The 144,179-nt window shown below is 45.2% G+C and overlaps 4 protein-coding genes and 1 long non-coding RNA gene across 12 annotated transcripts in view; 2 read left to right on the plus strand and 3 right to left on the minus strand.

Annotated features, from left to right (window-relative positions):
* The window catches only part of LOC121870670, a 46,099-nt gene extending 40,767 nt beyond the window's left edge, over nt 1-5,332 (plus strand). The window contains exon 4 of the long non-coding RNA XR_006089746.1: nt 4,873-5,332. This is a non-coding gene — a long non-coding RNA (uncharacterized LOC121870670). The remainder of the gene's footprint in view (nt 1-4,872) is intronic.
* A 48,965-nt stretch (nt 5,333-54,297) lies between these two features.
* LOC121870668 (transcriptional activator protein Pur-beta-like) lies at nt 54,298-108,207 on the plus strand. Of its 6 annotated transcripts, XM_042372588.1 has the most exons (7): nt 80,683-80,719; nt 83,171-83,573; nt 94,261-94,376; nt 96,391-96,493; nt 97,628-97,767; nt 102,499-102,726; nt 102,861-108,207. In XM_042372588.1, the coding sequence occupies exons 2-7, from the start codon at nt 83,483-83,485 to the stop codon at nt 102,990-102,992; spliced, it is 810 nt and encodes a 269-aa protein (XP_042228522.1). In that variant the 5' UTR covers nt 80,683-80,719; nt 83,171-83,482; the 3' UTR covers nt 102,993-108,207. The 6 variants fall into 6 exon arrangements, with proteins under 6 accessions (XP_042228524.1, XP_042228519.1, XP_042228520.1 ...); XM_042372590.1 differs by lacking the exons at nt 80,683-80,719; nt 83,171-83,573 and adding an exon at nt 54,298-54,423; XM_042372585.1 differs by lacking the exons at nt 80,683-80,719; nt 83,171-83,573 and adding an exon at nt 58,299-59,049.
* Nucleotides 108,208-113,483: 5,276 nt separating this feature from the next.
* LOC121870583 (skin secretory protein xP2-like) lies at nt 113,484-114,620 on the minus strand. Its single transcript, XM_042372414.1, has 2 exons — nt 114,311-114,620; nt 113,484-114,034 (listed from the first exon to the last, which is right to left on the minus strand). Exons 1-2 carry the CDS (start codon nt 114,618-114,620, stop codon nt 113,484-113,486), a joined length of 861 nt encoding a protein of 286 aa, XP_042228348.1.
* Nucleotides 114,621-114,633: 13 nt separating this feature from the next.
* LOC121870584 (basic salivary proline-rich protein 1-like) lies at nt 114,634-115,477 on the minus strand. Its single transcript, XM_042372415.1, has 2 exons — nt 114,981-115,477; nt 114,634-114,730 (listed from the first exon to the last, which is right to left on the minus strand). Exons 1-2 carry the CDS (start codon nt 115,475-115,477, stop codon nt 114,634-114,636), a joined length of 594 nt encoding a protein of 197 aa, XP_042228349.1.
* A 5,930-nt stretch (nt 115,478-121,407) lies between these two features.
* On the minus strand, nt 121,408-133,968 carry LOC121870671 (GDNF-inducible zinc finger protein 1-like). Of its 3 annotated transcripts, none has more exons than XM_042372591.1 (8): nt 133,854-133,968; nt 129,462-129,563; nt 128,853-129,038; nt 127,773-127,980; nt 126,981-127,228; nt 126,017-126,271; nt 125,316-125,519; nt 121,408-124,826 (listed from the first exon to the last, which is right to left on the minus strand). In XM_042372591.1, the coding sequence occupies exons 2-8, from the start codon at nt 129,540-129,542 to the stop codon at nt 124,560-124,562; spliced, it is 1,449 nt and encodes a 482-aa protein (XP_042228525.1). In that variant the 5' UTR covers nt 129,543-129,563; nt 133,854-133,968; the 3' UTR covers nt 121,408-124,559. The 3 variants fall into 3 exon arrangements, with proteins under 3 accessions (XP_042228525.1, XP_042228527.1, XP_042228528.1); XM_042372593.1 differs by having other exon boundaries at nt 129,462-129,603; nt 133,854-133,913; XM_042372594.1 differs by lacking the exon at nt 133,854-133,968 and adding an exon at nt 133,624-133,693.
* Between the last annotated feature and the right edge of the window lie 10,211 nt (nt 133,969-144,179).

The raw sequence follows: 144,179 nt of genomic DNA on the forward strand, positions 1-144,179 counted from the left end.
TTAATGATAATGTTTGGTAACTTGTTCCACTCATCCACTACTTTATTTCCAAACCAATGTTTACCTATCTCGCGCCTAAATCTAAATTTGTCTAATTTAAAACCATTGTTACGAGTTCGCTTCTGGTTGGATAGTTTGAGTACCTTTGTTATATCCCCTTTGTTTAGCCCCGACTTCCATTTATACACCTCGATCATATCGCCCCTCGCTCTACGGCTCTCGAGGGAGTGCCACATAAGATGCTTTAACCTGTCTCTGTACTCAAGGTTCCTAGTGCCAGGGATTAGTCTTGTCATTCTCCTCTGAGTTCTTTCTAGGGATTCTATATCTATTCTGTAGTACGGTGACCAGAACTGCGTAATCCAAGTGAGGTCTCACAAGTGCAATATATAGTTTTAGGATGACCTCGCTGGTCTTGTAACTAACACTCCTTTGTATGAACCCAAGTACTTTGTTAACCTTGTTTCGGCAAATACACATAGTTCACTAGGTTTAGGATAACTACTTATCATTACTCCTAAATCCCAGTGGTTGGTAGTGCATTCACCTCCACCTGAGCTCATGTTGGCCCTTGTCATAAAACATCCTCTCGACTCTCTCCCTCCGTTTGGTCGAGCTCTCAACACTCATAAGAGTCGACACTGACTTTTGCTGATGCTAAACTTAGATCAAGCGAGACATTATTGTCAATTTATATTCGGGTACAGCATATTATTTTATATTGGTAATTTATTAGATTACCAGACATGTATAACTCATATTTATACACACACACACACTCTTATACCGTATATGATTAGTGATGTTGGAGGTAGTGTGTGAGAGGTCAGTCCCAGAATATTGAGGGTCAGACTAGAAAAGTTGGCTTTATGGGACACAAGTCATTGCCCTGGGAGTCACTTATTGATGGAGATGGGGTGAACGAAGTGACTCAAGACATTAATTAAGTATTTCCCCGACGTGATATTTTGGTTAGGTTAGGTTAGGCTGAGTTAGGTTAGATTAGGCTAAATTAAGTTAAAGCTAGGTTAAGTTAGCTTAGTTTTGGCCAAGTTAGGTTAGGAAAGGTAAGTTATTCATAAAAAGTCTTAGCTGACAACGCACTCACAAACGCCTTTCTGAAATATCATGAACTGTTAACACTACCCCAAACAATGTACACAGACGACACATGGTGACTCATTCTACCCATAATTCTCAATACGGGATCCAACACTGAACTAATACCTGATATAAGGATCAGGTGTCAGTGCCTGGTATGAGAAGACGTATAAGTGAACGTTTGTAGTCAGGATGCCAGCCACTGTGTCTGACTACCAGGGTTATGGTAGCAGTTAATGGCGTTTCAGAATAGGTAATGTTGTTCACCTTTTAGATGATGATTATTATTATTATTATTATTATTATTATTATTATTATTATTATTATTATTATTATTATTATTGCTATTATTATTATTATTATTATTATTATTATTATTATTATTATTATTATTATTATTATTGCTATTATTATTATTATTATTATTATTGCTATTATTATTATTATTATTATTATTATTATTATTATTATTATTGCTATTATTATTATTATTATTATTATTATTATTATTATTGCTATTATTATTATTATTATTATTATTATTATTATTATTGCTATTATTATTATTATTATTATTATTATTATTATTATTATTATTATGGCTATTATTATTATTATTATTATTATTATTATTATTATTATTATTATTATTAGTGTGCCGTAACTACACGACTAAAACCACGATGTCAGGATCTAAATGACATCTTACGTGACATAACTATTATGCCATCGTCAACACCACCTACTCTGATGTCACACCCTTCACGACGTCACTTCCTCTGACATCAATACGAGCTAGACACCTCCATAAAGTCATTCTCCCTTACCGTCATGAGGTCACTCCCTGCATGACACCGCATCTTCATATGACATCCCTCCCCGCATGACACCACAACGTAAATACCTCCATGACATCACTTCCTACCTAACCTACGTGACGCCGCAACTTCACCCTACCGTACCTGCCATCCCTGACATCACTCCCCAGCATGACGTCACATCTGCGATAACTCTGACGTCACAACTCTCTCTCTCTCTACACTTGCTGGTACTATATGACGCCGCCGAGACTTTTATACCCTATGAGGTCACCGCATGACACCCAGAGCTTCACTATGTGGTGTTTGGGCAGTAGTGGTCAGGCATGTGGTCCTACTTCCTGCTTAAATGATTTCGATCAATACCTTCCCCCACACCTCCCTCCCCACACCTTCCCCCCACACCCCCCACACCTTCTCCCCACACCTTCCCCCACACCTTCCCCCCACACCTTCCACCCTCACCTCTTACCTCACCTCACCCTCCCCTCTCCTTCCTCACCCTCCTCACCTCTCTCCTCACCTCACCTCTCCCTCACCTCCTCACCTCACCACCTTCTCCCTCACCTCCTCCTCACCATCCTCTGGTGGATGATGATGATGGAGGATTGTAGGAGGCAGTCTGGGACACCTGGCCGAGTCAGTCCTGTAGATCCTTATGCTGTAGTCTATCACGTGTGTATTATGTATTTGGTAGTGTTTTGTATCCAGTAAAGACATTATAGACCAGTGACGGATGTAAGTTCTGGAAAGAGGTGGGGGACTCTGTCTCGTCTTCGCGTCCTGTATTGTATTTGTTTACTTATTATAAACGGTTTTACACTTAGTATTTTTACGATTTTCCCCCTTGAAAAAAATCTAGTTAACCTGTCCGCCAAACTCCGCCCACACGGTCACGGATTTGCCCGAACCTGACAGCCAATCAACTCATCCGAACTGTGGCGATTGGTTAAGGAAGCCGAGAGAGAGAGTTGATTGGGTTAATGAATCACTTGGGGAGAGGAGGCATTGGTGGCTTCATAAGTTCATCTCACTAGGGAAGGGGAGGGAGAGGTGGGGAGGTGTCTCAATTTGTACAGTATGAATGTTTGCATTGAAATTTAAGTTGTTAGAGCATACTGTATACCTCGTGTAGTGTGTGGCGGCGGCCTTGGGTGAACCAGTAAGCGTCCGCCCAGTCTTCGCGATGATTCTGACAAAGAACCTGTTATCAGACACGTTGGAAGCGTAGTGACGTAGTTGTAACCGTATCAGTGACTTGGTGTAAATAAACATTGGGTAACTGTGTAAACATGGTTGTGGTGAAGACTGTGTTAGACGGGGCACAGGAGACCGTAGAAAGGTACAGTCAGTCCCCTTCACTAGTGCGTTTACAGGGGCTCGTCATATAAACATTCCACAAATCATTACATTGAGATATTTGTTTTAATATTGTTTTACTCATTCCATGGTGTGTTTACTATTGCTAGTTTCTTCTGTCGAATATAAATAAACATAATAACTGCCACACTGCACTAAACCTGACTAGCCCCTGTAAACGCACTAGTGAAGGGGAACTGTGCGTTATAGTTAGTTGAGTATAATAACCGGCCAAAGATACGAGGGTTATAAAGTCAATTACCAGAGAAGACACGAAGAGTCAGGTCATGTGGTGGTGGCTTCCTATGTGACACACTAGGGAAGGGGATGACCTGTGTGGGATGGTGAGCGACCCATCGAGGTGTTTTGAACCCCCGCTTAACTGTGGGGGGGGAGAGGAATACCCCGAATTTACGTCAAGATGATTTCTGTTGGTGGGCGGTGGTGTGGGCGGCAGAATAAGGTCAGTGACAGGGTGTGAAGGGTATGATGTGGGCGGTGATGCGTCTTCGCGCGGTATAGTTGTGTTTTGATGGTGGGATCTTACCGAAGCCTTGGGTTAGTAAATATGTGGGCGGTGTTGTGCGTCCAAGGATGTAGTGGGTGGGTGGGGGAGGTGTACACTTAAGAGGTGGGAGTATTGATGTGTGGGCCGTGTGTAATGTGGTGGTCTGACTCGATAATAATTGGCTGCTGTGTTAGTGAGGGAGGAGAGGGGGGGGGGTACAGGTGAGGTTTCTTGGTGTCCAGAGACCAGATTGACACGCCTCCACAGGTGAAACGAAGGTGCTTGTTAACTCTCTCTCTCTCTCTCTCTCGTTTAAAACTCTGCTGTTGTCACTCACTTGGTCGTAAACATGTTATTGATGATGTAGTTCTTTTAAGTATCTAGCAGTGAGCGTCACGAGTCGAGGAGGAGATTCTTACAAAGCCCCTCCTCAGCCTCCCTCCCTCACTCAGCCTCCCCCTCCTCACTCCCCCCTCTCAAGCATTTCCTGGGATTTGAATGAATGAACCCCCCAAGCCCTTCCTCACTTGAGAGGGGGAGAGTTATTCTATTACCTTTCTCTCACAGTCGAGTTGGTTAAGTGAGAGACGCCCGATTCTGAAGGTGTGGATTAAAACGCGTGTCAAATGCCATTACGGTTGGTTGGTGTGGGCGTGGTGTTGACGGTCATACACCAGAAGTTTTGTATAACCTTTTCAATGAGTGGCGTTTGTGGTAGCCGGAGACTGACTAGGGAGGAGGAGAGTGTTTGATAGGTGATGATGATGTAATGATATTTAACCTTCATCACACGTAGTTATTATATTAAGTTGTACAACCTAACCTAATCTAACCTAACTTCACCCACATAGTTACAGTGACACACACACACACACACACACACACAGAAGAAGCTTGTTGGAGGTGTTTATTAATTTTACAGCACAAATATTTATGCTTCAGTGTCTCCCATGATGAGGTAAGTATCTGTGTTTAGTAGTAGGAAGTGTGGGTTGGGGTCTGTGTGTTACTCATAGGCCAATAGGTAGAGCCACACCTGTTAATTATGTGTAATCAGATATAATTATATTTTCCCCCCTTTTTCAGGTAAGTGTTGAGTGTGTTGTGCTGCCTAAGGTTCTACTCTGAGGTGATGGGTAGGTATGTGTGTCTGTGTGTGTGTTCCTCGCGCCTCTACACAGCACAGCACAGCACATGACGGGAGGTGCTGTGACAGTTAGGTAGGTATGTATGTCTAGTGCTGTAATAATTGGTGTTCCTCGCCTCACAGCACAGCACCATCATTGACGTTAGTATATGTCCCATTAAACACAGTACTAATGGTGTTGGGTTAAGTGCGTATTGTATGGCTGTGTTGACATTATTATAATATGAATAATAACGTTACCCTATAATTGTTGTTGTTGTTGGTCATGTGGCGTGACGGCGTCGGAGTTGTTGTTGGTCATGTGGTGTGACGGCGTCGGAGTTGTTGTTAGTCATGTGGTGTGACGGCGTCGGAGTTGTTGTTGGTCATGTGGTGTGACGGCGTCGGAGTTGTTGTTTGGTCATGTGGTGTGACGGCGTCGGAGTTGTTGTTGGCTTTATTTTAAGAAATCCTTGAAATTTGGATGACTACCCCTCAATATTTGAGTGTAGAGCCACAGCTTCTTCCTGTGCCCGGTGTTGGGGGGGAGGTGTCTGGGGGGAGGGGAGGTGGTGTCTGGGGTGGGAGGGGAGGTGGTGTCTGGGGTGGTGGGGAGGTGGTGTCTGGGGTGGAGGGGAAATAATTTAGGCAGTGTGAGTAGCCTCCTTGCCTGCTGGGTTATTACTGTCCCGCGTGACCCTGGCAACACTTAGATGAGGGAATGCTGTTCTTGGTTGTCCTTTATTGTGATACCTCTCCCCCCATCACTCAATCCTCCCTCCTCCCCTCCTCACCTCCTCCTCTCCCTCCCCCACTCACCTCCTCCCTCCCTGAGTACCACTTCTGTTTTGTTTACTATTGCAGTATTTTCAGACAAAGGAGTGATGGGAGGAGGGAGAGGGAGGAGGAGAGGGAGGTAGAGTGTGTGGAGGGAGGGCAGTGGGAGGGAGAGGGGGGTGTGGGTGAGGAGAGGAGTGTGGGGAGAGGGAGAGGGAGTAGAGTGTGGTAGAGAGAGGGAGTAGAGGGGGGGAAGGAGATAAAAGGGGACAGAGAGGAGAGAGGGGGTGAGGGGGAGGTGAGGGGGTGAGGAGGGAGGTGTGGGAGTGAGGGGGAGTGAGGGAGGGAGGGGTGAGGGAGGGTGAGAGGGAGTGAGGGAGAGGGAGAGGGTGGTGAGAGGGTGGGAGGAGAGATGGGGAGATGAGATTCCACACACTACACACACACACACACACACACACACACCTCTTCCTGGTGTAGTGAGCGGCCGGAGAGTAGTAGTAACCGCCTCCCTGACCACTTGACTCATTAAATCACAAGTAAAGCCCAGGAATGGCTGCATCCTGGAGCACAGACACTGAGAGAACCTCTATCCTCCTCCTAACCCCCTCTATCCCTCCTAACCCCCTATCCCTCTCCCCCCCCATCCTCCTCCCTCCTAACCCCTATCCCCCTCCCCTCCCTCTAATCCCCCCCCTCTTAATCCCTATCCCCAACTCCCCTAGCCTAACCCCCTATCCCCCTCTACCCCCCATCCTCCTAACCCCCTCTATCCCTCCCTCCAACCCCCCTATCCCTTCCTCCCAACCCCCCTCTATCCTCCCCCTCCCTATCCCTCCTAACCCCTCCCTCCCTAACCCCCCTCCCTCTCCCTCCCCCACCTCTAACCCCTCCCCCTATCCCTCTCCATCCTCCCCTCTCACCTCCCTCCCCCTACCCCCCTCCCTCTCCCTCCCTCTCTAACCCCTCCTCCCCCCCTCCCTCTTCTCCTCCCTCCCCTCTTCTCCTCCACTAACCCCTCCTCCTCCACCCCCCTCTTTTCTCCACTCCCCCTCTCTTCCCTCCACTCCTCTTCCTCCACTCCCTTCTCCTCCCCTCTTTCCTCCTCCCTCCTCCCCTCTCTCCACTCTCTCCTCCACTCTCTCCTCCACTCCCCTCTTCTCCTTCCTCTCCTCCACTCTCTTCTCCCTCCCCACTCCTCCACTCTCCTCTTCACTCCCCTCTCCTTCCCCTCTTCTCTTCCTCCACTCCTCTTTCTCCACTCCCCCTTCTCTCCACTCCCCTCCTCTCTCCACTCCTCACTCTCTCACTCCCTCTTCCTCCACCCCTCTTCTTCCACTCTTCATCCCTCCCCTCTTTCACTCCTCTTCCTCCACTCCTCTTCTCCTCCACTCCCTCCTCTTCACCCCTCTTCACCCCCTCTTCACCCCCTCTTCACCTTCCCCCCCCTCTTCTCCACCTCTTCACCCCCTCTTCACCCCCCCCCTTCTTCACCCTCTTCACCCACCCCTCTTCACCCCCGACCGGCCAAGTTTGTAGGAATCCGTGGCTGGTTCTGAGAAGGTGGCCTCCAAGACAACCACCACGGTTGTGTTGTGTTGCCACCAACACTCGCTCATCACCAACACCACCAACACCACTCACCCACCAACACCACTCACCCACCAACACCACCCACCACTCACCCACCAACACCACTCACCCACCAACACCCATCGTCATTTGCCTTACCACTTAGTAGGGTTCACTTTTTTCTCTATTTTTTATAAGTTCTATCCAGCATTTTCCTCTTCCTCCACCAGTCCTCCTCCATCACCACCCTTCCTCCTCCTCCTCCAGCCTGTTAATGAATGAGAACCGCTTTTTATTTTGTGTTATAGGAGTAGAGGATGGTGTAGTGTAGCGAGACTCCCTGTTGTGTGTGAGGGAGGTGGTGTGGTGGGTGGGTGGGTGGGGCAGGTCTGGGGTTACGAGGAAATCCGTGTACAGGGCTGCAGCACATTATCTGGCGGGGCCATCCTCGGGGGGTGGGACGTACTCCTTAACACCAGCCACTGTGTCTGTCTGTGTGTCTAGGTATATATATTTATGTGTGTGTGTGTGTATCAGGTGTATATATTTGTGTGTGTGTGTGTCTATCAGGAGTGACTCAGTCCATGTGTCGTGGGAGGGGAGGACAGTGTAGGCGAATCCCCGAGTTGTTACGCCGCTTTTTGTCCTCCAACCATTTAGAACATTTTTAAAGGAGCGTAGAGCATCCAGCTCCACCTAACGCACAGGTGGAGGCGGGGTGCGTACGGTGCCGGGTGTACTCTGTGTGTGTGTGTGTGTGTGTGTGTGTGTGTGTGTGTGTGGACGAGGCGCTTTGTTGTCTGGTGCAGCTGTGTGAAAAAGTTGGCAGACCTGAACCATAAAGTGACCGAGGTAAGGACACACACACACACAGTACCCAGGGAGCGACGCGTGCCCCAGATGAGCAGCGTCCGCCCATAAATTGTGGGCTGGAGAGCGAGAGGGCGGGCCAGAGCCTCGTGACTGGGGGGTGCACCTCGATTTGAACTAATACGGTAACAGAATACACATCACAACACACTACAATGCACATCACAAAACCACAACACAATATAAAACACCACAACACATCACAACACAATATGCTAGCGTCGTCCCCTGCACCGCTGTCTCCTGGCCATACGGTATTAAGTTCCGTAAATGTTACTTGTCTGCAACAGTCCAGAGATTGTTGGCTCTAACGTGTCTTGCTTAATGGCCGATACACCCTCAATGTATGTATGTATGTATGTATGTATGTATGTTTGTAATGTGTATATAATTTGTATGTGTAATGTGTTTATGTATGTTGTATGTATAATGCGAGTGTGAGGCATGTTGATTTGTACTTGTCCTTCCCACGTACGCTTGTAGCTACGTATTGTACTTAACTGCCATCCCATCGTAGAGAGATTTCCAATTGTGACTTGTGAGTTTTGCTCGAGGCTTCTGTATAAACCTCAGAATTAACGCATTACAAGACAGGAATTGGCTTATTTTTCTCACACGCACACACAGGTATAATGTGTCTCTATTTCTCATTGTTTATATAATTACATTGTTAGGAGTGTCGATAATGTACTGTGTGTGTGTGTGTGTGTGTGTGTGTGTGTGTGTGTGTGTGTGTGTCCTTCTCCACATACCTCCTCCGCTAATACAAACACGTGTCCGTAAATGGGTGGGTGGAAGAGGGTAAGTGAAGCATGAGTTGCGAAGTGTGGGCGTCCGGTGAGGTGTCGGGGGGGGGAGGGAGAGACAGGACGTAGTGCCTGGGAAAACCCCCGGGAAGGTTCCTCATTGATGATCCCGTCCACGACCTCCCTCCTTCCCTCCTGTCCACCCGCCTTGACACCCGTCTTCCTTGTACACCTGTCTTACCTCCACACCTGTACAGATTTTTGTGTCATTTACCTGATTATGTTTTTACCACCCTCACCGTAACAATAATAACAATCACCTCACACGTGTCGCAGGTATAAGTGGAGTATTACCTTACATAGTGTTTGTTTACTGTGTGTTAATTTAACCCCCGGCTGAGGGAGGTGAGGGTATTATCCCTTGTGTTTGGGGGCATCTAACTGTTGATGGGTATTGTCCCGAGTGAGTTTTTATACTGTGAGAGGCGCCCTTTGGTACGGTATGTGTATTGATAATGTGAGAGGGAGGGAGAAGGGGGGATGAGTATAGTGCTGTGTGTGTAATGATAGGAATGTGAGTGGGAGGAGGGGGTAGGAGATAACTGTATTGGTGAGTGTTGTGGCCCGTTGTGTTGGCCAAGGTCGTACCACACCACCACCCCTACCACCACCCAGCACACTGCCATACTACCACCACTCACCACCACCACCATCACTCACCACCACCACTGGAGGACAAGACACTCCTCACACTGTTGCCGGAAGGACAAGTCGCCGCACCTCCTTTACACACACGACAACCCCTTCCCCCCCTCCCTCCTCCCCCTCCCCCCCCTCATAATGTGTCCAGAGTTTCATCAGAGGATTCAGTTAAATGTCCATACTAGTGATTTTTTTATTGATTTTTTTAATTGTCTGGTACATTCGTTGATTTAGTGCCACCGAGTTGGTTGAAAGGGACGTACGTGTGTGTGTGTGTGTGTGTGTGTGTGTGTGTGTGTGTGTGTGTGTGTGTGTGTGTGTGACGTAATTTTTCAGGAACTTTTCGTAAATTTAGAATATTAGCCGAGAATTAGTCACGGTATGTGCTCAACGGCCCTCACTCACCGATGGGGGTCTTTGCCAAATCTTAATATAGTCTTTCTTATTCATAGGTAGTGAGGAAACGGCGGTAGAGGTTTTAGACAAATCTTAAGTTATCGCTGAGGCATCTTGTAGGTTGGCGGTGCTGTGTGGGCTATTGTTGTGCTGGTATATCATGGGTGACGTGTTTCTCTGTAATTAGTGTGTGGTGTGGTGTGTGTGGTAAGGTGTGGTGTGTGTGGTAAGGTGTGGTGTGTGTGTGGTGTGGTAGGTGTGTGGTGTGGTAGGTGTGTGGTGTGGTAAGGTGTGTGTGTGTGTAGTGTGGTAAGGTGTGGTGTGTGTGTGGTGTGGTGTGTGGTGTGGTGTGGTGAGACGGAGAGAAAGACAGAGAGACAGACAGATAGATCTTTTTACTCGGGAATTTCTTTTATATCCAGCAATGACACTGTACAGGTGAGTCACGACCCACCCAGGTTTTATCAACAAAGAGAAACTGTGTGTGAATGATGACAGAAAACGAAATAACTGGGGGGGTAAGTTAGCGTAGGTTAGGTCCGCCTCGCAAGGTCAGTACTGTTGCTGTCTTATGTAGGTGTGTCTCGGCGGTGAGAGAGAGAGAGAGAGTACCGCATCAAGTCAACCTCTCCTCCCCTACAGCCCAAAAAAAAACTAATAATTGATCATTTCTATTAGTTGATAGTATTTGTAAACGATATACATACATACAATAGACCCACACAGTCATGGAGTTTAATGGTACACACTATGGTCTCTGTTTATGGTGGTAGATGGGGGAGTAGGTGATCACACTCCCCCCCCTGTCCTCACCCCACACTCGGTTCTTCACCATAACACACACACTCCGGTACATACTGCCACAAAAGTCCCTCCACTCCTGGTTTGATAAAGTTATCGTCTTGCTTCCTGTACCCTCCACACACACGTTATCATTGTCATTCATGCCATTGTATTCCCCCTAAAGCCTGGGGGATGGGTTGAAGTGCTGTGTTGGGCTGGGCAAGACCTGGTAAGTACGCGGTATGTTTGAAATGAATGGAAGACGGATTTGTTTATGGGGTTCATGACGAGCAGCGTGGAGGTGTGAACAGGTGTGCTGGTGACGTGGGAGAGCACCTACCTTGATTGTATCGTTTCTCAGTATTACTCTCCTTTATCCTGACTCCAAAGAATTAATTAGCCAGAGCTTACAGTTCCAGGTATGTATTAATTAATTATATATCTGTAGTGTTGACTGTGTGAATGTTTGTCATGACTTTTAGCCTTCCTGTCGTCATTAATTCGGGACGTTTTTTTTAATGGTCTTCAACGCGAGTATCTTGGGTGATGAATTCTGGTTACTGTTATTACCCTCCCTCCCTCCCTCTTTCATCACCTATAAAAACTTTCTTCACACAAATTATCTGCCTCCTTCCTCCTCCTCCTCCTCCTCGTGTGTGTGTGTTATGAGCGGGGTGGGTTGCAATGTGTGTGTGTGTTATGAGTGAGTTGGTTGGGTTGTGAACGACTAAACAGATGCCATACAAAGGTTCTGGCTAGATGGGATAATGGGGCAGCAGCGGCAGTGGCTCACGAAGTCTTAGAATGATCGTCGTTCCATGTTTTGTTACGTGAGTCTCAAGGTCTCTGGCCACCTCCACCACTATCACTACTCTACCTCACCACCACCTCACTAGCACCCTACCTTACCACTATCGTATCACACTCCCTAGTCCTCCAACATGGTCAAGGTCCCCACCGTCCGTCATACCCTCATGAGTGTAGCATTATGTTTGTGTAAGACCTGAGACCTGCCTGTGTAATGCTGCTGACCTCCTCTGGTTATGAGGTGTAGCAGCTCACACACACACACACAGTCTGGAGTAATACGGGAGGGGCCTCAGGTTGACAGTAAAGGTGGTTCTCTTGGCCAAACGGGCTGTTAAGGTTTGGGTGGACACAAAGTTAAGCCTCCAGTACACCAGGGGGCAGTGTAGCCGCCATTTGCCCACTGTAAAGTTAGATACAGGAATTGTTTTGTAGGTGAGTGTGTTAGGGGAGGGAGCCGCACTCAGTGGTTGGCCATGGGGACACCAACCTGCGAGCGTTAGGTCCAGAGGCGAGTGTCCTGTCTGGTTACCTTGGACGGTCTAGGTGATAACTTGTGTTGGGTCAGGTTAGTATAGGTCCCGTACTTTAATATTATGACTGGTATCCTACACCCTGGGGGAGCCAAGGTGCCGCCACCTGATGAGCTGCTAAGTGACACAAACATAAGTTATTGTTGAGGCTAAACATAAACACATAATGAGGCCTTAAAACACACTATAATTATTCGTATATTTGGTACTAAGATGTGACCTGACAGGGGGAGTAATGAACAGCTGTCACCATCAGTCCACGATTTATTAAAAATTAATCACTCAATTTTTGTTGAATAAATAAAGTTTAATACTGTTATCAAGGACTTATTAAATATTTTAGTTGGTAATCAACAGCACAACAGCGTGGACTGGTGGTGACGTACTCCCAGCGTCGTGTCTCATCTCGGTGTCAAATAAATGAATAATATTTGTTTGTTTTTATGTTTAGTTTCGGCATCAACCTGTGTGTGTGTGTGTGTGTGTGTGTGTGTGTGTGTGCAGCAGCTTCACATGTAAAGAATATCACAAGACATTGGTATGCGGCACAAGTGTACAGTATACCGAGGGAGTAGGTGAAGGTGCGGGAGCGGTAATGGCGGAACTGGGCAGCACCAGCCGGAAGTGGGAGTGGCGGACAGAGACATGATTCCTGCTGCTTTATTCTGTGTATGTGTGTGGTACCGGTCCTCCTGTGTGTGTGTGTGGTACCGGTCCTCCTGTGTGTGTGCGGTTACTATTACTCCAACAGCTGACAGTCGTTGTAACAACATCCACACGGAGCGGGTGCTGCTGCCGCCACACATTATGTTCCTACAACCACTCACTAACTGTTAGGTCTGACTGTCTCCAGTGTTAAGTTGTCGTCCTGTTATTAGTCACATTTATAACGTCCATGGAAGAATTATCCCAATGTTAACAGTTGATGGTTGATTGTAAAGCCTCACCTTTTAGTCATGTCACCCTCATGATAGTGACTACAAGAGTGCCGCTCATCACGTAATGGTCCACTTTTTTATTTATAATTTTTTATATATTTTTTAAGAGGAGGATATTTGTCACATGACGAATCTACCAAACATTGAAAACACTGTATACGCTGTGTCCGGGGGGGGAGGGGGGGGTCGACCTGGCTGAGACGTGCTGCACTGGGCGGGGCGGGGGCAGGGTGGTGGGGGTGCAGCAGACGGGGAAAGCCCAGGGTCACGGAACCCCAGCCAACACACTGCCACAGACAGACACAGCTGAACGTGTTGTGGTGGCTGTACTCTACTGTACTCAGTTTTGCCACCGAGTACTGTACATGATAAACCTCAACTTACTGTCACTCACACACACACTAATTGTAGAGTGTGTAGTGTTATCACCTTTTTTTATGAATAAATCTTGGGTTAAGGTGTAGGGGGCGTTCACACACAATGGTCAAGAGGTGCCAGTATCACTAAACCTTTACACGGGAGATTGTCTTGAGCCGAGCCGTCACTTTACTGTCTCTAGTCTGTCTACCTGTCTCTTTTTATCACCACACGAACTTCAGTACATTGTTGTGGGTTGTAGTTCATGTTTGTCTGGTCCACGCGTGACACTAGGAGCTGTTCACGAGGTGTTTCATGTAAGGGAACAACGTAAGTACAGTCTTCTATGTTAGAAGATTGTAAAGTTAGGAGATGTGTTACTAGAGGTGTGAGGGAGGGGATGTGTTACTGGAGGTGTAGGGGAGGGGCTGTGTTCCTGGAGGTGTGGGGGAGGGGATGTGTTACTGGAGGTGTGGGGGAGGGTATGTGTTACTGGAGGTGTGAGGGAGGGGATGTGTTACTGGAGGTGTGGGGAAGGGGATGTGTTATTGGAGGTGTGGGGGAGTGAGGGCAAGTTCCGGCGCACAAGGGCAGGCCGTGCACGAGGTCCGCCGCCCCTCCGCCGTCTGGTTGAAGGTCTACTTTTGGCTGTCGCAACCACTGTTGTCCTCACCCCTGCCTTGCCTCGCCTGATGATGCAAGTGACCCTAACAACGGTGGATGGGCACTCCTCGTCCCTTTACAGGAAGTGCCCTTTACCCCTTCACTTGGTGCACACGAGTACCGTGACCAACCCTCCCCTCTTGGAGATGGCTAAACCTTCTGAGGCTCCGTGTTGATGGTGGCAGTGTGTCGCCCGAGGATGATCGCTCTCCGCCGTCACCTCACCTGTCTGTCGCCTCACCTGCACCAGCCGTACACACACTCACTCATATATGGTTTATTGGGCTGGTGTGAGGATGTTGTATTGTTTTCATGATGAGGTAATTATTATCTGTTAATGATAGGCTGGCTGGAGTCGTACAGTTATCCCTATACATCTTGTGACGCCCAAATTATGTGTTGCTGAACTGGGAAGAAATAAGTGTCAACACACGGAAAGGTAAATTAATATACTTGAATGTTTAAAGACAAAAAACTCAGAAACGTCCTTGAAAACACACGTCCAGGGTAGACACGGGACAGACAGACAGAGACAGACAGACACATCTAAAAAAACGGAGGTGAACAATGTTGCTGTTGTGTTGATGGCGTCCAGACTTAGGTGTGACCTTTACTTAATACCAGGAAATATTTCTTGCTTGTGTCCTGGTGTGTATTAACAATATCACCTGCCTGATCGCTTTGGGGTGTGGCACTGATCACTGTCGAGATGTGGTGCTGATTACTGTCGAGATGTGGAGGGTATGTGTTACTGGAGGTGTGAGGGAGGGGATGTGTTACTGGAGGTGTGGGGAAGGGGATGTGTTATTGGAGGTGTGGGGGAGTGAGGGCAAGTTCCGGCGCACAAGGGCAGGCCGTGCACGAGGTCCGCCGCCCCTCCGCCGTCTGGTTGAAGGTCTACTTTTGGCTGTCGCAACCACTGTTGTCCTCACCCCTGCCTTGCCTCGCCTGATGATGCAAGTGACCCTAACAACGGTGGATGGGCACTCCTCGTCCCTTTACAGGAAGTGCCCTTTACCCCTTCACTTGGTGCACACGAGTACCGTGACCAACCCTCCCCTCTTGGAGATGGCTAAACCTTCTGATCTCCGTGTTGATGGTGGCAGTGTGTCGCCCGAGGATGATCGCTCTCCGCCGTCACCTCACCTGTCTGTCGCCTCACCTGCACCAGCCGTACACACACTCACTCATATATGGTTTATTGGGCTGGTGTGAGGATGTTGTATTGTTTTCATGATGAGGTAATTATTATCTGTTAATGATAGGCTGGCTGGAGTCGTACAGTTATCCCTATACATCTTGTGACGCCCAAATTATGTGTTGCTGAACTGGGAAGAAATAAGTGTCAACACACGGAAAGGTAAATTAATATACTTGAATGTTTAAAGACAAAAAACTCAGAAACGTCCTTGAAAACACACGTCCAGGGTAGACACGGGACAGACAGACAGAGACAGACAGACACATCTAAAAAAACGGAGGTGAACAATGTTGCTGTTGTGTTGATGGCGTCCAGACTTAGGTGTGACCTTTACTTAATACCAGGAAATATTTCTTGCTTGTGTCCTGGTGTGTATTAACAATATCACCTGCCTGATCGCTTTGGGGTGTGGCACTGATCACTGTCGAGATGTGGTGCTGATTACTGTCGAGATGTGGAGCTGATTACTGTCGAGATGTGGTGCTGATCACTGTCGAGATGTGGTGCTGATTACTGTCGAGATGTGGTGCTGATTACTGTCGAGATGTGGTGCTGATTACTGTCGAGATGTGGTGCTGATTACTGTCGAGATGTGGTGCTGATTACTGTCGAGATGTGGTGCTGATTACTGTCGAGATGTGGTGCTGGTTACTGTCGAGATGTGGTGCTGATTACTGTCGAGATGTGGTGCTGGTTACTGTCGAGATGTGGTGCTGGTTACTGTCGAGATGTGGTGCTGATTACTGTCGAGATGTGGTGCTGATTACTGTCGAGATGTGGTGCTGATTACTGTCGAGATGTGGTGCTGATTACTGTCGAGATGTGGTGCTGATTACTGTCGAGATGTGGTGCTGATTACTGTCGAGATGTGGTGCTGATTATACTAGGGTTGTGGCACTGATCAATGAAACTTTCGTGCGTTTATTCCCAATACTTTACACTGACCCAGGAAGTACTTAGACTTTTATCAACAGCTCACACACGTCCTACTACGAATACTACTACCACTACCCTCACCACCCTTACCATTACGACCACTACCACACTAAAAATCATCAGCGTTGAAGGCCACACGACAAGTCTTCATGCCAGTACTGCACTACCCTGACTCGCCTCTGTTTTCTATGATGGCGCCTGGCTGTCTGTACTTCCGTCCCTTAGCAAGGTTTTACCCGTGTCTTCCTCCACCTCAGTGGCTTTGGGATGCTCTCACCTTCCCCCCCAGAGTCCCCAGCTTGGTAGATAGTCGCGGCCGTCACCCCCAGGTAGAGATGTAAGGCAGGCAGGTGTATAGGTTATCTCTTGCTTTGAACATTGATTGTGTGATGTCAGGCCCCTTGTGGAAGTTGCGACAAGACGTACCTGTGTGTGTTTTGAACTTCTCAGCCAGGGGGCTTGTCATTATTATCACTGCTCATAATAACTTCAGGTGTATCGTTATGATAGGTATATCATTATCACGACTCAAAATGACCCAAAGTGACTGGCTAATACAGTAATTAGTGGCAGTATCCCCAGCGGGTACATAATTTTTGTCTTTCGGGAGCCCACCTTACTCACACGTGTCTGGGATGTCGTTCAGGAATGTTGATGGTGGGATGGTGCTGGTAGGCCGGTGCTGGTAGGGTGGTGCTGGTAGGCCGGTGCTAGTAGGGTGGTGCTGGTAGGGTGGTGCTGGTAGGCCGGTGCTTGTAGGGTGGTGCTGGTAGGCCGGTGCTGGTAGGGCGGTGCTGGGAGGTAGGTTCGTCCTGTTTTCGGTTAGCACTCGTACAGACAACACGGATATGATGATTGCCTAACTCACTAGGATGTGTCGTCTCGTTATTATTATTTTTTAGAGACAAATAATATGAAATTAATCACGGAAGTACAAGTGATATTATTATTTGTCACAAGTTTGGGTCAGCCCCGTGGTGGACAGTGTTGCAATGTTAGTACACCTCCTTCAGGAACTGCGGATGGTGTTGGGGTAGAGGCGAGTTGTAGTGAGTGAGAGGTAGACGGATGGTAGTGGTGGGTGTAGATGGATAGATAAACAGTAAAATAATCCTGTAAGGTAAGGTAGTGGCAGGTATCAGCGGCTCAACTCTTAAGCTCCACACATCTCCTTGGTTTTCCCCCCCGATGTCGAGCACTTTTTTTCCCTCGAGCGGGTGTGTTTTTTGACGAGCACAACCTGGTCCCTCATTCAGTTTTACGGGTTTTCCACTTCCGGCATCCCGTTAAAAGGTGTTATTATTCGAGGCAGGTGGCAGCGTGTGAGTTCAGGTTCCAGGTTTGGCTTTTCGTTAGTCTCTCTGCTGTTGTCTTTTGTGTAGCTTGTAAGTCTGACACACTGCAGGAGGCAATCACCTTCTCTCTTGTTCCGTCTACGTGGTCACTTGCTGGAGTCTCTCTTGTTGGTGTGCCAGAAAGGCTCCTTCGCTGTGGTTATCTTGGCTGGTTGGTTCTTCGTGCGGTTTTACTGGAGTGTTTGGAAACGTCATGTGATTCTTAACACCTGTTGCATACTGATGTGTTGTGACCACGTGTTACAGACCAGCTGATCCTTCCACGTGTTGAAGTTTTCCTTGTTCACGTCACATTGTAGGTTAGCAGAGTGATGTGGTGCCGGTGAAGTGGTGATTTTACCAAGTTGGTGAGGGAGTGTTTGTCATGTGGTGCTGGTGAGGCGTAGCTTGTGTTGTAGTGGTGATGGTGTCAAGAGTTTCTACAAGTCTACGCTTGACCTTTTTCTTGGCATCATGTAGTTCAACAGTAAGGTAAGCTGTTGCACGTGTTGGGTTACAAGACACAAGAGCTGGTCTTCAGCGGTCGTTTCCGTGTACGTCACCCTCGGTGCAATAACCCTTGAGTGTGGTGGTGTTTTGTCTCCTCCTGGTAATGTTTTCATGTTGTGCATTGGTCAGCTTCTGTGAAGGCCTTGTGTCCAAGGCCAGAGCCCTGTCACCCCATCCTTCACCTTGTCATTACCCGCTATTAAAGCCGACAGTCTTTCCTGGTAACTTTGTCTGTTCCCAATTCTACGAACTGTGAGTGTGTAGTGTTATACTCTCCCTTAGTCATCCTATTAACTTATTTATATTTTTTCTGCTCGCTGCTCTACAGTAGGTGTACACGAGGTTATGTTATAAGCCCGACATGGTAAATGTTAACCTTTGCGGCCAAGCTTTTAAATGACTCAAATTTCGGGGAAATTGTAAATGGGTCCTGTTGGCCTGATGACCCATCAAGGGCAGTGTGCCGCTGTTAGGTTCACATGGTGTGGCCGACACTGTACCCGACAGCCTTCACTTTCCCCAACTGTAAAGTGAGGCGTAATGCTGGATGAGTTGGGGATGCCCAGAGCGCGACCCAGCGAACCTAAAGGACAGGTAACTCTCCTTATATGATTAGTAATTAAGGTGTTTATTGGGAGGCGAATATTCCTTGTCTTCACCACAACACCTGTTATCCTTGCTGCTGACAACACTCGTCTTTCTTGTAGCTGTTGGGCGGCCTTGTAGTGGAGGTCTTGTGATAATATGATAGAAATTCTTACCTGTCCTTCAGCGAGAGACGGCCGGTTTGTTTATATCGAATAACCCTCCCTGCACCCCCGGCAGGTAAATACATACTTCCTCTCACCATGGATTACCATATACTGTAATTAAACGTACGTGAACCATATAACTTCACCATCACACTTCGTAACTGTGCATGAATTAGTCGTTCATTTCGTTTCCAGTTGATTTGTTGTGTTAAAAAACTCTCATATATGTAAGGTGTTCGAGCTGTGTGCGTTGTCTGGCACGTGGAGGTTACTGAGCTGTGGAGTGTGGTGGAGGAGTGTATGTATGGTGTATTGTGAGTGGAGGAGTGTATGTATGGTGTATTGTGAGTGGAGGGGTGTATTGTGAGTGGTGGAGTGTATGTATGGTGTATTGTGAGTGGAGGGGTGTATGTATGGTGTATTGTGAGTGGAGGGGTGTATTGTGAGTGGTGGAGTGTATGTATGGTGTATTGTGAGTGGTGGAGTGTATTGTGATGGTGAGTGGAGGGGGTGTATTGTGGTGGTGGGTGTATGTATGGTGTGTGTGAGTGGTGGTGTGGGTGTGTGTGTGTGGTGTGTATGGTGTATTGTGAGGGAGGGGTGTATTGTGAGTGGTGTGTATGGTGTATTGTGAGTGGAGGGGTGTATTGTGAGTGGTGGAGTGTGTGTATGGTGTATTGTGAGTGTGTATTGTGAGTGGTGGAGTGTGTATGTGTGTGGTGTAGTGGTGGAGGTGTATGGTGTGTGAGTGGAGTGGTGGAGTGTATGTATGGTGTATTGTGAGTGGAGGTGTATGTATGGTGTATTGTGAGTGGGAGGTATGTATGGTGTATTGTGAGTGGAGGGGTGTATGTATGGTGTATTGTAATGAGTGGAGGGGTGTATTGTGAGTGGTGGAGTGTATGTATGGTGTATTGTGAGTGGAGGAGTGTATGTATGGTGTATTGTGAGTGGAGGGGTGTATGTATGGTGTATTGTAATGAGTGGAGGGGTGTATGGATGAATGAAGGGCTCTGTGGAATGAATGAATGAACGACTGGATGACTTGATATATTATGAATGAGTGAATGCTCTGGTGTATGTGTTGGTTTAGGTGAATGACTGGAGTATTGTATGGTGATTACGACGGACGGATGAATGAAGGCAAGAAACTCGTGCTGAAGTCAGTGGAGGAATCAGTGGAAGGTGTAGATGGATTACGGTGAATGAAAGAAGTGAATAATGAAGGCAGGGTCGTTAATGAACCTGACTTGAGATATAGACTTCCACGATACTGGTGTAGAAGGTCTGTCAATCACCACTAATTTTAACAGCCTGTGTGTGTGTGTGTGTGTGTGTGTGTGTTCACAATCTAGACCAGTACATCGCTCAGTTTGTTTACACTGAAATATAATTATATCCTTAGTGGTATAGTTCCCCTGGTGGGTGGTGGTCCCCGGCTTGAGGAGTACAGTACAGTACAGTTTGTGATGTAAATGCCATCGCTCCCTGCAGGTTGAGTGGGTGTACTGTAGGTGGCAAGTTAAGTTAAGATCGCCTCCCACCAGGAAGCAGGACTTGCCTCCCACTGGTGGTGTTGCGCCTTAACCTTGTCATTTAAACATCTAAATATAGTGGGAGGAGTATGACGGGAGGGAGGGATGTCTCCCCCCCCCCCTCCTGCCCCTCTCTATGTGCCCGTTGTCAAGGAGTGGTGGCACCCAACGCCGGTTTTCCAGATGCCCCTGACCAAGAGACGGGCGGGCGGGCGCTCCACCCCTTGCTGGCACTCCTTTGGTGACCAGCGCGGCCAGGAGGAGCGGCAGGCCCGTGCTAGCAGTGTGTGTACTCCGCCTTCTCTCTAGCTGCTCGCCCACCCAAACTTACCCGGCGCACTTTAACATTCGCTCCCTCCCTCCCTGCTTGCTTGCTTCTGTAGCACACAACTATACGTGTGTCGGGGGGGGGGGGGCAGGGTACAGATTGAGCTTGATGTATTGGTAGGAACATAAGTCATAATAGCAGGAAAATAAAGAGTGAATTACAAGAAAATGACTCGCCTCGGTCACCTCCCGCCGGTTAGGAAAAAAAATCGTTTATTCAGCGCCACTTAGTTTTCGTCGTGTTTTTTAATAATTTATTATAAGTATTATTGTGACCAACTTCTGTACGGCTGTTCCTCCTTCACTCGGCACACGAACCAAACCTGTTCTAAGATGAGGAAGTTCAAGGTCACCGTTAAACAAGGTGATTGGTTTTGTGTGAATTTTTATTTTTTTTTAGTTTTACCCGTAAGATGTTAATACCCTCCCACGTTTTTTATTGTGGCGAGGAAGAGAACCTTTATTTATCACATCAACAGTATTAGACAACCCGGTTTATTTCACATGAAGCTTAACCTAACCTGACCTTTGAATTGAATTGAAACAGTTTATTTAGCCAGAAAAACACAGATACAGAGTGGATAATAATAACAATATTAACATGGCTGAGCAAGTTGAGAACCTGAGCTGCACCTGATATATACTATACATTTATCTCAAGGAAGTATTATGTAACATTTAGTATCATCTGGAATAGTACAATAGCATGGTAGTAATAAGAACATGTTACCACGGTTATCACTTCAATATTTATGTATTTTATTTATTTATTTTTATTTATTTATTTTTTTATTACACTCTTAGGTATCGTTTGGGTAGTTAATCTTCAGGTGAAATAAGCTTGGGTGGTTAATCTTCAGGTGAAATAAGCTTGGGTGGTTAATCTTCAGGTGAAATAAGCTTGGGTGGTTAATCTTAAGGTGAAATAAGCTTGGGTGGGTAATCTTCAGGTGAAATAAGCTTGGGTGGGTAATCTTCAGGTGAAATAAGCTTGGGTGGGTAATCTTCAAGTGATTTAAGCTTAGGTGGTTAATCTTTAGGTGAATTAAGCTTGGATGGTTAATCATCAGGTGAAATAAGCTTGGATGGTTAATCTTCAGGTGAAATAAGCTTGGATGGTTAATCTTCAGGTGAAATAAGCTTGGGTGGGTAATCTTCAAGTGATTTAAGGTTAGGTGGTTAATCTTTAGGTGAATTAAGCTTGGGTGGTTAATCATCAGGTGAAATAAGCGAGGGTGGGTGTCTCATGTACAGGTAATCCAACTCAACAGGTAAGAAAAAGGTCTATTGTGATTTGTGTCGCGTTTAATGTCAACAGACCAGAGGTAATTTTGATTACTGGCACAAAAGAAGAACTTGATTGGTTTTAGCGGCGTTAAAACACCTGCGGCCTTATAGCGTTAAAACACCTGCGGCCTTATAGCGTTAAAACACCTGCGGCCTTTTAGCGTTAAAACACCTGCCTACCTGTGGTCTTTTAGCGTTAAGACACCTGCGGCCTTATAGCGTTAAAACACCTGCCTACCTGTGGTCTTTTAGCGTTAAAACACCTGCGGCCTTTTAGCGGTAACACACCTGCGGCCTTATAGCGTTAAAACACCTGCCTACCTGTGGTCTTTTAGCGTTAAGACACCTGCTGCCTTATAGCGTTAAGACACCTGCCTACCTGTGGTCTTTTAGCGTTAAAACACCTGCGGCCTTATAGCGTTAAAACACCTGCCTACCTGTGGTCTTTTAGCGTTAAAACACCTGCGGCCTTTTAGCGTTAAGACACCTGCCTACCTGCGGCCTTTTAGCGTTAAAACACCTGCGGCCTTTTAGCGTTAAGACACCTGCCTACCTGTGGTCTTTTAGCGTTAAAACACCTGCCTACCTGTGGTCTTTTAGCGTTAAAACACCTGCGGCCTTTTAGCGGTAAGACACCTGTCTACCTGTGGTCTTTTAGCGTTAAAACACCTGCGGCCTTTTAGCGTTAAGACACCTGCCTACCTGCGGCCTTTTAGCGTTAAGACACCTGCCTACCTGCCTTTTTAGCGTTAAGACACCTGTGGGTCTTTTAGCGTTAAGACACCTGCCTACCTGCGGTCTTTTGGCGTTAAGACACCTGCGGCCTTTTAGCGTTAAGACACTTTACCTACCTGTGGTCTTTTAGCGTTAAACACCTGCGGCCTTTTAGCGTTAAGACACCTGCCTACCTGCGGCCTTTTAGCGTTAAGACACCTGCGGCCTTTTAGCGTTAAGACACCTGCGGCCTTTTGCGGTAACACACCTGCGGCCTTATAGTGTTAAACACACTGCGTTAAAACACCTGCGGCCTTTTAGCGTTAAAACACCTGCGGCCTTTTAGCGTTAAAGCGTTAAGACATGCCTACCTGCGGCCTTTTAGCGTTAAAACACCTGCGGCCTTTTAGCGTTAAGACACCTGCCTACCTGCGGCCTTTTAGCGTTAAGACACCTGCCTACCTGTGGCCTTTTAGCGTTAAGACACCTGCCTACCTGCAGCCTTTTAGCGTTAAGACACCTGCCTACCTGTGGTCTTTTAGCGTTAAGACACCTGCCTACCTGCGGCCTTGGTAATTGACTCTTGTCCAATTTTTAGTTCGTGTCAATCACCTTCGGGGAATTTGGGACTGCGGGAAACACGTGATTTAATTAGTGTTCCTTAATGATCGTGAGGGTACTTAAGGAGGTATTAATGACGTATTTAATGAGAACTATCCTGTGTTATGGTGTAGTGATGGTGAGTGTTATGGTGTAGTGATAGTGAGTGTTATGGTGTAGTGATAGTGAGTGTTATGGTGTAGTGATAGTGATTGTTATGGTGTAGTGATGGTGAGTGTTATGGTGTAGTGATGGTGAGTGAGTACAGAGCATTTACAGTGAACAGTGACAAGCCCAGGACTCCTTTCGTGGCTGCCCAGATGATGCCTTGTTCAGTGTCCACTTGTTTACACGACCCTCACACTGTAAATATTTAGTTACCTAGAAGAGCGTAGTGTAGTGTAGTGTGGTGTGGTGTATATTGTAGTGTGGTGTATTGTAGTGTAGTGTGGTGTGGTGTGTATTGTAGTGTGGTGTATTGTAGTGTAGTGTGGTGTGTATTGTAGTGTAGTGTGGTGTATATTGTAGTGTAGTGTACTGTAGTGTAGTGTGGTGTGTTTTGTAGTGTGGTGTACTGTAGATGAGGGTGGCTCACGCTCTCAAGGGCACTCAGCACCCCCTGCCCTGCCCTGTCCCGCCGTGATCAGAAAGGGCGGGGAGAAAAAATGGTTCACTGGCGTCTCCGGAACACGGACGCGAGGCTCAGGGGGGAATTTCCCTGCCCATACTGTGTAGAGTGACGGGGCGAAGACTGGGGGTAGGGTAAGGCAGCCTTCTATTTTTGTGGGCGGCGGCGGTGGCGGGGAATTATACCGTGTTTACTGTTTGTCTCTGTTGAAAAAATAAGACGATCTTGGGTACGTGTTTGTCTGTCTCTACCTACTTCCCGCCCTAGTGAACATGAGAGTCTCGTCGAGCTAAATATATTATGTTTGAGCTGTGAAGGTGAACTATGTGGTCTTGAAGGGATTATGATAAAGTGTTGATATGTAAAGGATTAATGTAATGTCTGGTACCATCTTGCACGACGCCATGGTGGATAATTGGATACTCTGGTGGATATTGTCTGATTGAATGTTGGTCTGTGAGGGAAGGTAGTCAACCCATCTATGTGTTTGTAAAGGTGTACCCAAAGGTGTTCTAGATTGCGTTTTGTTCTCGACTCCTGACGACGCACTACGTCACGTGAAATCCTGACGTCATGGACTGTTTATAGCAATCAGGCGGGGACACACTTGGCGGTCATCAGTGGGGACACCTCTGGGTTGGTTAGGTTAGGTTAATTGGTGCAACAAGAACTAAAATATTCACCTGTAACGGAGTACTGTGAGAATCGTGTCAGGTAAACTAATCGAAATGATTAATAATAATAATAATAATAATAATAATAATAATAATAATAATAAACGGTTTATTAATAGAGTTGCAGCCGGTGGCTGAAAGTATACAGACTTACATTTGATTTAGACATAATGATACAATATGCATTGAATACATTTACAGGGCTGTACAGTACACAAATCAGGAGTTGTTTATTATTTTAACAATAGATGGGATGGTGCTGTTCTTATATCTATCGGTGCGGGCTCTTATGGGCTGAATTTTGTTGTAGTGGCGGACTGCGCGAGTTGGGTGGGGGGCTGCAGGTGGCGGCGAGGGTGGTGCAGTAGTCCACGGCCAAACCTTTCCAGTGCTTGGTGGTGGAGGTCACTGAGGGATGGCATTTCCAGGGTGGAGAGAGCGTTGTATGTATGTATGTATGTATGTATGTATGTATGTATGTATGTTTATGTATGTTATGTATGTATATGTGTGTATGTCAGTGAGCCGAGACCTTGGCTTTATGGAGTTATTCTTGGCTTTAACACTCATCCACATTTTCTAATTAATGAGTTGAATTCGTGTTAAGCTGATCTACACGTCAACACACACACACACACACCACGTCAGGTCCCTCATAACACCATCTGTGAGGGAACTCCTACACCACGTGAGGTCCTTCCTAACACCATCTGGGAGGGAGTTACTACACTACGTTTTTGCTGTTCAACACCTACAATAATCTGTATGTTCACTGTATGTTCCTTTACCTTTCTCTGATGAAGGGTTTTGTTAAACCACCAATGTATGTAATAAGTCATTTATGTCCAATGTATATTTTCAGCCTTCGGGCTGCAGAATTTTTTCAATAAACCGTTAATTATTATTTTTATTATTATTATTATTATTACACACACGCACACACGCACACACACCTACACCCCCAAGTGATACACGATTTTAATGATTTAATGAATTAATTTTATATTTGGATTAATAGCATGAGAGAGAGATTCAGATTCAGATTCTTGAACTACAACAGTACTTCAGGATATAATGGTAGTTTGGTCCTGTAATGAATATACCTCAAGTGTTCTCTGTTATATGGGGGGCTATTAATCTGCACCTGCCCATACTCACCTTACCAGCCAAGGTTTGGTTTGGTGACAGTAAAAAATTCCCTTGTCAGTGAGGTTTTTGCATTTGACTTATTCTACAGCAGTACTCAATAATGTTATGGTGGGGATGTGGGATGTGTGTTTAGATATTTAAAACTCACAGGTTCCTTATGTATCCGTGCCTGTAAGTCCACCTCATGAATTAGTTTGTTTGTTAATTTATTACACACACACACACACACACACACACACACACACACACACACACACACACACACACACACACACTCTCCTGTCCTCTTCTCTCCCCACCTGTAGTTATAAATGATGAATTAACTCAGAGGTTTGGTTAGGTTAAGTGAAATATGATCCATTAACACATTTCAACAAGTTTAACATTTCGTCAACGGCGACGACAATAACACCACCGGGGATAGAAACTTTAACCTATTGAACATTATGTAGAGTAGGTCATGTGTGTTCCTTCCTACGGTGAAAATAATAACAATAGCCCAGTTTGACACCAGTGCCACCAGTCGTGTGTGTGTTGCCAGCTCTCGGAGGGTCGTGGAGTGACAACAAAAGGTGAGGGTGGTCAAGGTCGCGGGACGAGGTGTGGAAAAGAACAACAGGTTAATGAATTAGCATCAGATTGGTTACAAAAATCCTCCGTGTGAAATTCTACTTGTGTGTTTCTTGTTTGGTGGGGAAGGTTAAGTGTGAAGGTGACTTATGTATGTAGGTGGTTCAGGAGGAAGGGTTGTGAGGTGGGCGATGATCCCTTTATCTACGCTCAGTAAGGGCGAGTCTTGAGTGAGAGGCTTAACTACTGACTCTCTCCCTTGCCCAACCTGCTTCTCACACCACCCAGTCCGCGCCACAGTATGAACCAGTGACTATAATATGGTGTGTCTACTGCCATATGTACGTCAGTAGTGTGAGGACAGTGACGCCTTTCCTTACTGTGTGGGTGGACAGGTGGTGAGATCCTTAACAAACACGTCTCTCTCTCTCTCCACACACACACACACACACACACACACACACACACACACACACACACACACACACCCACACCAGAAGACGCAATTATGTTGGAAGATTACAGTATAATAATAATAATAATAATAATAATAACAATAATAACAATAATAATAATAATAATGATAATAATAATAATAATAATAATGATAATAATAATAATAATAATAATAATAATAATAATAATAATAATAATAATAAAAACCCTTGCCTCGTGTATAAGGTGAGTGAGTGAGTGTTAGGATGTAAAAGAATTAAAACATCATTTGACCTCCTGGCCTCCCACGCTGCTTTATGGTGACCTCTCTGCCTACACCGTCACTAATATTAATACTGTTACATAACCCAGAAACTACACCTACACCAGTATTAATGTCAGTATCACCGCCAACATTACTACCACCACCAACATTACTACCACCACCAACATTACAACCACCAACATTACTACCACCACCAACATTACTACCACCACCACCACCACCAACATTACTACCACCACCACTACCAACATTACTACCACCACCACCACCAACATTACTACCACCACCACTACCAACATTACTACCACCACCACCACCAACATTACTACCACCACCACCACCATCACCTCCAACACCACTACCACCAACCATTAACAGTTTCAAGACATCATTATCAGCACCACCACAACGTGACGTTATGTTTGTCAGGAACGTTTGTAAAGTGTTGGAGAGAGAGAGAGAGAGAGAGAGAGAGAGAGGTGTGGATGACGAAGGTTGGTAGTGAGTTGTTGATGAAGGCTGTGGTGGAACAGGATAAAGGCCTGTTGTCATTGGGCGGCTGAGGTAACGTATTGTGAGTGAGGAACGTTTGTGGCTGTATGACACGTTGACAATCTTGGTGGAGCCGTTAAGATAGATATTGTTTTATGGTCAGTTGGGTGAACAACGTTTGTAGCGGGGGTGAGTAACGTTTGTGTGGAGAGGGGGCGTGGCGAGGCGGGTTGCGGCGCCCCTCACTCCCGGATGCCCGCCGCGGTCCACGCGCCACCACCCGCTCCCGGATACCTGGCCGGCGGTGCTACTATATCTTGGGCAACGGCGAGGTGCGACCACAGTCCCGCTTGAGGTGCTCCGTCGGCTCCACGTTCCTGGTCTGTGCCTGCCAGTGTGTACCATGTGCGCCCTCGTGTGTGAGGGGCCCGGCCGCCTCATGGTGCGTGGGCACATAAGGAGATTGTGTGTGTGTGCGTAAAGGGATGTGGAGTGTAATGCGTGGGTGAGGGTGGACATGTGCGTGTGACGGGCACGCAGGGCGTAGGTGGCTGTAGTGGTGAGTACGACGCGCCCCAGCCATCCGTTCATTCATGCGCCACAACCTAACGTGAAGACTCGACCACCCAAGCTCTCTCTCACCGCCGTCTGTGTCTCACCCAGCGAGTGGTGGCTTATACTCTACACTAAGTGAAATATTTATTACTCGCTCGGTGTGTCAAGAGGAGGACTTAGTGGTGTGCGGACTGTGTGGTGTGGTGTGGTGTGGTGTGGTGTTAGTGTGTGTGTCTACCAGTGACTTAGCGTTGACTGTCTTCCCCGGCAGTTGTGGTGGTAAGGCAGCGTGGCAAGCATGGTCTTTAACCCGCCGTGTATTAACTAACTCGCCCTTAATTATTCTCTTGTTCATGGTACAGTGATGTTGTAAAGTTTATTAACATTCACAAAACATTATGTTAACAGTGATAAGTTAGGACAATACAAGGCAAGTGAATACACGAGTTTGTAGGTGTTAAGAAGTTGTCGTTTATCCCGCGTTGGGATGTGACAGTTGTGACGTCACGGATGTTGATGACGTCATAGAGAGCCCCGGGTGGCAAGGTCGCGCGCAACGTTGCAGGGGCAGCGCTTGACGCTCCATATCCGCCAACCGAGGACAACGTACCAGTCTTCACCTCACTCACTCACTTAGCTACACTTTTACTGACACGCACACACACACACACACGCACACACACTATGGTTGAACATTACGGTGATACACCTCCTCAGGAACACATATCCTCATGCACCAGTTACCGCCTCCTCTGTCTTGACCCGTTAAAGCCGAACTGAAGTTAAATAATGTTTAAAAGTCACACCTGTTGCTTAGGGTACGGTACGACGTTCTGTTTATGTAGGGTACGGGTGCATTGTGATGGGGGGCTGGTGAGTGCCTGTGTAAAGAAAGAGTCATCTGTGGGTTTAAGGTGAGGTCTTAGTGTGGTTTAAGGTGAGGTCTTAGTGTGGTTTAAGGTGAGGTCTTAGTGTGGTTTATGGTGAGGTTTTAGTGTGGTTTAAGGTGAGGTCTTAGTGTGGTTTAAGGTGAGGTCTTAGTGTGGTTTAAGGTGAGGTCTTAGTGTGGTTTAAGGTGAGGTCTTAGTGTGGTTTAAGGTGAGGTCTTAGTGTGGTTTTAGGTGAGGTCTTAGTGTGGTTTAAGGTGAGGTCTTAGTGTGGTTTAAGGTGAGGTGAGGTCTTAGTGTGGTTTAAGGTGAGGTCTTAGTGTGGTTTAAGGTGAGGTCTTAGTGTGGTTTAAGGTGAGGTCTTAGTGTGGTTTAAGGTGAGGTCTTAGTGTGGTTTAAGGTGAGGTCTTAGTGTGGTTTAAGGTGAGGTCTTAGTGTTTATAAAAGACGATTTATACTTTTAGGTTAAGGGACAAGAGAGTGCCATTTTGTGAGGCAGGATCGCGGGAACATACAGTAGTGCACACTGGGAGGTTGCATCATTGTCTGCGGTAGAGTGTGGGGGGGGGGCGGCAGGATTGTGGAGGTGGTGGGGAAAGAGAAGTGGGGGGCCAGGTGTGGTGGAGGGTGAGTGGGTGTGGGGGTGGGGGTGCCTGGGACGCCTACGCTCGCTTCTACATGTTCCTGATGCCCTTGTCCTGCCTCCACCTCTCCTCTCTTGCTCTCAGGGTCCACATGTGTCTGCGTGTGTGTGTGCATGTGTGTGCGTGTGCGTGGGTGAAGTAGCGTGAGACATTTTAATTTCTATTTATCACCGCTGGTCAAGTGCTTGACCTCGCTATACATGATATTGTTGTTACTGTATGAGAGGACAGCAGCGTGTTGTGTGGTGTACAGTAGTATTTATCGTGTTGTCTTTGTTAATGGCGCAGAGAGCGGAGCACGCGACTGGTAGGTGGTTATGACGTCATTGATGATGTCACAAGACTGGTGGCCCCGCATGCCTTACACTGGCGGGCGGGTATATCCCTTCTCCCGCCCGCTCTACATTCTCGCCTCCCGTACTTGTTTTTTCTGTCTGTCTGTCCTCTACCACCACTGCTCTACACGTACGACTCGTGTCTCAGTGAATAACAAATTTTGCCTCACTACCACCCAGCTGATCATCCATAACCCCTCCCTCCCTCCCTCCCCGTCACCAGCTGCCAGACCTCCTCCTCCACCAGCTGAGCCTCGACAACATTTAAACGTGTGATCTTCTCGAGTGTTAGGTCATATAAGGTCAACACTGGAGTATGTCGCGTCTCGTCTTACTGTTTCCTTATATGTGTCGAGGCGGTTGAAAAGTTTCATTTGTTTACAGTAAAACCTTTATTTGACGGACTATATGGAGGGGAAAGTCCGTTATATCGAGGGTCTCTTAAACCTCCCTCCCATCTAACGGACTCTTATATGGAGAGAAATCCGTTATAGGGAGGTTTCACTGTAGTGTGTGTGTGTGTGTGTCATCACACACACACACCATTAATCCACGTACACATCCCCATTAGAGACGTGTACACCCTAACACAAACCCCGTGAACGTCACAACTTAGAGCACGTGCACGCCTCACCATAACGTGCACGACCTACTTGAGACCACATGAGGTGCACGGCGTCACCATTTGAGGTGCACGGCGTCACCATACATGAGGTGCACGGCGTCACCATACATGAGGTGCACGGTGTCACCATACATGAGGTGCACGGCGTCACCATACGTGAGGTGCACGGCGTCACCATACATGAGGTGCACGGCGTCACCATACATGAGGTGCACGGCGTCACCATTTATGAGGTGCACGGCGTCACCATTTATGAGGTGCACGGCGTCACCATACATGAGGTGCACGGTGTCACCATACATGAGGTGCACGGTGTCACCATACATGAGGTCCACGGTGTCACACATGAGGTCCACGGCGTCACCATACATGAGGTGCACGGCGTCACTATACATTAGGTGCACGGCGTCACCATACATGAGGTGCACGTATATACATGAAGTGCACGGCGTCACCATACATAGGTGCATGGCGTCACCATACATGAGGTGCACGGCGTCACTATACATAAGTGGCATTATACATTAGGTGCACAGTGTCACTATACAGGTGGTGGACCTGCGTCACTATACAGGTGGTTCAATGTGTCACTACAGGTTGTACAGTGTCATTATACAGGTGGTACAGTGTCTATACATGTGGTACAGTGTCACTATACAGGGTGTCATAAACTACAGTGAGGTGGAGGGGTACAGGTGGTGGTGAGTGAGGCAAGACCTTGGGACTGTGGCCTGCAGGTCGCTACTGCTGCCCCGGTCTTAATTTAGGGCACTTGGCCCGCTGGCTCCATTATTCCCTCCCTAGTTGTTGCTGCTATTGTTACTTTGTTTCTCACACCCAAATGTTACTGCTGATCCTAATGACTGTATGTGTGGGTGTGGGGAGGATGTGGGTGGTGAGGGATGGTGGGTGTCGGAGGATGTGGGTGGGTCGGGGTGTGTGGGTGTCGGGGATGTGTGGGTCGAGGAGATGTGTGTGGGTGTCGGGAGGATGTGTGGGTGTGGGTCGTGAGGGGATGTGTGGGTGTCGGGAGGATGTGTGGGTGGTGAGGGATGTGTGTGGGTGTCGGGAGGATGTGGGTGTGGGTGGTGAGGAGATGTGTGTGGGTTTCGAGGATGTGTGGGTGTGGGTGGTGAGGAGATGTGTGTGGGTGTCGGGAGGATGTGTGGGTGGGTGTCGGAAGGATGTGTGGGTCGGGAGATGTGTGTGTGCGTCGGGAGGATGTGTGGGTGTGGGTCGTGAAGAGATGTGTGTGTGCGTCAGAGGATGTGTGGGTGTGGGTCGAGGAGATGTGTGTGCCGTCGGGAGGATGTGGAGTATGTGGGTGGTGAGGAGAGATGTGGGTGTCGGGAGGATGTGTGGGTGTGCATTGGTAAGTGTTGTTGACGTTATATGGTAGTGTGGTAGAATAGTGAATTTATAATGTACACTTGTGATGGGAGAGAGAGATATAGGGAGAGATAGAGATAGAGAGAGATATGGAGGAAGAGAGAAAAAAAAAGAGATTAAAGAAAAATATGTTATGGTGGTGGGGGGAGACTAGGGGTGTTAAGGAGGGGGACCAGCAGTCTCTCTCTCTCTCTCTCTCTCTCTCTCTCTCTCTCTCTCTCTCTCCAGCATGTCGTTGCTAAGGGTAACCAAGGAAACGAGCACATCTTGACAGCTCCCTTGCACCATAACCACGACTCTCCCCCCATTCACTCGGTCACCACAACACTATACTTGCCCTCATCTCCAGCAACTATTTTACTGTCGCCGTAATGATCTCCCACCTCGGCTTAAGACACATTAACCCCCAACATTTCCACACTTCGATTTTTTTCTCTCTTATCCTTTTAAGTTGCGTTATATTTTTTTTTTCTTATATTATTTTTGTTGAGTTATATTTTGTTATATATTTTTTTGTTATTTTGTTATTATTTTTGTTGTTGAGTTATATTATTTTGTTATTGTTGTTGGAGATAAAAGGGAATCACACTTCCCTTATTACCTCAACCATCAGCTTGCTTGTTTATATGACTGGGTCTTTAGCGTGGCGTCGTGGACATGGTGGACAGGGGCTCTCTGGCGTCACCCTGTCCTGCTGCACCCTGGTATATCCGTGTGTGTGCGGTTGTCATTGATACCTCCTGTATAATGAAACTTTTACACTGTATACATCACCAACATAACAGTCACCATTACCTCTTGTGTATTTACGGACACACACACACACACACACGGAGACACACACACACACACACACACACACACACACACTACTATACAGGTGTTCTCTACATTGGTTGTAATTCATCAGCTCTTAATAGGTGGTTACAGGATATCCACATTACCATACCACCCCACCACAAGCCCTACAGACACCTCACTTATGTATTACTGTATTAGTCGTTCGTTTTTACTTCGTTTTTTTTGTATTTTTATCTTTTTATTCTTTCATAGTTTCGGTTTTGTGTTGGGTATATACAGTAGTTTGATGGCGCCTGTACTGTAGGTCGTGTTATGTAGTGTATGCAGAGATGAAAACGCTCGCGCAAGCATACATCACACACACACACACACACACACACACACACACTCTCACACACACTCACTCACTCACACTCTACAGAGAGAATGTTTGTATATATGTTGCAGTAACGTTTTCAGCCTGTGTGTGTGTGTTTGTGTGTGTGTGTGTGTGTGTGTTAAGGTAGTGTACATACTCTATGAAGATATGTTTTCTGACAGTCTACACATCCACAGATTCATAAACACAAGGGTAGCCCAGGTGAGTGTTGTGGTCACCTGTGTTGAGTAGTGGCAGTGTCAGATTTATTCCCTTGATAAACCAGCCATTATGTCCGAGCCTCCCTGTGTAACCTCTGACTTAAAGGTCAACTTCACACACCTACTTCTACTCCAGCTTTATGGTCGTTTGTCATAAATTTGATAAAAAAATATGATTGTGTTTTTGTGTATTGTAAATTTATTGTATAAAACCCGTTTAGAAGACTTGTACAAGATACTGGAGGTGTAACACTTTCGGGTGATGTTATGGAGAGTAACCAGAGACATAAAACATTCCTTGCCTGAAGCTTTTATCACTGGTGTGTGTTTCCTTCACTCTCTTATCTGGCCAAGATGTTGTGTTAATACCCGGTGTGATGAAAGATGACATAGTCTTATTTGAGTGAGTAGTTTGGGTGTGACTGACTGACTAAGGTTTCATGAATGGTATGAAGCAATTGTTTGTGTGTGATAACAGTTAACTGGGTGATTGTTTTGTACATTGTGATACCATCCTTATGGAAAGGTGGTTGTGGTGGTTTTTGGTGTGGTTGTTGGTGATGGTTGTGTGGTAGTGGTGGTGGTTTTTAGGCGGTTACTGGGTGTACAGTAGGTGATAGTTGCCAAGTAGCAGGGACGGCACGGCACGGCACGTCTGTTGTCAAGAGGGGAACAATTGTTGCCACAATGGTATTTGTCCGTGGATGATAGTGTGTGTGTGGGGGGGGCATGTTGTGGAGTGGAGGGTAGTGATGGGTGTTACCTGTGTTAGGTGGTGAGGGCAGGTGTGGCTGCTGGAGGTGAGGTAGCAGCTGGGCTTTGCGAAATGTTTGAGGAGCTCCGGAGTGTTGGCGGTAGGTGGCGCGCGTGCCTCCCTATGGCGGATCTTAGAGCCAACTAGCAAGGTCGGCCGTGATTCACCTGAGCGAGGTGGTGGTAAACAGTCCATAGCAGTAGCGGGTGTGTGTGATGCCGAGCTATAAAAGCGTGTGACGTCAAAGTGACGTAACGGGCACGCGGGAGGCCTGCAACAGCCCAGCCACCATTGCCCGTGGAGGCTGCCAGTGGCCCGGTACAGTTGTGGGCATGTCCTTGCAGGGCACGTGCCTGGGCGCCGCCTCTCCTGCCTGGTGATCCTTGTGCCGCATCTTCTACACCTCCGTCAGGCTGTGGTCCGCTGTGTGTCTGTTGCCTCACATGATGTAGTGACTCCTTGTTAGTGAATAGAAAAGTTACCCCATTGTTGTGGTCATTGTGTGATGCTGTACAGCACAGTACTAGTGTCTGCTGGACCACATTACTGGCTGCCCAATAATGACTGTTGAGTGGCGACGATTTCAGTACGGGGAAAGACCCACGGTAAATAGTTCCTGTGTAAAACGGTACATGACGAAGTGTTTGTTGGGAGGAAGAGAGTGGTGCATTGTGACCCACTTCTTGTGATGGTGTTGACGAAGTGTGACGATTGGCAGGTCCAGGAACTAATGGCCACCGGGACCAGATTGTCTGTCACCTGCTGATGGAAATCCCCAGTGTTGATGAGGCCAGCCAGCCAGCCACCACCGCTACCCAGAAACTCGCGGATTGAATGCAACAAGTGGCAATACACGACGGCCCGCCAGGGGAAACCAACTGTGCCTGAACGGTGACTCTTGTCTTCCTCAAACAACACCGTCACCTGAACTATGTTTCCCCACCGTATGAACCTTGCTGATGGTGTGATGTTTGTGTGTGTGTATCTGTAGGGAGGGGGGGGGGCAGAGGATCCTTGGACTTAACGCATTGAGCACTGGTTACGTGTGATTAGTGTAGTGAATATCCTCCTTGATTTGTAAGCCCTGATGTCATTTTTATTTTATTTTTTTGTGTGTGAGGGAGGGAGGGGGGGGGGGCGGACTGGCGTGGGTGTTGGGGCCGACTGGGCAGGCGATTTCCCAGGTCGAGGCAGCTGCTGACCTCACGCTGGTTGGTCTCGGCATCGTTTCTCTCCCCCTCACCTCCCTCTCCCTAACGTTGACAAAGGCACACCGGATGTTGCCCCTCCTCCCCCTTTCCACCTATACCATTCCATCCCAACCTTCCCGTTCCATATCACACCTTTTCTATTATTAGTTTCCCAAAGAAATAATTTAGTGTAATAAGTCTTTCTCTATCCATCCTTCTTTCTCTATCCTCACCTCATCCATCCCTTCCTTCGGTCATCCATCCTCGTCTCTCGGTCATCCATCCCTTCACACACACACACACACACACAGACCTCAAAACTACTCCTGGACGAGTGTGTGTGTGTGTGTGTGTGTTGTAAGTAGTAGTAGTAGTAGTAGTAGTAGTAGTAGTAGTAGTAGTAGTAGTAGTAGTGTGGGCAGCGAAAATTGAAGGAAATATTATGCTATCAGCTGTTGTGGTAATGATGAGGTGTGTGTGGTGGCGGCGGTGATAATCATTACGCTGTAGCATCTGCCGTGTGAACGAAGTGAAAGAAATATTAGACGAGTAGAAGTTATGAAATCGAAGTTCGCGATGACTAGAATGAGTAATGAAGAGATACAAATATGAAGATGAACTAAGGGTAGGTATAGTATGATTGTGGGGGTGGAGGACGGGGTGTGGGGGTGGAGGAGGGGGTCAGGTAGGTAAGAGAAAAGAAAGGTTTGTGGGAACTTGGTTGTATACGAGGATCACCATTGACAAATATATATGATCACTCACGTATTACCTCCCTGGTTTGTCATGGTGGTGGAGGGGGAGCTGATGGCCACAGTCAATATGACGTCATCCGGGATCCAAGGATTCAGGATGTTCTCGCGCGGATTACTCACGCACTCTGGCTGCTAACAGAGCGTCTGGACCGTTCGTTGTGTGTGATGGCGTATATATTGACGCGCCGCTGCTGCTGGTTCCGTGTGTGTAATGAACCTATTACCGCCAACACAGGTCCCCCAGGATAATGTGTCTCAGGGTGTTTGTGGCTCACGCGCAGGTACTCACTTGGTTTATAGTCATGTACGCAAACCTGTGTGTATTAACCCTGCTGCTGCCATGACACACACACACACACACACACACAGTCGCTCGCGTCCCATTCTGCTTAATCTGTTGGGTAAATATTTGTGGAGGGTGATTTCGTATAAAATGAAGTAGTTGTTGTAGTTTAAGTAAATATATTAGTTGGTGTCCCCTCACTCACTCTCGGGGGTACAACTCCCTAGTTCAGTGTGTGTGGGGGGGTCACCACCACTTGCCTTCCTCACTCACACATCTCCCATAAAGTACATTTTATAATAAGTATTTTTTTAAATCGTTTTCTGTGTAATAATTTGCATCGCAGTTCAGAGTTTCGTGACGTTAATCTTTCTTCTTTTTTTATAACCACATCAATTTACCGTAGCAGGTGATTAGTGAGTTCCTCCGTGTTGTTGTTATTATGAGTAATTGTGTTTGGTGATGTCATAGAGCAGTTTGTTTCTTCCTGGTGGTGGTGTACAGTACAGTATGTCATTGTTGGTGAGCGAGGGAGAGCTTGTTGGTGCCTCCTCCCACATCCTTCTTCCTCGGGGAAACCCTGGAAACCTTGGCAGATAAGATTGAGGTGAGGTTGCCTTTTGCGGCACCTCGTGGTGAGCGCGCGTGTTGTGCCAGCAGGTGTGTGTGTGTGTGTGTGTGTTGAAGCAGAGGCGTTAGGTATGTCAGATATGTTGGCTTCAAGGATCCAGATGTGTCCCCCCCTCACTCACTGGTCCCTACTACTGCCTGGCTACTGCTCATCTCTCTCTCCCTCCTCACCACCACTGTACCTCACCACACTGTACCCTCCCTCACCACCACCACTGTACCTCCTCACCACCACTGCCCTGTGCCTCATCACCACCACTGGCCACCTCCTCCACCACCACCACCAGCCGCCCTCCTCCACCACCACTGTACCCTCACTGTACCCCTCCCTCACCACCACTGTCCTCCCTCACCTCCACCACTGTACCCTCCCCACCACACCACTACCCCCCACCCCACTGTACCTCCTCACCACCACCACTGCCCTCCCACCACCACCACTGTACCCTCCTCACCACCCACTGTACCCTCCTCACCACCACTGTACCCCTCCTCACCACCACACTGTCCCTCCACCACCACCACTGCCTCTCACCACCACCCACTGTCCTCCTCACCACCCTGCACTGCCCTCCTCCCACCACCACCACTGTACCCCTCCCTCACCACCACCACTGTACCCTCCTCACCACCACCACTGCACCCTCCACCACCACCACTGTACCCTCCCTCACCACCACTGTACCCTCCTCACCCACACTGTACCCTCCTCACCACCACCACTGTACCCTCCCCCCACCACAACTGTACCCTCCTCACCCACCACCACTGTGCCCTCCTCACCACCACCACTGTACCCCCTCCCACCACCACCACTGTACCCTCCTCACCCCACCACCACTGTACCCTCCCTCACCACCACCACTGTACCCTCCTCACCACCACCACTGTACCCTCTCCACCACCACCACTGCACCCTCCTCACCACCACTGTACCCTCCTCACCACCACTGACCCTCCTCACCACCACTGACCCTCCTCACCACCCCACACTTACCCTCCCCCCCACCACCACCACTGTACCCCTCCCACCACCACCACTGTACCTCCTCACCACCACCTACCCTCCTCACCACCTGTACCCTCCTCACCACACTGGACCCTCCTCACCACCACTGTACCCTCCTCACCACACTGTACCCCTCCTCCTCACCACTCAGTACAACACCCATTACTACATGAAGCCCATCGTCAGTACACCTGGTCACCCCTACCCCCTCCTCCCCAACACCTGGTCACCCCTACACCCCCGCTCCTCCCCAACACCTGGTCACACCACCCCCCGCTCCTCCCCAACACCTGGTCACCCCTACCCTGCTCTCCCCCAACACCTGGTCACACTACACCCCCCGCTCCCTCCCCATCACCTGGTCTACACCCCCGCTCCTCCCATCACCTGGTCACCCCTACACAGGGTTCTACACCATAACTACTTAACAACGCTCTCTTGCTACGTCCATTGAATACTGCACCTCCCCTACCACCACTCACTACCACCACCCCCCCACCACCACCACTCCCTACCACCACCACCACTCCCCTCACCACCACTCACCCCCTACCACTCACTCCTACCACCACCACCACTCACTACCACCACCACTCCCCTACCACCACACCCTACCACCTCACACCCCCTACACCACCACTCCCCTCCCACCACCACCACCACCCCTACCACCACCCCCACCACCCTCCCACCACCACCACTCCCCTACACCACCACCCCACACACACCCCACCCCACCACCACACCACCACTCACCCCCTACCATCTGCTCACCCCCTACCACCACCACTCACCTACCACCACCACACTCACTACCACCACCACCCTCCCCCTACCACCACCACCCTCACCCCTACACACCCTCTACCCCCACCACCACCACCACCCCTCACCCCCTACCACCCACCCTCCACCCCCACCACACCACCCTCACCCCCTACCACCACCTCACCCCTACAACCACCACTCCCCACCTACCAACTGCTCTCCCCACCACCACCACTCACCCCTACCACCACTCACCACCACCCCTACCTCACCCACCACCCCTACCACCACCACTCACCCACCACCCCTACCACCACCACCCACCACCCACTACCACCACCACCACCCTCACCCCCTACCACCACCACCACCCTCACCCCTACCCACCACCCACCCCCTACCCACCACCTCACACCCACCACCACACCCCCTACCACACCCTCCTCACCCCTACCACCCACCCTCACCCCACCACCACCACCACTCACCCCCTACCACCACCACCCTACCACCACCACCACTCCTCCCTACCCACCACCACCCCCACCACCACCACCACCACCACACATCACCCAGCTCCAAACCTCTCACTCAATACCCCCACCATTCCAAGCGCGCTCACACACACACACACACACACACACACCTACACCTCTCGTCATGACAATAGTGTGAGTGTAGTCAGCAAAAATATCACGCCCCTCTCCTCGCCCACACTCTTTTGTATTAAAAGTCAAATGTGTGTTTAATCATCCTCACTTACTAGTGCCGTTTGGTTGTATCTTAAGGGCACCGCATCCCTCCCCTCCCCCATGGCCCAGTTTTTCCCCATGATTCATTCACAGTCCTCAAGTGGAGCGCTCTACGTCCCACGTTAACGTGTTGGTGACGTCATCGGGAGGTTGAATGACTAGTCGGTGCCTCCAGTGACGTAACCGGACGAGCGATAGGGAGTGGTGGAGGAAGGGCAAGGGCAGGGCATATTCCTAAGCCACCAGTAGTGAGTGTGAGCTTCATACTGTGATAAGCTGAGTGTGTGTACGGTACGTGTGTCACGGCGTCACTCAGTGTGGACCGCCCTGTGTGTGTGACCAGGATAATATGGCGGTATCATTCACGTTGGGATATTTACCTCTTGTAACGGTGTCGACCCGCCCCGCTAACTGGCACTGGGCTACGGTCATCCTCGTGCGTGTGTGGGTGCTGACACTCGGCCGCTGCTGCTTCAAGAGTGCCCCGTCTTCCCTACCTGTCCCCCGTATTCTCACTACAGCACACACACACACACACACACACACACACACACTCAATACAGACATAACCAGCGTGTTGAGTGACAGTGTCATCTGACCAGGTTGTTATGAGTGTGTTAAAAAGTTGACAGTATCCGAGAGTTGGACTTGAAGATGTGGAACAGTTTGTTTACTCCGATGGTCCACCTTTTGGGGGTGTGGAGGCGTGGGTGGGTTAGGAGTGGTGGTCATGTTAATGGTGTGGGTAGTATTGGTGGTTGTTATTGGAGTGGGCAGTAATGGTTATTGGTGTGGGTGGTGAGGTGCTCAGTGTGGGCAGGAAGTGCTAACCACGTGGTGAAGGGGACAGGACAGTAGTGGTAACGTGACTCACCCTCCTCTCCCCCTCCCCTCTCTTTCCCTCTCCCTCTCCCTCTCCCCTCCCTGCCACCACATCACTACCCACCACCCTTCCCTCTCCGCTGTCACTGACCACATTTAGACTCTGGTACACCATGAGCTAGTGTTGATCCTCCACACACACACACACACACACACACACACACACACACACACGCACACACACACACACACACACACACACACACACACACACACACACACACACACATTTAAGACTGTTATCTGATGGAAAACCTAAGTGTTTAAATTAGTGAAATGTATATATCAGTGTTGTGTTGAGTGAACCTTATACTATACACACTATGTATATACCCAGTTATACACTTTATATGTTGATAAAGGTCTCTAAAGTGTGTGTCTTGGCAATGATTTATCAGTAGGTCAGAAGAAGAGTTATTAAAGTGTCTTAACTAAGCCTTTACTTGTCAGAACTTGTGTAAGAAGGAATCGCTCGCTGGTCAGAGAGATTTAGTCAGTGAGGAGAAAACTCTGACTCATTCCCGGCAAAAGGTCACGCTTGAAACTAGTTACGTCTACTGCTGGTGACCGATTATTAACACCTGAAGGAGGTAGATGGGTGTGGGGGCGTTACTCTCTTATGTCGTCTTGCAGGAGTAATAGTGGAGATGAGTTGCAGTAGGTCTATAGTGTGTGTGAGGGAGGCAGGAGGAAGATGAGTAACAAGTGTGGCACTCAGGACGGGGACGGTGTCTCGTGCCACCACCACTGGTCTCCATTCACAGCTGCCTCCCGAGGCAAGGGCAGGCCATGGCCAGAGCCTCCCGGTCACTGGTAGGCGGGGACGTGGGCTCTTACTCACCTGTCACTCTGCGGCTCAACTTTGCTCTGACATTGAGCTGGTGGAGCGACAGATACTTAAATGAGGGTTGAAGTGAATGCGTAGACGGTCCGTGGTAGTGAAGCTGACAAGTATGTTCCAGGTCACTGCATATTTTGGTTAGCGTAACGTAAGGGGCGGGCGGCCGCGTAGTGACGTAGGGATCTGCTGATGTTAATCTCGGTTGATGCCGTCACTCATGAGTCGGCGGCCTCTCTCTACCAACATAATTATTACATTGTTAGATAGTCACGCTGCCCTGCCTCTTATTATAGTGTTCAAGGTATTGTGGATATTATCACCGTGTTGTGACCTAACGTAGAAACGGCCCAGTTATTATATATATATATATATATATATATATATATATATATATATATATATAAAACACAAGGAAAATGGAAACAAAGAGCGCCTTAGCTTTCAAATGTTTCATTAAGAGCATGTTGTTCCTCATTAAATTAAATAAGTTTGTGGGGAAGAAGTATTGTCTGTGTGAGGCGAGTATGGCTGGTGAGGTGGCAGGTTGACCCTCACACCCACGTCTACACGCCACAACACAACCGGAAGTTTGGAATACCTTGCGTTACACGATATCCTCATGAGAGGAGCAACAGTGCCTGCCGGGTGCTGGAATGTTCCGGGTGGCAGAGTGCCAGTGTCACTGCCATCCGTTGCTTCTTTTACATTTGTACTTGTGTTGTTGTTTTAACATGTTTTTGTACACTTTCGTTTTATTTATTCTTATTACTTTCCCTACAGCATTATTGTATCAAAGTAAATTGTTGTACAAATTATCAATGACTGATTCTTGATGTTGTGAAATATAACATTACAAAACAAGAGACAAGAGAGGCAGTACAGTAGTGTAGTGTAGTGTAGTGAGTGGTAAACGTTGCCTGTGCCAGCTGGACAGTGAAGCATGTGTCTGCTGCTACTTTAGTGTTACCGTGTGGTGTGGCCCGGCCCGGCCCGGCCCACCTCTCTCATCTAGCTACTACTAGTGAGTGTGGTCGACGACTGGTCTATAACGACTACCTGGGCGATGCAGGACGTACGTCACGCCACTGAGGGGGACACTGCTGCTAACGTCGAAATGATGGGTGGAGTGGCAGCGCCGACGAGCTCAGGCCGAGGCTCGAGCGCCAACCGAGCACACAAAGACGGAGCCTTTACCGTCCCAAGTCGTGGTAGATCCGTCCTCAACACTCGCCACGATGGAAGCTCCAGCCTCGCTTGAGCCTCCGGCTCTCGGTCCTAGGTACAAGCCTGTTCAGGTGCCACCACTTCTGTGCCTGAAGGAGAAGTCTCCGTAGCAGCCCCAGTGACCTCAGGATCAACTGAACCCCTCCAGGTTGACGCACCCGTCCATCATACTGGCACTAAGCCGCAGTTTCCCAAGACACAAGTGATAAGTCCCAACCAGAGGCACAACCGAGGCCAGAGAGTCACCAGGACCCGGCTGAGGGATCTCCTACCCAAGGGGCGCGGGCGAAGCAGCCGATGGTTCCTCCTCAAAGATGCACCTGTGAGGCCGCCATCACACCAGAACCCAAGACCATCGCCTCATCACAACCCGTTACCAATTCATCAGGTCCCACAGATGAGACACCTCTCTGTGGGACGACCTCTACTCCATGGTCCCACCGTGCCTCCATCCACCCCATGATCCCATCCACGTCAGTTCTCACGCATGGGACATCGACCCTCTCCAGGGCCTGTGTTGATGCGCTGCCACCTCACCAGGCTCCACCAGTACCACAACAACTGCCTCAGGAACCCATGGTGTCACCACCAGGACTGCCCAGGTATCAAGGTGCACCTCAATTACTGCCGCCTCACCAGACCCAGGTGAGGGCGGCGGTTCACCTCATTACCACCAAGAGGGAGCAACAGGGGAAGATCCTGGCTACAAGGAAGAGGATCCACAGTACCAAGAGGGCGCCTACCGAGGCCAGGAGCCTCCAGGGGCAGGTGCAGCTGACACCAGCCACCACACTGCGTATATCCAAGTGGGTTAACCCTATACCTCCAGACCCTGACGATGGTGAGTAACAGACTCTTTTAACTGTTGACGAATGTTATGTCTCATACAGCCTTTCTTGGTTGTTCTGTAAACGTGGTTTATGAAGTTTGTCTTCTGCAATATGTTTGTGATGGGAAGAATACTTTTTGTAGGTGGGTGTAGATGGACGTGGGTAGGTGGAGTGGGTGTGTGTGTGAAGGGTTGATGGTTATGGGTGTGCTTGGTTGGGGCGTAGTATGAAGACTAACCCTATAGGCGTGGCTGGGTGGGCGTTGTGTAGGTCGAGATGTGAGCGCGTGGGCGTGGTAGTGTAGGAAAAATGCGCAGGCTGTAGCTCTGTGAAGGTCAGCTGTGTAGTCCCGACTGATTGTGGAGGAGTAAATGGAGTGTGGGGGGGTAGATGGAGTGTGAGGGGAGTAGATGGAGTGTGGGAGTAGATGGGTGTGGGGTGTGGAGTGGGTGTGAGGGTAGATGGGTGTGAGAGTAGATGTGGGGAGTGGGTGGTGTGAGGGGGGAGTAGATGGAGTGTGGGGGTAGATGGGTGTGGGGTGGAGTGGGTGTGGGGGGTGATGGAGTGGGTGGGGGTGGTGGGTGTGAGGGGTGGATGGGTGTGGGAGATGGGTGGAGTGGGTGGGTGTAGATGGGGAGATGGGTGTGGGGGAGTGATGGGTGTGAGGGGGGTGGATGGGTGTGGAGTAGATGGGTGTGGGGGGTAGATGGGTGTGGAGGTGTGGAGTGGGTGTGGAGTAGATGGGTGTGAGGGGTGGAAGTGTGTGGGGATATGGTGTGGAGTGGATGGGTGTGAGATGGGTGTGAGGGGATGGGTGTGAGGTAGATGGGTGTGGGGAGTGGAGTGTGGGGGTGGGTGTGGGGGGTGGTGGGGTGGTGGAGTAGGGAGTAATGGGTGTGGGGAGTAGATGGAGTGTGAGGGAGTGGAGTAGGGGAGTGTGAGGGGAGTAGATGGAGTGTGAGGGTAGATGGGTGTGAGGGGGGTAGATGGAGTGTGAGGGTAGATGGGTGTGGGGGAGTGGGTGTGAGGGGTGGAGTGGTGTGGGGAGTGGAGATGGGTGTGGGGGAGTGGTGGGTGTGGGGGGAGTGGAGTGGGTGTGGGGGAGTGGTGGGTGTGGGGAGTAGATGGGGTGTGGGGGGTGGATGGGTGGGGGTAGATGGGTGTGGGGAGTGGATGGGTTGGGAGGAGAGTGTGGGGGTAGATGGAGTGTGAGGAGTGGTGTGGAGTGGGTGTGAGGGGAGTAGATGGGTGTGGGGAGATGGGTGTGGGGGGGTGGTGTGGAGTGGGGGTGTGGAGTGGGTGTGGGTGTGTGGGGGTGGGGTGTGGATGGATGGAGTAGAGGGTGGAGTGTGGGGAGTAGATAGGTGTGAGGGTAAGGGATAGATGGGTGTGAGGGGAGTGGAGTGTGAGGTGGGTGGGGGTGGGGAGATGGGTGTGGAGATGGGTTTAGATGGGTTGAGGGTGGGTGTGAGGGGGTAGATGGGTGTGAGGGAGTAGATGAGTGTGAGGGAGTGATGGGTGGGAGGTGGGTGTAGATGGGTGGGGTGGATGGGTGGGTGTGGGGGTGGATGGGTGTGGGGGTGTGGGGGTGGATGGGTGTGGGGGGTGGGGTGGATGGGGTGGATGTGAGGGGAGTGGTGGAGTGTGGAGGGTGGAGTGGGTGTGGGGAGGTAGATGGAGTGTGGGGGAGTGGATGGGTGTGAGGGGGTGGAATGGGTGGGGAGTGGAGATGGGTGTGGGGGGGTGGGTGGGTGTGGGTGGGGGTGGATGGGGGTAGATGGGTGTGAGGGAGTGGAGTGGGTGTGAGGGGAGTAGATGGAGTGTGGGGAGTAGATGGAGTGTGAGGGAGTAGATGGAGTGTGAGGGAGTAGATGGAGTGTAGGGGGAGTAGATGGGTGTGGGGGGTAGATGGAGTGTAGGGGAGTAGGTGGAGTGGGGGGTAGATGGGTGTGAGGGGAGTAGATGGGTGTGAGGGGAGTAGGTGTGAGGGAGTAGTGGGTGAGGGGGTAGATGGAGTGTGAGGGGGTAGATGGAGTGTGGGGAGTAGATGGGTGTGGGGGGTAGATGGGTGTGGGGGAGTAGATGGAGTGGGGGGTAGATGGGTGTGGGGGAGTAGATGAGTGAGGGGAGTAGATGGGTGTGAGGGGGTAGATGGGGTGTGAGGGGGTAGATGGAGTGTGAGGTAGATGGAGTGGGGGGGTGTGGGGAGTAGATGGGTGTGAGGGAGTAGATGGAGTGTGGGGAGTAGATGGGTGGGGGTAGATGGAGTGTGGGGAGTAGATGGAGTGTGAGGGGTAGATGGGTGTGGGGGTGGGTGGGTGTGGGGGGGTAGATGGGTGAGGGGGTAGATGGGTGTGGGGGGAGTGGAGTGGGTGAGGGGTAGATGGGTGGGGGAGTAGATGGGAGTGTGAGGGGGAGTAGAGTGGGTGTGAGGGGAGTAGATGGGTGTGAGGGAGTAGATGGAGTGTGAGGGGTAGATGGGTGTGGGAGTAGATGGGTGTGAGGGGAGTAGATGGAGTGTGAGGGAGTAGATGGGTGTGAGGTAGATGGGTGTGAGGGGAGTGGGTGAGTGTGAGGGGGTAGATGGAGTGTGAGGGGAGTAGATGGGTGTGAGGGAGTAGATGGGTGTGAGGGAGTGGATGGGTGAGGGGGTAGATGGAGTGTGAGGGAGTAGATGGGTGTGGGGGATAGATGGAGTGTGAGGGGAGTAGATGGGTGTGAGGGAGTAGATGGAGTGGGGAGTAGATGGAGTGGGGGGTAGATGGGTGTGGGGAGTAGATGGGTGTGGGGGGGTAGAAGGGTGTGAGGGGTAGATGGGTGTGAGGGTAGATGGGTGAGGGGGGATGAAGGTGTGTTGGAAAGGGTGTTTAAGGTGTAATATGCCTTTTTAATTTCTGAAGCAAACCAAAAGTAGTATTAGTAGTCGTAAGAAGTAGCATTAGTAGTCATAAGAAGTAGTATTAGTAGTAGTAAGAAGTAGTAGAAGTAGCATTAGTAGCCATAAGAAGTAGTAGTAGTAGTAAGTAGTAAAAGTAGCATTAGTAGTCATAAGAAGTAGTAGTAAGTTTATGGGGTGAATGAACTTAAATGAGTTTGTGATTCTCAGTTTAATTCAGTAAGTTTAGGCATTTTATTTCCATAGTTTTCATCCCAATAACAGAAGCGTTTTCATGACCAGCCTGGTAGGTAGATCCGCCTTATAATGCGACACTCGCTCCATTAGTCGTATCTCATTGTAGCGAAAGAACAAGTAACTCGATATTTATTCTGTTTTATATTTTGTCAAGTTATGAAAGATGATGATTGGAATAACGTCAGTGTTCATCTGTGTGTTAACTGTTTGTTTGAGTGTAATGTTAAATCCAGGTCGCTTACTGCACACGGCTGGTGGTTGTCGACGCCTCCAACACGTCTTTATTGGTCCAGATTCGCGACTGTTGGTACACTTAAACTGGTCCAGTACAGCTGAGACGTACTGTATATATCGCCCTAAAATGTCAGTTAATTACACCGAGACAACTTTCCCTTAGAGAGGTTTACGGACCATTAATGTTGAGGTGTTTTGCTTTTTAATTACTGGCAGGTGAGCGTCTAGTGAAGGCATCGTAATTTTCATATTTTGGGGCGTAATTTTTTGGTCTTGAGCTTAAAACCATCAGATAGGAAGGTTGGTATATTTTCAGTTGGACGGAATAGTGACGGTGGGAAGCTTACAGAACGTGAACCAGTCACTCCTGTTGTTCACTACACTGACAGCGCGGCGCGTCACGGGCGTAATTTAACCGATGAACCTACCTTATGGTAATAGGATCGGTAAAATCACAGAAATATTAGCGGACAATATCCTCGTCTGTGCTTCTCGATATTGAATCCTACAGTTTGTGTGTGTTTAGATTATCAGCGGTAAAGTGGTTGGTTTGTAGCGTGTAAAGTGTTGGTGTGGTCGAGCAGGGGAGTGTGCGTCGTTAACGGCGGAGCGGCGGGAACTAGTGGCCAGGCCTGCAGGGACCAGCCGCCAGCCACCCCCCTCCCTCACCACGACCTGCGCACCATGACGTTACTCTCCTCCGCGCATGGATCACTCCTCTGTTGGTGGCATTCACCGCTCTTTTTTAAGAAGACTTGAGTAAAACCCACACATAACTATTGACTTAACTGATTAATAAACTGGCAAGATAAATGATGGTGTTGTACAGCCGGTGGGGGAAATATAGTGAAGCTTACGACAGTTGAGGCACCACTATTACTACTGTGTGAGAACAGTTTCAAGTCATCATTAACACGGGGTGGAGAGTAATGGTCCCCTCTGAAGTAGAAGGATTCGTCCCTTCCCCTCTTCATACTAACAGCGGGAGGAAGCGGCGTCTAGCCTATGTCTAGACGCAGCCGCGGCACCCCCCACCCCCCCCTGCCTGCCTCCCTGCTTGCCTCACTCGTCCGTCCCAGCTCACCGCCGGCCGCTCGTCTCATTCTTGCCGTAACGCCCGCACCTGCAACATCTCCTGGTCACCTCACACGCCCACTATGATTTTGTTAGTGAGGTACCGCCTCCTACACGCACATCATCATCCCTCTGTCTGTCCTACACACACCCACCCACCCACTACCTTTCTAACGTCATTAATAAGTACAATACTGTACATGTATACTGTACATAGGGGATCCAGAAGTCCTGCCCAATAGAGAAACGTAAGGTAGATTTTAATAATAATAAATCGTTGTGGCATTTAATCACTTGTTTTCATCATTTCTTTAACAGCTGATGCTCACAAACTACTTATTTACTGTATAATCACCAGCGTGATGTTAAAGGCTAATATCAAACTGGTGTGAGAAGGTTAACATGTAGAGATTCCCAAGTACTGTCACATACCCTTCAGTATTTTGGTCACTATTGTTATTGTATTTGGTTAATGTCAGACGATTTTATTCAGTTCAGAGGGGAGAATGCACACAAGGGGTTAATTTAATTGTTTGCTGATCACCTAGGTTAGGGTAAGTCAAGTCAGGTTAGGTTAAGTCAGGTTAGGTTAGGTTAGGTCAGGTCAGGTTAGGTCAAGTTAGGTTAGCGTTAAGTTGGGTTAGGTTTCAGGTGTACTGCATGTGAAGTGTGGTAGTTGTCAAGTGTGGCTGGTGTCAGGTGTGTGAAGCGTGGCTGGTGTCAAGTGTATAAAGTGTGTCAGGTGTGTGAAGTGTCTCAGGTATCTCAGGTGTACAGTACGTGAAGTGTGACAGGTTTTTCAGTCCTCCGCTCCCACGTCAAAATATCCCCACATATAGAGGGACGCGAGGAACCAACAGCAATAGTTAGTTCTCCTCACCCGGTCTCCGTGTGTCTTGAACATATACCATCTGTGTGAACTCTTTTCCTTGGATGAGTGTAATAAGTTGGCCACAGTTCAGCCAAGGTGTGTGTGTGTGGCCCCTGGCGTGTACTGACGACTGGTTATGATGCTGTTTACCTTCGTGTTACCTTCCACACCTGCGTCATCAACTACGTCTAATTTAATGTTAATCTAAAGTTATATTTACCCATAAAACCTAACCCCATTTAACCCCCCATTCCCTCTCCTCCACACACTGGCCATCTCAGAACACCATAAAGATACGCTATGAAGGTGGTAGCGCCGGCCTGAAATATGCCTGGGTGGGAGAGGAGGGGAGGGGAGGTCTTGCACGCTATTGCAAATATATCCAGGCGGCGCGGCGCTCTCAAGGGTTAAACACGGCCGCTGCACCACCCATTGTCGCTGAGGTAATAAAGTAGTGTAGTGAATTATTCATAGACGGCGAGTCCATCAGCTTATGGGGGTGAGGGAGGTTTAAGTAGGGAAGGTGTAGCTTGTTATTGGATGATGGCAGTAAGGTCTTAACATCCTAAAACAGTACAGTTAAATGTTCAGCCCGACACACACACACACACTGAGTGATAGGATGCCTCTTGCTGGCACTGGCACCACAGCTGACGTGCACCTTACCAAAATGGCGTCCTTGGGGTCGGTCCATGCGAAGGAAAGATCTTGTTATGATGTCCGTGTTTCGAGGAATGGCTTGTGAGGACTGTAGCTACAGCGTGTTGGTGTAGATCTCTCTCTCTCTCACCTGACACAAGAGCCAGCTGGTCTTCGTGCTTCACACCTGTATTATTATAAACGCGGGTTTTCCACGGTCACACACCTGGAAAATCCCTGGATATAGGCGGGTAAATCCTTCAGTATTAAAAAACAAATAAAAACCACACTGGATATATATTTAGACAATGTTTATGTTTTAATGTTTGTTTACCTGTCCGTGGTGAGTGTAAGGTGTCTCTTGGTCAGGTGTTTGATCAGTGTGGAGGCGGGGAAGACCTCACCTGTGTGGCCTTGTCATATACTCCTGCCGCCCGCCTGTGTTTTGCCTCCTGACTCACTATGTCTGTAGAGCCATGACGTCACTATACAACCATGACGTCACTATACAACCATGACGTCACTATACAACCATGTCCACGTCACCCCTCAAAGTACCAACTCAACTCATTCTCTGAGGCTGTGTGGCGCCAAGGCATAACAATGTGGGCCGAAACTGGACAACATCTACAACAACGTCAATAACAACACAATGACCTTAATTTGTCTCTTATAACAACTAAGTCAAATAGAACTGGTTTTAAAGGCGATGTATGTATATGTGCGAATCGCTATTAATTTCGTTTACAAATATTTTTTTCTTCGGGTCTGTGGAGTTAAGGTTAGGTTAGGTTAGGTTAATCAAAGAGGAGTGAGTGGTACAGGTGTCCCAAATGACGTCACGGATACCTGTAGATGGCGTTGATATGCTCTAGATATATTAATTTTCGCCAAATATTCACTCGTTTACCTGTAATTAAGAGTTTTAGTTTAGGTTAAGTGAGAAGGTGGAGGGTAGTCATTGACCTGTTATTAACGTTATCACCTTCGCTCGTCCTGTCGTGAAGATAACGTTAACATGATGTAAAAGTTGTGAGAGAGAGAGTCGGCGGTCATGAGAGGTGAGACACACACGTTCTCAATACAGCTCCTGCACCTGTAAAGAAAATGGTGGAGCTAACGGGGTAAACTCCACACTAATAATAATAATAATAATAATAATAATAATAATAATAATAATAATAATAATAATAATAATCTTCTTCTCCTTCTTCACCACCTAACCTAACCTAACCTAACCTAACCTAACCTAACGTCCGTCACAGTACACCTCTTGGCCCAGTACAGCAGGTGGAACGGAACGGAGCAGAGGCGGTCAGTCTCTAGTGCTGGGATGTCTGTCTTATTGAATACCAAGTTATAACTTTTACCTTGACCTTCTCTGCCACAATCACGCCTCTGTTGTTACTGTCTGTCTCTGTGCCTACCTGTCTGTCTTTCTCTGTGCTTACCTGCTTGTCTGTGTCTGCCTGTCTGATCCAAGTTTTGCATACGATGTTCTGTGAATAGCAGACGGTGACCACATCCTCCCGAGCAGCAGTAGGTGGGGCAGTGTAGGGTAATGTCTCAAGACTAGGAGTTTTTCCCTCACTTTCTTCCCAACAGTAACGGTGGGGGGGGGGGCTATGATAAGGGATGCTACACTCTCATTGTCATTTACTTGTGATGGTGAGGTAAAATTTATGTTGCGTTACCAGCCATGGTGTGTGTGTGTGTGTGTGTGTGTGTGTGTGTGTGTGCGTGCGTGCGTGTGTGTGTGTGTGTGTGTTTGTGTCGTTTAAGGCAAGTAAGGAGTGTGGGGACCCAAGACTTTGTGGTGAAGTGGAGTCTAACAGTACCTGCTTCAGTCCACCTCGCCACGCCCCGACCGTCCGTGATTCAGTGTCCGTTGTATAGTTTTTTTTATTCACTCAAGTAATTTAGATGGTTATTAATAGTAAGATTTATGTCAAAAAGGTGTCGCAAATGGTGAGCGGACATTTGGAGCCACGGTTAGGTCAGGTCAGGTCCGGTCCTAACCACCCTGACCCGTCCTACATTCGTCGCAAATACCTCCCTGAACCTTATCGTCAAAGTGAAGGTCAGTTATTGGTTAGGGTCAAAACTCACATTACTATTACCTGAGAATTAAAAAAACGGAATATTTTTGGGTTACAATATAGCTTTCCTGCTGATGATATTTACCAACACGCCAGTATAATCTGTATAGTAGGTCAACACTGGATTATTTTGGTCATTGGACAAGGTCAGAGGTCAACACTGGATTAATTTGGTCATTAGACAAGGTCAGAGGTCAACACTGGATTATTTTGGTCATTGGACAAGGTCAGAGGTTAACACTGGATTATTTTGGTCATTGGACAAGGTCAGAGGTCAACACTGGATTAATTTGGTCATTAGACAAGGTCAGAGGTCAACACTGGATTAATTTGGTCATTGGACAAGGTCAGAGGTCAACACTGGGTTATTTTGGACACGGGCAAGGTCAGAGGTCAATTCGACGCGTATTGACTATCTGTATTATTTTAGTTGGGACTCATTTAAAGGTCAAGTTAACAAGAGATTCATCGTCCCACTAGTTCACAGTCATAATTCTGAGAATTTTGGGCAGGGAAATGTTAAACACTGCCCTCACTCTAGCGGCCACCGTACTCCAGCGACCACCGTGTTCCAGCGACCACCTGGAGTTATATAAATAGGTTGGTTAGGTTTGATTTGATTATATATTAGTTAGGTGCCTAATGTTGAGGAGATCCCCCCCCCCATCCCCCGACACTGACCCTACCAAGTGTCCTTTGTGTTCCCCCCCTCCTCCAGGTCTCCGTCGTGAGGGTGAAGGTCATAGCCACACTGTTTAGGGTCAAGGGTCAATACTTATGATTTTTCTGTTAAGGAGAAATATTAAACCTGCTTTACCGACTTTCTTGCTAGGTGTTGGTAGGCAGGTGTGGAGGAACAGGTGTTAGTGAACAGGTGTTGGTAGGCAGGTGTGGAGGAACAGGTGTTAGTGGACAGGTGTTGGTGGCAGGTGTGGAGGAACAGGTGTTAGTGAACAGGTGTTGGTAGGCAGGTGTGGAGGAACAGGTGTTAGTGACAGGCGTGGGTGGGCAGGTGGTGAACAGGTGTTGGTAGGCAGGTGTGGAGGAACAGGTGTTAGTGGACAGGCGTGGGTGGGCAGGTGTTGGTGGGCAGGTGTGGAGGAACAGGCGTGGGTGGGCGGGTAGGTGGACAGGTGTGGGTGGGAGTTAGAGTCGTGTACTAAACGAATATATTTTCCAAGTTCTGTAAATGACTTTATTTGTTTGTTAGTTTTTTCATGTTTTATTATTTATTGAAGGACCTTTAGCGTGAAGGATGGTGTAGTGTGGGTTAAGGTGTGGGTGAGGGTGTGGGGGAGATGGGGTGAGGGTAAGGTGGTGGGGCCGCCCGCTACACCACCAGGACCAGTGCGGCTATTTTTAGCAGTGGTGTGTGTGTGTGTGTGTGTGTGTGTGTCGCCTAACTTGTTTTATGAGGCGGCCACAATTACTGACACGGAGCAGCAGCAGCAGCTAGCCTCAACCTCACTCACACTGTTATACACACTCTTCCTCATATCACTCACTCTCACACACTCTTCCTCACATCACTCACTCTCTCACACTCTTCCTCACATCACTCACTCTCACACACTCTTCCTCATATCACTCACTCTCACACACTCTTCCTCACATCACTCACTCTCACACACTCTTCCTCACATCACTCACCCACCCACCAGAAGTACCTAACATCACCTTCTAGTTACACGTGCCTGACTTATTGAAGTATTAACCACAGGTATTTATCCCGGACCAGCCATTACCTTTAAGATAATGTATATGTTTTGTCGCTAAGTAATTAGAGAGAACAAGTTTTAAATGGCCATCTGTGTGTAGTTAATGAAATGATGTTAATAATAATGATGTTAATAATAATAATAATGACGCTCTGTGAAGTTAATGAATAGTGAAATGATAATAAAATAATAATGATGGCATTTTGTGCAGTTAATGAATAATAATAATAATAATGGTTTACTTGAGACAATGGTGTACATGGATCATACCTCCAAGACCAAAAGTGTACATATAGTGAGTGTACAGGAATCCCAACTTGTAAACTAACCTAATCAACCAGTGCTGAGACATTGTTTACATACACTACACTATACGCGGCTTGTTTACATACGCTACACTATACGCGGCTTGTTTACATACACTACACTATACGCGGCTTGTTTACATACGCTACACTATACGCGGCTTGTGTTGTAACCGTCCATTAATACTTTCTACTTTTTCATTGACCTGTGTGTTATGGTGTTCTCTAGCGGCCATAACAAGAGGTATTACAACCACAAGTACTGAAGGACCCACTCAGACCTCAGTGTGTGGCTGGAGAGACTGACTGACTACCTTGAGAGCGTGTCGAGTCGAGTCCCTGTATTGGACCCGTATCGACCTTGTCTCATCCCTCCCTCCTCGTCTACCCTGCAACACGTTCCTTCTCTTCCTTGCCTTGGCCTGTTGTGACTCTTAATCTGTTTATAGATACACGTTTATTGTGTGATGGTGATACACTGTACTACTACACTGTACACTACTACACTGTACACTACTACACTGTACTACTACACTGTACACTACTACACTGTACACTACTACACTGTACACTACTACACGAGGATGGGGCGCGTAAAGCTCTCTAATAATCTGGATAGAAGGAAGAATTATGATGAATATTCTCAAATGGGAATAACTGATGATTAATCCCGAGTTTATTTCTCCCTTAGATTAGTTTCCTTAACGCTACTTTGGGGGTTGGGTGGGTTAGGTTAGGTTGGCTTGATGTGGGTTAGGTTAGGTTAGGTTGGCTTGATGTGGGTTAGGTTAGGTTACAGGTGGTTAATCTTCAGGTGATCCCCGAAACATGAAGTGTAACCGTATTCATTATTTACTTATTCCTAATTATTTAAGAGATACGTTTAATCACTTAACCTAATCAACCTTTTCTTTTGTCCTTTCAGGTAAGTTTGGCTGTTGACCCAGGGGGAGTAAGGTGGGTGAGTGAGTGTAGTGGTGGAACATAAAACTGTATTGGTAAGGTTCGTGCTCCGCCTCTTATCATATGCACATCTTGATAAACATGAGATAAGAGCAACAACAAGTAATGAATGACCTTGACGGGGCCCTGACGCACCTGGCCAGACCTAACACTGACATCCTGGCCCAGGTGAGTTTCATTTACTTATTTGTTGTTGTATTTGTTATTGCGTATTTATATAGTTTTTATTTATTTATTTTTATTGTGTATTTATATTATTACTATTAAGTACTGACACGGAACAAGTGGATCTCTGACGTTATTTATCTGCCAGTCATGTTACTGTAGTGTTGTCATGACTGAGCTGTTGTTGTCACTGTCCAGTTAGTGACGCAATCTTCTGCTGGTCGGTTATTATCCCTGACACCATAAACAAGTGTAGGTGACCTGATACGCCGTAAATGACCTGATCCGTGAACCACAAGCGGGAGAATATGATTGTTTGTCTCAGTGCTGCTATAGCGTGCGGTCTAGAGAGGTATCTGTAGTCTAACCCGACCCGACAACGTGACGGTCTCTTTCGAAGCGTCAAGTGACACTCAGCGCACACCTGACTATACCTGGGTGAGGCGGTAGTGAACAGAGCTGGCGCATGATAAAAGATAACGTGTATCGAGTCATGATTAATTATTATTTGATGTTTTGACGATACTGATAACAGATATTACTGACTCACCAGGCTTTGTACGGCGTGTGTGTGGGGATGGTGGCAGTGTGAGTGAGGGTGGTGGCAGTGTGGGTGAGGGTGGTGGCAGTGGGTGAGGGTGGAGCCTAGCCGGGTAGGGGGCCGGGGTCGGTGACCTGGCGTGGGTAACTCTACTAACAAGGACCCCGGGCGGGTGTTGGAGGGCTCCACTTGAGATATTCTTGGGTGACTTTACATGATGTTGAGGGGGGGACACAGTAGGTGTATGCGGAAAGAGGAGGGTGTGGTGGGTGGCGGCAGAGGTGGCCGGGTGCATGATGAACCTAGCACTGCTGGCAACACTGTTAGGTCCGTGCTTGGACTGGCCACCTTCAAGCGTTACTAAGAAGCTCTGCCCACCAACCAACTACTCTCTTCCTTCCCTCCCTCCCTGCCTCTCCTTCACTCTCTACTCCACTTCTCTCATATCCATTTATTCACAAATCTCATTCGTTTACTTTTGCTTATCGGCGAAATTTGCCCGTCACCGTTCTTCCTTGTGACCTTCAGTTGTGGTGCAGGGTGTACTGTACTGTACAGTGAGGCCGTGGTGCAGGGTGTACTGTACTGTACAGTGAGGCCGTGGTGCAGGGTGTACTGTACTGTACAGTGAGCCGTGGTGCAGGTGTACTGTACTGTACAGTGAGGCCGTGGTGCAGGGTGTACTGTACTGTACAGTGAGGCCGTGGTGCAGGGTGAACTGTACTGTACAGTGAGGCCGTGGTGCAGGGTGTACTGTACTGTACAGTGAGGCCGTGGTGCAGGGTGTACTGTACTGTACAGTGAGGCCGTGGTGCAGGGTGTACTGTACAGTGTGAGGCTGTGGTGCAGGGTGTACTGTACTGTGTGTGTGGTGCAGGGTGTACTGTACAGTGTGAGGCTGTGGTGCAGGGTGTACTGTACAGTGTGAGGCCGTGGTGCAGGGTGTACTGTACAGTGTGAGGCTGTGGTGCAGGGTACTGTGCTGTGTGAGGCTGTGGTGCAGGGTGTACTGTACAGTGTGAGGCTGTGGTGCAGGGTGTACTGTACAGTGTGAGGCTGTGGCAGGGTGTACTGTACTGTACAGTGGTGCAGGGTGTGCTGTACAGTGTGCTGTGCAGGGTGTACTGGTGCAGGTGTAGTGAGGCTGTGGTGCAGGGTGTACTGTACAGTGAGGCTGTGGTGCATGTGTGCAGGGTGTGGTGCAGGGTGTACTGTGTACAGTGAGGCCGTGGTGCAGGGTGTACTGTACAGTGAGGCCGTGGTGCAGGGTGTACTGTACAGTGTGAGGCTGTGGTGCAGGGTGTGCTGTACTGTACAGTGAGGCCGTGGTGCACAGTGCTGTGGTGCAGGGTGTGTACTGTAGTGAGGCCGTGGTGCAGGGTGCACTGTACTGTACCGTGGTGCAGGGTGTACTGTACAGTGAGGCTGTGGTGCAGGGGTGTACTGTGCTGTACAGTGAGCCGTGGTGCAGGTGTACTGTACAGTGAGGCTGCAGGGTACTGTACTGTACTGTGAGGCCGTGGTGCAGGGTGTACTGTACAGTGAGGCTGTGGTGCAGGGTGTACTGTAAGTGCCGTGGTGCAGGGTGCACTGTACTGTACAGTGTGGTGCAGGGTGTGTACTGCTGTACTGTGGTGGTGAGGCCGTGGTGCAGGGTGTGCTGTACAGTGAGGCTGTGGTGCAGGGTGTACTGTACAGTACTGTACTGTGAGGGCCGTGGTGCAGGGGTGTACTGTACTGTACAGTGAGGCCGTGGTGCAGGGTGTGCTGTACTGTGTGAGGCTGTGGTGCAGGGTGTACTGTACTGTGTGAGGCTGTGGTGCAGGGTGTGTGCTGTACAGTGAGGCTGTGGTGCAGGGTGTACTGTACAGTGAGGCTGTGGTGCAGGGTGTACTGTACAGTGTACTGTACAGTGAGGCCGTGGTGCAGGGTGTGTGCTGTACAGTGAGGCAGGGTGTACAGTGTGAGGCTGTGGTGCAGGGTGTACTGTACAGTGTGAGGCTGTGGTGCAGGTGTGTGTGTGAGCCGTGGTGCAGGGTGTACTGTGGTGCAGGGTACTGTACTGTACTGTACAGTGAGGCCGTGGTGCAGGGTGTGTACTGTACAGTGAGGCCGTGGTGCAGGGTGTACTGTACAGTGTGAGGCTGTGGTGCAGGGTGCACTGTACTGCACTGTGAGGCTGTGGTGCAGGACTGTGCTGTTGTGAGGCCGTGGTGCAGGGTGTACTGTACTGTACAGTGAGGCCGTGGTGCAGGGTGCACTGTACTGTACAGTGAGGCCGTGGTGCAGGGTGTACTGTACAGTGTGAGGCTGTGGTGCAGGGTGTACTGTACTGTACAGTGAGGCCGTGGTGCAGGGTGTACTGTACAGTGTGAGGCTGTGGTGCAGGGTGTACTGTACTGTACAGTGAGGCCGTGGTGCAGGGTGCACTGTACCACCTCCCTCCCCCTCCATACTAACACTTTCATAAGAGTTTCTTGCTGTCTGCCATAATTATAAGTTTTGGCTACTTTCCCACGTTCAATATTTTCCTCTTAATTATTGCTTGCTCCATCGTCGTCCTGTCGTGTCTTTGTTGTACTGGCCGGGGAGTGATGTGTTGGTGTCGCTAACACATATTACGTTACCCACCTGCAGATAACACAGTACTGTGCTCTCATACCGTCACGCTGTTCTGTGCACTTGCGTTTTTCAGCATTATACATGACAGCAGGTCCTCCCTACAGACGTCTGGAGTGTTCACAACTCAACCGTTCCCGCAACATGTTATCACTCATCTATCTGCTATGGAAATTCACGTTTCCAGTCTGTCGAAAATTTGCAGCCGCTGTACAGTAAACTGCCGTCAACATTGTCCTGATTCTCTTCATTGTCTGGCTTATTAAAAACTTGTGTGGATGGATACTGAACCAACAAGAGCTGCAGGATGTGACTTGTTGGGGAGTACAGTACAGCGCAGTGCAGTACAGTACAGTAGGTTCGTCACAATTTGGTGATGCAATCACAAAGTCAGGTGGCAGCCGGGTAGTGGTAGTGGTGCCAGCGGTGCTTTGTTGTATACCCTGCGCGGCCGGCCGGCCAGCCAGCCACCCACCGTGTCCAACCTTCCATCTCTGCCAGTGAGACACACCACCACCTTCTCTTCAAACATAATGTACACTTTTTAACTAGTGTAACCTTTGATATGGATCAAGCTTATCTATATAACGTAAGGGCACCTGCTCTTGTTAGTTAGTGGGCTGCGCGCGCAGTTGTATGTTCTGCGGGAGGTTGGATTGGCGGGGAGGTGGAGGAGTTGGTGGCGGCGGCAGTGGCAGCAGCGTAGCGTGTGGTGTGTGTCCGTCAGTGTGGTTGTTGGAGTGAAGCGTGCCTCACGTGCCACCGGGTGCTGCCTCCCCTCATGACCTAAGCAACTTCCGCCCACACCACGCCCACAGCTGTAGGACCTACCCGCAAGCTTGTAACTATCGTGCCGTCCACTGGTGCTCGCCCTCACCCTCACCCCACACCGCCGGACACAGCGGTAGTGTACACTAACTCACCGGACGCAGGGCCCCGCCCCCTGCTGTCGCCCGCCCTTCTTGTTGCCAGGGTGCTGTGTCCTCATGCTGCCCCCCCGTGACCTGACTAGCGTGTCACTCACTAGGGCATCCCGCTCCTACTGAAGACAGCATGTGAGCCCAGTCTCTTGTCAAGTCTCCTGTATTGATCCGAGGAAGGAAGGTGTTGGTGGTGGTGGCGGCGGGGAGTGCGGCGGTGTTGGTGTGTTGTACGGGTGTCTTCCGAGACCCGGCTGGAGCTCTTATCTGCTGCAGGAGAACCTTCCCTCTTCCTAGCCACAACCCAAACTCTCCCCACAGTGACTGACTGACGTGTCCCCGCGGTGTTGAACGTCCATAATATACTGTACTATATGGGTAGCTTGTGAAGGATGGTGTAACTTGTGGTAAAGAGTGTGGCCTCCTCGAGGGTGTGGCCCAGCATGGCATACGGTGGGCGGGGGCGAGGTGGGTACCGGGGCGCTACGGCCTCTCCTCCAGGGGGCGGCGCACCTCGCAGGACCTATTCCGACGATGATTCCGAGGAAGGTAAGCCTCCCCCACCCTCGACACCTGCCCGCACGCCGCTCGCTCATCCTGTGTTTGCCACCGCTTCACTCACACACACACACTTGTACTGTACTGTTCCCAGCAACATCCTCTCACTCACTTGTGTGTCGTAGCAGTAGATGAGGTTCATTGTGTTGTCGCCACACACTATTATATTTTTTATGTTGCTATTGACCACTTAACCTAAAATTAATATTTGACTAATATATATATGCTGATAACCACAAGAAAACACGAAGTTCCCAAGCGCTTGGGAACTTCGTGTTTTCTTGTTTCCTTGTGGTTATCAGCATATACTTGTACCGCGCGCATCTACAGTGATTTACTTGCATATATATATATATATATATATATATATATATATATATATATATATATATATATATATATATATATATATATATATATATATCATATATATAATATATAATATATAATTGTCTTTGATTTGCTGTATAGAAATACAGCAGCGACTTGCAGTTTTAATGTGTACGTTAATTTGTAGTGGTTGTGGGTGGCCTTAGAGCACTTGAGGTGTCGAACACTAACTTCCTGCACTAAAGATTAAAAAAAAACTGAGGTAGTTGTTAGACTCCTACCTCGAGGAAGAAATCTTTCGGGTACTACACCCCCCCCACTTCCTACCCCCTCTCTGTTTGAAGTGTTAGTACCACGTAGTTTTGTGTTTTTACAACCATGCTTCTTTTTGACACCAATGTTTACTTATAATGGTTAAACACACACACACACACACACACACACACGTGATATCAGTGAATTTTACACCAGCTTCCTTTGTCACGGTATGTCGATCCTGGGAGTATTTATTTAGTTATTTACCTTGTTGAGGCTCTTTCCGGTAGGTAAGAGTGTAGGCCGCGGCGCCGCTGTGGCCAGGGGACAAGTTGGTAGTCTGTAGGGCGTCAGAGGTTCAAAGGTACTGAACGACTTCAATTATCCTGTTGTCCTCTTGAGGAACGGTACCTGACTGGCTGGCTGACCAAGGTGTCTGCTGGTCTGGAAAATATTGAAAAGTCAGGAAATTTGACAAATAAACCTAGAATTTTATGTGAATTCAGCTCAACTTCAAAATACTGCATTTTAATTTTGACAGTAATCTTACTATAAATTAATGATGTACCGTATAAAAGGTAAATAATTAAACTTCTGGGAGCAAATTCCAGAAAAAACTCCTCTCCAAAAACTGAATTATTTGTGTACCTACAGCAACATGTTACTGATCAAATGACGGGTTAAACTTACTAATTCTGCAATGAGTATTATCAGAGATGAAGTGTTCTTAAAATTATGTGGATTATTTAAGTGGATTATTTTACACATTTATCATAAATCATTTAGGTGTGTGTGTGTGTAGAGAGAGAACTGCAGCAGAATAATGGACTGACCCCCCGAGGTGTTTTATATGTATATTTAACCCCAAAATGTCCAACTATGTCCATCGTGGGGAGGTGGAGGGAGGGCATTATGAGAGGCTTGTAACATAGTGTATTAACTGGTGTTGAATAGGAGTGAACACTAGGTCAATATATACTGTATACAGGGTGGGAGTGTTGTCACCTTTTGGCCAATAATATGCTAGAAAAATCCACCCTACTTCTTTCTCTCTCTCCCTCCCATCCCTTCATCTCCCTCTCTCCCATTCCTTCCTTCCTTCCTCAAAAAAGTTGCTCTTATTAGGATTGAAGTACAAGTCTGCCGGGTTACAAATTAATTGGCCCTAGTATTGAAAGGTGTGACACACGATTAATTGTTTACCGGAATTAAGACGAAAAACGCGGGTTTGTGGGAGAACGTCTGTGTAGTAATAGTAGTAGTAAGAATAGTGGTGGTAGTAGTTATACGAATAGTAGTAGTAGCATTAATAGTAGTAAAAATAGTAATAGTATTAATTATAGTTGTATCAGTAATAGTAGTAAATTAATTATAGTGATAGTAGAAGTAGTAGTAATAATAGTGGTGGTAGTAGTAGTAGTAGTAATAATAATAGTAGTAGGAGCAATAATAGTAGTAATAATAGTAGCAGTAGCAACAAACACTAATATCTGAAAAAACTCCCTTACAAAGATTTTTCAGATATTGGCCGGAATGAGGGCCGGTCACCCGATGTCTGCTGGACCATTATTATTATTATTATTATTATTATTATTATTATTATTATTATTATTATTATTATTATTATTATTATTATTATTGTTATTGTTATTATTATTATTACTGTTGGTATTTTATTATTTGTTGAAGGAACTGTGTTTATTGTTAATGTTGATTTATCGTGTGGGACGTGTCTGTCTGGCAGTACCCACGAAGACGTTATACAGTATCGCGAGTATGGTTCCATTTAAGAGCACACTGCTACCATGATACACTCTTATTGCCATCAGTAAATATTTCTTGCGAGTGTAGGATATTTGTAGCGAGCGCCGAACATTTCTAGCCAGCGCTGAATATTTCTAGCCAGCGCTGAGTAATTGTAATGTGCGCTTTATTGATGAATATTTCTAGCCAACGCTGAATATTAGAAGCGATCACTGAATTTTTTTTGCCAGCGTTGAATATTTGAAGCGAGTACTGAGGCAATTGAAGCGAATACTGAACATTTTAAAGAGAATCCTGTGCACTGGAAGCAAACCTCCACTAACTGTTTATGCAAATACTGAGGAGCACTTAGACACAGCGGTCATGGTGTTGTAGGTGTGTGAGGCTATTGCTGTGTAGTGGAAATAATGGTCCCATGATAAAGAGTGAACTTAACGTACGCACCAAAGGCTGTGTTTATTTACGTGTTTGGGAGACAACTGCTGGCTTAGTTGTGTCTGTCTGGGCCACTATTACTGTACTGGTAATTTGGATTTACCTTTGTGGGTTATTGGGAGTTGGTATAGTGGTGTAGTGAGGTGGTTGTGGTGGTGTAGTACTGTACTGTGGTGGTGTGGTAGTACTGTGGTGGTGTAGTGAGGTGGTTGTGGTGGTGTGCTGTGGTGGTGTAGTACTGTACTGTGGTGGTGTGGTAGTACTGTGGTGGTGTAGTGAGGTGGTTGTGGTGGTGTACTGTGGTGGTGTGGTAGTACTGTACTGTGGTGGTGTGGTAGTACTGTGGTGGTGTGAGGTGGTTGTGGTGTACTGTGGTGGTGTAGTGAGGTGGTTGTGGTGGTGTGTAGTACTGTACTGTGGTGGTGTGGTAGTGCTGTACTGTGGTGGTGTAGTGCTTTGGTGTGGTGTGGGTAGTACTGTGGTGGTGTGGTAGTACTGTACTGTGGTGGTGTGGTAGTACTGTACTGTGTGGTGGTGTGGTAGTACTGTATTGTGGTGGTGTGGTGGTGTAGTACTTTGGTGTGGTGGTGTGGTAGTACTGTATTGTGGTGGTGTGGTGGTGTAGTACTTTGGTGTGGTGGTGTGGTAGTACTGTATTGTGGTGGTGTGGTAGTACTGCACTGTGGTGGTGTAGTACTTTGGTGTGGTGGTGTGGTAGTACTGCACTGTGGTGGTGTAGTACTTTGGTGTGGTGGTGTACTCATGGCAGGAAGGGAGTCGTGTTGGGGTACGAGAGAAACGCTTGCCAAGTTTTTTTGTGCCGCGGGCAAGGCCACGGGGCGTCGGTAAACACAACACAACACAGCAACACAACAACACGACACAACACAACACAGCATGACACAATACAACACAACAACAACAGCACGACACAATACAACACGACCACTATTTTTGGCTGGTATTGATGGTCACGTGAGCTGCCTCCTGTAGATAGTACTGTGTCGTGCCGTGTACTGTACTGTAGGTGTGTACCGTGTTGATGTTAGAGTCAAGTACCTCACACACCTCTCTCTTTACTCATAATTTATGCCTCACGGGATTTATTTTTAATTGTGTCACACTGGAGGGAAGAACTGAATTATCACGAGAAGATATGCGGCGGCGTAGCAACAGTGTTAATATTGGTGTTTGATGCCGTGTGTGTGTGTCGGCCGGCCGCCAAGTTTGTGTATAAATAACAGCTGCACTTTTTACTGTTATGTTCATAAACTTGACTTAATTACAGGTGTGAGGTAGACGTGTTTGTGTTACTATGGTGACTCGTTAATTTCAACACAAAGTAACACCTTTATTTCAACACTTCAAGTAACACCTTTATTTCAACACTAAGTAACACCTTTATTTCAACACTAAGTAACACCTTTATTTCAACACTTCAAGTAACACCTTTATTTCAACACTAAGTAACACCTTTATTTCAACACTAAGTAACACCTTTATTTCAACACTAAGTAACACCTTTATTTCAACACTAAGTAACACCTTTATTTCAACACTTCAAGTAACACCTATTTTGTTTCGTTTTAAGTTTTTCGCAATTTTGTTAACGAGGTCGGGATTAATATTTGGTTCAACAGAAGCTGACGTGTTGCGGTGTTTAGCCTCATAGTGTTATTAATGACGTGTAGCTGTTGTTTTGGTGGTGATAAGTTAATTATTTACATATTTACTGCTGGTAGTACCTGTGTGTCGGTCTCTCTCTCACACACACACACACACACACACACACACACACACACAGTATATATGTAGTGTAGATAATAACAGTAGCAGGTGTCTTGGTGTGCGTCAATGGATAGTGAGTTAATGTTCAACTTTCCACCGTAGTTGTTGGCATGTTATCCTTAATCTTCTTCTCAAACACCTAAGCCAATTTTCACCCCCATGATCCTGAACAATAATAGTAATTAACTTCTCGTATTTGTTTATTGGTGTAATATTTGTGTTGTTGTTGTTTACAGGATGTAGTTGTGCATGTGTTAGTCAGCCAGGTGTACACAGGTGACAGCATGTTTGTTGTACTTGTTATTATCATCTCCAACTACGGCAGCCAGGGAGGTCACCAGGTAGTTCATTACAGTGTAGAGGTCAGTGTCGGCCCACCGGTAGGTATACTGTTGTACCTGATCTCACCAACACCTGTTGTGTCAGGTTAACAATGGTGGTCTGACGGCCAGGTTATATTGTTTATTATTATGGTGTTGTGTTTTAACCTGCGGAGATGAGTGATGCAGACACCCGTAAGATGTGTGTGTGTGTGTGTGTGTGTGTGTGTGTGTGTGTGTGTGTGTACTTTGACTTATTTTAATGTAACAACAAATAATGGCGGAGCGTAATGAAGTCTGTGACTGTATGTAAAAATACAAAAATGGTGTTCTCGCATCACAAACAAAAAACAGGTGACTATTAATTATGTACAAGGTGAACAAGAGCTTCTTATCGTAAAAGTCCTCTGTCAGTCAGTCAGTGAGTGAGTGAGTCAATCAGTGGGTCAGGAATGCTGGTCAATTGCCTGTGTGATATAAGGCATTATTGTGATAAAACCTTTTGTGTACAAGTTAAGAGCAGTGTGTGTAGGGGGGGGGTGGTGTGAGGGGAGGATTATAGTTGCAGGTGGTGGCAGGGGGCTGTAGGTGGTGGCAGGGGGCTGTAGGTGGTTGCAAGGGGGCGAGTAAGGAAGGTAGGCAACTTTCACTGGTGTTGGCAAGGGTGGCGGCGGCCTTACGGGTCATTGACCTGTGTGTGTGTGTTTAGTCATTATAAAACACCTTCATGGTTGTATTTTAGCCTCGTGGTAACACCCACCATTCGTCTTTTTACCCTTAGCGTTTCTGAACCCAAATTGACGGAGTTTTTCTCAAGGAAGGAATACTTTTTTTTTTACCTGCGTGGGGGGGGGGGTTAATACAGTAACTCAAGACACCTGTTACACCGTCAATGGGCTACAACGCTGTGTCTCCAGCGAGGTACAGGTGTGGAAGATTACACACATGTATACCTTAGTTCCCCGTCGCTTCATATAGTGTACAGGTGTGTATTAGATATGTTCACCTGGCAGTGTTGACCATTACACCTGGACACACACTAATATATATACCTTTCCTCTCGTGACTGGCGGTATGTATGGTGTAAGAAGAGTTCAGTCTTGACGGTCAGGGGAGAAAGAACGTCTTGGCTAAGTTATTTTTATACACGGTGTTCCTGCTATGGTAGAGGGTTGCCTCCCCCTACCAGCACGGTCAAGAGCACCAGGTAGTGGATTTGTTTACTGGTGAGTGGACAGACGAGTGGTGGCTGAGTGGTAAACGGTCACTCTCCATTCTGGTCAGTACTCAGGGATCGAACCCCATGACCATTAGCTTGCTAGATCCCCCCCCACCTGACCTGTGGAGTTGTTTATTATTCAGCGACAGTAATGGTACGCGGAGGATTTTCCTGAAGGTGACGGAGTATTTTCCTGAAGGTGGCGTGGCCGATGGAGGGGGGGGGGGTTGTGACCTGGGGAAAATATTTGAGCCAGCAGTGATGTGGGCTGAGGTAGGGAAGGTTATACTGTACATTATTTTGGTGACGTCAAGAGGAGGAGGAGACAGAGGTAACTCCTTATTCACACTAAACCCTTTACAGTGTTCACAATAGATTAATGATTCTTTTTTTTTACTGTTTCTTTGTGTTTGGTGATAAGTTTGATTGTGTGAGTGTTTGTCGTGTACACTGTTGGTTTACGTCAGCCGGAACACGGGGTTAGGGACAGCCTCACACCACAAGAACGCCTCTATACCAAGCTGTACACGACATAACCAAGGTGTTAGACTGAACATTTAAAATGGCAGGTGACAGTATCTCTATGTTTGAGGAATATTACAGCAAAATGGAGTAGTCTCGATATTTATATATACACACACACACACGCACGCACACACACGCGCGCGCACACACACACACACACACACACACACACACACACACACACACACGCACGCGTATCACTGTGTGGGAGGTTTAACCTGATGATAACGCTGTGTGCTCCTGCGGGAGGGTTGGTCGCTACGTGATGATCTATAACCTGGGGAAGGTACATCACTGCAGGGTGTCATTGGTGAAAGGTCGAACTGCTACAGGAAGGTCACCCGCTGCTACAAAGGTTAAACGGTCCTGAGAGATTCAACAATACTGTAGCTATGCAGGCTTGCTACTGTTGAAAGGTCAATCACTACTGGGAGGTCAACCCGCCTGTCCGCTGCAACATGTAACCGTTTGTTTGCTGAACTACTCACGAGCTCCGCCATGTTGGAAGATAAAAAGAAAGTTTTCATATGTTGATAATGACCAACACATTGGGGGGAAAATGTTTGTCATAACAACACTCAATTACCACCGTATTGGAAGGTCCAGGACACGACACAACACTGCCTATGTTTGCCGCTTTATTGTATGATCACAAGATTCTGGCGGTGTACTGAGACCTAACCTAACCAACCACACTATCAGACTGTGGTAACATTGTATTATGCCTCGTCGGTGTTGCTGACTATGTGAGTGAGAGCAGTGTAGTTTCTATACCCCCTGGCCGGTCTATGGCGTCATGGGACGTGGCGAGGCCGTGGTATAGTGACTTGCTTTCCAGGTACAGTAAATGTTATATTCCCGGCTGTAGTGTTGTTAGACTATCACCGTTATGGAGAGAGAGAGAGAGAGAGTAGTAGTAGTAGTAGGGACGACTAGGGTACACCACGTTACCTAATCATTATGTACTCTAGTGAATGGAAGTGTGTGTGTGTGAGCCAGAATATTACAACACAATGGAACACTTGTTTATGGTGAGCCTCCTCGTACAAAACACCAAACCTGCATCTTGTCCCCATTTCCCTCCTCTCATTGTTTACATTGAGACACTGGGGCCGCTGCAGTAAGAGACCTTCCACCTAATACTGTTGTGTGAAAGTTGACAGTGAGGGTAATCCATCAGCCTCACAAGCCCTCCTCAGCAGACGTGTTTCTCTCTCTCTCTCTCTCTCTCATATATGTCTGTGTTTATAATTTATATAGTTGAGAAACGTGAATGGTCTAATTATAACTACTAGTGAAATAGATTAGTCTTTAAACTACAACAGAACATAACTACCCAATTACCTAGTTTCTGAGATGTAGCGACCTTAGTTAAAAAAACACATGTTGACTGCTGCTAAAGAATCGTCAACATCACGGCTGAAGGATAAACATTGATAGTAATTATATATAAAACTTTAATAGTTACGTTTATAATGTTTTCTCGCATTTAGTATTTTTATTTTTTATTTATTTTTTTACATAACCAGGAAAGCTTTTGTATAACCCAGAACCGGAAGTGATTAGTCGCCGTCGCTTGGGAACTAATAAAGCGGGTGTATCTACGTTGGGTTGTATAGTGTATTGTAGTGTATAGTTAGTGTATAGCTAAAACACCCATCTACCACTATACCGTCTCGCTGGAGTGTTCTCTCGTCGTGGTTGATGGCCGCACTAACACGTACTTGTACACGCGCGTTATATTTTTAACTAATTTTTCCCAGCTATTCTAGTCTTCGTCCGCATATTGGCGTAATCTCTGCTGCTCTTTTTGTGTCTGTCTGTCTGTCTGTCTGTCTGTCACTCCAGAAATACTGTATACTAACTGCCGTCACTTCCTCTTCGTGTAATAAGTGTGTATTAGGTATGTATGGTGTATTAATTATTAACGGGAGTGTTTTGTCAGAGCCACAGCGGAAGTGTCTGTCGATCATGCCCGTCAGGCCGCCATACCTGGGGTGATGCTCGTCCCTGTGTCTCCTGAGGGTGGAGTGAGTGTGCCGGAGTAACTCGGCAAGTGATACACAGTTGATTTTAACCGAACTATGCGTCCCCCTACCCTACCACAGGTTCTTAGTATTGCGTCAGTTCAGTGGAGGTTCTCACAAGGCCTGTCACGGGAAACAGGCTCACTGGTCATGGGATCGAACGGGAGTCGGTAAAATAGGAAGTGAGCACCACTAACCACTCAGCCACCGTGGCAGTAGAATAATATGACAATAAACTGTTGAAATAAAATAATTCGATAACCAATATTAGTTATTATTGTTGGGAATTAAAGTCGATGTTTTTCAAAATGGGGACCACTTTTCCTGCAGCAGTGAGCTTGTTTGATTACTAAACAGGTACAGTATGTGCGCTACAGCCTCACCTCTACTCCACACAGGGAGGTTTTACTGTGTGTGTGTGTGTGTGTGTGTGTGTGTGTGTGTGTGTGTGTGTGTGTGTGTGTGTGTGTGTGTGTGTGTGTGTGTGTGTGTGTGTGTGGAAGGAATTACTCTGGAAACGCCTGACAGGAACTTTCAAATAATATTATCATTATACTCCAACATATAGTGGCTGGTGTATATTGTGACCATGTCTGTCTGTCTGTCGGGGAGAACAAGGACAACGGAACCGTCGTACCTTATAAAGTATTAATTTAATCAACTTAGACACACGTGATCCTATGTGTAGAGTGAAGGAACTTTTTTGTAAAGTTCAAAGCCAATTATAGATTATTTTTTAAGTTTAAGGTCAATTATAGATTATTTTGTTATTAAGATTAAGACCAATTATAGGATTTTATAGGGTAGTGGTTTAGCCAGCATAAGGAGGGTCGAGTCCTATTTGGGATGAAGAAAATCCTATTGAAGGACCTTACTGGTGAGTGTTCATAGAGATTTGGACCGTATAATGGTGCTCCCCGTGATCTGATGACAACAGGTGAGAAACAACAGGTGTACACGAGGGACAACAGGTGTACACGAGAGACAACAGGTGTACACGAGAGACAACAGGTGTACACGAGGGACAACAGGTGTACACGAGAGACAACAGATGTACACAAGAGACAACAGGTGTACACAAGAGACAACAGGTGTATACAAGAGACAACAGGTGTACACGAGAGACAACAGGTTTACACGAGGGACAACAGGTGTACACGAGAGAACAGGTGTATACGAGAGACAACAGGTGTACACAAGAGACAACAGGTGTACACGAGAGACAACAGGTGTACACGAGAGACAACAGATGTACACAGAGACAACAGGTGTACACAAGAGACAACAGGTGTATACAAGAGGCAACAGATGTACACAGAGACAACAGGAGGTTGATAGATTGTATGATAACACGTAATGTGTCTCGTAATGGTGCCATATATCACACAGGTGCTCATGAGGACGCTGCAGGTGATGATTATAGCGCCAGGTGTCCTGTATTAATGTCGCTGAGCAGTTCACAGGTGCACACAATGACGCCAAGTGATGCACTCTACCTCTCCCATGACCTCCACACGGCACTCTACCTGTACCATGATCTCCACACGGCACTGTACCTCTACCATGACCTCCACACGGCACTGTACCTCTACCATGACCTCCACACGGCACTCTACCTCTACCATGACCTCCACACGGCACTCTACCTCTACCATGACTCCACACGGCACTCTACCTCCACCACGACTTCCACACGGCACTGTACCTCTACCACGACCTCCACACGACTCTTACATCACCATCCGCCCTCCTGATGACAGCCACGGCAGGGGTTGGAGGTCGCTGCTCGTCAGACATTGGGAGATGCAGCAGCCTTCACTCATGCCCCTCGCAGAAGGTGCGGGTGATGGGTTAATATGCTGCCGATACAGTACTGCCGGGGGAGACCTACACGACCCTGGAACTCTTGTGTCAGCCTAACCTAACCTTGTCCTGAGAGCTGGTGATGTTTTTCTCAGATGGTCTCCTGGGGTTATGGTGTTTATAGCCATACTCGGTGGGGGAGGCGAGGCGTAAGGAAGGGATTAGGAAGTTGAGGTGTTTGTGTACTGAGAGTGATGGATGGTGAGACGTATAGTGATGATGGTGAGGGACACAAGCGGTTTCATAGTACAGTGCGTTATGTTACGTTCAGCAGCAGGAGGTGAAAGTGAAGCTGTTCCTGGCGTTCCTCTTCTCCTCCTCGTCTTCCTATCCCTTGTTGCCCCTTTTACTTCCCTCTCCCCCTTACCCTCTCACCCTCCCCCCTTACCCTCTCATGTCTGCCCCTCTCCCTCCCCCCTCTGCAGGGTTACGACGCAGGGGGAAGGTGGCTTTCTCATCAGAGGTGGCGCAGGTCCTGGGTTATGGCGGCACCAGGCCCTACCTCTCAAGCCCATATGCCCTCCACACACACACACCTCCCTCCCTCCCTCATGTTATTTGATATCATCTCTAGTGATCATTGTACAGGAGCGGCGTTGGGCACTTGTTTCTCGTAGTGTGGGGGGGGTTAGTTGTGGAGACTTAGGTGATGGTATTAATTATTCCTTTTGTTGTTATGGACCGACCCCCCGACAGGTAATATTACACCTGTATACATCACTACAGGTACTCAGACGTGTGTGTGTGTGTGTGTGTGTGTGTGTGTGTGTGTGTGTGTGTGTGTGTGTGTGTGTGTGTGTGTGTGTGTGTGTGTGTGTGTGTGTGTGTGTGTGTGTGTGTCGTTGTGGCGGTACAATCGGAACTTTCACCACGCATTCTGTGTCAAGGTAGATCAGAGCTCCCTCACGTGTGTATGTATGTATGTGTACAGTATGTATGTATGTGTATTTGTGGTAATAACTATCTCTACGTTCTACTATTACTCCTACTACTAATAATAATGATGGTAATAATAACGGTATTAGTGATAATGGTGACTCGACCTTAAAAGGTGAGTTAGTTATTTTAGTGTTGTGTGTGTTGTAGGCAGGAGGGTTGTGTAGTGGTGAGGCAGGCACACCTTTGTCAGGTGTGGTTGTTACGTGTGGTTGCGCAAGGTGGCGGCGGTTGCACGCTGACTGCAGGAGTCAACGGCCGGCCAAGGTTGACAGGGGAAAGCGTCTTTGTTGCTTCCGCGGAGCAGACAGTTGGCAGACAACTCTTACCAATTATGTTGGTTGGCGTGGCTGGCGACGGCGTCCTCACCCGCCCCGCCACGCCGTCATGTGTATCACCCCACCTAATGCACCCTTCACTTTTACCTGCTCGCTTAGTATTGTGGTGGAGGCCGGGGAAGGTCCTCAGTGGCTGGCCTCACCACGGGACGGTGCTCTCTCCCGGCCACCCCACACAACCTGTTAACCGTAGACGTGTACACAGGCCGCCTACTCCTCCGTCATCCCGCTGTCGTATTAACATTGTCCCAGCACCGTGAATCATGTTGTCTGCCGTGTAAACATCACCACCATCAAACACACTTGATCTGGTTGGCGTCATCACCCTAACTGAACTTGCCTCAATTTCTTATATCAAGTCCAGGAAGTGGGATAAGAAGTTGTGTGTTGTGATGATCATGTAACGGGTTCATGTATCAGTGTTGTGTAGCGGACAGTGTTGTGTCACGTTCACAATACAAACAGTGTATTATAATGGTCCATGATGATGGTGGTACAGAATTTATACTGGGAATAGGACTTGAGAATAATACTATGATTGATAAGATTAATTTGTGTGTGTGTGTGTGTGTGTGTGGAGAATGATTCAGTAAAGGCCGGGATACATTACTTTCACCATCGTTACCCCCTCCCCTCCCCTCCCCTGTCGTGTAAATGGCAGGTGCTCCTCGATAGTCCGGCGCCCACCAGGTGTCCGCCACACTTATCTTGAGTCACCTCGACCACAGCCGACGTCTGAGCTCTCCCACCTTGACCACAGCCGACGTCTGAGCTCTCCCACCTTGACCACAGCCGACGTCTGAGCTCTCCCACCTTGACCACAGCCGACGTCTGAGCTCTCCTCATCTGATTTAATGTTGATAATTATTATGACTGTGGCGTGGCGTTATGCGGCTTGACCGTCCGTGGCCCCAGCTGTCAACCACCACAATTATGTACATCAGAGAGAGTTACTGACCGAGTTTTGTGGCTGTTACGTGTCTTCCTTGTATTGGTCTCATTAATTGACTCTTTTAAAACTAATGTAAACAAATTAAATGAAAAACCACTTAAAACCTTGAAAATGTTAACAGTAGTTTGGTGTTGAGTTCCTCTTGTACTTCGTCTCAAGTGTTGTCAGATGTTCATTATCAAGTGTATTATATAGGACCACCCCCCCCCCCTACGTGTGGTTCTCGGAGCTACTGGCGGCTACAGCACGTGAGGGTGAGATTGGATGACGTGTAGTGAGACTGACACCTCCCCTCCCATGAGCCACCGTGAGTCGCCGCCACCACACGCTGCTCTTAACAACACTGGTATTAATTAACCTGTCGTGATGTCATTGACGGTCGCCGGTCACCTGTACAATACTAACTACCCTGTTGATGCCTCTGTCCTGTGTGTCTGTCAAGGAGACTACTAGTAAACATCCTTCTAGGGGAGACTTCTGAGGGGGGGGGGGTGAAGGTGAAGGGAGGAAGTTAGTTGGTGAATGATCCTCTGGTGACGCTACGCTGACGTCATTCTTCCTCAATTATATGGTTCCTGGTACAGTAATTTGTTGTTGTTTATCTTGTGTGTAGGTAGATCAGCTGTTTGTTGTGAGCGATGGTGTTAATGCTGTTTTAGTAGTAGTAATATTAATTGTAGTCATGGTAGTCTCAGTATTAATTCCTTTAAGTTAGTTAAATGATCATAATAGTAGACGTCTTAAGACATTACTATGGCGTATAAGACAAGATGGTCGGTCGTCTTCCTCCGCCTTCAATAAACGGAAAATTGATTGATGATGGATGTTAGTGTGTCATCGGTGGTCTCGAGTCTTGGGCCCTTCATGTAGCTGACCTCCACCGCCGCCCTAAACGTCTCAGCGGGCTCTGTATCTCTCTCCCTCGGGGGTTTCTTCTGCTGTATTGGTCGAGGTTTCTTGTGTTTTGTTAGTGTGGTGATGGTCCGGCCCGGCCCGTTGTCCCCATCCTAGATCTTGTCACTGATTGGTTTATGGTTTAAATCTGTTGATGGATGGAACTGTTGAGGCACATGTGGTCTGGTGGTGAAGATTGGATCATTTTAGGGTAATTATATTTTTGTGATGCCGTTGGGAGGGTGAGAACAAAGGATGTCCCGAGTAATGATAGGAACGAACCAGCTCTCTGCCAGCCAGCCAGCTCGCCACCAGCCCAGGCAGACAGGCAGTGGAAGGGTACTGGTGGGGGTGTGGCAGACGTGAGTAAGGGTCGTTAGGCTTGGCCATGGGCGGGTGGTTGAGGGGGAACTCTTACTGGAAGGTGGCGCCTCTGTGCTCCTCGCCCCCGTGTGTACTATTGCTCGGAGGACCACTGCCACACATGTTCGTCAGCTGGTATACATGTTAGAAGGTTTCCTCTGGAGACAAGGAGAGAGTGGGCCGGGTGGGTGGTGGGCCGGGTGGGTGGTGGGCCGGGTGGGTGGTGGGCAGGGTGGGTGGTGAGTTGAGGTAGGTCAGGCGAGGACCTCGTAACTTAGGCTCCCGCACATTACCATAAAACTCCCTAGATTTAATTATCATCAAGTTAACAGTAAGAGTACTTGTCTTGATAACAGTACACTGTGTTGACCGCTGACCAGGGTAGTTTATGTCCAGGCGGCGTCCTTCATTTATCACCAGAATTATCGTGGTCGACCTTCATTAGTGGTGGTGTAGGTGTACCTGTAGTGGGCAGCGGGGCATGAGGCAGCAGGTGTGAGGGCAGGGGTGAGGGCTACAGGTATGCAGGCAGGAATGCGGCCCGGGCGTGAGAGTGCATACAGCTCGATCAATAACCCTCCACGCCGCCATGCCCGCCGCCGCCGACTCGCCCGCTCTAGCCAGCCGTCTGTCTGGCTCTCTGTCTGGCTCACCCCCCACCCTCCCACCCCCCCTAAAAAAATGGTGGTCAGACTAACTAGCGGTGACCCTGGACAAGCACACACCCTCCTGCACCTTGCTGACCCTCCATCACTCGCCCATATATGACCGTGACCTTCCCGTACCGTACACCCGCCCCTTTGTTCCCTCGACACGTGTTACGGCTCTTTGTTACACCGCCAGGGATAACAAGCACACGTACACACGCTCTGTGTTTGCGTGTGTGTGTATTAAATATATAAAACCGGTTTAGCCTGACTTCTAATTATAGCCGCGGCCAGGGAGTGAAAGTTGGTCCCTCTCTACAAAATATGCTTGTGCTAACTTGCCAGGCTTCCTGCAGGCAGGCTCACCGTCTTAATCTCTCACTCCTTTCGGTAAGGTCACCCAGGCTCCCCCAACCTTGTAGTCTCTGTGCCATCATCCTCTTAAAAGGAAGGACTCGGGATAGACTCGAGTGCTGCAGAAAATGGGGACAGAAGCATTGATAGTGTCGTGGATGCTTGCTGCTGGGAGAGATCCGCGTAAGCCACCACCAGCAGCAGCAGCCGGCCCTTGTAAACACCGCCACGCCCTCCCTCCACACCTGCAATTGCTACTTCCTCTCATTACGTCTACCATAATCCCCATCACTGTCATTATACATAACGGTTGGGCGGCACGTTGACACCACCCACCTACCCACCTACCCACCCACCGTCGACACCACCCACTCGCTCACCCATCGTCGACACCACTCACTCGCCCACCCACCGTCGACACCACCCACTCGCTCACCCATCGTCGACACCACTCACTCGCCCACCCACCGTCGACACCACCCACTCGCCCCCACCACCCACCCACCGTCGTGCTCTCTGTTAGTCTGTCACACCACCACCACACACCAGCCTCCACCATGTGTCTTTCATCATGGACAGGTTGAGGCCTTGTGATAATAGGAGATAATCTGAGGTCAATAGTGATTATTTATTTACTCTACGAAAATACCTGAGTACAATACTGCATTAAAGAACAAGATTAGAATTTTTTTGACGAAAAGGGGAAGTCCAAATACCCCGTGGGTCCGCCCATAATCACCACCATACATCCACCCACCACCATACAGCCTCCACCACCATACATCCACCCACCACCATACAGCCTCCACCACCATACAGCCTCCACCACCATACAGCCTCCACCACCATACATCCACCCACCACCATACAGCCTCCACCACCATACAGCCTCCACCACCATACATCCACCCACCACCATACAGCCTCCACCACCATACATCCACCCACCACCATACAGCCTCCACCACTATAATATAACCTCCATCACAATATATTATCCTACACTATAATTATCCTACACCCACACACCATCACGCCCCACCAAACTGTCCAAACACCGTGACCACCATACAATACACGACACCTTTCACCACTAGCACCATATATCACCCACCTCCTCATTGTGATAAACGCGTGGTGAGGAAGGAGTGGGGTGCACACGTGGAAGGAGAGTGGGTGTGCGTGGTGAGGAAGGAGTGTGCACGTGTGCACGCGTGGTGAGGAAGGAGTTGCACGTGGTGAGGAAGGGAGTGGGTAGTGCACGTGTGAGAAGGAGTGGGGTGCACGTGGTGATATTTACTGTTTGATGCCGTTCATTGTTTACATGTGTGAGGAGGCGGCCGCCGTGTGTGTGTGTGTAATAGTAGTGACAGTTGGGCCAGATATTTGTCATTGGTATTTCCTTTCATGTTCCTGACATCCTGAACCAGGCGCAGGAGGAGGAGCTGAGGCCGGGAGGTGTGTACCATCACGCTAAAATTCAAACTGACACAACTGCTCTCGGTGTGTGTGTGTGTGTGTGTGTGTGTGTGTGTGAGGCAGCTCTTGAACACACACCTTGTTGCTCTTACAGCTCTTGAACACACACCTTGTTGCTCTTACCCCTCCCTCCCTCCCTCCATCTACCAACCCTTTCTTCTCCCTTCCCCTCTCCTCTTCCTTTCTTCTCCCCTCTCTTCCTTTCTCCCTCCTCCTCCTCGCTGTTATTTTTCTCAGGTTCCCCCGTCAACATCCTCCACCTGGTGTTGTCAGTACAGTAGTGGACCAGCTGGCGGTGTGGCTGAGGGCAGTCTATCAATAGTTGAATTATGTGACACCCTCAGCCAGCCTTAGTCAGACTCACTGGAGGTGTTTCAGCTCTTGAGGTGAAACATCTTATTTTCTGTTGCTTTATAAAACTACTGAGCCAGCCGCCAAAGGGTCTCTCTCTCTCTCTCTCTGTCTCTCTCTCTCAAACATTATCACTGAGTGGGTGAGATGATTGTGTTATGTGGACGGGGTGAAGGCTGTAACACACACACACACACACACACACACACACCACTTTTCATCCTGCATTAAAAATAGATTCAGGTGTAACAGACGTACACTGAGGTCCCCTACAGGAGGCTACGTCAGGAGAGAACGTATGCCCCGGCCAGAAGACATGAGGAACGGAGACAGTCGGCTGGTACACCTTGATCACTCACCTGGCCCTACGATCACTCACCTTACACCACATCAACAGTGACCATTACTAAATCTTTTGAGTGAGTGAGAGTGAGTGTTGGCCGGGGAGAGTGAGTGTTGGCCGGGGAGAGTGAGTGTTGGCCGGGGAGAGTGAGTGTTGGCCGGGGAGAGTGAGTGTTGGCCGGGGAGAGTAATAAGTCATGTAGTAGCGGGGATTACGTCGCATTATGTGTGCATGTCACCTCGTGTGCGGGATTCACGGGTCACCACGGGGCAGAGTCAACACTAATGGACCGGTCAGCTCGCCGGCACACCAGCCACACCCAACCACGTATGCTGCCGTGAGTCTTATTTATGGCCAGACCAAATCTTTATTTGTGGGAGATAATAAACTTGATCCAATACTGCATAATAAGAGTGAGTGAGCTTCCTGTAGTGTGTGTGTGTGTGTGTGTGTGTGTGTGTGTGTGTGTGTGTGAGCAGGTACAGTGTTAATGAAGATGGTAGAGAGTTTTTTAGTCTACCTTTACCCAGTGATAATATTTATGACCTTCTGGCCGTTATTACAGGAAGAGCACAGGTGGCCCAGGTACAGGTACACATCACATGGTGTTGGCCAGTGCTGTACACCTCACCGCTTGAGGCCCTTGTGGTTATTAATCTTTGACCTTCACAAAAATACGGTGTAAGTTTTAGTTTCAAGTGTTACCTCAAGATGTCGTTCAGGGGAGGAAATGTCGGACGTGTTACCTGTGTGTTACAGAGCACCAGTCTCCTGCAGTGTCGTCCACCTGGAGTGTTTGGGGTTTACTTGTTACTTTATCGTACACCAGAGGCCACCTAGACGGTAACTCCACGCCCATTAACAACGTCTTATGTATAGGTGTGTGTGTGTGTGTTAAGTCAGTCCTGGAGGTCGGTAAAGGAGAGAGAGAGAGAGATCCGCTTGTCTCTTGCTAACTGGTTTTCACTTAAGGATAGTCATTTAAATTAATCTGTACTTTATTTGTGTGAAGTGATTGTTTTTGTTTATATGAGTGAATGGGTAGGCGTGTTGAGTGGGTGGGTGTTGGGGTGGGGTGGGTTGAGTGGGTGGGGGGTGGAGGCGTGTTGAGGGTGGATGGATGGATGGGTGTGTGTCCTGGGCTGACCATAACACCCCTAATATCATTGCCTCCACCTTGCTGCCTCCCCTACCCGAACTGTCGACGAGCTGCCATGCAGGCCAACCAGCCTATTGCAGACTCCTTATGTTACCTGACGACAACACGTGACGCCACCAAACATTATAGAAACGTTCGGTCACATCCATAAACATCTTCAACGGAAAAAAAAAAAGCTCCTGAAAATTTGGTGTCGTGGTGCAAGAAGTGTGGTGTAGTTTGTAAGGTGTGTGTGTGTTTGTGGTGTAGTGCGGTGAACAACAGGTGAGGTGTGTTTGTGTGAGGGAAGCGGATAATTCATGTTCAGGATGGTAAGACGAGGCCCCGGTGTTGCGTCATTCCTGGGCCTGCTCCCCCCCCCCTTCCCCCCACACACATGTACGTTTCACACACTCATTCACTTACATATGTGTATTATTAACTTGTTTATCTTGATGTGAAGGTTTAGTTAGCAGGTATGGATGATGATTAACTGTGGTGTGGGGCAGCAGGGTGGTGGCGCCCCCTGGCAGGACCTCGCGGGTTGCACCACTACCACACAACTGATGCTCCACCCTGTGTGGCCCCCTTCAGGAGTGACACACACACACTAGAGCACACACACACACACACACACACGCTCTCTTTTCCTCGTACGTGTCTCGCTTCTTCCTCTTAACTGGTAGAAGTAGAGTTACAGGAGAACATGAGAGAAGGTATTGTAGTTAGGTGTGTGTGTGTGTGTGTGTGTGTGTGTGTGGCCAAGTGATGGTCCGGTCAAGCCAGTCACACCGGCGCCACCACCAACTCGGGGAATCTGTCACGTAGACTTGACTAACCTGTGTCCTCACGCCTCACCCTCACGCCTCACCTGTGATCTCACCTGTGTCTTCACTCCTCACCTGTGCCCTCACGTTTTGAAATGGGAGGTGAGGAGGGAGGTGTGGGTGTCATTATCACAGTATTCCATTCTTTCGTAAGGAATTTGTATATTATTTACCAACGTACTTGACATCTCTCTCCTCACTCCGTACATAAGACTTTATAACCGACACACACACACACACACACACACACACACACACACACACACACACACACACACACACACACACACAGTACATACATTCCTACAAGGGAGGAAATGTCGGGCATGTCATATACCCTGGCTAGTAAGACTGGCCGAAATAATTGACTAAGTGCCTCAGTTATCCACCTAATGGCCACAGACAGTAGTAATAGAAGGATCAATTTATATATATCTTATCCAATTTATATACAAGTTTACATTAATTAAGATAGCGGAGTCTTCCTTAGGTTCATTTTCACTCATTAATGTATTGTAATTATCTATTCAATAACTGGTTTAATGATGTGGTTATTAGGCGTAGATTCTAAGGTGTTAGGTGTATGTGTTGTGATGTGTTGGGTGTGTACTGTGATGTGTTGGGTGTGTACTGTGATGTGTTGGGTGTGTACTGTGATGGGTGTGTACTGTGATGGGTGTGTACTGTGATGTGTTGGGTGTGTACTGTGATGTGTGTAGTTTGAGAGTATACTGTAATACACCTTACACTGTAGCCTCTACCACCAACAACACCTTACTGCTAATTGGCGGGTTGAGCAGTTACACACACCCTTACAGGTCACCCCGGGAATGATAGTGACCCCGAGTAGTACAAGACGTGTTGGGAATATAAGTTTGTATTTATATCCGTTTTATATTGAGGTGAAGCAAAATGTGGTGGTAGGCAGGTAAGGAGACCCGGCACTAGGAGTATTTCAAGGTAGTAAAACATAAAGTAAGAATTTGAGGAGATGTAAAGGCAAAAAATATGAGATAACCTGGAAAACAACAACACCACCAACAACACCGCCACCACCACCACCTACAACAACAACAACAACTTACGATTTAAATGTTATGATAAAATGTGTTTTTCGGTCATGAAATAAGTTAGTGTGTGTGTGTGTGTGTGTGTGTGTGTGTGTGTGTGTCATTTTGTTTTGGTCGCTGTTGACTCGTTGCTGTGAAGGTCGGTCTGGGTACAAGATATTATGTTATGCTCTTCAGTCTTATTGTGTGTTGGTGGTACTGGCTTATACCAGATGGTCTCTTAACACTGCTCCCTCACTATCTCCAACACAGCTCCCTCACTATCTCCAACACAGCTCCCTCACTATCTCCAACACAGCTCCCTCACTATCACCAACACTGCTCCCTCACTATCTCCAACACTGCTCCCCCACTATCTCCAACACTGCTCCCTCACTATCTCCAACACAGCTCCCTCACCACCAGGTAGACCCAGCCACCAATGTCTCCAGTTATTGAGTGTGTTTCATGTACGCCTACCACGTGTACAGGCCATTAAGTCGTGTACACACATGGTAATACTCTCGTCTGTACACATTGATAGTCTGCCCAACTCTGCATATTGGATAACGATCGTCAACAACCACGTCAGGTACAAGAACAGTTTTCCTGGTAAGAATGAAGCAATGGAATGTGTGGAATGTTGATGGGGGGTAGAGGTCGAGTCTTGGGGAGATTGATTCCTGTGGTGGTACATCTCCCTCCCTGCCCTGTCTAGTGGCGTGGAGTTATGTGCTCTGAGGTGGTGAATGACTCCCCCACCCTCCCAGACGTGGAGGTAGAGCCAGCCATGGTAGGTCAGCTGAGACACTATACTGTACCTGATGGCTCTTGGACCACGACACAGGGACGTTCAGTAGTGTTGGTAATGATTCATGTTATAGTTAACTCTCTGCCTCTTGTACGGTGTGTGTGGCCGTCACTGGTCGGTAAGATCGGAAATACCTGGTACACTCCTCCACCTGCCCTCCAGTGTCCTCAGCTACTGGTGTTGAGGAACACTTTACCTCAGCACTCCCTCATCTAGTGTAGTGCTGTACGACGGTGAGGGCGTGGGTGGTGGTTGGTTGGTTGGTTGGAGCACGCGGCCACTGCACCACGGCGGAAGCACTGGTTTCCCAGGTATGCCGAACGTTACGCGCCTGAAGGCTCCGCTGCTTACCAGAAAGCAGCCGGCTGGCGGGGGAAAAACGTTGTCGCTTCCCCTGGCCGCCCACCTCGCCATGACCACCGCGTACTGCTGCTGCTGCCTGCTTGTGTCCTCCCTCACTAAAGTAGTAGTAGTGATGGTGCGTGTTGAACCCACCGAGAAGTTGGGGCGTGTGTGTGTGTGTGTGTGTGGGTGCAGTAGTGGAGCAGGGGCCGGGTCGGGCGGGAGGTGGGGGAGGGCAAGTGGTGGCTGAAGTACGGCCTGGTCGTCAGTTGCAGTTGAGCCGTGGCTGCATTGGTGTGGTGGGCGAGAAGGTGACACAACCAGCCACACGCGCGCACACATACACCCACACACTTCATACATACACACACACACCCACACACTTCATACATACACCCACACACTTCATACTTAAACACATATTGTAAACATACACTCCCACACATACTGTATACATACACTCCCACACATACTGTATACATACACAATCGCACATACTGTATACAAGCACACACCCACACGTATACACCTACACATCGAAGCACACTTACCCACTCGCAATTCAACCCATCCATATACACATACAGTACACCACAGTATAGTACACCGAAATACTGTGGACGCAACACAGTGTAGTGAGAGGAAGACTCGTGTACTGTACAGAAGAAGAACACGGTGCGGGGATGTTGAGGTGGCGTGTCTCCCCCCTCCAGGACAGGACGCTCCTCACCACATGTCACGCCTCTCACCTCCCTTTACTTGAAGCTTATCCAAGTAACCGATATTGATTGAAAACTTTGATCTTGTGTGAATATTGAAGACGAAGAGGAGGGAATCAGGGCAGTGTGTGTGTGAGACCTGGATGTACACGGGGCCAACTTAGTGATGCTATGCTATTCGTGCCGTGTGAGTCATCCAGTGGGCGGAGTTACCATTGTAGTTTCTGTGTTGAGGTCCTGACTGACTGGTGGGGGCAGGAGGTAGTGAAGGCTGCTGGAACCTGGATTTTTTATTTGGGGTAGTGGTGGTGGCGAGAGTTTAGGAAGGAGAAGAGACGAGGGGTAGCGGTGTGTGTAAGGGGTGGCTGCGGTATTGGTCAGATACTTCATGGTGTTATTTTCCTGTTTGCCGACTTATAATTCTTCAATAGCAGAGGTGGGGGAGTTTTTGTGGTGGGCGGACAGTGATGGTTGGATCGTGTATGTGTGTTGCAGGGGTGGAGTAGTGTGGTAGTGAATGGCCGGGAGAACTGGACTGGCGGTGGGTGGAGATGCTTAACAAGGGGGAATGCGGATGAGGTGGTTCATTGTTTGTTATATGGGCGGTAGTCAGTGGACATGACATTTTAAACCCATGACCCCCCCTACCCCTCCGGATCCGCCCCTCGTACTTGAGTGGTGAGAGGCTCGGAAACTGGGAGAGAGGGTTTACAGTTAAAGCAGAACACCGTGGACTGCTGCCCGTCTGCTATATTGTCTTGATCCAGTGTGTGTGTCCAGCAGCGTCCCTCCCCCCTCCCTACTGTAACACTTGACTATCTCTACTGGAAACTGTCGCCTCTCAAATATAAAATTTGTAGATTATGGGATAGTTCCGATAGTAGGAGTTTTTGTTCTTTATATAATGTTGATGTTTAATTTATCATCATGGTCAAAGTGTGTGTGTGTGTGTGTGTGTCGCCTTCACCTGATAACATGAAGAGCTAGGTGTTGGGAAGCGGCAGGTATGTTGACAATGACGTCACTGGCGCCCCCTCATAGTTTAGTGAGGGGAGGGAGGGGGGGTCGGTGATACACTGGTGAACAATGTTAAGTGAGCTGCCGTCATACTTGAGCAGTAGTAAGGTGCAGGTGTTGCTCTCTCACACACCATATTTTTGGTAGTTTATTCAGTTTGGATATATTTGGGAATAAGTCACATTAACTGTGTAAGGAGGGATGCGGTGGCCGAGAGGAGACAATACTCAACTGTCTTTAGGGGTTGATGGTTCGCACCCAAGTTTTACTCAATATGGGGCCTCAGTTTGTGGTGAGGAGAGTACAGCCTCAGTGCTGGAGTGGAGGTTTATTTCAGGGTGTGGTGGAGGTACTAGAGTGCGCTGTGTTAATGAGCGAGTGGCAGCAGGTTGTTGTGGGATTCAGTTCTTGGTGGACACAACTTCACCTTCCATGACTAAATAACCATAACTTAAGGTATACCGTTTCGTTACCCAGAGCGAAGGAGAACACTCGTTTGGGCCAATATTGACAAATTGCTTCCAGTTTTGTTGAGGATTTAATTATTGTTATTCGTCTTCACCAACAGTGACTCACTAGACAAGCTGTGACCTATCGTAGACTGTTGTTCATGAGAGTAAATATTTTTATTGGTGGTTTGGCAACCAAGCTTATGAGGGAGGCGGCCATTATGACACCGTGTTAGTTAGTGTAGTGTGTGCAGGGCAGTATATATCTTGATGTACTGTATTAGTTACCAGCGTCTGAGGGAGTGTGTGTGTGTGTTGGCTGCCCAGACGCCACATAGGTCACTGACTGCTGCTGGCGGTGGTAGCGTGGGCTGGTCCAGGCTCAGGCACTGCCACATACTCTACCACCCACGTGTTCCAACAATCTTACCTTTTATGACAAAGTTTTTACTAGTATAAGTGGGAATTTTTTTTCATTGAATATCTAAGTTTAGTTTGTGTGATATTTTGGGGGATTTGTGGTTTTATGGTTTAAAGTCTCATAGATTTCTATTGGTTGTGGCCCACGATGAAACAGGGAAGTGTGTATTGCTGGTGCTGCCATCTGGTGAACCGCGACGGTGAGTTTACGAACACGAGACAGTGGTTGTTGTGACACATCGGTGGTTGGACTACTGTACGAGCGGTTACGATCCCCGGCGCTGGTCACTGCCTGGAAAACTGAAGTGTTAGTGATAATGAGAGTGACGACAACCTTGTGTAGCGTCTTGGGTATATAGTGTAAGGTGTGACGGACATACAGGTGAGGTGGTGCTGGAACAGTTAGTAGTTGTGGTGTGAACTATTAGTGAAGTGCTCGACTAGCCGGTGGTGGTGGTGATAGTGCTTGATGAAGATCCTGGAGGAGCCGCTGTCTCTCACCATGACGTCCTCCGAGGAACCTGGGGAGGCCAAGATGGAGGCCCTCTTTATCAGTAAAGGTAAGTTATCTCACCCCTCTACATAACGCTGTTGATCAGTATCCCACTGACTCACCTGGGCCCCTCACTCTTGTACTCATTAATGTTTACCTTAATTACAATAATGTTATAGTCACATACAGGTATATTATCACCATTACTGTTATGTCAACAGGTAACATTTTTATTCATTTCTCCCGTGTATTTATTCTTTTGTTTTATACCGAATTCAATCATTATCTGAAGTACTGGCGGAGTGTGGTGATGTATATGGACCTCCCTGCTGGGGCTAATTATCTACGGTGAGAGAGCTGTAGTTTGAGGAGGACAACTGTATGGTACTTGTGGTAACTTGTGTCTTCATATGCAACTCACACTCTGGTATTGTGAAGGTGTTGGTTGTTTCCTTACGATTATTTATTAATAGAGCGATCAGAGTAGAAGGTGAGAGAGACTCCTGTGGCGTTCCCGAGTACTGTCCTTCCTCCACCTGTGTATTGGTCACTCCCTCACCTACACTCTGGTGGTGGTGATGGGTCTAGTTAATAGCCTTATCAACACTGTTATATTTAAGTAATGTTTTTTGTAATATTAAAGCAAAATATTGTTGTATGTGGATATTTTGCGGGTTAGTATTTTGCCAGTGCTTGAGATGTGCTTTCAACTTCATACACACACAGTGTAAGGTGTTGTGTCTAGAGGTGGATGTACAAGTGTTTCATCATAATGGTAGTTGGAGGTGGCGTAGCGTGGCGTTGTTCTAAACTCATGGCACACACTAGCTGCTGGTTATCTTGTTATAGGTGAATTATATGAACATTTCGATGGCTTGGGATGTGTTACCTTTACTGGGCTGTGGTGCAGTATGGTGTGTGGTATGGTGTGGTCTGGTGTAGTATGGTGTGATGTAAGGCAAGTCATGTCTCTCAGTTTGGTCACGTATACTCCGTCAACAGTTGCTGAAGGTGTACATGTTCTCAAGGTCGTCACCCAAAATACCTGCCCTGTTGTGTACCTGTGAACCTGACACCATTTTCAACATATAAATGGACGAGTTTCTGGGTGTTTGAGTTTATCTGCTGGTGGATGGTGCGAGGACAACCCCCTCCCCTCCACGCACTCCCGTTGTTGGTGGGGGTTGTGTAATACCGTGGTGTATACGTGTCACTATATTGCACCCCCCCCCCCCCACAATACCCATTAATGAAGCACCACCTCAATGCCTATCAGTGAGTAAGACGCTCCATGCCACAAACTGGTTATTTTCTCTCTGCACGTGTGAGGAGTCTCGGCCACACGTCACACCTCCCACCCAGCCCCTGGTGACCTGATCCAGCCTATCCCTTCACTACACAACTGTGGCTCTGGCTTTATTCTTCTTCTGTCCTCCTGACCAGCAACTGTCTGACCCACCTCCTCCTGAGCTGGTGTCTCACTCACTCACTCCTCAGTAAGCTTAATGAATTACTACATCAGTGTCATTGGTTTTTACGAGTATAAACACAATATTTATTTGTAGGTGTGAGGGAAGGTGCACGTGGCGGGGAGCAGCTCGGGGTCACTGCCCTCGCCGCCATGATCCCTCAACTTGGTGTCCTTCCCTACCTCTAGGGTTTGGTTTCAGGATGCACTGTGCCGTGTAGAGAAGGTCCAGTGTCCTAACATTAAGCGACCCAGTTGTGTCTCAAACAAGCGTAAACACTAGTTAAGGTTTGCATGTTGTCTTTATAACTTAAATTATAATAAACAATATTGATACTGTACTGTATTAATATGTAGAGGATTGGGAGTGTGTACGTCATGTTACCTCACGAGACAGTTGTGTACATGAGGCACTGGCTGACAGTAGCAACAGCAGGGGCGGCCGACAGTACTGCCAGAGAATCGATGTGTGAGAGCGAGGACCAAACGTACCCAGGGTGCCTGCCTGCCGTCTATGGTGAACAAGAGTATTAGAGAGTAGAATTATGGGGGGGGAGGAGGGAGGCGGCGCAGCAGCCAACCTCTCATCGTACCCTCACGGGGAGGAGAGTCCAGGGCCTGGGAGAGTACAGTTGTATCCACCAGCGGGAGCAGAGGACGCAGCCAGGGGGAGAAAGAGAAGAGAAGAGAGGGACAGAGAGTAAGAGAGAGCGGAGACGACTGCACCCCCTCTCCCTCACCCTGTACTGGGATCAATAACTCGTGCGTCTCACCGTCACTGTTTTATTGGATGTACTTAAGCTGCAGTGACTTAGATATGTTATGATACCCACTGAGGAGATTAAAGATGGACTTGATGATGTGTTTGAATAATGATGAAAGTAGGTCAGAATAGGGGCCCCGGGGAGGGTTGAGGTGTAGGTGACATAGCACTGGTGGTAGTAGTCAGCCAGGAGGTGTAACTTGGCAGGGTAGGTCCTAGTTTTACAGCCGGCTGGTAGGTAGTGTCCTACTTGGCCTGCCTGCCCCCCTACTCCAGCTACAACTACTGGTTCCTTTTTCGCTAACTATTGAACCTGTGTGCGTGTGTGTGTGCGCGCGCGCTCTCAACCAGCTCCACACACTCATCCTTGGCTCTTCTCCCTCCCTTCCTACTGTCTTTCCTGCTCGTCTCTTCCTCACCTGGCACTTACCTGACACCTCCCTACTATGCCTCACCTGTGTATACCTCGGCCATCATCTACCCTTGCAAGGTTGTTGCGGTCATTACCCCCCCCTTGTGACCCCAGCAACAGCCTGCTTGTACACACAGCACCAGCACCATCCCCTCCAGTGCCTATAATGACGAGCCTTTACACATAACAGGAGTACACGCATGCTCCCTCCTCCACCTGTCTCCTCCAGTTCCTCACTATGCTCCTTCACGTATATCCTCGCTTGTCCCTCAATGGTGGAGCACATCCTACTACCTACTCCTACACCTGTTCCTCCTAGCTTATGCACATCCACCAGAGCACATCCTACCACCCTCCTACACTGTTATAGTGAGCACATCCACCACCCTCCTAAAGTAGTGAGCACACCTCCCACACCTGTTATAGTGGAGCACATCCTACCACCCCTCCCCACACCTGTTATAGTGGAGCACATCCCACCACCCTCCCACACCCTGTTATAGTGGAGCACATCCCACTCCCACACCTGTTATAGTGGAGCACATCCCACCACCCTCCCTACACCTGTTATAGTGACACATCCTACACCTGCACATCCTACCACCCTCCTCCTACACCTGCTATAGTGGAGCACATCCCACCTCCCACCTGTTATAGGAGCACATCCCACCACCCTCCCACACCTGTTATAGTGGAGCACATCCTACCACACATCCTACCACCACACCTGTTATAGTGAGCACATCCTACTACCCTCCACACCTGTTATAGTGGAGCATCACCACTCCCACCTACACATCCTACACCTGTTATAGTGAGCATCCTACCACCCTCCTCCCACACCTGTTATAGTGGAGCACATCCCACCACCTCCTCCTACACCTGTTATAGGAGCACATCCTACCACCCTCCTACACCTGTTATAGTGGGCACATCCTACCACCCTCCCACACCTGTTATAGTGAGCACATCCTACCACCCCCCTACACCTGTTATAGTGGAGCACATCCTACCACCCTCCTACACCTGTTATAGTGGAGCACATCCTACCACCCTCCTACGCCTGTTATAGTGGAGCACATCCTACACCTGTTATAGTGGAGCACATCCTACCACCCTCCTACATTTTTATAGTGGAGCACCTCCTACACCTGTTATAGTGGAGCACATCCTACACCTGTTATAGTGGAGCACATCCTACCACCCTCCTACATTTTTATAGTGGAGCACCTCCTACACCTGTTATAGTGGAGCACATCCTACACCTGTTATAGTGGAGCACATCCTACCACCCTTCTACACTCCCCTGTAATAATTTTGCTGCTCGCTGTCTCACCTCAATGAAAATTAAGCGTGTTCGGGGAACCAACGTGATGAATCCTGTGTGTGTGTGTTCATTACTCACAGCCACGTGTAGAGGATAAAAAAATATTTGGATTAGATGAATTATTGACCAGGTACATTGTTGACGATTTATTTATTTATATATATTTTAAGTTGGTCTTTAAACACCTATCATCTGTGAGGAAACTTTTGGACTACTGAGGCTCTTTACTGTTGGGTCTTTGGCACTTGTTGTTGAAGCGGTCTGTGGTAGGCACAACAGGATGAGGCAACAATCCCTGGCCTGACTACAGTTCCTCTCACACACACGCTACACATTCCCTTTAAGTTTTAATTACATTAAAATACTCGTTTTTGTCTCATCTGTAAGACTACTGTATGTTGATCAGTTTATGTGTATGTATTTAGGAGCGCGCGGGGGTGTGTAGGTGTTGGTGTGCACATGTTTAGGGGGTGTGTGTGTGTGGGGGAGTATTATTAAAGTATATAAAAAAGCCGTGATAAGGAGTATGATGAGTTGTGTAATATATAAATAGAATAAGGTATGTGGGGGGTAGAGGGCGGGCGGGCGGGCGGGCGGGCAGCAAAAAGTAGTGTGAGTGGTGGCGGGTTGGCGGCCTGAGAGCCCCGCCTCCAAGCGTTCCCTCCCTCCCTACTCTCCTCTCCCCATTCCACCATCGGCCGCCATGACTGGGTACGAAGAGCGTAGGGAACTCCCTCCTCCCCCCCCCCCTGCCCCCCCGCCCTATTTCTCCCCATGCCAGCGTCTCCACCAGTACTGCCACACACGCCACCACCTCACTGCCTATCTCACTTATTTAATGGCAGGATCTTCACCTACACTATGTAGTTTTATTTATTTATTTATTTATTTGTGTTTATCTGCGCCGGGGAGAAAGACTTTGATGTTTACGCTTGTGAATGGCGGTAGTGTAGAGGTGGTGCAATGGAGGAGTCACCATGGTCCGTGAGGGAGGGGGGGGACAGAGCTTTAGAAAGAGAGCCGAGGGAGAGCTACGGAAGAGTGAGCGAGATAGCAAGCGACAGAGAAGAAAGAGAGCGAGCGAGAGAGAAAGAGAGAGAGTAGCAACAGTAGCAGTGTTCCAGTATGGATTCTTCCACATCAAAGGCCTCGAGTCAGCTGGAGATCTACGAGACACTTTTTGTATAATTCTCCCCCGTTTATTTTAAGATGATGAGCCTTCGTTATCCCCCTTATCGTTATCCCTTCCTCGTTACCATTTTCCAGTTAACCCCCTTCCTCGTTACCCCTTCCTCATTAAATTTTCATCGTTTGACCGATATTGTGAAATAGAGAGAAAAACACCACAGACTCCTTATAGTTTTGTCTATGGTACAGGGTGTGTGTGTGGGCGGGCGGGCGTGTGGGCGTGTGGGCTGACAAATGTTTAAACGAGGTTGTGAGATTTGCAGGAGAGTAGGGTGGGGGGGGGTGACCCTCTCATTCTGGTACTTTTACCTCTCTTGCCCCTCTCTTCACCCCTCCTCACTCGTCTCCCTGTTACTCCTTCCTCCACTGGTGCTTGGACTACTCTACTGCCTGCTGGTGGTGTTGGCCCCCCCCCCCCCCCCAGCTGGGAGCACTTTCCTGAATTAGCTGAGGTTGTTGCTTGGTGCTACAGTTGTTGGTTGGTGCTACAGTAGTTTTGTATTAACATAGAGAGAGAGAGAGAGAGAGAGAGAGAGAGAGAGAGAGAGAGAGAGAGGCTAAAGTAGATGTTATGAATGCTCGACCTCACCTCGTACTGTTGTCTTTAACGCTCCACCACCAGCCATGACTTTACCATCACTACCACCACCACTACTACTACCATCTCCACTACCACCATCTCCACCATCCACCATCTACCACCACCACTACTACTACTACCACCACTACCACCACCACCACCACCTACTTACCACCTCCACCACTACCACCACCCACTACTGCTGCACCACTACTACCACTACCACTTACTACCACACTACCAACCAAACCACCACCACCACCACACCACCCACCCACCACCACCACACCACTACCACCACCACCACCACCACTACCACACCACCACTACTACTACTACCACCACCACCACCACCACCACCACCACCACCACCACCACCTACCAACACCACCACTCACCCACCACTACCACCACATCCACCTCATCACCTCCACCCACCACCACCACCAACCACTACACACCACCACCACCACTACCAACCACCCTCCCACCCCACCACTCACCACCACCACCACCACCACCACCACCACCACTACCACTACTACCACTCCACCACCACTACTACTACTACCACCACCATCACCACTACTACTACTACCACCATCACTACTACCACCATCACCACTACTACTACTACCACCACCATCACCACTACTACTACTACTACCACCACCACCACCAGCTATGACTCCACCACCATTACTAGCTCACTCGTCACCAAAACATGTCGCCATATATTTGTGTGGGGTGATTGATAGAAGCAGATTAGTCAGTACTGTGTGTGTGTGGGAATGTCACTCTCCAGGCTCTTGTTATTAACGTGTTGCTCCTCATTGATTACCACACACACACACACACACTGTATTTTCAAGGAGAGAGTGTGTGGAATCATTGCCCTCCCATACAGTACATCACAATTTCTCCTCCGTGTCTGTTTATCACGGGGTAGGAGGGGGTGGTTAATCTTCAGGTGAAATTAGCTGGGGTGCATATTCTTCAGGTGAACGTGTAGTAAGGTTGTCTGGGCATGACCGACGGTGTGAGTGGCGGCGTATGGTGGATGATGTGGCGGCGGGTGCTTGCTGCAGACACTGTTGTTTTGGCTCTGTCTCCCCCCCTATCCCTCCCATCCACCGATCCCATCCCTCCTCCCATCCCTCCCTCCCCCATCCTCTCCCCATCCCCCTCCCCCATCCTTCCTCCCCCATCCTTCCCCTCCCCTCCCCATACGCATCATATACTGTCCAATATTATTAACAACTTTTTATTTATGAAGTTGTGTGAGGAAATGTGTGTTTATGAAAACGCAGTAGTAGCAATAACAACAAAAACAATAATAATACCAATAATAGTAGTAGTAATAATAAGTCATAATAAAGTTAATGATAATAGTTTGGCAATAACATCGACATAGGTAATAAAAAATGAGCCCTAGTGGGATAGACTATTGCTATCTGGGGCCGCCCGTATGTAATCAACACCTGTATATAATTAATTGCTCCTGGTAATCAGAAATCTTGGTGTACAGGTGAAGGATGTGTGTGTCAAGATTTTTACTTCCGTTATGATGGTCCAACCGTCTGTACCCGATTACTGAAAACACACACACACACACACCTGTTCTAACTGTTGGTTGTCATGGTGACAGGAGGTACTGTGGTCAGTGGGGTAGTGGTGGCCGCCAGGGACAGCTTGATCAGTAAACCTTCACTGTGTGTACCATGACTTGGGTAGGATGGGGGTGGGCTGCACCTGTACAATTTGATGATCGTTTATACCCAAGAAGCGAAAATGGAACTCTGTGAGTGTTTTAAGTATTGACGTATAAAGTATATATGGGGGGGAGACTAGGTGAGGGATGTAAGTTATGGATGATACTGAGGGAGTCAGTCAGGTGGCCACACTGAGGTTATTTATGACAAGAACAATAAGTATTATGTGTACAATAGTGGGGGGGGGGGTAGTGATGGTGTGGCGCTGGCAAGAGACGACCTTCAGCGGCTATTGATCGTGGCGCGCTACTGGCCACTTGGTGTGGCTGAGGCAGCGTACTATTGTGTGGAGCCTGGTGGAGGGCTCCACACCTACCTCAGTGTGACACTGTGTCACGCCAGGTAACAGGGCAGCTTGGGTCAGCGGGGCCGCCCACCACACGTGACTCGCTAATATTACCGCGCTCTAAAGTGAGGCCGTCTGGAGTGTGGAGGTCGTTCACTGTCTGCCCGCCCGCCCCTCACCCCCACCCTCCCTTCCTCGCCAAAACACATCCAAGCACACAACCCACTCCCCACCACCCACGCCTGCCTGCTGCCACACGCCCAGCATGGCCCACGTTCGTGTTATACATGCTAGCCTAGCCTCCCGCCGGGGCCCCGTCAGTTAAGGGGGAGCTTACTGTACACACTGACGGCATCTTCTCCTTCACGGTCGTAGTTTGGGGACGTGTGGCAAGTGGGCACCAGCGCTATCACCCGCGACAGGGAACGTGTTACAAGATGCATCTCCCCATAGGGTTTCCGCTTGGCATATATCTCAGACAGCTGCCACTGCATCCTTCCTTGCAGTCAGGACGGAATGTGTAACACCTCCCACAGCACAGCACAGCACAGCACAGCACTGTACTGTACTGTACTGGGGTTAGCTAGGTGGCCATCTGCTGGCAGCCAACTCCGCTCTTGTTGTTGCAGGAAATAGTTCACAGGCCACCGACACGTTGGGTAGTCTGCTTCACACGTCTCATGGACACTTTTCACTTTTATGGTATTGACTTGGGACATGTTGCAAGCTGGCGACATATTGCTGCTTGCAGCTGGGAACGTGTTGCAGACTTGGCACCTTTCAGCTTGAAGCTGGCGCCAAAATAATAAAATAAATAAATATTGAAGTGATAACCGTGGTTACATGTTCTTATTACTACCATGCTATTGTACTATTCCAGATGATACTAAATGTTACATAATACTTCCTTGAGATAAATGTATAGTATATATCAGGTGCCTCAAAGAGAGCTCAGGTTCTCAACTGGCTCAGCCATGTTAATATTGTTATTATTATCCACTCTGTATCTGTGTTTTTCTGGCTAAATAAACTGTTACAATTCAATTCAATGTTGTTTGCAACTGGGGACATTTTGCAGTCTTTGGACCATGTTACATGCAGTAGGGAACAAGGTACAAACTTTATGAACTACTCTTGATTCCTGTTGGGAACACACCAAGCCAACACAGGCTTGTAGTCCAGAGACGTATTGCAAGTATACATAAAGGTTGATGTGACAAGACAGTGTGGTGTAATGCCAACCACACGTCCTGGCGAGGTTGAGGTGTGTGCTGTACTGTAGGAGTAGTGGAGTATCTTCTTCACCAACACCAAAAGTTTTAGACCAAGTAGAGCGGGTCTCCCTCGTGGTGGTGTAAGTCATACCTCCATAAAACAACTTGCCGCCTCTTGTGTCTCGCTGTCTCACCCAGTAAGCGTCGCCGTTACTTCATCATCTACCATTCATCTGCTCCACTGTTCACCAGATGGAATGTTCGTGTGTAAAAGTATTCTAAAAATTATAGGGTTTTATATACAGTACAAGCACCAGTAGGAATTCTTGACGACATTGCTCAGTTTCGTTCTATTTTAGGAGGATAATTTGTTAGCACGCGACGTTGTATTACTGTAGACACATCATACCGCAGATCAGTGTGTTTGCGTTAGGTAACAGACGCTGGTGGTGCACTTGTCGATGTTGTGTATATTGATGAAACTGACGGTGTGGGGCCGGGTACACGGAAACACCCTTCTTTCCTAACCCTAATATGATGAGGCTGTGTCATTGCACCCGCCCACGACACCTCCACCTACAGCATTAGTGGTTGACGACGATAACCAGAGCCACACACACACACTGTGATTCAAGATGACCGCCAGCCAGAATACCTCCACCACAGGGCAGCACATGTGGTCGACACACTGCACACTTGTGGCTCATTCACCCTCCCTCCACACACCTTACTCATCCACCCTCTCGCGCACACACACACACACACACCTCATTCACCAACCCTCACACCTCATTCACCAACCCTCACACACACACCCCCACACACACCCACTCCCCCCACACACACACACCCACCCCCCACACACACACACACCCTCACACCCCACACACACCCCACACACACCTCACCCCCCACACACACCCCACCCCCACACACACACCCCACCCCCCCCACACACACACCCCCACCCCCCCCACACACACACACACACCCCTCACCCCCCACACACACACTCCCCTCACTCCCCACACACACACACACACCCTCACTCCCCCCACACACACCCCACCCCCCACACACACCCCTCACCCCCACACACCCCACCCCCCCACACACACACACACACACACCCCTCACCCCCCACACACACCCTCACCCCCCACACACACCCTCACTCCCCCCCACACACACACACTCTACCTTCCTATAACCATCCTGTTCTTCCACGACACTTGCGTTTTTTTTTTCTTGCCCTCACGAGTGTTACTCGTGTGTGTGTGTGTCCTGTGAGAAGTTAATCTTTGGTATATACATGTTAATACTGTCTATATCCGAGCGTCATTTTCTGTGGATATGTCACGTGTGGTTGTAGTACAAGTTACGGAATATGACAGAAACACACGTGACTTTTATTAATTCTGTTGTGTTGGTTTGTGGCCTGAGCAAGATGTTGTGAGGGAGGTAAGTGATGATAGTTGTGTTGTGGGTGGGAGTAATTATTGTGGGATGCTGCCTGGTAATTATCCACACAAGGCGTTCTTCCCAGTGAGGTCATTATATTAGTAATATTAGTTTCATTAGTGTGATAATAACTTAAGAGGTGCAGGTGTGTCAGTGTTAAGAGGTGAGGTATTAAGGTAATGTTAAGAGGCTTATTAAACCTTTATTTTATGTACAGGGCAGTTAACTATGAAATATTTACTTTACAACTTTAATAACTTTGTTTTCTTTCTCTGGTCAACAGGGCAACAACAGGTGGGGGAGCAGGAGCTAGCCACGAAGATGCTTCAGATCCAGAGTAAGCGGTTCTACATAGATGTAAAACAGAACAGACGCGGCCGGTTCATGAAGGTGGCGGAGGTGAGTACTGTGGTGGCTTCTTGTACAGTACTGATTATGGCTTAACCCTTTGATGACGATGACGACTTAACCCTTTGATGACGACTTAACCCTTCGACAATATTTTGACCCTTTGACAACGATGATTTAACCCTTTGTTGATGCTTTAGCCCATTGACGACGATGATTTAACCCTTTGATTATGATTTAACCCTTTGACAATAATTTGACCCTTTGACGACAATGATTTAACCCTTTGACAGTAATTCGACCCTTTGATGATGATTTAACCCTTTAAGGACTATGATTTAACCCTTTGATAATAATTAATCCTTTGACATCATTGATTTAACCCTTTTGACGACGATAATTTAGCCCTTTGACAATAATTTGACCCTTTGATGACAATGATTTAACCCTCTGAAATTGATGACTTCAACCTTCAGACGTCAAAGGGTGAAAGATTGAGTTTGGAATCGAGATGATGATAAATGGATGGATGTAGGTTGAGTATGGAACGAAAACAAAGAAGTATACAGTAAAACCTTCTTATAACGGACTTCTCTCTCCATAAAGGTCCGTTAAGTAGAGGTCTCGGCGTACAACTGATAAACAATAACACAGAGGCTAGGCCACATTGAGCTAGATTCTTTATAGATGTAATGATTATATGTGTGGTGGGCTGGTAGTACCATCATCTCTTATGGTAAAGCGAATGATCTGATTGATAAAGCTTCAACAGCCTCTAATGTTGCTTCTTGATGTAGTACAGTATATGGCCATGGTACCAACCCCACACCACTACTTTAGGTTTTGCAACTTTATTTTATCTAATTTATGTAGAATTTCAACTTCTGTAGACTGGTAAGTGTACTGTTCTGCCTCTCCGGCCCACTACACTCACCACTTGGATGTCATTGAAAGTACAGGATAACAGAGGAAGACACATAAATGAGTGAGAAAAGTGTGGTGCCTAACTGACTCAGATACAGAATGATTAACACTGACAAGAGAGCTGTGATCACACGTCTTACAAGAGATCATTGAACAAACATTACCATTAGTTTGATAAAACACCGTACCAACACTCCTGTACTGTATAACCAACATTAGTCCTCAGTCAGATGTTTTGTTTACTTACCATACTGTTTCATTACCATTGTATTGTAGCATGTAATGGCTTGATATAGTTCAGTATACTTCAAGGTCGTAGCTGAAGATTCCTGAACGTAATGTTGCATCGGTACATATTTTAACAAGGTCTTTGGGTAACCTTTCAGTGTTCGTCCAGCACTCTCTCTGTTCACACCAGTGTTGCCCTACAGCTCCTCAGGGCAACATCGCTGTACTGAACTGCCTAAAATATTTGTTGCTAAACTTTTTGGCATATCAATACTGTATAAAGATTTTCATCAATAGTCAAGAGTTTAATCAGTGGCCCCCCCCCCCCTCCCTCACCCAAAGGAATCGACCTCTTTTACTATTCTGGTAATATTGTTGTGCAGGTTTGTCCCACCAGTACAATACAGAGGTCACAACACACTGTACAGGTACTTGCTTACCAACCACTGTACCAGAATATTAATGAAGGTATTATTGTTGCTTCTCCTATTAGGGAGAATGACTCGGATTTTCCCAAAGAAAGATTTTAACTACAGTAATCTATTTTCCAACTCAATGCATTAAACTGGTACTGTATATAACTAGTCCACCAACTCCTTTAGTTCGGGAGTTTGACTAATCTTTATCCCACCAAACTGCAGCTGCTGGTTTACTTATCCGTTCATCATCACTATGGCATGACTAAAGTTAGTAGAATTAAGAAACAATTACATTATATTATACATGTACTGTACAGTACAGGTATTCAGTTAATACCAATGAATTTTTTAAATCTGTCCAAAAAGTTTACTTAGAGGTGAAAAAAGAGATTGCAATACACAAAATATACATTATAACATTTTCAAATGATGAGAATGAGTCGTGTAATGTGTATGGTGATATACAGTACTACAGTGTTATTGTTTGTCCACAGATTGGTGCTGACGGCAGAAGAAACCAAGTGTTCCTTGCCCTCTCTACAGCAGCGGAATTTAGAGATCACCTATCTCTATTTAGTGACTTTTATGCTAATCTTGGTAAGTGTTTCACAGCTTCAGCATCAACCTTTGTGATCCACAGAACAACTAGACACTGTATTACAGATTTTTAATGCCTCCTTGTCCCATAATGCTTAGTTTATTACTCTCCTTCCTCCAGCCTCCTGAACAACCTCCACATCCTTATTGTACACAGTATCACAGTCTGTTGTGTGAATCACTGTACAACTTTTAACACATAGTTGTACAGTGTATCATCAAGTCTCCTTTTTTTAACACATCCAGGAAAATTAGTTGTTTCAAATTGTTGTGTATTTTATAACACAGAAAGAGTTTGGATGTGTGTCATAATTTATAGTTTGTTAGCTCAAACTTTGTAACTAAGGCCTCGGGTCAGTTAGTAACAAGGCAGGTGATTGACAGACACAGGAAGAGTCGGAACAGTTGTTTGATATCTAATCTATCATATTTATATTCTTATATTTTAAAGGATATTAAATTTTTTGTGTTGATCTGTGATAATTTACGCACTTGGGGAGTCGAAACTAAGCTTGTGAATTGCACTAGTAGTAAAAGTATCATAGAGAGAACACCAACATGATGCACAAGTTTAGTGAGTTGAACAACTCCTCAGTGTGTGTGATGTCATGCAGCATGGCAGAAGATATTGATGAAATTTTGTTATATTTTTCTTATTTTTTCTTCTTTTTTTTTCAATTTGTTACCAGAGCATTTTATAAACTATTTTTTGTTTCTCCAGCGCAGGAAAGTTAATATCCCTTAATATATCAGAATATAAATATGATACATTAGATACTAAATAACTCTCAGTGATTTGTCGGGTGTCCAACAGCTGCCAGCCTTGTTACAAACTGACCCTAGGCCTCAGGTGCATAGTTTGAGTGAGCAGATTATGGCTACAATGTCTCTCATAATCTTGGTATTGTGTGTGTGTCATATAATGGTAACATCACCCCTTATCCACCCTAAGGATAGACTCACTTTATTATGTTAAGTTTTACAGCCAGATGTTTTAAGTGATTCAGGTTGTTGCTGCCATCTTGGATTAAGATGAAATACTGTATCAGAATAGTGAACATTTCTTAATAGTGTTGTAGCAGTATACTGTAGTCATGATTTGTTGCTACCTTAAAACATTTTCTAATTGTCTAGTACCTCGGTCAGGTCCGCCAAATCCCGACACGTTACCGGAAGATGGTAAACTCAAGTCAGAGACGATGGTGAAAGACAACAGACGGTACTACCTAGACCTCAAAGAGAACTCAAGAGGGCGCTTCCTTAGGGTGAGTTTGGTATGTTTTTAATGTGTTGTGAGGTGTAGTTGCTGGTGGCAGGAAGGTCATGCTTGGGTCAAGTAATATACTGAAGGTTTTTATGGGTTATATCTCCAAAGTTCATGAAATAATGTAGGAGTTGTTTGTTTGTGTAAAGTACCGGTGGTTGTTCCATACGGACGCCTGTATTACTTGTGTTGGGATTGATTAAAAGAACTAATAACTTTGATGCCTTCCTGCTACTGTGTCTCATTGTCTTCCATTCAATTGAAGGATTATGTACAGTATTATGCTTTGTTGTGTGTATAAGTTAGGTATTATGCTCCCATTGTGTATAGATTGGTATTATGCTTTTGTTGTATATAGGTTAGGTTAAGTTTCATACTTTCGTTAAGTGTATAGGTTAGATTAAGTACAGTCGGTGACAAAAGTTTGTTCCCGCCCAAAATGAAGCGGCATGCCTAATGAGATGAAAGTCAGGTATAATGCGAGAGAGACAGACACTTTTATATGGCATTGTTGTGCAGCAGATGAGAGAAAGGCGTTTGTCCTTCCTCTGTATAAAGACAACATGTATGGTAGGATTATTCGTCTCATGGGATTTTTTATAAAAAAAAAATCGGATTAGATTTAAGAAAGTCTTATAAGTCTTCCTATGATCTTAACCTTATGGCTCAAAGACTCGAGCCTTCCCTCCCTGATCATCCCCTACATCTCCCCCTTAACATTTCCCCCTCTCTCTCTCTCTCTCACAGACCTACCTCTAGTCCTCCCTGCCTTGATCATCCCCCTCTTTGATTCATTCCTTGTCCCCATCTCTTCCTGACTGTACCACTAGTCCCCATTTCCTACTTCATCCACAGCCCAAAGACCGCTGAAACTCACATGTGATAAGACATTGCCATATGGTGAAAACAAGTGATGTTGCCTGCAGCATTTAGTCAATTGTTATTGCAAAGTAAACATGGCCAGTTTGCTGCTGGAGCCCTATAGTCAGTCATACAGATTAATAAGAAACAGCTACTCTTCCCATTAATCCCCCCACCTCATCACCACCACAGTAGCGGTAAGATTATGTGGCTGGAGTCGTCCATGATTGTAACACTTGTTTTATGACTGCCAGTAGGAAGGAACATAACCTCTATCTGAACGATAATCAAGTTATTAGATGTATTTACTGTTGACAAGTGTTACAAGGGAGAGGATGAAGGATATCATTCTGTTTGTTGCCAACAGTATGAGATCATGGCTGCCTGGTTATATTCCCGCACAGAATTTATTATATAATGGCATGTTGATAACTAAACTGTATTAAAAAAAGTTTGAACAGATCAATAATACATAACATAGGCATACAGCACAGTACCTTGCCTCAGGTATGTTGACTTCAGGCTCGAAGGGTCATTATTAAAGGTTGTTACTTAAATTGTAACCTCAACTTCCATTCACTACTCCACTTTATACTGTATAGTTTCATACGCCAGGGGAGATGAAGGTCTTTATTGAATTGAAGTTCTAAGGACATAGTTGTTAAAATTGGAATTTTGATTTCTGGACCAAAACCTGAATTTCCATACACTAGTGAACTTGAGTTGCTCTGGGACCAATACAACACCACAAGGGAGAGGAAGGTGCCCACCAACATGTGGGTCACGGATTAAAGTTCCTAAACCTAAATTTTTGGTGTCTGAATATGATGTGATGATGAAAGATGAGAATCTGTGTTCAGAGCCAAGAGGGCAGCTGGGTATTGAGAGTATTGGCAAAATTTGCATAGAGATAGGCCGAGATGGTTTGGTCATGTGGAGAGAATGGAGGAGTCCAATTGGGTCAAGAGAGTCTAAATGTGTGTGTGTGTGTGGGGCGGGGGGTGAGGCAGGTGTAGGCCAAGAATGACATGGGGAGAGAGAGAGTAAAAAATCGCATGAAGAATTAAGAACTAAATGAGAGAGGCATGTGACCGGACGGCTTTGAGAGTTGCCACCAAGTAACACGGCTAGCCCACACAAGCGTGGAAAATGGCTTCACCAAACAAAATCTTGGAGGATGATTACCCAAGACAGCCCTACAAGCAGGTGGTGGTTTAGGGTGACATGGGTCTGTCTGCCTTTTAAAAATTGCTGTGGTTCTTTCAAGATTGTTAATGCCAATAAATATGTCAAGCCAGGGTACTGTATGCAACAAACTACATGGTCTGTTAAAAAGTTCTTGGGTGACAGCCCTTCTAACAGTTGCTCAAGCCACGGTCAGAATATATGATTTAAATATTTTAATTTTGTGTAACTAATGTGGAGTAACAATATTTTGCTGTTTATGGACCACTGTAGTGTAGCCAACATATATTTATATTCTTATTTTTGTCAGAAGGTTTAGGGTAATGCAGCCATACAGGTCTTGGTGAAGCCTGCAAACAGGAGTTCTTGTTCCATCTGTTCTGTGAGACTTCTGAGCTCCGTCAACAGGGTCCAAAATGAGATAGAGACAGTGTTATAGGAGAGTTGCTAGTGATATGGTGAGGACATGTAGAAGGTAGGGTAGTTGTGAAGAGTTATGTTGTACACTTGAGTATGTAGACCAATGAAGAGATGGGTGTACCGTAGTTGGTGTTAGTTTAGTTAGTGTTCAGGTTGTGGCAGTGGGTGATGCTGCAGGAGTGGAACAATATATCGAGAGCCTGGAGTCTTAATGATAGGTTACTCTTCTCACATAGTACTTGCTTCAGGTCTGTTGGTTTCAGAATTGCATCGTCCTAAATAAGAAGGATATAATCTGAGATTTTAACAATACTGGGTGACCATCTCTTATGATATATTGCCAGCGAAAATTTACAGTATTTATTTATATAGCGATTTGTCACATACACGGTACTACAGTATATATTGTACATACTGTGCCTTGGAGCAGGTTGGGCATTATAAAATTTTCCCCATAATTGAACTTAACCCCTTGTGTACAGGTTCTCCTTTGAGCCGAATAAAATTGTCTGGCTTTGGCCAAATACCATATTAAAAGTGGCATCCCCATAGTGAAGGATTAAAAGAGTGTAAAAGTCAACAGTAATAGTCACTCCATTTACCTCGGCACACTGTCATCCAAAAGATAAGTTTGATACAAGTTCAGAGGCAAATGTCCTTTTGTAAAGTGTTGTGAAATGTTTTTTCAGTAAGATGGAAAATATTTTAGCATTTAAGAGCAAAAGTTGGAGATGACATAATACAACTTGTAAGAAGTTTCCTCAGTTCTTGGATGAAGTGTAACACATACATGCTTGGATCACGTGGGACGGGTTTTGGTCAAAAACGTATCACAATGAGGGTCGGTCATCTCCAGTACATGTGTTAGAGAAGTAGAAACTTTTGGCCACTTTTACTTAATTGATAAAATTAATCCTTGAAGATCTTCCCATATCAATGGTTGGCTCACTGATGAAAAACTTGTGTGAGTTATGGCTGCAAGAAATAGGAATTGTCATAAATGTTTACTGATGGAAAATAATGAGTTTCAGTTTCTAATATTATCACTTAAGTTTACACTGCACCTTTCTTGAGTTATAAGTGTATTTTTTAAATATTTTAAGCATATATTTTTGTAAATGTATATATAGTTAATACAGTACAGTAGTATAGGAATTAATGAAGAGTGTTTTAGCCATCCCTGGCAGTACTGTATTAAGAAAGGGAAAAATTTTGTCCTCACCTTGATTCATACTGTAGCACTGAATGATGATGTGCCAAACATTCTCTCCCTCATTCACACTACACTATAGATCATTGGGCTGGTGTGTCATTCTCAGGAGTCCTAATTATCCTAAGCTTGTTTTATCATGTCTCTGTAAGTTATGCTCCTTGATTTTGATAATTTTAATTACATGTTACAACTGTTATTCCCCTTGCATGTACAGTACTCTACTGTACTGTACTTGCAAAGGTAACGTTATCATGTCGCACATTCTTGGTACAAGCTGCCTCCCCCATTGTACATAAGATTTACGTGGTATTGAAGCACACTACTGTACCATTACTATACAATATATTTTAAGAAAACATATTAATCTGTGCTGCATCTAAGGAGTCTACAGTATACTTAGAGAATACAACGTGTTAATAGGGAGGAGCAGCAGGCTCTTGTCTCCTGTATTAAGGGCACAACATACACTCAGTCCCTCTAGTTGTCTGCTTAATGAACCCACATTCACTTGTTACTGCTTGAACCAAAATTTTGATGGTTACAAAATTTCAATAATGAAAAATAACAAATAAATACAAAAGACCTTTACAATATGAGCCATCAATACAGGTAGCCAGAGCTTTTACATATTTATGTAAAGGAATAATACATACATTGGCCATGATTGCATCTCTTGATAAATTGAAAGTAACAGCCTCTGAAGATGTCTTGAACAAAGACGAAAGCTAAGGTGCTCCGTTGTTTCCATTTTCCCGTGTGATTTTATCAAGATATATATATATATATATATATATATATATATATATATATATATATATATATATATATATATATATATATATATATATATATATATATATATATATATATATATATATATATATATATACGTATATTTATTTCTGCTCCACTTCTAAGTTTTCTTAATTTTAGTACACATTTCAATACAAGTTTAAACTATTTAAAATACAGTATACACAACGATAGAATGATATTATGGCTATTGTTATGTCTAATTTTGTGCTTAAGATGTATCCTAATGAGTACCTTTAAAACTTGCAGGTATCACAAACAATAGCAAGGGGTGGGCCTCGGTGTCAGATCGCTATCCCAGCCCAAGGAATGATAGAATTTCGGGATGCCCTCCAGGAGCTTCTTGATGAATTTGGTACAGACGATGGTGGCTACAAGGGAGAGCTACCCGAAGGACGACATATGCGAGTAGAAAACAAGAATTTTTATTTTGACATAGGCCAGAATAACCGAGGAATATATATGCGTATATCTGAGGTATGAAAACCAATTATTCTCTTTTTAAGTTCTGTTTTATTGCTCTTTTATACGTGTGTATGTGTGTACAGTTGTTGATATGCCGCTCGCTCACTCTGTGTTAGACGAATAATTCCACTCGTGTTTACTTGCAGGTTAAGACTAACTTCAGGACAGCCATTACCATCCCAGAAAAATCATGGTCACGGTTTCGGGACATATTTGCTGATTATGTAGACAAAATGAAGGACGGTGGAGAGAAGGGCCCTAGTGAGAGTAATAAATGAGTTGCGTGGCAGTGTTAGGTATGCTAAAGGATTGACTGGTGACAGGCACGTGTGGGGATGGTGACGTGTTGTGGCAGCCAGTAAGTGGTCACACAAGTGCTGAGAGACCCTACTGTTGCCACCTACCCTCAGGAGGACCTGTTGTTACTCCAGCCCATGTGTTGGCTGCCATTCCCACCACAAACTGCCAATCTACTCCCAGTCTACTCTTGTATAAAGTGTAAAGAGAAGTCTATAACCAGAGTCGTTTATTGTATAGCTTATGAACCAATTACAGATACCAGTGAGAACAGGAAATCTGATGCTTCTGTTTGCTGAAGGAAAGCAAATGTCCTTGGTAGACTTCCAGAGATATAGAAAAATGGATTTATAGACAAATAAATGTAAGTGATACACATAATTCTAGAAGACTTACTGTCATTGGCGGCATTGTAACTTGCTGATGTGGGATGTATGATAACTGGCTGTTGCCTGTGTGTGTAGCATTTATTTAAAGAACTCACTGTGATAGATGTATCACGCAGCCGTGAGTGAATCGTTGAATAGAAAGCTCGGTGAACTCAATATAGAGAACCTGTATAGGACCCAACATAAACATGGCTCACAGCAGGTTATATAAACAATTATTGTTGAGAAAGTCACGGTAACTGATAGAACTGTTGTTACTATTGTGTGAGGCCACACTAGGCCGGTGCCCATTACGCAGTGTGGTGGAGTTGAGCCTTGGAGTGGTGCACTGCTGCCCAGCCCACACACCCACCATGCACCCTCTGCATAAACTGCCTGCAAAGTTTGGTTAATCTCATCAGATCAAGTAAACAGCAATATGGAAACAACAGGAATCACATAAACTCAATGTGGATGTGTGGAGGGTTATGACGGGTGCGTGGGTGGTGGGCAGCAGTCATGTGCCGCCGTCCCGATGCGGACTGACCTCACCAGCCACTGCCACCAGTTGTCATGTTGTCTTTCATTGCCACTACCCAACCTAGCAGCAGATGATGTACCAGCAGGAGCAAGAACAAGAACCATGGAGCTAGTTTCAAGGAGTGGGGACAGTACGGTTTGTGTGTCGTCAACGAGTCACGCAAAGATTGCCGGCAGATAGACACTGAAGCCAGATACGGACTGTACTTGATACTCATTTATAGCGTCATGGTGCCCAAGTAAAGTGGCAGAGTACCGTCCTGTCCCCCTGCTGCCTGCCTGCCTTGCTGGACTGCCCTCAAGCCTCCATGGGCTCCCACCCAACTCGCCACCAGTGCCATCAGCAGAGCCTCAGGACCTGTCCTCTTGTTCCTTATAAACTTGAAAAATAAATGACAAGCTTTTGGAAAGAGATAACATGAACAACATAAAGACTTGACTACTGTGGTCAGGAATGGTGCTGGCCATTGATATGGTTCATGATGCCTTCACTGTTAGCTTCTGCTGGTACTGCCAGTGGACCAATAGGCCAGGTAGGACAGTGCTCGGGGCTGTGGCTCGGCACCATCAAAATTCACCGACTTTCCCCATCTACGAAGACTGAAACCTCAAGTCAGGACACATCACACTTTGTTTACTTACTTTGTAAAATGATTTGCTATAGATAGAGACTTAATTAGTATGTGAATTATCTTGCTGTAGAATCTTGTCATGCTTCTCCTAAGTGCAGAGTTTGGGACGTCAGTGGTGGACCATACGCTTCATGAAACATAAGTGTTGGACAACAAATTCAAACTCCCCCTCAATCCTTCATATCAAGGCTTATCTTGTGGACCGTGGAAAGGCATATTTGTTGGTGCATTTGGAGGAAGCACGACAGGAAGACATGCAAGAATGATTGACACAGCTTTAATAGTAACAGAGTAGGAAGAAATGGGAGTTTACATACATCTATAATTGATACTGAGAGTTTTTTTGTGAAAAGATTTATGTAACTAATCATGTTATTTATATGAATGATCACTTTCTACATAAAACTGTAAAAACTGTTTGGTAGGGTGTTGGCCATGTGTATTGAGCTGGTAATAATGTGTGATCCCCAGACCAGGCCTGATCACTCATCCTCACCACCATGTTTCTGTTCCACCTGTATATACAATCAGTCCTGGGGATTTTTGCCCCATACATTTTCTTTTTTGCTGATTTTTCATGAGCATCCTAGACTGGTCTGCAGTCTCCTGTGCGTGTGTGCTTATTATTTTGTTTCCAGAGGTATCATGTTATCTGTATTTCATGATTTTTGTTGGATAAAGGATGTGTAGTTGATAGGTTTGTGTATTAGAGTACTCAGAAGCATTGTTTTTTATACAAAGTGTGTAGAAGTAAGGAGGGCATGAGGTAAACTGTAGTGCAGACCAATCTAAGGAGTGCACAGTGGCTCTGGCTTGTGTCTTGGTGGCCCAGTGCTGGCTGATGGCATTGGACCTCTGTCTGGCAGACAGAGGTACACAAGTTGTTTTTGTTTTAATATTAGATTTAAATTTTTCATTAATTGGTGACAATGGTTTTTCCCATCTGAGTATTGTGCCTGTTTCCCTCCATGTTGCTGATCAACTGCCAGGTTACATCAACAAACATTTGGCAGTTTTAAAAAGATAATTTCTTTAACAAATTGGAAACATTTGTATCTTTAGTCACATTTGTTTATTAATTCAACTTGTAATTATGTATGAGGAATACATATGTATGTCAGTTTGTTGATATGTTTTAGTGCAAGAAAAATGCAGCAATGGGTGACATTGTGTGCTGACATGAGGCAGGTGTAGCTGTTAGCCAGCATCTGTGTCCTGGCCAGGCTTGTAGGCGCCCTTCTACCAAGCATACCCTCATGGGTAGTGTGAGCTTGGTGTAGCAACTTTCATGACTTTAAGGCAAAATTTCTTATCAGTTTTCGGTGTGCTGTATGTAATGGAATTTTCTATACTGAAAATTTGTAGAAAAAAAAAAGTGGTTTGGACGTTTATTGGCAGATTGTGGAAAAATAGAAAGGTGTGGAATGTAAACCCAGCATGGAACATGCTTAGCATTCAGTAATTTGGTGTCCCTAACCATTCAGACACTAGTAGACCAATGTTTATGGTGGGCATTGAGGAGAGGGACTATTTACATCTTGAGCCAGCACCATTAATGGTGAATGGAGGAGGTAAGTGGGTGCCTGATCAGTCCAAGGATGTCTTACTAGGTGGAGAATGAGTGGGAGCCTCAAGCTACTGATGCAGGCAAGCATTTCCGTATGTATTTGTGTGTCCATGTCTGTTGCTCCATGTTGACCATCCCCGAGTAGGATACTTCAATCTGTGTTACCAAACAGTGATGAATAGAAGCCTTCATTGTTTGTGTTTTCAAGCCAATTCACTGCCATTTTTTGTCGTATCATGGTGATGGAATTGAAGAAGTATAAACAGTCCAGGGTGTTGGCTCTGTGTGAGTGGAGTCTAGAGGAGGAAAGAATATTATTCTTATTTTTTATTTTTTTTTTATTTATTTATATATATATATTTTTTTCTTGATTTTGGGGAATTTTTTGCCCAGTTTTGATGGGATTTGAGGAAATTTGTTGCTTGATGTGCCTGGTTTAAGCAAGAAAAAAGGCAATTTAGTTTTCAGAAAAAAATATTTAATCTTTTTTGTTAGGAGCAGCTATTCTCTCCTTTGATTTTTATGAGCTTTTTTATTTGTCCCTCAGCGATAATACATTGATTCTGAATTGCTTCAAGTCTTGCTCTGTTATAATTAATGACCCAATGGATATGTATTAGTCTCACTTGAATCCCATCTTTTTTGGCAAGAAATAAAAAGACGATCAAAAGTGGATCTTCTTGTGTTCTTGTACTACTATCATGTCCTGTGTGTCTTGACAAGCTTTGTCACAATGTTCAACTATTTCTTGATACTACTGTACAGTTCAGGTACAGTACAGTACAGCAAAATTGCTAAAAGTACATGATATTCCAAAAACTCTTGATATACAAAAAAAAAATTGGTTAAATGGCAATTGTGTGATTATCACAAGTAACTGCCAAGCGAAGTTTGCTTTTAATTTTTTATGCCAATGATATTGTAAATACTAAATGAATTCTTTTTGATTGAAATATAAATTCATGAATTTTACTTTGATTATAATTGTCATTCAAACATTCAACAAACCTTAAAGAAAATGAGAGAAATGACCTGCATATGTGACCAAGTTCATCATAAGAAACTCAACTTTTCCAAAATATGGATCTTGAATTTCATTAATCCAAATCCATATGTCGTGTAGATGTTTTAAAAGTTGTGATAGCAGGCACACTGGATGACTCCCAAACAAGGGTGGATGCAGACTCAACAGGAGGTGTGGAGAAAAACGACAATTTCTCTCCTCACTCATTTTTTAAATGTTTTTATAAAAGAAAATTTTATTTTATTTATTTTTCTTACTATAAAGGTCAAAACATTCACACATGCACGAGTGGTCTTCTTCATTGCAAGAGGTTGTTGGAAGTTGTGTACCAAACAACAATTGGTGCTTTGTTTGTCAGTCAGGACTTGGCAATACATAGGCTTTGATTGTAGAATTTGGTTTTGATTACCCTTTTCACTGACTCTGAGACTGTCACAACCATAAGTAAAGAGGCAGTAGTGGTGTCAAAGAATCGGTTAAAGACGTACGTACATTGTTTAGAATTCTATGCTCCTCTTATATTTTGGTTATGTTGTTTTGTTTGAAAATTCATTTTAATAAAGTAAGAAGAAGGAAAGTGAAGGTTATTACTGGACTGTAATTAACTTTTTCCAATCCAATTCCTTGTATTAAAGAGAGAGAGAATGTGTGTGAAAGTGTGAGAACGTGTATTCCACTTATACTACTTCCCCTTTGCAAGCCACAGTGAAGTGTGGCCAGTTATGTAACTGACCAGTATTTGCATGTATTTTGATACAAAATTTAAAAGGTTTTGTATATTCCATTGAATATTATTAAACAAATTACCCTAACTGCAATAACTTCAGAGTACTTACATCAAGATTTGGAAATAATATTCTAAAGCAGTTTGGTATGGTAAGGATGTTAAAAGTAGTGTCCTCTGTACACAAGACCTAGCTGTGTGAGTAAACAACAATCAAATGCCATGTCCTTTTAAACTGTGATCTGGCATGTTGATTTTTTTAAACTTCATAACCTTCATTTGTGTGTGTATAGACATACTGTCTGCATTAAAATTGGGAGTGAAGCCATTACAGACTAAAATTTGTTTTTTGTCCACCATTGGTAATTAAAAATATTGTCAACTTGTTCATGGATGGGGTATGGGTCATTAGAATTTTTTTGAATTTGTGCATGGATGAGAGTGAAAAGGAACCTTGAGACTATACAACTGATAGAAACCGAGTGAGCACTAAATCTTTGTGTTAGTGTGACTGCAAGGAGAATCGGTGATAATTTATGATCCAGAGTTATACATCAGAACAACTTAGATGTGTTTTGAAAATTACAGTCATTTGGATAATGGAAAAAATACTATTGCAACTGCAGTTATAATTTACAATGCTGAGGTATGTGTGTATGTATGTGTATATTTGTCAAAACTACAGTACTGACTGTCATGAGGGGATAAAACTTAACTTTGCATCTTGCTAACTAACTTCACCTTGATAATGCCTTCATCAACTGTTCAAATTATATTAGTTCACCTTTAAATTTCAACTCTGATTCTGTTCCTTGTGGCATATTAATTATTTTGTGAGGATGAACACAAGAAAATCTTTGCCTGGCATTTCAGATCATACACAAATTATCACAAGAACAAAAGTAACATTAGAAGGAACTCCTCAGCTGTTGTGAAAACATACTGGGCAGAAACACACCCTTTATGGGGAAGGAGTAACTAAGCCATACCTGCTTCTCAATTACTTATAATAGATAGACCAATTTCCAGTTGCACACCACCTAGCTGATGTTGCATAGTTGTGATGACCACGCAGGATGATTTATGGGTACGTGCCATGAACTGTTAAGTTTTACTGTTGTCAAGGAAAATTTATATGAAACTGAAGGTATGAATTCCTATTAATAATCAAACCAAAGGTCTTGAAATGTTCTGTGCAGTTTAAATTGTGTTGTTTGTAAATAATGGCCATATTTTGTGTGAAGGAAGAGGCGAGGATTCATGTGTGGTGGATCTGAGAGCAAACTTGGTCAATAAAAACTTGACTCGGAATATTTCATGGTGTTTGGATAACTTACATCTAGAAATATATTCCTTCAATTTAATGAAGACCTTTTGTTAACAATGGTAAAAATTACAACATTCTTGACATGTATTATTGTCATGTGCTCAGCTATTGTTGTTCCTCATCTATGGTACTATTAGAAAGGTATAACTTGCAGGCCTAAATAAATGTCAAATATCAAGGTTAAATATCTTTTTTCAAATTCAGCCATGTCATGTTCATTACAGTGCAGTAGTCAGTATAAAAATGTAAACAAAATACATATTGGGTAATGATGATGTAAATCACTATAGTATCATTGAACTATTCCATGCAGATGTCATGAACTTTATAAACTCATTACAGTACAACAGTAATGTTTTTTTTCTCTGTGTTGTTAATGTCTTCTTCCTGAGACATGGGGGTATGGTCATTTACTAAAGTTTACTTAATATTCATGCTATTGACTATATATACTATCCATAAAATGCTGAATATATGGCATCACTTAAAGCACCTAAGAGAAGAAGTCTTCATGTTGATTTGGCAATACTTAAGAAGTACAAACCACATGCTTATACTTGAAAAATAAGAATTACTGTATTTGGAAATAATAAAGGCTCTCAGCACACATGTACAGTTGATCAAAAAACTGGGTACTTGGGGAAGGGGTGTCTCAGAATGAACACTGCTACTCCTGTTGCCTTGATCCTTCGTCCTTTGTCATATTGTCTAACTCAATTTTGCAATGATATTTTTTTTGATTGACTGTACAAGCCAAACAAGAAAGGGAACTGGGAAAAATTGCAGCCACAAAGGAAGATAAATTAATATTCACAGAAAGTACGAGTTAACCCCTTGTGTACTGGGTTGCCTTTTGAGCTGAATAAAATTGACAAAAATATTAAAAGTGGCATTCCCCATAGTGAGGGGTAATGAGTTACAAAAAGTGTGGAAGACCATCAAACAGTACTGTAGTGTAAACATAGCTGCAGAACACTGGCAAAAATTTCAACTGTGATTTATTTCAGTTACAGTGTTATACCGTCTTCCTGTTTAAATGCACAAGAAAAAGACCCACAGAAATTAGAGGGCTGAAGAACAGCTAGACACTAATGAAATGGATAAGAACTGTAGGAGTCCTGGAATGGATCAAGAGTCTTGATATGGGAAAAGGTAGGTGGGAGTTACTACAACACCATGCTTGATATACCAGGTACCCTGTTTCACACTTGGTATGTGAGAATAAGGAGGGTTGCTGCAGAACAGTATACCTGAACTGTTAGTATGGATTAGCAAGGTAGTTAATGCTGACAAATACACTTACACTGAAATGTGTCAAGTGTAGAGAAGGGGGAATCCTGTAGAAATCTTTTGTAGGGGAAAAAATAGTACAGCCTCAGCATTTAACACACTTGAGGATTCAAAGTGGAGCAAAATCTGATGTTTACAAAAGACTCGTGGGCCAAAATATTAACTACAGTACAGTATGTGGATGACCAAGATGTCCCACACAAAACAGAAGAGCAGGCAAAAAGATGTGTACTCAATCACATGTTAAACTTGGAATCCCTCAGGATTTTGGATTACCTTCATATTTGACGGAGGTTCTTTATAATGCATATTGTTGTATTTTAAGCACTTTACTGAACTGTTTTTGTATTCCTTCAGCAAGAAAGGTAAGGAATTTGTAAATATTACAACATTGCAATTAGAATTACCTGTACATATCAAAATCACTCGATAATGTGTTCTCTGGACTTTCATCATCATTGTTTTATGACCCAATTTCCACACTTGTGTAGGTTAATCGTAGTTACCCGAGAGCAGCTCTCCATGGTGAACGGGGTCTTGCAGGTTCCTTACTCGAATTTAATTTCTTACCTCTTCCCTGTCATTCTTTGTCTACCCCTGGCTCTCCACATTTAGGTTCCTACACCTCTTGATCCAATTGGCCTCATCCATTCTCTCCACATGACCAAGTATCTCGACCTGGCTTCACTTTGCCAATACTCTCAACACCCAGCTGCCCTCTTAGCTCTGAACAGAGCCCCCTGTTTTTTAGTGTTTAAGTCTTATTATGTCATTCTCTTCAACTGCCTATGTTTAAATATGAACACTGTACATAGTTGACAGATGGTCGTGAAGGAAACACGACTAAGAGATGGATTTTTATTCCTGACTTTACCTCGCTAGATTTTTTTATTATCTTATTCTGCTCCATTTAAGCTAGCTCTTATTGATTATTTTCAGCACATCACCTTTGTTCTTGTGCATTCTTTAAAAAAAAAATTCCCTATTATCAATCCTCTCCAAACTTATATTTTTATCAGTCACTTCCTAATTTCCATTCATTCCGGGCACTACCATGTCACCCACCATCTCATTTTTATCACCTATGAATTAGTATACTGTACTTACTACTCACAATGAAAATTTCAGAGTAACTATTCTGGTGTTAGAAAAGAAAAAAAAACCTTATTTCCTGGGGTGTAGCTGCAGTATACACTTAACCCGCCCTATATTTTGGATGTTGGTGGTACAGTGGTAATGCATGTGGATTCCTCCCCAATATGTCCAGGGTTTGAGTCCTCCTTGGCCTGGACACACATGAGAAGGGTGTGACCCTACCAAACATCACAGTTTTCCTCCGGGCACTCCGGTTTCCTACTGTTCTAACTCTGGATAGACCAACTGCCCGAACCGCTATGAAACTGATAAGTGGTGAAATGATAAATAAATCACACATCCCCACTGTTCACTGCCAAAAAGAGCAAGCAACAAAGAGCTTTTTTCTAAACCTCTAAGTTCATAAACTTTTTCTTCTTTTTTATAACCTTTGTGACTTGTCTAATTCTGGTCTAAAACATCTCATTTGCTAAGCACCTTCATTGCTGGAAACCACTTTTCTCTTCCTCAAATACACTCGGTAGTAAATTCTACAAAACAGTTACCCTGGTCCGTTCAGTACACTAGTTACTTTTATAACTTAAGTGCATTCTCATCACCTTTTGTTCTGTAGTACTCTCTGTTAATCCCATAGTACTGTACCCTATTCTTTGTCACCCATTCTATTTTACTTCTCTATTCACACAGACCTTGTAATTTTTATCTTCATGATTGTTTCCATTGCTGAATTTGACAAATAATATACAGTGCAGAACACTATAATTAATTCCAGTAAATTCTAATGTTTAATGAAGTAGCTACATTACCACGACATTCTTTCTCATGCATAGTTGAATATGATGAGCCACAACATTGGTACAGGTACAGTTGTTCAAGGTTCTTTGAACACTGCTGGAGACAGCTGGCAAATCGAGGCCGTTTGTTTACTATAGTAGGTCGTAAAATATATGAATAAATGTAAACGTGATCGGTGATTGGTTACTTAGTTCCCCGTTGCTTAATTTACTGGTTGGGCTTAGTTGTTTCGTATTATATTACGCACTATAGTAAACAAACGGCCTTGAGTTGCCAGCTGTCCCCAGCAGTGTTCGAAGAATCTTGAACGAGACTGCACAAACAAATAATGTATTGTACAGTTATTTGAGGAGTACTGTACAGTAGAAGACATTGTAAGGTTAAATGCGGGAAATTTTTTAATCTTCAAATATTGACCAGCCTACTAACAGATCAAACATTAACCTCACAAAACTAACAACACACAAAAAGCAAACATTTAGCACAAAAACATTAATCAACCTGAAGAACCAGAACAAGTGCTTGAATGCTCATAACCTGGGGGCACCACTACTTTTGAAATTCACCCTGGGGGCATTGCCGCTCCTGAGTGGGCGCCTGGGTGCCCCGCCGCTGCTGGGAGGGTCCCTGAAAGTGCCACGTTGCCTGGGAAGGTCACTGGGGGCACCGCCACCCCTTTGAGGGTTCCTGAGAGTGTCCCTGGGGGTGCAGCTGTTCCTGGGAGTGTCCATGGGGGCGCCGCTGCCTCTGGGAGGGTCCCTGGGTATCTGCCGCTCCTGAGTGGACTCCTGGGAACGCCACCACTCTTGGGATGGTCCCTGGGGGCTTCGCCACTCCTGGAATCAGCGCCGCCCCTCATAGGGTCCCTGTGGGAGCCGGCTCCTCTGCGAGTTTCTGGGAAGGTCTCTGGGGGCGCCACTGTCGCTAGGAGTGTCCTTGTGGGCGTCGCCGTCCCTGGGGGCCTCGCCATCCCCGAAGGTGCCGCCGCCCTTTGGAAGGTCCCTAGGGACACCGCTACCACCGGTAGTGTCCCTTGGGGTGCCACCACCTCTGGGAGGGATCATAGGGGTGCCGTCACCCCTGGGTGGGCCCATGGTGGCGCCACCACCCCTAGAAGGACCTTTGAGGGCGCTGCCGCCCTTGAGTGGGACCCTGGGAATGCCACCATCCCTGGGAAGGCCCTGGGATGGCCACCACCCGTTGGAGGGCCTCCTTGAGAGCCCCTGGGAGGGTAACTGGGGACGTTGCCGTTTCTGGGAAAGTCCCTAGGGGCGCCGCCGTCCCTGGGGCGCCACCGCCCTGGAAGGTTCCCTGGGGGATCTGCCAACCCTGGGAGGGTCCCTGGGGGGGCCACCGCTTCTGGTAGGGTTCCTGGGGGCGCCGCCGCCCTTGGGAGGGTCTTTGCGAGTCTCTGGGAGCACCGCTGTCCCTGGGAGTGACTCTGGGGGCGTCACCACCTCTCTGAGGGTCCTTGGGGGTGCAGCCACCTCTGAGTGGGGCCCTGGTGGTGCTACCACCCCTGTGGGTGCTGCTGCCACTTAGTGTGACCCTGGGAACACTACTACTCCTGGGATGGTCTCTGTGGGCGTCGCCGCCCCTGGGTAAGTCACTGGGAGGAGCGCCGCCTCTGAGAGGATCCCTGGGGTGCAGCAGTTTTTGCGCTATTTAGAACTTTGGGAGATGCAACGTGAAATAAATACACCGCCCATCACATTTCCAGTATCATCGGATTCTGAAGAAGGTAACGGAAAATAATATCCAACAGGAAAACATAAGTTGTGGTGTTGTGTTGACTGACTGCTCTCTTCTCCTATTGGCTGTAATTTGGTTGGTTAAAAGAATAGTCCACCAATCATAGTCCAGTAAGGGACTGCTGGAAATAGGTAATATATATGTTATAACGAATGAGCATGCCATAAGGCCCCGTGGGGCACCACCTTCCCTGGTAGGGTCCTTGGGGGCGCCGCCACCTCTTGAGTGGACTCTGGGAATGCCATCACCCCTGGGATGATCGCTGGGGGCGCTGCTGTCCCTGGGAGTGTCCATGGGGGCGCCACCACCTCTGGAAGGGTCCCTAGTGACGCCGCCGCTCATGGGAGGGACCCTGAGAGGGCCATCAACTCTGATAGGGCTTCTGGGGCCATCACCGCCCCTGAGAGAGCTACTGGGGTCACTGCTGCCCCTGAGCAGGACCTTGTGAACGCCACCACCCTTGGAAGACTGGGAGGGTCCCTGGAGGCGCCGCATCTTGCAGGGTTCCCTAGGGGTCCTTGGGGGTGCTGCCGTTCCTGGGAGGACCCGTGGGAGCGCCAGACCTGTAGGGCCCCTGGGAGCAGTAGTTTTTGCGCGATTCAGAACTTTGGGAGTGGCAACGTTAAATAAATACACTGCCCATCACATTTGCAGTATCATCGCATTCTGAAGAAGGTAACGGAAAATACTGTAATATCCAACAGAAAAACATAAGTTGTGGTGTTGTGTTGACTGACTGCTCTCTTCTCCTATTGGCTGTAATTTGGTGGGTTAAAAGAATAGTCCACTAATCATAGTACAGTAAGGGACTGCTGAAAGTATGTAATATATATATAACACAATGAACAAGCATGCCTTAGGGCCTCTGGGAACCCTTGGTAGGTTTCCTGGGGGGCGCCGCCCCTGTGAGGGTCTCTGGGAAGGTCCCAGGGGGTGCTGCTGTCCCTGGGAGTCCCTGGGGACGCCGCCGTCCCCGAGTGGGCCCTGGTGGCGCCACCACCCCAGGGAGGGCTCCTGGGGGCTCTGCCGCCCTTGATTGGGACCCTGGGAATGCCACCACTCCTGGAAGGGCCCCTGGGTGCGTTGCCGCCCCTGACTGGGCCCCTGGGGGCGCCACCGCTACTGGGAGAGTCCCTAGAGGAGCCACCACCCTTGGGTGCGTTGCCGCCGCTAAGAAGGCCCATGGGGGCGCCGGCGCTACTGGGAGGGTCCCTCAAGGCACTGCCATCCCTGGGAGCGTCACCGACCCTGGGAGGGACCTTGGAGTACCCACCACCCTTGGGAGCGTCCCTGGGGTCGCTACCGCCTCTGGGAGGGTCTCTAGGGGCGCCGCCGCCCTTGAGTGGGCCCATGTTGGCGCCACCACCCCTGGGGGTGCTGCCACCCCTGAGTGGGACTGTGGGAACACTGAGTACAATAAGTGAATAATATTAGTAAAAATGTAAGGAAAATACCTCCACTGACCTTGAGTGTGCAACATTTGCTATGCTGCTACATTCATATTTTTTTTAATTAATAAAAAATCATTGCATATACGTGGCTGCAAGACTGACCAGAAGTACAGTAAAGCCTCGAATAACGACGTTAATGTGTCCTCCAATATTGCAGTGCAAGGCGAATCGTCTTATCGCGAATCATTAATTACCATTAAAATAAAGCAATAATAATGAGATGCATTCCCAAGTGTGACCTTTTCATATCTTTTGTGTGACTTTTTACCCTCTTTTCCCCCAAAAACAATACAATTAATGAAAAGTGCAAACGGTATTCTTTAAATCATGTTTTTGAATGCACCGTATACAATATAAATGAATAATAATATGGTCACACAAGAGGAGATGGGACGCCATTGTTTTCGTTTGTGTTTACAGCCGGGAGTCCGGGACGATAATTTACACGAGAAAATGAAGAAAATAAGACCCTGGGTGTAGCTGTGGTAAATTTGATGTAAAAAAAATAATATATATATGTTTTAAGTAACGTTATTTAATGTTAATAAATGTTTCAATAGAAGTAGCTAACCACTAATGGCGACAAAAAAAAGATGGATTGGGAACGCCAACATATATGTGCTCATTTAAGGATACCGCGTCATTTATCTTCTTAAGAATATGTACAAAAGATTCATTATTGTTTATTACTGAATATGTATTTGATTGAATTAATCTTTATATAGGTGAAATGAACAATGCAATTCATTAATAAAACGTAGAATATTAAAACACACACGAGGAGACAAGACGGCATTGTTTTCGTGAGTGACGATGGTTGTACCTAAGAAGCTGAAGAAAATAAGACCCTGGTTGTAGCTGTAGGGAACTCAATTTAAAAAAAATGAATACCTGTATGTATGTTTTTAAGTTTTAAGTAATGCCATTTAATGTTAATAAATGGAACACTAGGAGTAGCTAACCACTAATGGTAAAGAAATAAGGCGAGATGATTGGGAGCGCCAACGTATGAACAGTAAGTGAGTACATGTGAAAACCTATCGCCATTTCTCAACATATGAATATGAAAGCAACACTTATTTACTGTTCATATATGTTTTAAATAATATTTACGAATGTAAAACTAAAATTCTATTCACCAATGGTGGTAAAGTCTAAAACATAAGGACAGCCAATGAATATTGTGTGAGTTTTTACTCAGATGACCAAGTCATCAGGTTCAACACTGGCTGAAACTGTAGCTTTCTATAAAGCTGTTGCTGAAACTGTTACTGAACCTGAAGTTGATGTTGAAGCTGTTTATGATGCTGAATTTGATGGTGTAGCTGAAGTTGATGGTTTAGGCCTTCGAATAATAAAGCTCTCGAAAGAAACTTGCACAACTTTCTTTTCTCATTGTACATTCACCTTTTTCATATCGTTTTAACACATCTAGTTTCTCGGCTAAGCTTATACACTGTCTATTAGCTTTTGAAACAACACTACCATCACTTGCTCATGTTGAATATAAATGCAAAAATGCTGTAAGATACCTGAGAAAGTTTTTCTCCTGTTCCTGTTCCAGATGCGTGATAACACGTCCGCCAACCTCAGTGTTCTTCACTCATTAGCCAGGCAACTTCTTTGCGCAAGGTGCTCTTCATTTTTTACAGTAATTTTTGTTTTTTTATAATACAAATAGGAATTTAGTTGTTTATATGAAAATGTAATTTTATTTAATTTTATTATATTTTGGTCGTAATAAGGATGTAAACTGAATTGGGTCCTAAATTATCTAGGGTTTCAAATACGAAAAGTTGTTGGACAAATCTATCCGAGGCTTGGCATACTGCACCAGCCCAGGATTTAAATGCGGCACAGCACTTTAAAACGAGGCAAGTTGCCACGTTTACTCGTATTTCTTTTCTAAGGTCATTTTGGGGTGTTTGGGTCACAAAAAAAATTATTTTCCCTGACCAGGGGAGGTGGGGGTTACTATGTATGTATAATAAATTATGAGTGACCATTTATGGGTTAAGCACTATTATATCAGTCAATATTAACAATAACACTAAATCCAGTGAAATATGGCAGGGAGGGAGGAGTTTATAAGAGCTGTGAACAACACAGGCCGCAAGGTGGATAGCCCACCTGCTGTTAACCTCCTCTATTTCCCACTTCTGAACTTTACCTTGTACTGTACCCTACACTCTCTCCTCACCGACCGACCAGGGTGGCGGCATGACAAACACTGAGCAGATGTAAACACCCCCACAGAATTTAACAGAATCACTCTCAACTTAGTGGAATAGTTCGGTAAATTGTGCGAACAAAACGGAAAGGTTGATTTCGTGGAAATTTTCATTTAACGAACAGGGGTGGCACGAATTAGTTCTTTAAATCGAGAAAATACTGTACTGTATGTACTCCTGAATGCTGATTAAGGATCTGTTGTCTGCAGTTTGATATCTGTATAATTACGGTACTTGTCCAAATGACATCTCAGAAATTTTAATTGCTTTTCTAACAATACAGTAATTACTTTTATAATGCTAATTACTCGCCGCCATCATGCATCACTCAAAGGTGTTAATAATGTAGTTAGGAATGCACAGTATCTCCAAATCAAGTACTATACAGTACAGTATGTTATAATGACCCCCATTGTCAACTGATCTGGTGAGCTTTCAAGGGAAAAAATTCCTCGCTTTTCTTTGGAACACATCCCAAGGTATAAATTCTTCACCATGTGCCTATATAGGCCTTGGCAATACAGTACTATGTGCTTTGCCAGTTAAGCAGGCTCGGTCAGCATCTGTCTCTAGTTCACTGGATTTTCACCACTTCCTATTTTACAAATTAAGGACTGGGTAGACCTGTAATATTAGGTATAAGATTAGGAATACTGCATTTCCTTTGTATGTTCATAGTGTACAGTATACTGTATACTGCAATTTGTATAATAAAAACATTATAGGTATTTTTCAGGAAGAACACTGCCATATAAAATTTCAATTTATTTGTCAAAATAGGTATTATTAAATTAAACCTATCACATGAAATCTTAAATCTAGGACTAAGACAAGTGACTGTAAAACCCAGTTAAACATGGCAACTTGATTAACTCTACTATATACAAAAATATGAAGCCATTTGTTCAAGAACTGTTGTGAGACTAGTTATGGGATAGACAGTGGCTGGATGTGAAACAGTGCATCCTCAGTCAACGTATCAAGGCAGCAGGGCATAGATAGTTATGTTTTGGGATGGGAAGGAGTTTATGACAGGTGGACAGACAAAACACCGATAAAGTGTCTGGTGATGAAGGTTTTGGGTGGGTGGGATACAAGTTGAGCTATTATCTGCAGCACAAACTTCATGAAATGTGTTTGTGTATGAATCACTCGCCTCGTGAATGAAGAAATTTGAGAAAATATACAAAATATCACATTAATAAAACTGTCGGTGATATAGATCTGCACTGATACAAAGTTTTGTCATATACATTGGTAACAAAATTTTTTATTTCAAAGTGAGCCCTTCATGATTTTCCAAGTAAAAAGAGAAAATCTATTATATATTGTATTTGTTATTTAAGGCTCAACACATTGGCTTACTGGTAGGCACTGCTTGTGATTAACATGCAAGGTGGGTGTAAACTGTTTGTGGAGTAAAACATGTTAGAAGTCTCACTGGAGGACACATGACTGAGGTATTGGCACCAGTTCAGTTTAGGGCGAGACCAAGAATAGTTAATTAACCTTACACTTCAATGGCACAATTACCAGCATAAAAAAGTAATGCACAGAATGCTTTTGATGCTCTGTACCTCAATTATGCTACAGGATCTATCATTATGTTTAGTAAAAGTAATACTGACTGACACAATAGTAGTCAGAATACATATTGCTTACAAACAGTGACAAGCACCAATCAAGCATCACTAGAAGATAACTTTCAAAATGGATACAAAATTTGGAAGGCATGAGCTCACTACAAATAATGCTTACAAAGGAAAAGTTCAGGATTTCTTTAACTTAATCATTCTTTCAAAACCACATAACTTTTACTGTTAAACATATCTTCTTAAATAATAATAAAAATTAAAAAAAAAAAAAACTTTTGCATACTTCAGCTACATCCCTATAAGCTGAACACTTTCTCCTTCACATCTTACAGATTGTAAACTTAAATAATTATTACAGACAGTTTTAAATACAGACAATGGACACAAAAAAAACCCTCAATATAATAAATTAATTCATACATGCTTGACCCAAAGACTCCTAACACCTCAGTGAGAGAGAACACAACACAACATGCATCTGGGTCAGTGTTATAACAGTGTTGTTGGCTGCTCTTCAGTATCTGCTTCCCACAACTAATTGTTAAATGGCACATACACAAAGGTGGTAAAAAAAATAATGAAAGACAAAAGCAATCATATGCACTTAAAGACTCATCTGCAATACAGTGATAAACTAAAACACCTTCTCTTCTGTTCCTGACTTTTGTCTTTCCCAGCATTTTGATTACTATTTTGTTGGGGTAACTAACAAACACACACTGCTCTTTCCTACATGTTGTTCTCCAGCTATAACTCAATTATCTACCCCCATACTGCTTCATCCTTTAACAACTGTACTTCTATTACAACCAAACTGCTTCATTGTCTAGCTGTATGTCAACAACCACAACCTTTTCAATACAATTCATATTTACAGCTAATAATTCTATGTAAACAACAGCTGGGGGGGTAGGGGAGGGGGGAGGCTGATTAGAAATGATTGCAGAAATTACCTAATGCGTCATTCTATCTCGGGAATGGGACAACTGGCCGCCGCCATCTGGCCGCAGCCCAACTGGCCGCGGGAAACTCGCCGCGGACTGGGGGTAAACTGCAAACGCCTATTTAGGTTAGGTTAGGTTAGGTTGTCAACAAAAAGTTCCATATGGCGGCCAGTCGGCCGCGGCCAGTTGGGCTGCGGCGAGATGGCGGCGGCCAGTTGTCCTAGACCCTTCTATCTCTTACCAGAATTCTACTTCCATACAGCAAGTATGATGCTAAATTTCACCTACGTTATTTTAGCCCCATTTCTTATCTTGACTAAAAGGACGAGCTAAATACTGGACTGTACCAAAAGTTTACGATTCCATTCTCCCATCATTCAGTGTAAATACAAAGCAAAGCTCCATCCCTACAAATGCTTCACACTTACTTGTTGGCTACCAGTACACTAGTAGATGTATGCTCCCTCTTTCACAACACTATAATGTGTATACAGTAATAAAAAAGTTAATCCTTTCTTCACTAGAACTAAAAGGATATGGCTGCATTAACATTTAGCAAGATGGCAACTTACATTAGCTAGCCTGAAAACTTAAGTGATAAATACTGATCATATATGACTTCTGTGACATTTGACTAATGATAATAAAGATAAAAAAGACAATAATGCAACCTGTAGGGCTTTTACTTACTGCAGAGATCTTATGAGGTCTGGTTCTGAAACCTTTGAAGGGTTAATTTCAAAAAGACAAACAATTATATGTTTTATGGAAGTGATGAGTTAAGGTGAGGGTAAAACACGCATCTTCTAGTACTAACACTCCATGTCCTTTCTTCCTTACACCTAATTCATCTCTACACTGCGCAGTATTTACCAAACACCTCCCTATAATAGCTACTGTGAACCGTTGATACCGCATCCTATTCTGTTGCGAGATTTTACACATAAGATCAATAATTAAAAAAGCTTCAGAAAAATCCCTAAGAAACTTCATGAATTTTGATATTACTGTATAACCTTTTAGGGCATCTGAGGTGAGTACTGACAAAATGTTCTGTATTGAGAGGGAATTGTAAAAAAAAAAAAGATGCAGAACTGGGCATGTAAAGGGGAATCCCCGACCCAGCATTATATGGGTGGTGTGAAGCACAGTCTGGCTGCAACAGGAAGAAGAAGTGTATTAGGAGCAACAGAGATGATGTACTTTACAAAAATATATGAGTTAAATACAGAATACACATAGAAATAAGAAAAAAGCAGAAGTGAAAGAAGAGTTGGATAGTAATGTGACAAAGGTGTACTTAGCTGGTATAGAATTTGAAAGAATGAGAGAGTGAAGAATTTGGAAAACATGTACAGTATACAGTATTTCAGAGGTGGATGATAGGATGGATGGGGAATAGGTAAATGAGCTAAAGGAAGGAATGAAAGCCACTATGTGTGAGGGAGATGGACATCCAGGACTCAACAGTGTGTGTGTGACTGAACAGTATGGAGTCAAGCAGTTTTTGTAGACAGACGACGTACTGAACAGCTAATGGGTGATACTCGGTGGTGCGAACCAATGAGGATAAACCATTGCAGGACAAAGACTGCAGTAAATCATATCTATTAAAACAGTAACAGTGGATGATGAATGGCAGGTGACAAAGAACTTGGGGGATAAATAGTAACAATTTAATAACCTGCCTAAACTGAAATTTGCAATAAGACCACATTGAGAAAAGGAAAATTGAGGATGGTTAATCAAGGAACCGAACCCAGTAGTTGAGTCTACATCTATCCTAAGAAATTCCGAGGAAAAAAGGTAAAGAACTGAACACCCTTTCCAGAGTTACATTTAAAATCTATTTCTTTATCCCATTTAAGTTCTTATATAACTGTTACTATGCACCTCATTAAATCCTCCTCGACCATGGCCTTCAATATCCAGTCCTATTCTCCATGAACAGTATATTCCACCCAAGGGCAACAATATATTCAATTCCTTTATGAAAGTTGTTCAGTAACCTTTCTATATCATTATCAGGATTCCTTTGGACATAAATGTTGAAGTACTCGTACAATAATGTGTCTTTGAAAAGTTTGACTCTGTGGGGCACCAAGGTTTGCAATATGGGATTAAAAAAAGAAAAAAATGATACAGTACTCCAAACTATGTAAAGACACACATTCACATAAAAAAGTGTGTGCATATGTATGTGTGTGTGTGTGTGCAGTTCACACTCAGCCTTTTGTAAAACATTCAGCCTGCCATAAAACTATACCTTGCATTGTATGTCTCAAAACCCTCCAGAAACCCTGACCTGTTATCCTTGTCTATAGACTGAGTAGCAATGGCTGCTGTATAAACACTTTCTTCTTCCTAACTAATATTTTTAACATTACAAGAGTGTCTTGTGACATATGTGCATAACCATCAGAGTAACATCAACACTGACAAGTTCTTTCAACAAATCTTGAGCTATTTCCATTGCAACAAAATAAACTGGTAAAAGACTGAACGTGAACAGTCTCTTTTGTGCTACTTATGCTGTACATGAAAGTGGTCCATGAAAACCAAAGAAATGAGAATGTACTTATGTAAATACAAACTAATTCAACACACAGCTCCAAAACTGTGACTTAGCATAGTGTGAGACTCAACTCCTGACACAGTGAACAGACTTACATTACTGACTTGTGCTTTAACAGTTCAAAACAAGTAATTTCACACTTGCTGCATGCATTTGAGATCAGATATAGTGCATAAATAATTCTTAAACATAGACACCCTCATCAGATTCCGGTTATGGGGATACTGGCATCCAAACTGGACAAATACAACATAAATTATATTCAAGATGTCCTATTATGATATGTCAGTGAATAATAATTGAATGTGAAACATCCTAACCACAGGTACGTGAACATGTAGACTAAAACTTTTGATTATAGATCAAAGGATTTCACAACAATGAAAGTTTACTTATTCCGTCACTCAGGTGAATATCGGCCAATACATTGAAGCGCTGACGTACAAATGAGAAATGAGAAATTCAAATGAAAAACCAAATAAAGGACCAAACGAAAATCTATTAAAATAATAGATATTTAAAATAAAGTACAGGAATTTTTACCACAAGAGGATTTGAGATCCTAAAAGAAATCTTCTGAAATACCACAAAGAGGAATTTAACCAGGAAGACGAGGGCAGGGAAATACACAACACACGAGGCTCTAAAATCCACCTGAGGTGACAGATGATGATGTCAGACAATTTAGGGAGGGAACCATCCAATGACTTTTCAACAATGCTTCAGCAACACTGAGTCAACTGTTTTTAAGAAGTTGGAGACGTGAAAAATCTAACAGACAGACTGCGGCTGGACGGACGGACGGACAGTAAACCATTGTGAGTCACTCAGACGGACTGACACGGGGGCCCTCGAGGCCTTAACGTCTGTCTGGGACGACAAAAGCCGACATCAAAAACAATTTCAATTTGAAAAGTTGCCATCCTAAGAAAATTCCTCGTTTCACCAGATCTGAACCAGTAGTGTAGTTCTTAATGAGTGAAAAATATGATACATTCACACACAGACAGACAGATGATGGGTGTTGGATGGATGGACGGACAATGGATGGCCGACCAAACCAATAATCCATCCATATATATACTGTGCGTGTGTGTATATACCAAATATATATATATATATATATATATATATATATATATATATATATATATATATATATATATATATATATATATATATATATATATATATATATATATATATATATATATATATATATACACACACACACACACAGTATGTTGGCCTCAGAATGTTTACCCCAACACTTGGATCAATCATTCAATTAAGAAAAATAATGACTTTCATGAGGTAATATTATAGAAATGCTTAAGTCCAAATCAATAAAAAAAAAAATAAATTAACATAATATAAAACTAATTGAACAAGTACTGCAAGACATGACACAAACCATCAATATATCCAAAAACATACACTGGACTGTGATCACGTACAAAACTATTACATCAACCGTATTCACTCATCAAATTTGTCTTAGCTGGTAATAAAATTTAAAGAAATTCACTAACACACTAAATGATTTTGAGGAAGCAGCATGTTGTGTATGAGTGAAATGCCTCTAATAAGCATACATTTGTTGAGAGAGTTCTGTAGGTGTTCAGACCTCTCAGGTGGCTAGTGCTTATAATTCCTTTTATGGAAACGCAGACCACATTTTTGCTTGAAGCTCTTACCACAGGTCTCACAAGAGAAGGCTTTGAAGTCTGAATGGCACCGCATGTGGTCAGTTAAACCCTCTTTACGGGTAAATGCACGACCACAGATGTCACAGGCATAAGGCTTCTCCCCTGTGTGAATACGTTCGTGCTGCTTCAGGTAGTCTTTCCTTGAGAAGCACTTGTGGCAATACTGGCACATAAACGGACGGTCACCGGTGTGGGTCTGTAAAAAAAAAAAAAATAAATAAATAAATAAATAAATAAATAAAGTCAAATCAAATGAAATCACATTAATAAACATGCACGCACGCACGCACGCACTACACACACACACACACACACACATATATATATATATATATATATATATATATATATATATATATATATATATATATATATATATATATATATATATATATATATATATATATATATATATATATATATATATATATATATATATATATATATATATATATATATATATATATATATATATATATATATAAGAATTTAGAAGAGATTTACCAGCTGCCCCAATGTCAGCCAATTGACAATAAAGTGGAAGTGATTCTACTGTACATACTAAAAGAGCACATAATTATCTCACTTGGTCTTAAAATGCAAGTGATCCATTTTAAGGGTTAACGGAGGCATGTAATACTGTACTTGGATATAACCAAAGAAGATGTTATTGTAGATGTCTTACCTTGATATGGTTGGCAAGGTTATCTCGGCGTGTGAAGGACTGGCCACAGAGAGGACAAACAAATGGCTTCTTTTGCTCTCTATCACCATTTCTCTCTTCATCTCCAGCCAAGGAAGATGTTCTTGACATCATCTCCCCATAGCCACCAGGACCAATGATAAACTGCGTTCCATCTTCACTTAAATCAACTTGTAATAGCTCGGTCTAGAATGAATCAATAAACACCTGTCACTATGTTTTTGGGCCTCATTTAGAAACTTAATTTATAACCCTTAAGAAATAACTATATTTAAGTAAGATAAATATACTGAAACAATTATTATGACAATGAAAGGAAGTTGAATAAAGAAACCAGAAATAAGCTGAGAGGGCTATTCTTCAGGTTGATTCTAAGTAACTGTATTGTAGTACCTGACCAACATACCAACAAGATCACTAAGAGGCCACAAAACAAATGAACACCTATGCTCTAGAACTCTGACCAATCAAATTGAAATAAAATAAAAGACCATCAAACATAAAAACACGATACAGTATTTTTAATGTTTCGGTCAACAGAGAAGTCATACAATGGTCAATGACAATAAATGGAATCTCACTGAAGATTTTGACCATTTGTGTTAAATTTCATCAAAACTGTTCTTAAATGGGAGGAATTACTGTACGTTTTTATAAAGATTCTCGTCTACTGACTGACATACCGTTGATATGTCAGAGTTTGGTAAGGATGAGTTGGATTGTTCGAAGGCATCAACATCAGAGAGAACACCGTGAGAAAGACCTTCTCCCTCGCCTAAACCTCCTTCCTCCTCATCTTCCTCTTCCTCATCATCTTCCTCTTCTTCATCCTCATCATCATCTTGTTCTTCATCCCCCGACATACCTTCACCAGCGACCCCTTCATCTTCCTCCGGGTCTGCGTCTTCATCACCTTTCACATAATCTGGACGTTCGGTCTGTAGTGATCATGAAAATAACCAAGACTTTGTACGGTAAGATGTAGAATGAAAAGATTATAATTAATAACTTATTTCACTGTCTAAACAGGCATAGATACACCAAACCTGTTAAGGAAAATTAAACTGCTAATCATTGAATCAAACAGTAACATTTAACATAATGTCTAACTCAACATCGTCACATTTATAAATTGAATTTCATCATAATCTTCTTTCATCTTTATACTCTATTTTCAGTGTAACATACAAATTATAAAAAAAATATATCATTTAGACAACCTGGACTACTGTACTGTGGCAGCATCACACCAACAACACTCTAAGCTGGTATGCTGTGACAAAAAACTGAGCCCCTTGTTATTATGGCTTCTAACATAATGATTTTCTGGACTACAGTACTATTTCTGTCGCTCGTGTCTGCTTGTAACACTACCTAGTATTATAACACGGCTCTCTAACTCGACTATAAAAGTGGGCTCCACCAAGTTCCTAGCAGATCACAAGGCCAGGAGGACCCACTTTCTCCTATATGAAACATGCTGGTAAATTTAAATCTTATCTGGCAGTTAAGAATTCCCTTCTCCCCAGATATGTGCAAATATGTAACTCACGGAAAATGAAACTTCCCCTGATGATGATTACCGCCCCTACGGCTAACTTGTGGCGCTGATGTCTGTTGTTTAAAGGCTAAAATAATGGTACCCACCTTTATCTTGTCTGTGTGGTTTATTGGTGGGTCATCACTGTTGTGACTGCTGGCTGCTGGACTTGGAGACCTGGGTACTTCACCTGGCTCCATGGCCCTAACACCTACAACCTTGTGATCTTCCTTCTTTATTCTCTTCAGTTCTGGCATGCCTGTCGGCCGGTTACGTTGGCGGGTGCGGTTAGGGGTTGGGGGTCCAAGATCAGGTCGCAGTGTCAGCTTTGGAGGGTCATCTTTTCTATTTGATTCTGAGGGGAGAGTAAACACCATCTCGTTATTTCATCTACAGTCTGATATTCCTCGTATGAAACCAAATATCTGGCTCGCTCATTATTTATTTACACAACCAAGGTGGTACTGTACACTCGCTCCAAAATGTATCTTTATGGTTTTGTTTGAGACAATATGACTCAATGGATGAAGGATTCTGACACCCCCTACCAAGACAGCAGGAGTGACAGTGTTCAATAAAGAAGTATCACATGATTTTAATTACGTCAATGATAGAATTATTACTTCAATCAGTACAGTAAACATTCGCTGTACTGTGGCTGTTTCGTTACTTCACACCAAACTAATAAGGGATATGTACGACATTTAATGATTGGTGAGGTGGAATAGCATGGACATTTACAACACTTAATGGCTTGCAAGGTTAATTTTTAGGGACATCTACTTAATGACTGGTGAAGTGGAATAATTGGGTCATTTACACCATTCATTAACTGTGAGGTGGGATAGTTGGGATATCTACTTAACGACAGGCGAGGCTAAATCTTTGCAACAAATTACCTGGCGGTCTTTTGCGCTTTCCTCGCATAGGTAAAGGTGCCAAAAGAGTGGGCGGATGTGAGCGTGGGACGGATGGAACGGAAGGCACAATAGGGGTGGAGGAGGAGCCACGAGGGGAGTCATCAGGCACTGCCAAACCCTTCACCTGGAGACCTTCTGCAGTACGTAGCAAAGAACCCAACTCACTCTGGGGCACGTGAACTTCCCCCTGAAACAAAACAAAAAACTTAAGCATTGACAATACCGCTGGAACATTTACCGGTACTCTCAAGTAAGTATTATACATTGACAATACCTTTGAAGCATTTACCCTCACAATAACTAAAATATCAAAGTACTTTAAACCTATGGCTGAAAATTACTCTAAATGCACTAAATAAATAACAAGTTTAAACAAATGTGACTTCTTGTTGTGTCTGAATTTTTCTAGGAATGAATGTAACAAAATGCTAAATTATTTCGTGTTTGTGTGTTTTTCCCTGTATTACATTACCGGTATACAAATATTTAAGATTTTCCTTATGTTTGTATTTCAGGAAACAGGAGCAAGTTCACAGTGACTACTACAAGAACCCAAAGAAGTATTAGTGATGCCAGAGTGACAGTGGTTGTGTGCTGGCTAGTGCCGTGTCCTGAACCAGCACAGTACATTACTCGATGCCAATTTCAGAATTCACCTCTGATGTAGTTATAATGTTACTTAAAGTATACAATATAAAGGTGTATAATTAATCCTTTAATGATGATGGCTTAAATATTTGAGGGGATGGATTAAACTCTTTGAGGATGATAATTTTAACCATAATAGGATAATGGGTTAACCCTTACTGAAGTAATTTATGGTTTAAATATCTGAGGATGGTATAAACCTCTGAGGATGATTAACCCGTTGAGGATTATATTTTTAACAATTTAAAGGCCAATAATTTAATCCTTTCTCAAGTAAAATAATTAAACCTGTCAAGTGTATTATCAAAACCCCATGAATTAATTATTAAGCCTCTTTTTGTTATAATGAAGGTAACCAGAACAAGGACACACACACACACACACAGACATTTAAAAATAAAATTAACTAACCTTGTACATGAAATCCAGAAGGGCCTCCATATCCTTAGTAGACACATCCTTCATGAATACAATTGGATGCTTACAGGGGTTTTTGGCGAACATTTCCTTGAAGTAATCACTACATGTTGAGAGCACGAACTTATGAGCTGGATACAACCTTCCGGCACACGCCAACGACACATCCACATATGCCTCCTGAAGGTGAAATAACCCTGGTAAGCAGATCTACATACAAACTAGTGTAATAATTGGCCTGAAATGTAACAAAATGGTGTGTTTTCTTAATGTCACAGAGGTATACTGCATTTGGTATTTTTTCAAGCCTTTTTGTGCAGGGAGGTAGGGAACATGTGACACAACTGGTTTAGATAACAGATCCTTAAAAAATGAATGTGTACTGAGGTGCCTAGAAATACCCAATGTGTTAAGAAATGAACATTAAAGAGATCAGTATTTACAAGTGCCAAAGGTTTACACTAATCAACATTATTTACAGCCTTCTTCTTAATTTAAACAAGACACTGCCTGACAATATATCACTCTGCTCAGCTTTAAAGCAACAATTTAATCTTTACATTACGAATAAAATGAGAGTAAAACTGTAGACGTGAGACACACCTGTTCCCTCAGTAGGGTGAGGATCTTTGTGAAAATTGTGTTGTGGTTGTTCCATCGTAGTGCTAGGTAGCCCTCCTCCATTCTGTCCTCACGACCCGTTGCCTAGAGAGAGATGAGTCTGGTTAAATTCTCCACCATCATTCTGTAAACATATCTGTCAATCATTCTTTCAGTGGATTTAATTTCATGTTAGAAGTAAACTGAGTAAAAATAACCATCAATTATATGTCTTTGGCTTTATGTGGAAGGCCAGCCAATCAAACCAATGACAAAAACCACAGTACTGGTATATGCAACTCCCACATGGATGTCTGTTACACCCTGAACAATCCCAATGACTGGGCATAAAGGAGCACCAGAATAAACCCCACAGAAGCGATCTTACACGTGCCTACCTAACTTACTCTAAGGTGGAGTAACAAAAGCATAAAGGACACTCCGCTTGGCATATCATTGGCCTATTCGAGGGAGGTCATGTTTACACCCAACCAGTCATCATCATTATAACGTCTGTAGGGGTTATTTACCACTCATATATGTTTAACCATTATTTCAAGCTCCCCAACGTGTTCCAGTTAGCCAAGGTGTTAGTTCACTTGTACCACTCTTCCATAACTCTAACCTAACATATTTCCTTCTTCAATCTACACTTTTCTAATATAAAACCACCAATATGTGTTCGCTCTCAAATTGAAACTTCTCCGACGTTGTTTCTGAATTGATATAACTCATGAAATCTGCATATAACCAGATGCTTAAATTTTCCTGTTCAATAAATTTCATGTACATTATTAGACAAGCAGTGAAATATATATAATGGGTCACTGGATTTGGTAAGTGTTCTCCTGTCTACAGTAAAACCTCTATTTAACGGACTATATGGAAAAAGTCCATTATATCGAAGGTCCGTTACATGTGAAACCTCCATCTAACGAGCAATATAGAGGTGAAAAGCCGTTATATCGAGGGACCGTTACATGTGAAACTTCCATCTAATGAACTATATAGAGATGAAAGAACATTATATCAAGGGTCCATTAAGTGTGAAACCTCCCTCTAACAAATTAAAGGAGGATTCACTGTACTGTCCGTTTCTAAGTTGGCAGCAATATCAGAGATCTCACCCCATAATTAACATGCAGTGGGGTGGTAGAACACTTCCTCCTATTGTATGCCTCGGGTACTGATGGCTAGTCTGGTGACTCCACATGCCGTTAGAGCAGATTTAATTCTATATATTTTTGTTCTATGAACCCGTGTTTTGTTGTTGCAGACAGTAGCATAATTATTAAAGAAATGTAAAGTATGTTTATGTATTCAGGTACTGTACCATACTGTATTTGGGATGCCAATCTTGAGTGAAGGAACCCTTCAAGTCGTAATGTGCTGTACTGCAAGGGACCGAAAAGGACCTGACCTGACCTAACCTAACTTTTATTTACATGATAAATTGAGTATTTTTCACCTCATTCCCACAGTCCACTTTAAGTTGCAATATTTTTGGCAAGCATCTATTATTAATTAATGTCCATGTAGTACTGTTCTATTCATTAGAAAAGACAATACAGTAATTTATTGTGTGCATTTATTAGATACTATATACAGTAGTACTGTATCTACATGCTTGTATTTGACCTTTACCATCCTTTTCGGTACATTTCTGTATCAAATTATCGAGCAGAACAAACACAAGTAAATACTGTAAGGTACTTCTTCACATAAAGGATGGAAGATCTATGAAACAATCTACCAGCTCAAGCTGTGGAAATGAGAACAGTGCTGTGTGGGAGAGGGGGAGGGAGGGGTCCTACACAGGCCACTGGCCTTCCCTTGGCATGACCACTTCTATTGAGTGGCCATTAGGTAAATACAGTACAGTACTATACTGTACACCCGATCCCTACATGAACACAATTATCACTGTACAGTATTACGACATAAACTACAAGACACGCAACAAGGCTAATGACCGACATGAACTGACCTCAAATGCACAAAATAAAGTTATTAAAACAGTACAGTACAGAGCTCTTCGAAAGACTTTAACTCATACCATTTGTCTAAAGATGTACTGCATCATCTTACTTGAAAACAGAGTAGTGGATGAGTGGACCAAGTTACCAAATATCATCAATAACTCAAATATGCTGGATAGCTTCAAACATAGGTTGGGTGGATATATGAGCAATAGGGGTTGGGTGTAAATGGGACTGCCCAGTATGGGCCAATAGGCCCGCTGCAATTTCCTCCATTCGTATGTTCTTATGCTATCCTCATCTTGCTGAACCAAATGTTAATACTCCATAACACTTTAACTTATTTTACTGTATTGATAACATTAATTTATCTTCAAAACTTAGAGCTAGCTGGTGCCTGAAGGTTGTGTTCCACGAGCAACCAGAAACTTAAATGACTGTTCCGCATACTCTACTATACAGTACTTGGTAACAGTTTAACAATGGTATTTAATTATCAAATACACTACAGTACTAAAAACATGGGGGGAGGCAAGGAGGTGGCACAGTGCATATGACCCAAATACACACAGGGGATACAATAACCATATTGTTCAGTGATCTATAGTAATCGAATAAAGTGAACACAAACAATTGGATTTTTGTTGACATAAACAAAATATTTCTTACTGATAATTCTGTACACTTCAGTAGTACTATATACTTTTCACAGTTTTGAGCATTAATATGTGTTTTCCTCTTAGCTTACAGCAGGATAGGACTCAGAGCAACGGATTTAAGTTGGATAAATTTAGGTTTAGGAGGGAGATAGGAAGAAACTGGTTCACATATAGGGTGGTGGACGAGTGGAACAAGCTTAGCAATTTGTAGTAAGTGCTGGAACTCTGGAAAGTTTCAAAAGGAGGCTAGATAGATTCATGGATGATAGAGAGTGGTAGTAACTCTCGACAGGAGCTGTCATGCACAGGCCAACCGGCCTATTGCAGACTCCTTATTTTCTTATGTTCTTATTTGTTTATGATTTCAATAAAAATAAAAGTTAATTATGGAAAATTGCATTAAGCTCTGTGCTCATTTAAGATGTGACTTGCACTTCCCATTACAGCGCTCAGTGGTTCATAATTGGTGACATTCTCAGATTCTTTTTGCCAAATTACCAAACCCCTAAAACCACAGAAATCATGACCTGTTTACCACTTCATAATAATTAATTCAATATAAAATGAATAACAAAATCTTACTTGAAGTGGATTTACTTAGTGGGAACAATATCTTGGCATTAAGTCACTGCTACAATTTAACCAAAACACACAACTCAACCTGAACTTTACCCTAATAAACCACACTTTTCTATCATAAATAAGGATTTTCTAGAGTAAATTCACTCAAATATTATCTCCTCAGGTTAAAGATTTTTATAACATGTATACCCTGTATAAGCCTGCCTGTGGTCCACCTCCACAACACCAAAATCTTGACTACTATAAGGCCTCCCATACACAACCTCATGTCAACAAACTACTAAAAAAGTACTTCACATGGCTTAGCAAACAAACTTGACTGATTTGTAGCTGCTTCGCCTCTATTACGTTCATTTTCACTTTATATATCTCAACAAAATATATCATATGGCACCAAAATCATTTAGAGAACTTGCTTTACTCTCACTGTAATGTACTGATGCACTACTGTGCGTTTAGCTAACACCACACCCAGCCATGTTTAGCTTGGAGGTGAAGGCTGGGAGGGTCCCCAAGGGAAGCCAGAGGAGCCTGCCCTGCCTCCTCCCTCCCCCAGGACCCAGGTACCCTGAGGCTGGGTGCTGCACCCTGTCAGGTCCACACTGCCTCCCCCACTAGCCAGTGAAAGCTCTACCCACTGTTTTCTCTACTCAACTATGCAACAGGTTAGGTCATGCCTTCAAACGTATTTCATATGTAAAATAAATAAAAAGTTATATATGAAACTGTGGAATCAGAGTGGAGGATAGAGGCCACGCCAAGACGCATGAATATGGCGTCATCACTAACAACACGACCTGCACCGCCACCGCCGCCTGCAGCGTCTACACATCACCACCTCACACTTCCTCTACACTAGCCAGCCCGCCCAGCATCCTGTATCACACACTTGTTGGGCCCAACATGATGCTCGTAATACGTTTTATATAAATATATGACCAATACGTGGTGGCAGGTGTGAGCGTCGAATTCCTGTCTCACGCAACCACTAGTAGCACCAACACCGCCACCTCCACCGCCGCCGCCGATAGGCGAGGGCAGAGACGCCCTTCGATTATTTAATGACGTACACTACCAACGTCCACCCCATTTCAACACCGTGTGGACTTGGTGTTATGAGGTTCAATCACTGTATAAAATCACAGGAAATCGGCGTTGTTCTATAGTGTAAATACCTGAGATTGAGTAGTAGTGGACGCACAACCAGCGGTGGGCGCAGCAGCAGCAGGCCCCGCCGAGTGTACTGAGACACACTCGCCGCCACCACCGCCGCGCCCACGCCACCTGACCCGCCAGGACACTCCTCTAAGACCACCAGGTCGTCATGAACACACATGTACGACATGTCAACCATTCTTTCCTTCATTTGAAACAATAACATACCCACTGATCACTAATGTTCAGATTTTAAGGTCTTGTTTTCATAAATGATCGGACCACGTGCGAGTACGTTTTCTGTAGTCGTGTAGTTGACCGTTTTCTGTGTACATGTGTACGTCTGCCTCCTGACGACGGGGGGTCGTGGCTGGCGCCTCCCCAGGTCCCCGCCTCCCCGGGTCCTCCCGAACAAAGAACCCGCCGCGACCACCACCTGCAGCTGCCAGGGTGGAGGGGCCACGCCAGGCACGCTACCCCGCCATCCTCGACCCACATGTCCACCTCACACCACACAACCGACGGCTAGGATACTCTTGCACCACTCAGTCACGTCCCGTCATATAATTTTTGCCCATAAATAGTGACTTCTGCAAGCTTTCAATATATTATCAAATTTATATTTCAAATAGTTTAGGAACAGCGGAAAATATCAAGAGGAAATTTAAACAAATAATGTAACTGTCTACGACTCTGCAGTGTTCACGAGCTGGAACACCAAGAGGCCCGCCGCCCGCGAGCAGCTCCTGGTTCCATCCCTGAAGTGTGAGAGCGAAGACTGAAGATATTCTTGTAGTTTAAAATATTCATTATTATAAAAAATCGTTCATTGAAAATATTAACACAAAGACCCGTCTCAGTAAATAGAATGTTTAAATATAATATTCATGATATAAACGTGATCCACAAGCAAGGGACAATCTTGAGTAAAAAAACAAAGCATATTTTGATGCTGAGTAACTAGTAATGAATATATAATAACATACATTCGCACCTGCACGAACAAGCAGACCCAAACTAACACACGCAGCAGACACAAGTGTTGCCTCTTACCGCATGGAGTAGACCAACGCTAAAGGCTCCCACCCGGGCCCTCTCTTCTTTTGAAATTGACACACGACACTGGCAGAGCGCGCACACCACTAGTTCATTCGCCCAAGCTTGAAAAGGTTGTCTAAAATACGGGAGGGGCAATGGAAAACATTATACTGAAAACGTACATAGAATTCCAGTAGTTTATTAAGTCTGTTAATTCTGTTTTACAATGCCGGGAAACAGTTGAGTATGGATTCAGGGCATTAAATGCTAAGACCTCGTGAATGGAAAGAGAGATTAGAGAAGTAACTTTACCGACTAATGTAAGTTTACTTAATACAGTATACTCGTACATCTAAACATTTACCAACTCATATTATTAGTATTACTTATTGATGTATCCCTCCAACCTTGATCTTGATGTAACTCTTCCCAATATACTGTACGTACATCGACTGCCACATTCAAGGGATATATTCCTTATTAAAAAGCCTATCTTAAGTTGCAGACCCATTGAACAATATACACTTTCTATTAAGAATTATTCCTGGTTTTATTTTTCAGAAGACATCTAACATCTCGTATCTTCACATGAAGTTTACATTTTTTCCCCAGAGATGTTATTCATTGTTGAGAGTTATTCAAGGTAAGGACTATAATCGTCAACTCGATACACACCACTCCCCGACCCCCTGACGGAGACACGATGATCCTCCCCATACTGGCCAGATATTATGTAAATAACATTGATTATGTGTTAAAGGAATATCCTTCCTTCCTTAGGCTTTAGTAAGCCCCTTTATAATAATTATACTGTATATACTTGTCACACTTGCCAGATGCTTCTGGTGTCATTGTACAGGGGTACCTAGTGACAGCACTAGGATCCCGCTTCCTCTATCAAGGAATAAACAATTGAAATTGAAAATTGAACTCGATACAGTTTATTTGCCTGAGTGAACGTCAAGCCAATTCAGCATATACTATACACGCCTTGTTCCTCATTATGACACGAGCTGACTCACCATCGTCTCCTAGCGTAGTACACAACATTAATTCTTATCACTCCCCATAATTACTTTCACTACTCTTATAACTCCTATTATTACCGCTGTCCAGCGATAAAAGGACCATAGTTAAGGATACACAAAAACAGACCCTACTATGTGGACACTGACCAAATTAAGTGCGTTAATGACACTAGCTGCCTTAATAGTGGCCCTAGTAGACCATGGGAGAACCAAGCTAATACCTTTCCTGTCAAGCGGCGCGTGTGTCCGGCCAACGTAAGAACATTTATAGAAACAGACAATCACAGGGACTTCCACCTAATGCGTCGATAACGAGACTGCTGGACCTCATAAATAAATTGATCACTTACACATCAACACAGACCACTGATAAACTTATAACAAACAAAACAATAATACTTCAGAACTAATCTGATGAACAGCAGAAAAAAGGTTAATAAATACAATACAATACAAACTTCAATAACATATACTATTAGTTTCAGTGCCTTATAAACATAGACAAAACAATGAAATTAGTGTATATGAAATTTGGTATAGACGTCACTGTAGTGTAGTGTATATGGAGGGACTGGAGGAGGTAGGTGGTGGGCTGGGGTAATAGGCGATCGATGGCGCCTGTATCCTCCTGCCTGGCTGAGTTTATCCCCTCATGGACAACATACTGTACAGTACAGCTTGTGGGGGGATGCTGAATGCTAGTCCCTCCTCCGCCTCCTCATTAACACTATATTCCTAATTTTCTACCTTACTAGAAATAAGTAATAATAATAATGCTGTAAGTTGTTTCGTTGAGGAGTGTTTTAGCATTTCACAGCTAATCAACGCTAAGAGATTTCAGCTATTCGTGTCTCTATTCATTATAAATTATCTATTGACAACATAATTAAAATACTGAAGTGTAATTATATATGGTGTGGCGTTCACGGTGTGACTCAAGTCAAGTCCTTGATTTTCCTTACGTTAGATTTTTTCATGTTACTCATCACCATAGACGAACTCTTTTATCACACACACACACACACACACACACACACACACACACAGACACACACACACACACAGACACACAGACACACACAGACACACACACACAGACATTGTAGATTTGTATTGTGAACATCTTATGAAAGCGAACATACACCACTTAAGCACCGACTCAACGTTACCTAAGGAGGTCTTGCTGTGACTACTCTCACCTGAAGATTAACCATCCTAACGTTAACTTAATCCCCACAGGTATCTAGTATTAGGGTGGTTAGGCTAGGTTAACGTTAGGTGAGGTTAGCGTTAAGTTAGGCTTAGGGTTGCGTTAGGGTATAGCCCAATCTAATTAACTAAGACAGTTGTGGAGGCGAGGATATGGAACCTTCAGCACATATACTGTACATCCATATCTCAGATTATTGAGAGGCTTCCCTTAAGGCTTCCTACCTTCGACGGCAGCATGTTGGGGCTCCAGTACTCAGGGCTACCAGCACCACCTATCGGGCGACTCAGAACAAGATAGTCTGTTCAATTCAATTTCAATTGTTTATTCCTTGATAGAGGAAGCGGGATCCTAGTGCTGTCACTAGGTACCCCTGTACAATGACACCAGAAGCATCTGGCAAGTGTGACAAGTATATACAGTATAAATATTATAAAGGGGCTTACTAAAGCCTAAGGAGGAAGGATATTCCTTTAACACATAATCAATGTTATTTACATAATATCTGGCCAGTATGGGGAGGATCATCGTGTCTCCGTCAGGGGGTCGTGGAGTGGTGGTCCAGCAGGCGTCACGGAAGCGTTGTGTGTGGGGACATCTTAGGAGGTAGTGGATAAGGGTGCTGCTGTCGGGTCTTCTGCATAATGCACAAGAGCGTTGCTCAGGGGATGCGGGGATACCAATCTCGCTGTTCACTATCTGTTTCCGAGTCGTTTGTCCTCCATAAACCAATTTTCACTTCTTTTTATTACTAACATAACCATTTGATGTTATTTGAATGTTTGTTTTTATGAATATATGATCGATTTTTATTATACATACTGGACATCTTTCTTAGTACTTATAGATAGAGGTGTGTGTAACCTCTTCCGTGTTTGGTGTCGTTGTTCGCTCACACATAAAGGTTTCATTTCAACACAGTATTCATTAGACTTTATGAAATCCTAGTTTACGCCCAAGAATATTGAACTATGGGATCACATGCTAATTAGCTATCCAAGATTACTTTACCAAACCTATCCTAACCTAACCCAACCAACTCTAACCCAACCTAACCTGACCTTTCCACACCGACTTCTTGTAACGTAACCTGACCCAAACAATACATTAAACCATTCAGTAACTATTTATACAACACTCATATACAGGTGAGATCGATATCGCTTTACCTGTGTGGGTCTGTACCTGAAGTGAAGGCAGCGGTGACTTGTTCATTGATTACCTATTGATGTTTATCTGGGTGAATGTATTAGTTGGTATAAAGTTATCAGTGATGAGACAACCTATCACTTCACTTCCCTTCATTTCCACCTTTCACGCACACACACAGGTCGTTGCCGTTTCTGCTAGTGCATTTTCAGGAGCCTTGTCTGTTCGTTCTGTAAAGGGAAAAGATTTATAATATTTATAATAATTACGTTTATCAGTGTTATCGTCTGCATCCTAGTAGTGTAAACTTATTACTTCTATCATAGTGTACAATGTAAGCTCATTAACTGTGTCAAATGTTTCTTGGGTTGTTTTACATCGACTCCTGCCAGCAAAAAGGGGTACAGCATCTTACGCAGACAAAGGAACAGAGAGAGAGAGAGAGAGAGAGAGAGAGAGAGAGAGAGAGAGAGAGAGAGAGGCTGGGGCATTATCACCAAAAGGATGCTGGGAGTTAACGCTGTAGATAAGACGCACGCCCTCATTAGCGTCACCTAATTAAGATACCAGTAAGTTAAGAAGAGGCTTATTAGAATAGGACTTGATATGTGTGTGACTCGGTGAAGATTTTTCCGAGTTTTTGAGTGAAATAAAGGTTAAAGGATTTAGTTAAGAAGGCTACGAAAATTATGGAGGATACATCATGCTATTTGAATATTTATCAGCTGTTCAGAGTACTTAGAGATTAGACAACCTAGCTTATTTTACCTAAAGATTAACCACCCTAGCCTTACCTAACTTAACCTACCTTACCCTAACCTAACTTAATTTAATTTTACCTACCCTAGCTTAACTTAACCCCTACAGGTAGCCTTAGGGTAATTATTCTTCAGGTGTATTATCGTAAAGTAATATTCTACCTTCTTCAGCCATGTCTTGACACTCGTACACATCAACAATCGAAATTTACCACGAGTTACTACTGTCACGGCACGGCAGAGGGAACAAGTTGGAGCTGACGAACCTTGCTTTTATATCCCCGTGTAAAATGGTGAAATATGTCGATCATCTGCAAATTGTCATAAATACACTGATTATTATAAATATTTATTATTATTTAACCACATATTAATCAACTCATTAACGAACCTCTGTCAAGTTATTGATATAAGACTACACTACCTCAATTTGTATAGTTAGTAATAACCTTTTCTCGCGTCGGTACATAAATTATTAATACACAGGTCCATAGATTTAAGTATTGAGTGTGTGTGGGAGCAGATGCAGGTGTGTTACTGGTACATTACATCAAGGCACAAATCGATAAAGTGATGATATCTTTCGTCTATATTTATACGTGACCCGTATGTTTGTATACCTACATTGTCTAGGTACATTGTATACCTGCACGGTCTATTATGCTGAACCAATGTAATCTTGTATGACCAAACTATCTGTCAACTACCTCTTATCTATCTATCAACTTATCCTGTTATCTATCTATCTATCTAAAAAAATAATAAGCTCATTGGCAAAAAGTCCACTGCCACCACACTCCAATCTTGACGTCACTCGGGCCATCACAGAAAACTCTCGCTCTTAATGGGTGACTAGTGGAGAAAGACGCCCTGTGTACACCTCTCGATATTGCACCATAACTTACGCCAACATTACACAGTTTTGAAGTACAGTAGACGGTATGGAACCTTTATCATGGTATATTTCCATAACTTAAAAGATTTAGTGGTGAGAAGCGTTATTTAAATGAGTAGTATTTTCTCTGTATGTTTCTTGTATACCTCCTGAGCGTCTATGTATATTGTTACACACTTACACAATGTATATCGATTGTACACCTAACCTAACCTAAATAAGTGGGAGAGAGAGAGAGAGAGAGAGAGAGAGAGAGAGAGAGAGAGAGAGAGAGAGAGTGTTGATACAATACACTTCTTATCTTATCTTATCATCGTTGAGTCACCGTCTTTACACAGCTGCCGTCGGGGAGTGACTTTATCTACACTATGATGTCGATAAAGTGAGCTAGAAAATAGTCAAACAAACAAAATCAATATACATAGTTAAGAAAATAAATATCTTGTCCCTTACACACACACACACACACAGGAAGGAGGAAAAAGTTTAAATAATTTTGACCCCGACCTCCAAGGCTGGGTCACTTGAGAGAGTAGTTATGACCTCTCCTGTGACCTTCCCGCTGTGACCTCATTCTTTCTGACTCCTATTTCCTTCATTGTTATTGACATAAAGAAAAGGAAGATCGGATCACCTGATGATTAACACCCCCAGCTTATTTCACCTGACTGATTATTAAATACCCTTACGCTACCTGGGTTAGGTTAGGTTAGGGTTGGGTTAAGTTAGGATGAATATAGGAAATGGGAGACAAGGGAGAATGAAGGAAGAGGGGGAGACAGATGACAGAGAGATGGAGGAAAGGAGGGAGGAGGGTGGAGGGGAGTGAAAGGCAAGGTAGACGGGATTTCTGTATGTGTGTGTTCCTCCTCCACCACGTATCCCTCCAACACTACTCCACAAATACAAGTAACATATCAACAACCACAATATCCATCCAAACAAATAATCAAGTGACGAAACAAGTGAAAAAAATATCAGCTTGTAAGTTACTTGTTTGTTTACTTACACAACTTTTCCTCTATGATCAAACAAACACTTAAATGAAGACGAAACAAAAAACAACATGTCTTTAATATATGACAACTATTCTTAAATACCCAAGTGACTTTACTACTGCCTTGACCTGACCTGACCTGACCTGATACTGCTGACCGCAACCTACATCACCACAAACTCTCGTCAAGCTCCGAAAAATACAGCGAATTCTTCTCATCTTCCATAGAACTGAAAGCCCATAAGACTAAGCGGTATATAATATTAAATCTATCGACTACACTACAGATTCACTAATGTACTACAGCTGACTAGTACATCAGTGAGATTCGTGTACTCTACGTATATACTACAAATGTACACATATACCTACAACATTATGTACTGTAAATTATTATTGGTGTATTAAAATGAACTATAGTTGCCCTATCTGATGTATAGTTTAGTAACAGTATTATTAAATGTTACGTCTAGCAGTCAAAAGTTAAGGAGTAATACTGTAAACAAAAGTATTCCGTGTTTTATGAGTGTCATCACCTTACCAGAGAGCACGGAAGGGGGAGACTTGTGTAATATTAGCAACCAAGTGTTTACTGTAGGTCACTCAGTGGAGTTAAGTCTACTAACCTCTTCTGTATGGGGTCCTCTCTGAGCTGAATAAAATCATCTAGCGTTAGTTAAATAAAATATTAAAATTGGCGTCCACGAAGGAAAGGGAGGAGGGAGGAAGAGAAGAGAGACAGAGGAAGGGGAAAAGAAAGGAGAGGAATAGGAAGAGAAGGAAAGGAAGAGGAGCTAGTTAGGGTGGGCCAATGTTTATTAGGTCAAAATAAGTCGCTTTTCACAGAGTACAATGCTTGGATATCACTGATGTGGATCACGTAGTTAACAATGGTGTTAATCGCCGAAGTTAACACAGGTGCTGATCACGTAGTTAGTGGTGCTGATCACGTAGTTTTTGGAGTGAGTTGTGAACTCTTGTAACAACCTGCCAGAGGGTGTTGTGACGGCACCAAGTGTGAGCTGTTTCAAGACCAGACTTGACCAGCATTGGAGCAGGTTCAGATACACTCAGGAGCCAGTCCATGCCCAGTACTTACCAGCAATGCGTATCAGGTGTGACCGACCGCCCAGCCGGCTCGAGCCGATCAGTGACGAAGAGGATAAAAGTAAAAGTAATTAACAGTGACATACAATATAGAACAAACAGGGGAACTGGACGTCGCGTAGTTAACAGTGTAGACCAGACCAGTTTAACATTGAGCCACGTCACGGAGTCATTCGTGGGTTTAAATCGCGTAAAGTTAACTACAGTACTACAGCACGTAACACTGTTTGTTTACCTGCTGGGACCAATGTGAATTTCTATGGCGATTTTAGTGAATATCTATTTATCTATCTATCTATCTATCTCTATCTATCTATCTATATCTATCTATCAATATTTCTGTCAAGCTATCTCTATCAATGAATCTATCAATCTATCTTGTCTGTGTGAGCCAAGTCATCTTTATAATTCAGGTTCACAGCATAGCGACAGTAACAGGTGCACCAAGGGCGGATAATTCACCCTGTTTACTGATTATTGTCTCATTTTCCTGTTAAAACGACAAAAAACTTAACTCGATAAAGAAAATCTCCCACTGCGGCGTCACCTTGGTCGTGTGTGTCGTGGTGATGTTGGCATACACACAATCCTTCCGTTTCTAACTTCCGCGTAACATATGGTTGATGGTTATGTGGCATCACTCTTGGGGCTGCCTGGCTCGAGAGAGAGAAGGGGGGGGTGTGGAGGGTTGCCATGTGTTCGTCCTTGATCAAAACCTTCCATATTCGGCTACTGCTCTGCTCCTTCTGAAGGCTATAAGGTTTTTGTGCCTTTAATATGATAGCAGAAACAAAACTGTACTCTCAATACTTGCACAAGGTTTATATATTGTTTGGTTTAACCAGCCAACACATAAAACTATTTGTGTGAGTGATTTTTTTTCTATCTAGGTATGGTTTTTTGTGGCAGCTAAGCCAATTTTGGTCTACTGGGTGATGTAGATTATCTCGTGTGTGTGTGTGTGTGTAAGCAAGGTGGTTCCGGGTGTTAGCCTTACTCAACAGGAATAAATTAAAGTTGTGCTACACTAGATAACATGTGACGTTCTTTTCAATGTTCACTTTTTATTAATTTATTTTATCCTCTTCCCTATCGTAGTTTTAATTCGTCAAAGCTTTTAGGTAAGAATTGTTAATTATGAATTTAGATTTACGATGATAGTTTAGTAGAAATATTTACAAGGAAACTATTGTAAGCTTGTTCACGATTCAGATACGCAAACAATTGGATATTTACAAACCATATATATATTTTTTAATTATGTTCCCGAGTGTCTCAAAATCCATATTATACCACTGAGAATACTGAAGGTTTAATATTTGTTTACAAGCGATCAAGTAAACTGATATTAGTTTAAATTTACTGAATGTTTACAGATTAGCATCACTGCAGTGGAGAGTTGAGGACACTAGGCTTCTGTGCTGACCGAGGCTGAATGATCTTTACAATGACTAGACAGAATTGTGATACTACAATAGACTGATTAACCAAGAGATAACAGCAATGACTATTAACACCTCAAAGTTAACACAGATGAATCCATTCGTAGTACTTACATCTTCATAATCAAAAACAAAAAACAAACACATCACATTCTTTCCACCTAACAGAGATGACACGCGTTACTGAATACATCATCCTCATAATATTATCTCATATTTAAAGTGGTTATTGTATGTAATCTTCAAAGGCTAAGAAAACATTATCATTAAGATTTAAGGAGCCAAGCCTGCAATGTTACCATGCGTCGGCCTGGCAACCTTGAGAGTGACGTCACACAAGGAAGTGCCAGCTCTCGCCATCTACGGGTGAAGGACGCCACACGACCCTGAGAGAGAGAGAGAGAGACTACCACTACAAACAACATCTTTTACATGACTATTGGATGGTTACGAGTACCGGGGTGGTCATAAGGAAAAGTCATTGAGTTAATCTTAGCGTTTGAGATACGTGTGTGTGTGTGATAGTGTGTAATACTGGGACAAAAATACGCACACACGTACACATCTTTAGCTGACTTAATGTATGTACGTGTTTCTTGGGTTAGCCTTGGGTTAAATTGACTTACTGTTTACCATTGTTTGTTTACCTGCACTGACTAGGTGCATTGTTTACCTGCACCGTCTCTGAACATTGTTTATAAACCTGTTTGTATAGATAATGA

This window comes from Homarus americanus, unplaced genomic scaffold (assembly GCF_018991925.1).
Source record: "Homarus americanus isolate GMGI-L3 unplaced genomic scaffold, GMGI_Hamer_2.0 scaffold56333, whole genome shotgun sequence".
NCBI classification, from domain to species: domain Eukaryota; kingdom Metazoa; phylum Arthropoda; class Malacostraca; order Decapoda; family Nephropidae; genus Homarus; species Homarus americanus.

Excerpts from the sequence above, each read along its gene's own strand:
- LOC121870671 (XM_042372591.1), bottom strand. The coding sequence starts at position 129,542 with ATGGAGGAGGGCTACCTAGCACTACGATGGAACAACCACAACACAATT. Across the intron at positions 129,039-129,461 it reads TCACCCTACTGAGGGAACAG|GAGGCATATGTGGATGTGTC; the intron begins GTGTGTCTCACG and ends TTTCACCTTCAG. Across the intron at positions 127,229-127,772 it reads AAAGCGCAAAAGACCGCCAG|AATCAAATAGAAAAGATGAC; the intron begins GTAATTTGTTGC and ends CTCTCCCCTCAG.
- LOC121870668 (XM_042372585.1), top strand. The coding sequence starts at position 58,944 with ATGGCATACGGTGGGCGGGGGCGAGGTGGGTACCGGGGCGCTACGGCC. Across the intron at positions 94,377-96,390 it reads GGTTCATGAAGGTGGCGGAG|ATTGGTGCTGACGGCAGAAG; the intron begins GTGAGTACTGTG and ends GTTTGTCCACAG. Across the intron at positions 102,727-102,860 it reads TATATATGCGTATATCTGAG|GTTAAGACTAACTTCAGGAC; the intron begins GTATGAAAACCA and ends GTTTACTTGCAG.
- LOC121870584 (XM_042372415.1), bottom strand. The coding sequence starts at position 115,477 with ATGGGCCCACTCAAGGGCGGCGGCGCCCCTAGAGACCCTCCCAGAGGC. Across the intron at positions 114,731-114,980 it reads GGGTTCCCAGAGGCCCTAAG|TTCTGAATCGCGCAAAAACT; the intron begins GCATGCTTGTTC and ends CCACTCCCAAAG.
- LOC121870583 (XM_042372414.1), bottom strand. The coding sequence starts at position 114,620 with ATGCGGCGCCTCCAGGGACCCTCCCAGTCTTCCAAGGGTGGTGGCGTT. Across the intron at positions 114,035-114,310 it reads CAAGGACCCTACCAGGGAAG|CGCAAAAACTGCTGCACCCC; the intron begins GTGGTGCCCCAC and ends AGTTCTAAATAG.